This window comes from Enoplosus armatus, chromosome 5 (genome assembly GCF_043641665.1).
Source record: "Enoplosus armatus isolate fEnoArm2 chromosome 5, fEnoArm2.hap1, whole genome shotgun sequence".
NCBI classification, from domain to species: domain Eukaryota; kingdom Metazoa; phylum Chordata; class Actinopteri; order Centrarchiformes; family Enoplosidae; genus Enoplosus; species Enoplosus armatus.
Window position 1 is genome coordinate 3,223,967 of NC_092184.1, and position 121,896 is coordinate 3,345,862.

Here is a 121,896-nt window from a genome sequence, read left to right on the forward strand (position 1 = left end):
ACTCATAATATCCATCGGCTCTACAAGGGGTTAACTGACTCATGTTGCCACTGGATGAGAAATAACGTTTCCATTGGTGTTTGTCGGCTTTGTTCCCGCCTCCTTTACATGCAGCAATGTAAAGGAGAACAAATTATAAAACAAATGATGCCAAAGACCAGAGCTAGACAAATATGGGCATATAGAGTATTGTGATGAATTACAGGAAATGCAATGCAAAATTCTTAAATCTCCCAGGTCCCCTGCCAAATTTAGGCCCCGCCCCACCTTTCCAAATCAAACCTACACCCTCGTTACGTGATCTAGTATAATCTAGAATGATAAAAAAGTTAATTTTCCCTGTTGCCCCCCACTGTCCCTTAGGACAGAATATAGAAAACATGAATATGAGCCTAAGTGAATGCAAATATGGTCACGTAGTACTTATCAGTGTAATGACGGACAAAGGTTGAAGAAATATATGCAGGAATCCTAAGCTCTCCCTCTTAGAGGCACTAAGAACTTGTGTGACTTATAGTAATTCATCACAATGACAGAATAGCTCAGCATTTCCGTCAGGAGCGACTTAATTGCAGAGATAAAATTAATTTATTGACTTAGGGCACAATAGGAAGGTTGAAGAAAGTGAAGAGTCTTTGGCGATTAGACCCTATTGTGACGTCATCTTTTAAGGAGGTAGTGCTGCCGTGAGCTGCACTGGAATATGCCCCTGATGGAGTCTAGACACTGGTGGTGGTGGTGAAGATCTGCCATCAAAAAGTGTTGAAGCTACTGTGTTACTTGAACTGTGGCAGGGAGGAGGGTGTTTTTAATGGAGCAGCTGCAATGCAACATTCAGTTATGTAGCACATTCCTCCCAAAGACTAATTGTGTGTAGCGAGATGTGATTCAGAGATCGTGATAACCTTAGCCACCATGTTGCACAGCTGCAGGCGCTGATGCCTCACATTTCCTGTATAAGGTACACCAAACAACTGACAACTGAAAGGATGTGAATTATGTGAATCAGCCACCAGTTTTGTGAAATCAGGGATGGTGACTTTCGTCCTGAGAATAGCCCTAGCCGAAGTAGATTAGAAGAAGAAATCATCATAGAGCCTTGGAACATTTAGACACGGACAAACTGTGACGTCAATCTGTGTGTTGACCTCTACCAGGGGAAGACTGAAGTGCCAGCAAGAGTTTCCTGACTGAACTTTATACATTCGTTATCATGGTCAAAAATCACATCAGCCTCTAAAGCCGATACAGCGTATGTTCGATATCCGCGGTCCAGTGGGAGGGGGGGGCTCTAACAAGCAGAGGTGCCACACAGTGACTGAGGTATACCGCAAGGTAGCACATGCTGTCTCAGAAGGTGTGAGGCCAGATTTAGCTCCTCTTCACATCTGATGGCTGCTCCGGTGGGGGCTGGAAGCGTAGACAGAGCTCTGCAAGTGCATGTTTAACAGAAAGTAGAAATTATAGTGTCCCGGTTGCTTAGTTGGCAACACAGGTGTAGGCCTGGCCTCTCATCATATCTCCTGTTTTTCTCCACTGCAAAAGATTCGAAAGAGGAAACCCAATCGGAGAATAGGATGGTGGTAGTCTAATCTTTGTCCGTGACATTCCTTAAGAAAATGCATTCTTAATTACCTAAATGGAGACAGAAGACAGAAGAGGACATAAAAGGGAGGAAAATAAGGAGCTGAGAAGGTCAAAGGGAGGTGCGACGACATGATGTTCATCAAGGGCGGCACGGCAGCAGTAGGCATTGTTTGGGACTCACGCCACTTCAAGCAAGCTGAACGATCAATGAATGACAGTTGTCTCTCATCACTCAGACATCCTCATGAGTGCTTCAGACACCCAGTTTGTCGTAGGTGCTTTCTTCCGATTTTCTACGTAATACTGTCAAATTCCTGTTTGTTTATCCACCAGTGCTGGTTGGATAGTCAAATAGCTTCGGACCCCCGAAATGTCATTTCTGTGCATTTACGAATGTCTTGACACAAATATTTCTGTCACTTAATGTCAACAGCCGAGTGCAACGCTATGAATACATTCCAGGGGAGATTGTCTGAAATGTGCGCCGTTATACACATATTTAAACGATATTAAGCCCCCCCCCCCACTCTCTCCATGATAGCCGGCTATTCACTTCAAACACACTGATTTCCAACGCGGTCGGACGACCACGAGCCAATTTTGAACAAGCATAACCCGACCTTACAGGCTAACCAGCTACCTTCTGTTCATACGGGCTCATATTTGGGTGTTCCAAGGGCACGGATACATATCAGTCAGCCATATTTGTGTGCAGTGGATTATTTGGTGAATGTAGAATATGCACAGCGTTGATTTTGGCGTCCAGGCTCTGACCTCGTCAGACGATCGATTGGCTGCCTTTCATTTGCAGCGGACCTTTTTCACAGTCTCCATAGATCTCTAAAGCGTCCGCAGCCGCTGAAGGGTTTTAAACATTTGTCAAATGTTAAGAGCGATTGACTGACCTTTTTCTTCTTTTTATTATGAGGCTTTTGGCATTTTGTCTTTATTTGAGAGAGAGACGGGAAAAATAGAATAGACAGAGGTATGACATCTGAAAAAGTTTTATAAATCATTTTAGATATTAAGAAAATTTACCACCAATAGGGGAAGAGTAAAATCAGTCGAACACACCTTAGATAATAGTGAAACCCTGCAAATAACTAAGCTACACTGTATATTTCATGTGCGACAGTCAGAGTGAGCAACCATCCCATAGGTGATGTTTTCATAGTGTTAAATCAGCGCAACGCTACAGAATAAGGGATTTTGCCTTATGGACAAAAATAAAATCATAGTCTGAGGGAGAAGGGAAGTCTTTTTAGGGGGGGGGGGGGGGGGGTTAGCCTGACTACCTTATTTTAGCATCATTTTATCACATAGTTATTTATACAATAAACTTGAATTGAGAGGAAGTAGAGTCATAAAAGTGTGGTGATATCAGAGCTGTTGTAGTGTGTGTGTGTGTGTGTGTGTGTGTGTGTGTGTGTGTGCAGGATTCTGGGTTTCACCTTGGTTCTCAGCCTAAATATTTGTCCCGTTCCCCCTCTGAGACAGCGGTACAGTATCCAAAGACTTTCAGGAAATAACTTTCCATTACACTAAAGCGATTGAAGGAGACTATATAAGGTTGTACAACATCTTCGACATCACAAAAGGTGGACGTTGGAAATGAGGGAAAGGTTTGTGTGTGTGTGTGTGTGTGTGTGTGTGTGTGTGTGCATGTACAGAGTCGAGGCTGGGAATGCTGTGTGTGGCAATTGGCCTCCTTTGATCTCGCCCTCTCCCTTGTCCCATTTCAAAAGAATCCCCTAAGAAGAAAAGTGTGTGTGCTGGAGGGGAAGGAAAAAAGGTAGGGGGAGGAAGAAGAAGAGGAGGAGGAGGTGGAGAGAGAGGGGGGTGGGGGGGTGAGGACCACTGAAGTGTGAAGAGTGTGCAACTTTCTCCCACTGTCTTTCATTGCTCTCTCGCTCTAAGAATGCTATTATGTCTGTGGAAAGTGGGAGAACGAGCAGGCGTTTGCTCTCTCTCTCTCTCTCTCTCTCTCTCTCTCTCGCTCTCTCTCCCTCCTCAGTTTCTTAATGTAGGAAGCTGGTTCCCACAGGCTGAACAATACGTTAGCCAAGCGGAGCAGCATTGTCTGAGGGGCGGATTTGGTGGAACTGAAACTATATGTCCATACAGGAGCTGCTTATGGCTGCAGGGGACATAGGAGCTCTATAGTACAGGGAAGGGAGGCACGACCGATATGGCTTTCACGAGGCCAACACTGCAGTCTGCACGCTGAAGCTGACAGAGTTGTAACAAAAGGCCAGAATGTACAGCTCACCCGTTCAAACGTCAGAGTTTCATACTTCGTCTCTATGGATCACAAAAACTCTGGGTTGTGTCTCTCTAAAGGGGTGTTGAGGCACAAAGTGAAGAGACTTTCCACATGAATTTGACCGTGTGTGTGTGTGTGTGTTTTTATTTGCACAATGTACCAACTGTACATGCTAGCAATGGGCGCACTGCCAGTGCCTGTGTGTTCGTGTACTGCTCAGCCTCTGACTGAATTCACCAGAAACTCTTTTTCTCGCCATTTTGTTATTTCCCTCCAGTCCCCTTTCTTCCTCTCGTTTCTGTACGTGTGTGAAGAAGATCCATGAAGCCCTGGGATACGCGTGCGCTTTCCACTCCAGCTGAAAACGTTTTCAGCTGGAGTGTTTAGCACGCCTACCACCTTTCAACACCACCACCGTCAGTTGAAGGCGATGGTGGTAAAGAATGTTGTGTACGTTTTGGAACGTTTGTCACGTATGAATGAATGAATGTTATATAGGATTTGTCAACCTGGGTTTTTTTGTTGTCGTCATATTTTGCTCTCATATGAGCATCAATAAGAATAATATTTTGCCAATCTCCCCCGTTGCAGCGATTCCGGCAAGAACAACGTTGAATAAAGCAAGTAGCGTAGTGGTGAGCTTCCGACAGCTTTCCTCCTCAAACGCTCTGCGTCCGACTGAAAGTAAACACAGAATGTAGGAAATTCCTGCAGCTGTCGCGGCGAACCGCATGGCGTTGCGGCTCCACTTGTCGGCTGATCTGACCTGCCGTATCCCTGGGGGCAGGGCGGTTTGCTAACTTCAATGTGACGCCAACGGCTCACTTTCAGTTTAGCTAGTGTGCGTAAGTAAAATGTCACAGTACGCAACCACGGATTTCCAGGGGACTACTTTTTGTGTTTACTTTCCGCCGGGCTTGAGATGATTTCTTTTAAGTGCTTCGGAAAGCTCTCTTTGCCTCTATGTGCATCAGTGTTAATAGAGTGTGCGTTCCCAAATCTCTACAACAGGGGTGCAATAGTCATAATAGGCATGAGTTTGTAATGAAGGAGCAGCTGGTAGCTTCGGGAGCGTTGAATGTGATGAGTGCGATGTTGATGTGTTTGAGACCAGCTATATGATCCTCCACAGCACACGCTGAAAGCTCTTTACAAAGACCTTTGTGAATAAATGCAATTTTCGTCTCTCTCTCTCTCTCTCTCTCTCTCTCTCTCTCTCTCTCTCGGCATTATTTTCACACTCGGGCTCACAAACAGCCAGATCAGAGGCAAGGCAGGGCCAGCCAGTAATAAGCCAGCGGCTGATCCACATAGAGGGACGGTGGAGGAGGAAATTACAGATGCTATCAGCCAAGTTCAAGAACATGCTTTTTTTTCTTTTTTCTTTCTGCCCCCGCCCTCTCCCTCCCTCTCTCTCTCTCTCCCCTTCCTGTGATTCTTTTTCTGCGCTCTTTCTTCTTCTACGCGCTGCTGCACAAATGGCAGTCAGCAAGGTATGCGACTCTCCATTCACAGCAGCCAGCAAGGGGTCCCTCACTTCAAATCAGCCCTGCTGCTCAAGGGATTTGAACACCCTCCCATGCCCCCCCCCCCCACCCACCCCCCCATCCCTTTGCCTCCACCTCAAACGCCCCCAGCCCTACACAGTGGATGACCATGACTTTAAACTTGTGTGTGTGTGTGTGTGTGTGTGTGTGTGTGTGTGTGTCCCGCTATTGTTGAGCAGCTAACAGTTTGGACTATAACATTTAAAACACATACAAATGGTTGATTTTTGTACAATCACCATGTTCCGTCTGCTCTGTATAATCACGTGTAAATTAAATCTAAAATAACCTCAAATAAAAAAAACATTTGGACACTTTTCCAATTGTGCTAATTTTCTACACCTTTCACAGATTTCCCTATAATTGAACAAGTGTGTTCATATCACATCATTCTAACTCATGTGTACAAGCTTTGTGTTTTGTTTTTTTATATTGGAGTCTTCAAAACACCCAGAGCCTTGTGAAAGTAAGTAAGTTCCAACAGAGCCCCTGCGCTGTGCTGTAGTTCACTTCTTTTTTCCAAATGATTTCTCCTGGATCTTTGGTTTCTACTTACACCTACACAGTGAGTATGCAGTGGAATAACTGCAACAGCTCCACTCTCTTCCTCTTTTTAACAATAATATTCCTGTCTCCCCTGTCCGGCTATTTCAGACGCCATGGCGCTGCACAGAAATGTATAATACTACGTACATTTCTGGAAGGTAGAACTACGGTGTTACAGATGAATCTATTACATTCAGAAAAAGTTGAGTTCAGTGTTCAACGGTCCTGCTTTCTTCTTCTGTGGTGGCTGGTTCCTGTGTGCTTGCAGTATTTGTACACAGCGCCATTACATGCTCCAACAAGGCGAGCATGTGCACAATGACTGTTGCAGACCATGCTGACAACTAACACAGTGAGATTAACTTTATTGTTACTCTAAAATTGTATCTCTTATCTAATTGTACCTCTGTTTTACTAAATGTTTGGGAGATTGATTTGCTTGTCGCCTCATCCAATAGGAGAAAAGAGGAGCGGTAACACTGTTCCACTGGTATCATTGTCCAAACATACAACTCCGCAGGACACCTTTAAAAAGTGAAGTGAGACAATCTCCTTTTTGGAGGATTATGCTCATCCTTATATCCTTGCAGGTATAGTTGGTCCTCACAAGTGTAGAAATACAAGTATACACACTCTCACATCCTTTTCTTTCATTCATACATCTTTCTCTGTCGTCCTAACTGGGAGGGTTTTTTTCTTTCTTTGCAGAGGGGAGGGGTGGGGGGGGGGGGCTGGCACTCCCGTAGCCCTGCAGCTGCTTTTTGGGCTTCCTCACCGGTTCTCAAGGGGCAAATAAAACCCCATTATATCTTTGAGGGAGGGCCGCATTCAGGCTGTCATGCAGACGCTCAGATGAAACGCAGCGCAGCCACACAATCACAGGCTGCTACAGTATGAATGAATAGCGCCCGTTAGAAACAACCAGGTGGCTCTCAAAGGTTTTTTTTTTTCGGGGTTTTTTTTTACTGACGAGTGAAACTCCAAATTCCCGAAGTAACAGAATCGAGAGTGATATGTGGAATAACAAGATTTCTTTTTCGAAAAAGCCCAGGGTCGTTCATGTGCAGGGCCGAGGCATCAAGCTAATTATCCCGCCGTCTGAAAGGGCTGCATTGCCTGTTCATCATCATTGCAGAGGCATGTCAAGTTTTACTTTAAGAATTAGCGTTAATTTCTTCTAATTCATGACTGACGATCATATTATTCCACGTGACAGTACAATTATTCACAGGGGAAATGTTTGACTGCCTATAATGCAGACTATCTGCCGTTAGAGAAGTTGTTACTTCTTTTCTTAAAGCAATTACTAGCAGTTAGATTTTACTAATGTTCTACAATTAACAGAAATATTGCAGTAGCGCTTCTATTAATCCATCCATAGACTGTACAAATGGCGACAAAAAGTAGCCTAATCTTCACAAATAACTTATTTGAACCCAAACCGTGATCCTTCTCTTAACCTAACCAAACCTTAACCACAGCCTTGCCACATCATAAAATGGAGACGTTAACGTAACAAGCACCACATTTCCCCCATACTTAAGGACCAACTACGTATACTAAACCACTTCACAGTACTGCCCCCTGTCGTAAATAATCATAATATAAGTTCAAAGCTCACCTATGATTCGTTATTCAAAATACACGCAGAGCTATTCTATAAACGTATATGCTATCATCATCGACATATATAACATGCATCTTACAGATATAATATGTAATACACATGAATAGGATCACAGTTTGGTGTGGTGGCGGTGGTGGTGATCTCCAGTGTAATTATCGTCACAATAACCATCAGAGTGCCAGATTCCCACCAATCAGAGGCGGTTTTTAACAGCTTAACACCCCATGCTGCGGTTGAGAGTGCATTAAAACCGCTTGGTGCGTGAGCAGAGGAGGCGAAGTAAGATAGCGAACAGTAATGAAAACATGTCCAGTTCCTGCCAGTCCAAGCGGTGGGAGCACAAACAGTAAGTAAAGTAAGGAAATGGATTTAGCCATGTCTCCAATTAGCTATATGCAATATTGTCCGCCCAGGTGATGCACCTAGTCTGCGTGCTTATTTTAAGACAGCACGGCGGTCAGCACCTTGTGCTAAAAATATTAATTTGCATGAAATATAGAAACACATTTGACGTGCAACAGGTTGGTGTCAATGAAGGCGTACTTGAGTTCATCTGACGAAAAGGATCGGGAACCGCTGACGGGGTGCAAAGACAAAAAAACAAAAAACATTCATACGTTTAATATTATTGCTTGACAAAAAAAAAGGGATAACAAAGCTGCCAAAGGTTCGACCTGCAAACCAATGATGCCGTGAGTTAAAGATAAAAATGTTTTCTGTGGTAAACAAAAATAAAATGAAGAAATGTCCCTCTGAGCATTGTCCCTCTCCAATATACAGTGGATACAGTGTCTTTCACCTGCTGTCAATCATGAGACTTTGCACAGGAGCGTCTTTGCTTGAACCGATTCTAAGATTTGAATGAAAGCCTCATATTTCAGATCTCGCAATCCTCGTCGTGAGTTCCATTTCCCCCTGCCTCATCGTTCTTCAGTCTGCAGCGTCTTTCCTGTGAGTTTGTGCCAGGGCCGTGTTGATAACAGTTTGAGCAGAGAGGCTCTGGCCGCCCACGCACAAGCCGGCCCCTGCAGCCGGCGACTGCAGCCAGCTGCCACATGACACGCTGCAGCCGCCTGCGCTTGGTTGCAGACGCTTGTTTGTTTTTCTTACAGATAGGTGCCGGGGTTGTTTAACGCTCGGGTGAACCACACTGCCTGATACAATCGCTGTGTGTGTGTGTGTGTGTGTGTGTGTGTGCATGTGTCCTGCCATGCCACGAGCATGACACGCCACCACAACCAAACCATAAAAGGCCTCATATTACAGACTATTTATATCCAATTGCGTGGAACTACATAAACAGTCTTTGCCGTAGGTGTTTTGTAGCCTTTTTTTTTTTTTTTTTCATCTCGCCTGCCCGACTAAATGTGCCTTTTCAACCCACCCACATGGAGATAAGTACAATCACAGGGCACTTATCAGTCACTACAGACACTGAGGAAACCCACAGGGACTTTATCCAAACAGTCACTTGTCTACCGCACTCATACAACATCTGTTACTGCAGGGGTTTTCATTTTTTTTTTTTATAACAAATACATTAAACCACAAACCATTTCTGTTTGGATATCAAGCATTAAGAGAACAGTCCCAATACTTTTAAACTGGGATTACACTGGTAAATTATTGAGCAAACTCTCTTTAAAAGGCTTTAAGGTGCTGCATCTCATCATTGAAGCATCAGTAACAGTGCATTCATGTAGTGTGTGTCCTCAAACACAGGCCAGTATACTGCTCGTTGTCTTTCCTCTTCCCATTGGAGCCGTTGGAACACATCGGGCTGGCTCAAGGTGCTGTCTGCTTCCTGTTCTCACGCTGACCTGAGAGAGTGAGTGATTCGCTTCCTCTTTGAGTCAGTCTGAGCCGTAGGATGATTCGATGACGGAGGCTCATCCTCCACACCGAAGAATCTGAAAAACCATCCAGAGACGACCCCGTGGTGGCTGTGTGGCGGCATATCGTCTAAGCCTACAGCATGTGGTGCTGAGCAGGGACCTTCCCCATTGATGGTATGTACAATGCACAAGGGCCATGGCACCCCTCACCATTCCACCTCCAGCTTCTGAGGAACAATTCAGCATTCCTGGTGCTTATTTAGTAAGATTAGAAGATCGATACCACTCTAGTAAAGATCTGAGGTTTGTTACTACACTTATGAACACTTACACATGAACGCATCCGTACTAACAAGCCATTAATATGATATATAATAGAAATAGTATAATGTATATATTGTAAAGTACACTTTGTTGTAATGGCGTATTTCCACAGTGTGGTTTTGCTACTTTTACTTTATGCTTCTTCCACCGCTGGCATTAAGCGCGACGCTGGGAGTAGCTTAGCTTAGCATAAGACGGCAAGCAGGGGGGGGGGGGGGGGGGGGGGAAACAGCTAACCTGGTTTTGCCCACAGTAGGACATGTGTTCAATCCATACCCTAATAGTGACGTAAAGATGACAATTTGTGGTTTGAGCGAGAGTTCCTTTCTGTAACTAGTTCTCACGCATAAAAGTGATGTCAATGGTGTCATTTAACACCGACACACGCGCTTCCTTCAAGCAGTCTGATTGCAGTAGGTTGACAGTGCTGGTCTCCTGTACAGCCATGGTTCACCTCATCAGACTTCTTCTCTAACACTGTGTAGTGACAGCTTTAAACAAAATCTTGAACACCTACCTTTTTAGCCTGGCGTCTGCTTCAAATCTTTCGAGGCTAATATTTAAATCACGTCTCATATTGTTTCCTTCTCTTGAATTGTTTTTTTTTTTTACCGTCTTTAAAATGATGTTTTTGTGTCACACACATTGATTGGATAGCACCAGTGTTTCTACTTGTCTTACTTATTTGGGAGATCTGTCATCAATTAGAGTTATACTGTATAATTTCATAAAGATACACTTTTTTTTTTTTATCCCTAGAATGAAATATATGAAATAGTAACATAATTTCTCAGCACAAAATGTTGGTATCATTGACCCTGAGAGACAGGCGTCAGTCTAAGCCCTCTGAGTTGCTGGGTGTAAATGGCTTTTAGTCACAGTAAACCAGCCGTCTACAGTCTGCCTAGCAACAGGCTCTCACACTATAGCCTACCTGTAGCTCCTGCCAGTTTTGGCATGGGTGTGTTTCTGCCCTGTGGGAAATTAACTCATGTGAGTGAAGAGCGTGTGGGAGGTGTGTGTGTGTGTGTGTGTGTGTGTGTGTGTGTGTGTGTGTAACGTGTGTAAACAATTCATTACGTTGTCCCCTGTGATGAATATCATCGAGGGGAGGATGTGATTGCCTTTCCATGCCCGTACCAAACAATGAATGAGCTACGTAGAGATTTAATGTGTATGTACATTCTCATTTGTACATTTTATTTTTCACATTTTACACACAACGTGACAAATTAGAGGATATTAAATGAGTCGCCACTGATTGTGTGTTTGTTAATTTGATCAGTTTGATAGACAAACCTGGGGGCGAATTAGAATGAAATGATGCTGCTCGGTCAGCTGATTGCACATCATCCAATCCGAGTGTGCGTGTGGTATTCTGGGCCAAATTACTATCCAGTTGCCATAAGTGCTGTACTCACCCAATATAGCAACACAGATGCCACGTACAAATTCAGGTACAGTCTCTTACAGTTTATTTACAACACACACGGTGATTACAAGGGGGGAGTGTAACCTCGGAAAAACCCGGGAGAAAGCAGCTGCAATGACAGAGCATCAGAGGTGGCTGAGGCAATATGAGGACTTAGAGATGATTTGACCAGTCAAAGGGCCTGAGAGTGATCATAAACCCTGCAGAGACAAAGTTTATACATTTGGAAAAGTATATGGAAATGCACTTTCACAAAATCTATTTTAGCAGTCACTCCAGAATCATCAGTTCAATTAAATCCAAATCAGACCCACTTTTTTGAACCAAAATTTTAAAAGAAAGTTTACATTGTTCACATCAGAAATATACCAATTTATGAGTTGTCATTTATGTAAAATGCCTGTCCCCATTTCCCTACTTTCAATGCATGTAGCCATTTTTTTCTGGCTCTGGCACAAGAAAGTGAAATCTCCGTTCTTAGTCCAGCCTTCGAATCTCTGATTGGTCAGTTATCTCTCCTAAAAGGGAAACAGCCATCAAAGGTGTATATCGCAGCATATGAGCATTTAGCTTCCCTGGCTGTGCAGGCTAGTTGCTTCATAATTTCCCCATGATATACGCGTGAGAATGGAACGTTTAACATTCGACTCAACCATGGAGTTCAGACTTTAAAAGCTACATTGATCAACATGACTAGATTTAATGTGAAAGATGTCGCTCGTAGATACAAACCCACGTTAAATGACCACCCCGACTGCAGTTCCTTGCATCTCAAGAGCACTTTAGCCCCTTTCAGCTGATTGTTTTGTTTTCGCAGCCCGTAAGTTAACTGTGAACTGAACACTACCTATGCAGCACCAAACAGCACACAACGGAGTGAATGTTGGACTTCAATTCATTCGAGTGGACACAAACACCACTCCACATTAATGCCTGATGTTGCTCATGTTGCTTGAGTTCGTTCAGAGGCCACCAAGAGGCCAAAAAATGAAAAAGAAAATGGTGGCAAATTTAATCAAATTAAGTTTTTTTTTTTTTAGAAAAGCCGGAGTGAATTCAGACGGCCGCTACAGTGGTGGCTGCGGTGTGAACAACTCCACTCACTGCGGAGTCGACAGCAAGCGCACTATATCTTTCTTTTGTCGTAAGAAAGGTGTTGTTTTGTTCGTTGAAGCCAGTCTAAATGAGCTCCCAGCAGGTATACAATAGCCCGAAGCCCCTCTAATGGACGGACGGGCTGAGATGGCACCTCGCTTTCTGGAACAATACAGCTACTGTACAAAAACATAACATCTCCATCTTTTTTGATGACACTCATCTCACAGCTCTTTCAAAGCAGTTAATGCAGCTTAATACATTATATTTAATCATTCAGCTTATTCGAATCAATCATACACCTCAGTGAAGTTAAATCGGTGCCCAATTATGATTTTTGTGTCGTGTAGCAGCCCAGACGCTCAGTAATGCTGTCTGCTAGCACCAAAGCCCGCCCTCAGCCCCCCCACCAACTGCGGCTCTCCTCGCTTTGGCCCCTTAATAACAGGAAGAAAAAAAAAAAACCCACCCTTTTCTTCCTTCTCGCCATTCATATACTTCCTCCTGCTAGTTTCACCTCTCTTTTTTCTATCTCTCTCTCGGCTGCCCTTTCCCGCTCCTCTCTCCTTTATTCCTTTATTTGTGCTCACCTCCCCACCCCTCATCCCGCCTCTCCCTCTCTCTATGCCGCCACCCTCTTCAGTCGGCGGCCGTGCTGAGACGAGCCGCCGCTATCTTCTTTTGCATGAAGGCTCACTGATATATATATATATTTTTTTTTTAAAGTGAAGTAGCCTTACCCTGGGCAGATTAGTGCGCCCGGGTCGGACTTTGGAGTTGCCAGGGAAAACTAAATCCCTGTAAAGTCCCAAAAGGAGCATCGAGTCGAGCATCACTGCACACTGCATCAGCTTCTCACAAGCGGCCCTCTTATCTTTTTCATGGCGCTACAGCAAACAGTTAACCGCAAGAAAAGAGTAAAGTGCTGGATCATTGAAGTCTCCAATTGCTGCTTGTCTCTCTGTTTTATGTCCTTTTATCTTTGGGTTTTGGACTTTTGGTCAGACAAAACAAGAAACTTCCAGAGGTCACCTTGAGCTCTGAGAAACTGTGAAACTGTAACTTCATCGTCTCATGCTGCTGCCTTCATTAAAAGTATTAAAAGTATGAAAATTTAGCGTTACACTTCCGTGACACTGTCGGATTCAAACAAGAATATAAATTGATGCAGCAGAAAAGATCTTTTTTTATTCCACGCATTCTGCTTCCTTGTCAAAACCGGATGCCTGCATTACCCACAATGCAACCCTACAGGTGACAGTTCGGCCGGAGATTTGAGGTCAGAGGTCTGTTAAGCTCACTTCTGTCTAGCTCCACGCCAACAGATTTGTTTTCTTTTTCAAACTTGTGGTCTTCAGACCCGACAGACGCTGACTCAAGTGACATCACTTGAGGACTTGGTGCAGGTCCCTCTGGAGCCACAAAATGCTTCACGCCACCTTTTTTTCCACATATGCAGTTGGACTCCCCAACACATGTAAGCCCCTTTAAGGGCGAGCATTTCTCATTGGAGAGAGAATGTCAGTTTATCCACAGGGCTGTTTCTTTACACACTATACGCTTTTCTTTATAGGCAGTATATGAGCGCTTACAAATACTGGAGTTATAAGCAGACATGAGGACATTTTCAAGTGTTTCTAAGTGTATTTGTTGCAGCAATCATATTTAATGACACATGATTACACACATAAATGAATCCTTGGGTCGTTATAAAGCATATATCACAGGTGGGAAACTCACGACATGTTGCTTTCAGCCACAACTCATGGTCTTCATCAGTGGCGTATGAATTTGCTCAGTAGTGATGGCCAGTGAAGAAGAGGTATTGGTACATAAAGCGCTAGTAAGTCAATGAATAAAAACAGCATTGATAAATATGATAATATTTCAAATGTATATAAAATATCTTACAACGGTGTTACATAATATTGTTCATATTCCCGTTACAGATGTTTCGTAGGAGAAGTTAGAAATGTTGACAAATACATTAATAAACACTTGAAAATATCCTCAGATCTACCTACAGCTACATTATAGTGTGTTATTGATCGTCAGTTTATATGCTGTTTATGAATGCTCAGGGAGGTTGAAATAAAGGTTTAGCCCCATAATGAATCTAATTATATATGTATATATATATATATTGATAACTATTTTTCATACTTATTTTGGAATGAAGAATGGAATGTAAAACAGAGAATCAATAAATAAGGAAACGGCTGGTTTTCTTTGATCCCACTGTTCTAGATTTAGCGCAGGTTGGTATGTCGCAGGAAATGTAGAGAGATATTGGATGAGATCTGATGGAAAGGAAATATTCCACAAAACGAAAAACACGGTGAACCCAGTGATCATAATCACATGTAGACACACACACACACACACACACACACACACGAACCAGGGGAGAGCTTAGTGGAGTGAATATAGCCAGTTGTGCCAGCCAGCAGTACTTTAGGAATGATTATGTTATCTATTTAGACAGATCTCCGGGGGGAAATATTTGAAGCCATAAAACTGCCAGTTCTCTGTTCTCCCCGCCTCTGTGTGTTTGTGTGTGTGTGTGTGTGTGTGTGTGTGTGTGTGTGTGCGTGCGTGTGTGTGTGTGTGTGTGTGTGTGTGTGTGTGTCTGAACAAGTTGGGTGACATTGCTGAGCGCAATGAGCTGATGGCATCTGAAGGCTATTAGCATGGGGAGAATACATTCCGGAACTGGCCGGCCAATACAAACACTCGGCTCGCCATAATGAGGCGTGACTAGACTGCTCCGTTACCATGGAGACCCTCAACAAGCCAGTGTCTCTCTCTCTCTCTCTCTCTCTCTCTTAAACACCCATTTGGGTGAATCTCATTTGCAGGCTGGATTAAAGACTGCGCTTAAGTAGTAGAATGTTTTTGAAGGCTGATACCCATTCGCTGAACAACATGATAATGATATTTTGCATCATTATCCTGTGTTTTACACTTGATCATGTTACAGCAAGACTTTTGCAAACTTTGACAGGAAAAATAACCTCCCTTTTACAAATGAAAACGTTGCATTCACACTTTACTTCGCAGTTCTGTTTCTTCCTGTTTACCACGGACGTACTATATTCACGCGTTCCAATTTAACCGCCAAGAACTTCCTGGAGGTCCACGCGAACCACGTGACGATCAAGCGTTTTGAACTTCCTTGATGCAGCTCTGTCTCCACGTGGCGATGTAAAAGTCCCGCGCTCCAGCTTTGACTTGCTGTCCGGTTTGAGGCCGAGCTCCTGGTCGGGCTAGGCAGCCCAGCGAGTAGTGACTACATCGGATGCACAGATGAATCTCCGTGTTCCACTTTCTGGTCTGGCCCGGGCTCTACCTGGTCTGGTATAATCAGCGGCTAATTTCAACGTAATGTCAGAAGACCTGTGATGCTATAACGGACATTACTGAGTCAGTTCACTGACTTTATGACTCTCTGCTTGTGCCATTGTTACTGTTGGCAGTTTACTCAAGTATTTACCATTTCCATGATGTCACTTGTGGCCAGTAGTGCGCACTGTTACAAAGTTACAAAGGCTATGCTTTTTGATTGAGCCTCTGAAACAACATTCAGAGCATCGTGGGACATGCAAACCTAACAAAACAAAACGTAAGCAACATAACAGCATCTTAATTGGTGTTCTGGATTTTTAAACAGTGTTTTAATTAATGACTTTTTCAGTAATGAAGACCGGCTTTAGCTTGCTGTCATGATTTGTACGATTTTAATTGTACATCTTTGACAGCTGGTAACCTACAGTTCAGTTCTGCCGTCTTGCAATTAGGACGCATCCTTAACAGGTGAGACAGGCCTCAGATATTCCCCCCCCCCCCCCCCCCCCCACAGTTCTGACTTGACTCCTCGTCTTCTTCTTGCCCTCTAGCATAACTTGCAGACCTCTTTCAGGTTCACCTGTCCGGACTCAACCCAGGCCAGACCAGGCGAGGCTAGTGAAGGATTTACTCCGTCAGGTACATTCCACCCTCTTGGCCAATCTTGTGTTTATTTCCAAGGAGGGCTCTCTTTCCCAGGTCTCTCTTGGCCTCAGAGCGAAGGCTCTTGGCTGAAGTCCATGCTGCACAAAGGGCCCGGGCATTCCAGCTGTCTGCCTTTAATCCAGTGTGTCAGCTCGTGTTAATGTTGCAGCGTGAAATCTGAGGGCGCAAAGCGGCGTGGAATATCTACAAGAAAAAAAACCCACCCTAAGAATTCCTCTGGAAAAGGCCACGAGCATTGAGCCCGCTGGCCAGCGGTCTGCTGGTGGTAGAGTTAATGGGTGGTGGATATAGCAGGTTGAGGTCGATTGTGTGTGCCTTTACGTTTGTGTGTGTTCATCGGTCTGCGAGCTTGCCAGGCAGGTGGTAGGAAGGTGACATTTGGGAGGCATTTTCTAAATGGAGCCACCTAACATCCTGGGAGGATGCTGGTCTAATCAAAAGGAAAAGCGAGGAAAAAGAGGAGCCCATGGACTAATGTGAGACTAAATCAGCATTTCCGCTCCTCCTCAGGACCCCTGCGGTCCGCTCTGACACACAATAGAGGAATGACACGCTTCTGTGGACGGTTAATTATCTTAGAGACACACACTGACACCCACTTCCACACACACACACACACTACACGTGCATGGACCACAGACACAAATGCAAATGAACATATGCATATGCCACAATGCTCACACATCTAATCTGTCTTTGTGCATGCACACACACACACACACACACACATAATCATTCCATACCCAGTCTGTCTCGCCTCACTTCCACTCAAATCCGGCTTTATTCACCCAAACTCATTGTCTGCGGTATTTGCTGCAAGCAACATCTATTCAGCTACAGCGGAACCATCCAGATTCTCCAGATACTGTAAACTCTCACTATTGACTGTGCGTGAGTTTGTGGGTGTGCACGCGTCTTGGACACCGTCTCCTTATGTCCACTTTCTATATAAATGCAATAACTTGAAGTGGAATCCCCAAACAGGACAAAAGACAGACTTACGACACTGTGCAAGTTTCCTACAGGTGATCCGCCTCCCACATGAAGGTGCCACCCAGGACGTCCTGACGCTCTGCCAACACCGTGCTCGTCCCTGCCATAAAAGCTTTACGCAGATTTGGATTTTATCACTTCATAAAGGAGCTTTGCAGAGTGGCTATGCTCTGATCTGCTGCTGTGTGAACAGAGATTCTCCACTGCATTGTTTCAGTGTATTCAGGGACTAAAGCATATTAGAGGTCGAAACTTTAACAGTTTGCCAATGCAGCTAAATCTAATTATGGCCATTATTGCTTTTGTAATTTCCGTGGCATTGTTGTGGCATTTCCTTGAGCTATTATTACAGTAATGTCAAACATGTCCAAATCTAAATGTAGGGGGGTGTTATTCCTAATGAGTCATTGCCAGTTTCCATTACACAACTATCCTGGCTCTCCGAAATTTATTTCAGGATCATCAAAATAATTAAGGATTTCCGCCATTTTGATTGTTTATCATTTTCTCTTAAATACATTTCCATTTTTGAATTAGACTAATGAGTTTTATATCCCCAAGAACGGTTGGGAAGAACTACAAATAATTATATTTTTTTCTGCATATTAAATTATCTCATAAGGGGTCACATGTGCCAAAAATATTATCTCCAGGGTTTACATCTACTAACATTGTTACATCATTCAGTTTGGTGGAAAAATTCATGTGGTGCAATCAGTCACACTAAAAGGCAGAGTATTACCAGATTTTGGCCTTTCTTGCTCTTTTATGGAGGAGTAGTAGATTTATTAGTAGATAGCTCTGCGTTAAAGAAGAGTTACGCTTTTATTGTCTTGACAGTTCAGTTTTTGTTGCGCTAATGGAATTACAAAAAACAATTATGATAAACCACAGTGAAAATTTAGCTCAGCGTGGTGGAGCGGGTCGGCCATTGACTCTAGGTTTGGTGGTTCAATCGCCAATAACAAGGCAAATCAAAGTGTTTTACAAGGTACGGATATATAGAAGAAAACACAAGGCAGTATAAAAATGATTGGAAAATGCACAGTGAAATAAAAAATAGCACTTAACACGTACCATCAATTCAAGAAAAGCTGACCTAGAACGGTACATTGTGGAGGTTTTAATGATTTAAAGGCCCTGTGTTTACAGAAGAACGTTAGAGACACCACAGTGGGGAGCCCACTGAGGATCAGGGTCAGGAGGGTTACTTTAAAAATGTGTTCCGATACAATCACTAATTACCTGTTCAAAAGTAACCTAATCCAAGTTGTCACACTGTTAAAGTAACGCAATTTGATTACCTCATTACCAAATGTGCAAATTAAGAGAATCAAGAGAAAAGAAATATGAATTGTGTGTCCAGCTATTCCTTTCTTTGTTGTGCACGTTTGGATTAATAGTAATTATGTGCATTTAAATGTACTTTGTTAAGTATGCTATTCACGCTCAAATTTAAAGTGAACTGCCAGAAACTTATTCCGGTCTGGGGTTTGTGTTTTTAACCCACAAACCACCCCGGTCCCCAGCATCACCACCTAGAGTCAAAGTGCTTGCTCATGGTGGGAACTGTTGGGTCTCTGTAATAACATTATATAAGTAGTACGGTCTTGACCTGCTCTATTTGTAAAGTGCCATGAGATGACTTTTGTTTTAATTTGGCGCTATATAAATAAAATTGAATTGAACTGAACTGAACTAAGATTAGCTATGGCTTCACTCGAGACCAGAGTGGTGTCGTGAGAAGCGTTGTAATGCGTGCACGTGTGCGCAGCAGTATATCGTTCTTTATTTCAAAATGCATTTTAAAATGTGCAATCCTGCTAATAACCCCCATTTTAACCAGATGTATCGGTGATCTTATTACGTCTGTCGTTCTGTAATTACGTTCCACGTATAACCCCTCACTCCCCAAGCCTGCTGAGGATGACTCAGTACAGCTTAGCCTGAAAAAGTTAGGCCAAGTCTGACAACACAGCTAAGCCTGCCAAATCAGAAATGTGATAAAACGACCGCTGGACAATTAAAATAAACCCTCACTTTAGTGAAAAGGACGGGTGTATGCTAGTGTTCTAAAAACAATTTGTTAGTCGTTGTAGTTGCAGCAACATGCAGCTCATGGCGGCGTGAATAGCATCAAAATTCGATACTTCTTCTCGCAGTCATAAATCAACCAAATATGAGCACACAAACTTGACACGTGTATTTTTATGATTCAGTGTGACTTACACTTCTGGAGGACATCATTATCTCCAATGTCCACTGTGAATAAAAGTCCATAAATCTGCTTAATCACAGTGTAAGACTTGGGAAAAGCCCTGAACAGGATACGATCGGGGGCTGTTAAACATCCCTCTGGTAGACGGCATCAACAAAGTAAATATCACACTCTCGTTTCAAGTTATCTGATCAACCTATGACATTCTGCTGGTGTCTAAGAACGCACTTCTTTAATGAGCTATGATAAATGAGAACAAACGAAGCAAATCAAAAGCAGCAAACGTGACTTGTAGTACGTGAGCTTGAGACATACTGGTCTGGTCCGATCAAATGAAACCCTGCAGGTTCATGAGCGCGTTCACCTGTCGTCGCTGTGAGAATCAAGAAGCTTCATCTTTCAGCGTTTCAAACATTCGCCAGCATCCTCACGCTTGAACCCCAGAGCTTCATTGTGCTTCCGTCTCTGAGGAGTTTCTTTTTCACGAGCTTCAAGACGCGAGCGAGAGAACAAACGGGGGAGGGACGACGTGTGATACTCGCAGGTGTTTGCAGGCAGCCTGACGGGGCTCGGGCTAATTAAATGCTTTATTCACAGATACGGAGTGAGCAGACTGTGCAGCGCCGTCTGTTTTCTGATGACACCGCAGTTTGCGAGGGCCAGGGCGGTTTTTGTTTTTTCTCCTTCTTCTTCTTCTTCTCCTTCACGAGCCGACAGGGCGAGGTTCTCATTATCACATCAGTGTCATCTTTCTCTGTTTTCATCCAAAAGCCAGATAACACCTCTCAGAGACAGACAGAGGAAGACGCACGCCCAGCCTACACCTACATTAGTTCATAGCCTGTTATCAGACCCATCAGCCCGTCATTTACTTGTATGCACGGTTCAACATTGTCGGGGCAGGTGTCCTGCACTGTGTAATGCACACTGCCTAACTGTCACCGTATTGACCTGACTTGCTCAACAGGTTGAGTGGCTGGTCATGAAGCGGAGCTCTGGTGGCCGGCGCAGAGCAGCGCAGAAGGGGGGGGGGGGGGTTTCATTTCACCGCACAAATGCTTTATTTGAAATGTAACCGTGGCCTCATTCCAGCCCCCTGAATCACCCGCCCACTTTTTAAATCTGCTCTGGCGATTCAGAGGTCCGGTGTCGCCCTTGTCACCACTCGTCCCAGACTGGAGAAACAACTGAGCCAATCGGAGCGTTTGTAGGTGGGACTGAAGTCCGTGACGCTGTCCGGTTTTGTCAGGCAGAACTAGATGATTCTGAGCACCTCAAGTGTGACCTAGCACAGTTTTTGATTGCAAATTCACTTGTTTTCAGATATCAAATATAGTTTGAGCTGATTCAGTCTCCTCCTTGAAACAATTTGATTTGTATTGGACATCATTTTAACATAGGGGCAGTTTCTTAGGATTGTAAGGAGTGCACTTTATGAGTTTTTCTCATGTTTGTAACATTTCCTTCCCTTCTATTATTTCTGACACCTTGACACACACAAATTGGATGAAATTCCTAGGGATACTAGGCTGCTAAGAGCTCTGGGATTCCCTTTTGTCAAAAATGTTCCCTGATGTGACCGAAAGCTTGATTTTAGGGTTCTGGGGGTTGATGCTATAACAAGGGACGGGGGGGGGGGGGGGGGGGGGGGGGGGTACTCTACCTTTAAAAGTTGGAGAGGCTGGATATGTCATTCACCTGTGGATGGAGAAAGAAGCAGAAAGCAGCAAACTACAAACAGGACGGCAATGTCAGACCGAATGATGGAGTGGTAACCAAATGGCCATTCAGCCTGATTATCAGGCTAATGCAACCAATTAAGTTTGGCATAGCAAAGGGCCAGTGTGTCCAAGGAATCTGTAACCATGACAGCAGAAGGCTTCCTCATGCTTTGAGGGCTTTTTCAATTCATTTTCTTTCTTTGGCATGTTGAGTTTTCAGGTGCCCCCCCCCCCCCCCCCCCCTCCCCCATGCTATCAGCACAAATCTGATACTTTCACTTATAGTGCTGTATGTAACAAGATCTGTTGTTTTTTTATGGACGTCTAAACAAAAACCTGTTTTCCAAAAAAAGCAACAAAATATGACCTAGACATTGAGGCCAAAATGAGAGACAAAGTCATCAGCCTAAAAATAAAATAGCATGTATTCAGTCGCGCTCCTTGTTGCCCTGTCAGGTAATTTGAAGTGCAACTCAACTGAGTTTCTTTCAAGTTAATTCCACCCTCCACCTCTTTGTGTCCTGGACGTTGAGAGAAAGGTCTCGAATGCCCAAGTCTGTTCTTAGACCCTCTGCTATCTGGGCCTCTCATCTACACCCTAGATGCCGACTCCAATGCGAGCCAACCTGCTCTAAACAAAAAAAGAAAAAGGAGTAGAGGAGGTAGAGGGAATAGGAGGGAGAAAAAGAGAGCCAGACAGGACAAAGCTGGGAGTGGGGAGAAACTGAACACAGTGTCTGTTGTGTGTATGAAGGGAGGACTTGGCACAAACACTGGTCGGTCTGTAAGAGTATCCTGTGCTGCTCCCTGCTCCATGCCTGCCTCCTCAATACTGCCTTTGTCCTCCCACTGTGCACAGTGACACTGAGAATCCACACACAGCAACACCTGGCCCCTGCAACGCTCTGTGTCTCCTCTGCTTCAACACAGGAGGAGGCAGGGCAGGACAGGACAATGTAGGACAACACCAGATAAGACAGGATAAGACAGACTACCAAAAACAGTAGGCTATCCTCAACGGACAAAAAAAAAAAAACAGCTTCGAGCGTTAATTCAAACACCTATGTTTGCATTTTCCTGTCAGGCGACCCCTTGTGGCCCTGAGAATAGCGGCCGCTGTCTGTCAAAAGCAAATGGCGGGAGTTCGGCAATGCCTCTCGGGGAGGAGGTTGGGTGTGCAAACCATCAACACTGGACATCCTAAGAAAAGCTAGCGATTGAGCCCTGTGGCACCCCACGTGTGATTCTTGTTGATAATGCAGGACGCTGTTGAACATTGCAACAGCTTTTGTCAGTCAGGGACGGTTGAGTTCATCGGCCATCCCTGAGTCACACGCGATAGGCATGGCGCAACGAGCGAAGAGTGCAGTACACCGGAGAACATCGCTGCAGCAGTCCGCGTTGGTTTATATTACCCACGACTAGTGTTTCACCAACGGTTGCTTTCTCGCAGCCAAGAGCGATGCAAGGCAGGAGCGGACGACTCTAACTGTAACCCGAGCTAAGGTAACGCGGTTACAGCTTTAGCCAGCTTAGCTGTAACTTAGCTATCCGGCATGGATCTGGCGTTAGGGTTGTTTCGTAACATTAGCCGAAACGCAAACGGTAAGCTAGTTTGTATCACAGAGCCAACGGTCCAAATGAAATATAGGAAGATTACAGATATTCTAAATCACAGTAAATCAGTCCGGTGTGTGTCACTTCACTGTTTTGGCTGGTTCTGGTGTCATTAAGCGACTTTCTGAAAACTCCATACAGGACCTTTAACAGCCGTATATAAAAATACAAACATTTGGTTTCTAGAATCAATAGCGGTCAAACCACATTTGTTTTTGTCCTCAGAGAAATGGTTCGCTGCAACTGTGTCATGTTCACGGTTCCAATCCTCTAAACTGACGGCCTCGCTACCAGCGGGCCTCCACTCCCTTTCTTGCCGTCCCTTGGCAGCCATCTTGTGTCTTGCCTCCAGTGTGGAAGCACAAGAGGATTTTTTTTTACTGAATAGACAACAAACAGGTTCTTGCCATCGGAACAGAGAACCAAAAGAGAGCGACAGTCAGGGGGAGTGGAGGAAAAGGAGGGCTGCAGCAACAGTGTGTGAGAGAGCGAAAGAGAGGGAGAGGGGGACTGCAAGGGGGGGGGGGGGGGGGGGGGCAAAGAAGTGGAGAGCTGGTGGCGGGCGGCGTTTTTTCTTTTAGCAACCTGATCTGAGCAGGGAGCGGAGCAGGGCGAGATAAAAGGAGAAAGGAGCGTTGTCCGAGCCCAGCTACAGGAAAAGGACGATTATAGCAGAGCCCGGTATCAGGTATGCAGGCCGGCGATCCCAGCCAATCACACTGCGGGCACATTAGGCCAGACAGCAGCTTGACTCCACTGCACTAACCCCACCACCCCCGCCCCACTCTCCTCCCACCCCTCCACATGTCTACTTCTCTCACCCCTCTCTCTCTCTCTCTCTCTCTCGTCCTCAGCCCTTTTTATCCCATCGCTCCTCTCCCACCCACAGCTCAATGTAGTCCCATTATTCACTCTTTGTCTCAGACTACTTTCAATACATTCAAACCATGGTAAAATGACTTTTTGTTATTACTGGATAATTTCACCAATATCCTTAAAACTGCACACGCTGTTGCAGTAACGATGAATCAAAGTATATGTGTAATGTAAAAGGTGTCCCTTGCAGTTCCCCTCAGATCTTTCAGCTCACTGTTTGGTGTCGTGGCCCTCATCAGTGCCTAACTTCTTTTATTACACTCCTACTCTCCATTTATCTACTCTATCTGTCCTCCTCTACCCAACCAGAAGACCACAGGGGCCACTATTTAACACCCAAAATGTTCAAATGCTTAATGCTGAAATGGCTGCCATGGCTGCTTTAATGGGCAATAGGTGGCAGACTTCCAGACACAGACCGCCATTCTGACGAATAACATTGTCATTCTAATTGCTGACGCCCAGACAGATTCAAAGTGAAATTAAAAACATCGGCATGTTAGCCGCATTCCATATCATCACATAGGCCGACAAGTTACTACGAACGGGACAAACTTTTATTGCTTGCACTTCGATATTAAAAGTTGCATCGCTTTTATTCTTCATCATGGCAACACTGCGTTTTTAGTTGTCAGCTCACGGTGTGCATCTCGAACCAATATTGCCATTATACATTGTTGAAAGATCCCTCCTCACCATCACAACACATGAAAGGGAAACAGTAGTGCCTTCTGGGAGCAAAATATCCTTCCTTTTTTTTTTTTGATACAATAATATACAATTCAAGATACCATATTCATGTTTGATATGAGTGTGAAAGTTCATTCTTATCCTTAGAAATAGAAGTTTAACAAAAGAAAATAATTACTCAAGGACCACTTACCAACTTTTTCAGGTACTTTGAACCCATGTAGTTGAAATGAGATCCAGATTCCCGAGCGAACCGACTCTCTAATTTGGAGTCAGTCAGCCACTGTGTCGAGTTCCAGTCTTATATCCGCTTGTGGAGTTTCCATGTGACTTCAAAATATACCTTTCAGTCATGACCTCGTCACATGACCTCATTCAGCTGATGATATTTAAGGTTCCTTCAGCACTTCAAGGACGTATCCATGTTGCCTTCGAAGTTCAGATTGGAAGTTCACTCTTGACCTTGGAAACAGTAGTTTACAAAAGGATGGCTGGTGTCTGTCAGAACGTTTACAGGGGTTAGAAAATCAGCGTTATAGTTGAGTAGGTAACAGTTCATCAGTGAAATCAGAGAAGCAAAGTACAGAGAATTGAAGATTAAAATAAGTAGTTATTTTAGTTGACTACATGTCCCTCTCTCTAGTGTGGTTATTACCTAATAGTACAACTGCTTTTTCAATCAACAGTGCTGAGTTCAACTTCCACTGATCACTGTACATCTCTGTACCTCTCTGCTGAGGTGGCCATCTTAAGTCATATGCTATCTAAGCCTGCCACAGCAAATTAAGTGCGGGGTACTCTCCAAGCCACAGAGTGCCTATTCAACTGTCAGTGGGAAAAGCCAACAGAAGGCTTCCGTCTGTATCCTTTCATCTATATCCTATAAGCCTTAAAACTAATCACATCAACTCAAGCATGATGCGTCTGTGGAGGCTCTTCCGAGAAAGTCTTTCGAAACTGTGTGAGAACAAAAGAGGATGAGGAGGGGTAGAGGTAGAGAGAGAGAGAGAGTTGCATGTAATAAACAGAAATCTGCCATCTAAAATATGACACCTACTCAGTCAAAAAACACTAATGCTAACAAAGACGATATACATTTTCATGTCAGGACGGTGTGCTACCTGTGGCCAGCATTTCTAAAACATCAGTGAAATTATTGTTTCCTGCATGAAGACGTGCATTAAGATTTCCATCAGCCATATTGTTCCGTCCCCCCCCCCCCCCCCCCCCTCCCATGAGGAGAAATGTGCTTGCCTTTTTTTTTTTTTACTCTGTCCAACATCTGCCATTTGTCGAAAGTGAAAGGTTTGACTGATGTGCAAAGGAAGGAACAGTGTCCACATCTTGATTCGAGCCAAAAAAGTTTGCGACTAAGTTTACGGAAAAAAAAGTTTGGACAAAGAGTTTAATGGTCAAAAACTCAGCTTATCTGCTTCGTCAGGACTGTTTGGGTGCAAATCTCTATAATGCAGCATACAATTCCCGATATATTTAGACCCCCAATGCAGGTGATGGTCGTGTTCATTACATTTTCTGTCCAAAATGATGAAGCGACAGTTAGCTAATGTTAAATGTTGCATGTAGCACCTCTAAATTCCCTGCCTTGCATCCGGGGGGAACTGTGTAACGACGAAGTTCTAAACACTGTTGGTGAGTTAACTTTTCCTGCCAATACAAAACTGGGTAAACTGTGTTCTGGTGGGTTCCTCTTTCACTACATCCCTGTGTGTGTGTGTGTGTGTGTGTGTGTGTGTGTGTGTGTGTGTGTGTGTGTGTGTGCGTGCGTGTGTTGGCTTGTGTGCATGCTTTCGTGTGTGTGTGTTCGCGTCTGCCTGTCTGACCGTGTTGTGTTCCAGTAATGACATCGGAAGCTGGCAGGGCTTCATGTCTCCCAGGCTGCATTCAGAGGGACTAGGCAGCCTCCCCAGACTGGGCTGTCGGGGGGGAAAAAAGGACTGAGCCAGTGAATCGGCAAACAGAAGAGCAGAAAAGACAGGGGAATGGGGGTGCAGTGAGATAAGGGAGGGGAGAGAGTGATGGTGAGGGGATGACGGAAGGGGAAAACAGAGACGAGCACAGCCAGAAATTGACATGTAAGGGGAAAGGGGAGGCATTACGGCAAAAAGTAGCTGGACACCAAGAGATCTGAGGTTGGAGGGGCACAAATTGAGGACAAATTGTGGCTTTGGTGGGGGGCAGAATTTCGTGGGATGAGGGACGGGAGAGCCTGAGGAGGGGTGAGAAAGTGGAGGATAAGTGAATGGAGGCTGAGGAGTGATGGGTAAGATAGAAGAAGCCCAGAGGATATAGAGGCGGGGAGCAGAATAGGTTTGGCTGACATTCAGGCATGTGGAGGGCCAGTGGGGGGGGGGTGACAGGGGAGCATTGTAAATGAAGCAATGGGGAGACAGAGAGGCGGGGGACATAGGGGACAGTTTGGGTGAGAGTGAAGGGGGCGGACCGGCAGTAGATTTGGCTGGTGCGACTGGGAGATGATGGGGATCTTGCCCGGACCAGCTAAACAGTCTGTTATGTTTTCATTAACCACAGGAGATTGTCAGCGAGGTGGGGCAGCGGGCACCGAGAGTGTCTAAAATTAAATGGATGAGGGTTCATCACTAGGGAGAACTTCCCTCATTACACGGACAAGCGACACAATGAGGGCGCACATGGACGGATCCATTGTTCTGAAGCAGCAGCACCAGGTCACACTACCCTGCAAAGAATCCGCAACATACTTCAGCAAGAAGGAAAGTAAAAGTTCCTGCTGAGAATAATCGGTTAGATTTAGGGCTTCGGACAGCTTTGCCTCTTGGCAGCTACGAATGAAATCAAGAGAGAATGGAAATGAAACGACTGCGAGGTGACGTCAGTAAACAACACAAAGTATGCCAATGTTTACCAAATCCTGGCTGGTGTTACCCGGTACGTTACCCTAACCCTACTGTATGACACCCGAGGAACAACCCAATCCTGCAGAACTCCGGACAACATTCAGTAACTTTTTCATGTCCAATGTCAACATTTTTGATATTCAGGTTTTCTGCTGTGTCTGTACATAGCAGATTACAGTATGGTTAAAGCGGCTAGAATCAACATCTTTACATTAACAATGGATCACACGGATCCACTTGTATGTGAAAGGGGTCGCTCGTAGTGACGAACCCACAGAGAACAATCACCGGACTCTGCGGGTCCCATCACCTCTTCTGAGCGTTTTAGTGTGTTTCAGCTCATTGTTTTGATTTTACCACGACGTGACTGTTGTTTCCACTCTCATTAATATCGTTTTGGTTCAAAAAATATTTCCAAAACAGAGGTAAAAGAGTCCAATCATAGCTATGACTAAGGCAATTAAAACACTGTGTTAAGGTTTCTCCTGCGTGAAAGTTGGACCCCTGGCTACATGCCAATCCACCACCTCAACCTCCACACCCTTACTTTCTGCCACACTACTTCCTGAACTGGTACTGAACCGTTGGCAATGGTGAGCTGTGGAATCGTCTAATATGGACAAAATGTGTAGGGATACCAGGCCGTTAGCACGATATTGCAGTGAGATGCTTGGCTCCCAGATGTTAGTTCAGCAACTTCATTTTCCCCATTGGGAATCAATGTAAAACTGACACCTGAGAAATGAGTAAAGCTTCTAAAAATCGCAGGGGGAAAAAAACACAGTTGTCATGTTAAGCTATCTGTTGCCGCAGATAATGGAACTCTTTTGCTGACCATCAGTGGTTTCCAGTAATACCTCCTAGACCATGTTGCCTCTGTTCATTCTTGCCTTGTAATGTCCTTTGGGAAATCTACCAGTCGGTTCTCATATGCTGTATTTATAGATTACATTTCCTTACGAAGAAAGTCAATGTGCTATAAGCTCACTCCGGTGCTGAGAAAGAAGTGCGATGTTGCTAAAAGTGATTATCAAAGGCAACAGCTTCACATTACAGATGCTTACTTACAAAGCCTCATGGTTAAAAAAGGAAGGCCCTCTGGCCAACTGCTTCAAAATAAGACTTTTGGATGCTATATAGTGTTAGCCACTTCGGAAACTAAGCTTCTATGCTAGGAAGATGTGCTTTAATTTGTCACAATGATATCCGGCTGGTTTATCCATCAGCCAGTCAGAGCTGACAGCCGCTTTGAGGCACTTGAGTTCCCTTGTTGTTGGCCTTAGCCTGCAAATGGTCATTAACATCTAAATCGCAGCCCAATCGCTTTCTGATTTGTCCAACTTCCAGCTGCTAGGCTTGTCTCTCAGTGTGATAGAGATCTGGCAGACTTCATTTCTGAATTTCAGACCTAAATCAAATAAAGCATATCGACGCCCTCTTAAAATAACATCGTCATAACGTCATTTTTTTCAGGTTTTTCAGAAAACACAAAAACACTGAACCAAGTATTGAATATATGATATTTATTAATAATTTCACTCAAAAAGGTTATGACAATAGATGACTATTGACATACTAATAACAATGTCTGTCAATTATGTAACATAAGAGGAATAAATGACTTCGGCAATTTTTTGAACGTGCCTTTGTGACTTAAGCAATTTCAAACCTTCAACTCTGATTACTAATATTATGTTCAAGTGAGATTTTCATTAAATAAAAACACAAAAGTAAAGAGGATCCTCTGTAATTCTTTAGTTATACACATCATTTCTAGCTGTTAGATTATAATACGGTATTCAAATCTTTCTAGATTAGATCACGTAATGTGGAAAAAATAAGACAAAAACTGTAGATGGAAAGAGTTCACAGAAAGCCTATCATGCCTCATGGACTTGGCTATTTTGCTGAATAAAAAGACTGACTAAAAAGACTGAATAACAATGCAATATTTACAGGCTAGCCTATATTACAGTAAACCTCATCACTTACCAATAGGGGACGAGCCCTGAATCGTGGAAATAACTTCAGTGGCTCGGTAGATTTTCGTTCTTCTTGAAGCAGCCGCCATCTTGAAAAGCTTGTGAAATCGCCTAAGTCACACTCTTGACATAGGCCATTATACTACAGGGGTAGACTCGCGTGATCTGTTCAACTGAGGATGCAGGCGATTTTACCGGAGGCGGCCAGCATCATGAGGAGATGAGTTAGATAATGAATGATTTAGGCCATTATTTTAGGAAGGTGACGATATGCATTAAAGATACCGTATAGAATTGCCACTGCTAAGTGTCTCATTTGGCCTTCATACACTGAAAGTATCTAGAGAGAGAGAGACGGAATGATGCAGGTGAACGAGAGATCAAACAGGTCAGGTCTTGGCCCTCAGTCAGGGTCTAAAATGAGTATTTACAGTCTTGTCAGAGTAAAAAGGTTTTTTTTTTATCCTCATCCACCTTTTAAGAGGGAGAAGGTAGGATTCAAGTTCAGTAATGCTTCTTTTCCTGTGTGTCATGTGCACAAGAGAGAGGACACATTTACCAATATGGCTGTTTGTGGGAAGCATGTAAAGGGATTAAAGCGTTATCAACTGAGACACGTCTATCGGTGTAACAGAGCCAGCATCAGCGGCCATCGCAGCGAGCCTGTCTGTCGAAAAGTCTTCACAGAACAGTTAGATCTGACAAAAGGGTTAGAAAAGAGTGACGCGCTGTTGATGTGCCGCGCTGTGATCTCAGGCTGGAACAGAAGATGAAGGTTTTTGTTACATTTCAGACAAATCAGAGAGACGTCTCACTTGGGATCTTCATCAGCTGAAGATCCCTCACAGGACTGAAATGTTACATGTTGCAGGGGCCGTGGGAACAACTGAGTGTCGCTATCCTTCCATATATTTCACCAATCATCTTTAGACCCAGACCGGTCAAACCCCCAGTCGTGGGAAGGCTTCATTAATGCAGAATGCAGAAAATACAACACAAACAAACAAGCTGACTTCTCATAGAATTTATAATAATATTTTAGCAAATATTCAGATACAAAGTTAATATGCTTTCATTTTTATTATTTGTATCAGTTCAAGTAAATCCTTTCTCATGCAAAAGTTTTATTCACATATTGTGGTATTATTACATATTACCCCACCATGTATCTCTGAGTTCATCCTTACAGATTTTTGAAATCATTTTGTTGCTGTACAAAAGGGAAACCTTTCTGCTGAGGTTTGGTTCACATCAAACAACATCGCGCTGCTTTGTGCTTTTTTCTGTGACGAGTTTAGGATCAATTCCAATGTGATCCTTTACCCTGACTTGTATCAGCTGGAACTAAACTGCAACGTCATTAAAGGGACGAAAGTTTGTTAGCTACTTACACCTGCATTCATTGACTTGTTTGGCCACGTGGGGGCAGCACAACAAGCTGTAAATGAAGCTGGGCAGGACGGTTGGTTTATTTTTTGGTTGAGAACCGCCGCCTGCTGCGCTGGAAACGAGATGGATGTTAATTACACATAGTCCCTTTTTTCCATTGCCGGTGTAAAAGTATTGATTAGTGCAGGTTTTCAGAATGCCGTTTAGCCATGGTGAGGACGTGGACTGCCGATTGCAATTCGGCGGTGATTAGCTGAAAAGAAATCTACTGTAGGTGGCTGTGTGTTTTGTTTTTGTTTTTTCAATCATGACACAGTGTGAAATAATTTATGGTTTACAGGACGGACACGTAGACCCACCACATCCACCCGGCTCATATTCATCCTTTCTAAATCCCATCAACTAAATCATGCCACTTCCTCTCAACCTTTGTTTGTTTAATTCTGCCTGCGACATCCATCCCGCGCAGCCCAACATCAGACTGATCAATCACCACGCTGCCTCACACTGCGGCCATTGTCAGCGCCCTCCCCGAGTCAAGGAACACACTGACAACCTCTGTTTGCATCCTTTCTCCGGGCCTTGAACGGGCCATATAGTCCCCTCTTTGTCCGCCCCACCCGTATTGATGGAATCTGAAAGTAAGCAGATTTGCAACGGATATTAACAGTAGGCTCACAGAACAATGGCGCGGAGAAGCATGGCACAAGGTTGAGAACAAATGTGTCCTTTATGTCCAGTGGGGGCCTTGTTCCGAGAACAGAGGGGAGGAGAGGAGAGGGAAATGTCTTAGGAGGGGTGTATTCTCACATGGCAGATGGAAATGAGAATATCTGCACAAACACACACACACACACACACAAATCTAAGTCTAAGACACCACCATGAGCTCACACTGACAGCCAGACTCTCTCGGAAGGCCTAGCATGCTGTCAGAGATTAAAGGAGGACATCATACATGAGCACACACACACACACACACACACACACACACACACACACACACACAAACACATCAAACATATTCTGCTCCTCCAAACAAGCAGCCGGGGAGTCGGCGCTGCACATCTATATCTTCAGCTACAGCAGCCTTCCCCTCTTCACTGCCAATAAGGGAGGTTTTACTCCTCCCTCGATGGCTCCATCCTTCCATCCCTTTGACAGCATCATGGGGGGTGTTATTGGTCGGAGCTGCAGGGAGTCTCTTCAGACGCACAGCTCCCACTCCAGCCTGCAGTAATGCAACACCTCTGTGGGGTCAAAGGAAAGTTGCACTGACATGTATTTACGTCTTTCTTCCCCCACGACGTCACGTCCGCTGCAAGCTACAATTACTTTTATCTCCAGGTGGAGTTTGAAGCTTTAATACCTTTTCAAGTTTGTCAGCATTTGTGGCTCTGGTACGGTGGACTTTCGAGGGTGTGGACAGATGAAAAACCTAATATTTAGCATCTTGTTTGATTCGTGACACAGACACCAATCAACAGAGTAGATTAAGATTGAGTTGTTGTAGCGTCACAATTTATTCAGTGTATTGTCTTAGTTGTTGGTTAGCAGGCAGATTGCTTTATCATTTAGATTGATTACTTAGATGAGTGGTATTGCCGATGATTTGTTTTTGTTTTCACTTTCAAAAATCCAAGGCTTAAAGGCAATGCAGTTCCTCTAATGGCCACCAGATGCCACTACATGAAATCTATTTTGTAAAAGTCCCAATTTCTTTCTTAAAATACAGACTAACATTTTTCTTTTTCAACAAGTTAATGTCTTTTTATTTGATTTGACTTTGGTGGAGATTTTGGAAATCATTGATCAATTACTATTAAATAAGAGTATTATTAAATATTAAAGCCCCTATGTACAGAATCAGAAATACTTTATTGATCCCCGGGGGGGGAAATTACACAATTACAGGATATGAAAAGAGGCAATAATCTCATAAATATTCTACACATTGAGGATTTAAAGCAAGACAATGTAACTGTAGCACCTTGAAATGATTGCTTGACATTTTGTTTTTGAATTTTACATATCAACAAGTTTTTAACAATATGTTTATTTTTTTACGGTTTCAGTCGATTCATTGTTTTAATAGGTCAAACGTTGCTTATCTGGTACTGTGGAGAAAGAAAATGTTTTGCGCTTACCCTTTATGAAGGGAGCACTATCCCTTTAAAAAAAAAACCTGAGAGATGTTGTGTTCAGGGTTAAGGGAAGAAAATGTTTTATACTCAACTGAGTGCACGCTCATTAAAAATCTGTAAAAAAAGAAAAGATGTGTTTCGCTTCATTCACTTTGAAGGTGCCACATACCCTTTGAAAGAATAAATAACAAGCTCTCATTCTTAGAAATGCAAAGTTCGAATCAAAAGCAATAAAACACACTCAGGAGCTGCTACAGCCTTACTTGGTCTGGTATGACCAGTAGCTTATAGAGGCTAATGTTAGCAAACTTTAGATATATATCATTGTAGAATCACCCAAATAGATCTAAGTCAGAATCAAGGTCTTAACATTGCGGTGGAGAAGCCATAAGTTTAATTTTCACACACTAACAGTTGCAGGAAGTCATTAAAACCCCCCGACATGAATCCAGGATTGTAAGTGGTAGAATCCCCTATATTTTTATGCTTTTATAAAAAAAAATTTTTTTTAATTAAAATACAAGTAATTTTGATGAATACACCTAAAGAACTTGTTATATAAAATAGTAAAGTTGTAAACCAGCTTTGGTCTCCCTCCACTGGCTTCCTGTCCATTTCAGGATTGAATTTAAGACTTTGCGGCTCGTTTTTTAAGGTTTCAAATGGGCACTGAGGTCGACCAACCAGATGCTCTTGGAGCAGCTCTTGTTCCGAGATCCAGGCACAAAAATAGAGGCGACCGAGCCTTTGCGGTGGCCGCATCTATTCTCTGGGACAATTCACCTATTTATATAAGAGCTGCTCTGACCCCAGAAACCTTCGAGTCGCTGCTGAAGACCCACCTCTTCTCGTCGGCAGTCCATCGAGTTGAGCTTGACATCTTGACAATCTTGTCTTCATTGTATTTGTTTAACTTGCTATTTTATTCCTGTCCAGCACAACTGTGGTTGTTTTAAATGTGCTATGTAAATAGACTTTGACCTCGACCTTGACCTCTCATTCACACACTAATTCAAAAAGATATGCAGGGCTGGTGGTAGACTGATATTATGGGCAGGTGGTGGCACTGGGTTACACATACGTAATTGTACATAAGCAACTGAGCGAAGGCAAACTTGTGGTGTTTGGACAAGCAATTTTCTCCTTGAATGTTGGGTGTTGAAGAGGTGAAAATGATGCATCCGTTCGCCAAGAGCCCTCTCTGAATATTTACCATCATTAAAAAAAATGCTACTTGCAGGACTTTTTGAACCACGGCCGGGGCACAATGAGGTGTCTGCAGACTGAACAAACACAGAAGGAGGGCTGAGGGGGAAACTACACTGACAACACACCGACAACTGTATTTTGGTAAAAAGGTTGTAAATACAAAATCAGAAGCATGCAGTCAAACATCCGCGTGTCGCTGTGTGTCAGAATGGTGTGATGGTCAAATTCCAAAGACACAGATGTTGAGCAGGCCCTAATTTATTTACCAGCCGAGGAAAGGACGTCAGACGGAGAAACAGTGACACACAAGCACTCACTGTCTGCGTGTCAACAAGCTCAATAGCAGAAGTATTATCTCATCGAACCTTAAGGGGTTTATTAAATTACAGTGAAATCAGAAATCAGCACTCGGCGTGTTTCATGCAGTGCAGAGGGTGTTCCTGGATATAAAACTTTTTTCCCAATAAAGCTGTCCTCGCTCAACTGTCGCCTTTTAGAGTAAAAAACACAAGTCACAGGACTTGCCTTTGTCACAGTGGTCAAATCCCCCCCCCCCCCCCCAAGAAAAAGGGGGTTTCATATATTTTGCTTCAACTGATGATGTCCCCTTAACAGCGAACAAAAAGCAAGTGTTCGTTCTAATTTGCTTTAAACCAACACGTCATTCGTTCAGATTCACTCAAACACGACGCACGCAGCCTTCTCTTTAAATGCGTTGTATAGTTTAACGCTGTCAGTCACAGTCCCTCTGCTGCTTCACTTCAATGACACAAGCTTAACGTTACCGTGAAGCTGTTAGTCAGCAAACAGCCCTCAGCTTTACCAACAATTTCACATCTATGGTGTCGTATCCAAACCGCTTCCTCGCTCTTTTTTTTTTTTTTAGATGGTTTGGTGTCATGATTATATGTTCATGTGTATATGCTAGCTAGTTTTTCTCAAAAAGCCAACCATCATTGGTCTGTGAGCATGCAGTAAAGAAACATTAGAACATATTCTTATAAACTCTGCAGGCTTCTGGGAGCTGAAAAGGTTAACCTCTTTACTTCTGTAACTGAACAGAGTGAGAGATGGATATGATATTTATATATATATCATCATGATTACAGAGAAGAAAATGTCAGTTGGATAGGATGTCTCTGTTGACATCTTTGTCTTACCATTGTTGGTAATGAGAAAAACATTACCACCACCACCACCACCACAACAAGTGTAATGTCATCACACTGACAAAGAGAATCCTTTTTAAATGATTTCTCTTAAGGGTGTCAGTCAGCTCGTGGCAATACGCAGGCAGTGAGCCTTGTTGCTAGGAGAGATGCACCTCCAATCTCTTCTATTGGCCAGAAAGACCAGGATGTTCGTCCAATAAAAGCCCCACAGCAGCAGGACAGTGATAGCCATCCAGACACAATTGTTATGGTGCCTTTGACTGCAGTTGAAGTGGACAGAAAAGTACCTGTCGGAAAGGTCAGCGTTGGAATTGTTGGTGGATGTCAGCTGGAGGAGAAGCACGCGTGCATCTTTGTTCATTTGCTTGTAAACACTGTTGAGAAGATGTGGATGATAATTACTACGTCGCTTTAAATAGACATAGGTGTAAAATACTAGAATAGCTAAAATGTGTCCTGATATTGAGTCGCGTAGTCTACTTGTTGGCAGTTTGTTAAAGTATTGCTGTTCGTTGTTGTCCTTGTTGTGGACCTCGTTGGTTGAGCAATCACGATCAACAGCACTGGCAGCAACCCCTGAACGCCCCTGGAGCTTGCAGTTAGTATCACCTTCTGAGCAGCGCCCAATGTTAGGTTTCATTTAGTTCCTGCAGTGGAAAAGGCCTGTCATTACGTTAAGTTGATAAAGCATTGAAGCCCTTACCTGGATTCACAGTGAAGTAAAGTGCAGGCAAACAGTGAGAATACTGTGACTACTGTGCTGTGCTCGAAAAGCACCAATCATTCACTTATGGAGCTGTCAGTAGTGTTTTCAAGGCATGCATAAAAAAAGGAGTGAGGCTGAGTGTGTGAGGATTGTCAGCATTAGAGGAAACGTTAAAATCGGAAGGGTTCACACCCTTTTGGCCATGAATGTGCTCAGCAGATTTTATGGCAGTTTCACCAGGAGTCAGCAGTTTTCTCATCTACTACTTTCCTCATAAAGACCAGACAATTAAAATAAAACGGACTTGATAACGTGAAGAGAAATAGGTGAGCTGGTCGCATAGATGTATTTTGAGGGGTACGGGGGGTACTGGACTCCAAGATGGCGCCCATTTATTCCCAATGGTTGCTTACCCTGTGACAAAGATCACACACATACGTTTCACACATAGTGAATATTGATGGTTTAACAATTTATAATACAAAGAGTAATAACTCTCTTTGTGCCATTTGATTTACATACGCCTCTTTTACAATGGTGGCCCCTGGGGAAATCTAGTTAGTTCGCTTCAGGTATTTGAGTATGGACGTAAAAAGTCAGAGGACCGCCAAAGTATTTACAATTCATCCTAAGGGGTAGATGATAGCGTGTATCACATTTCAAGGTAATTTCCAGTGTGTTCAGAATTCCTTGGTTTGGAATAGAGCAGGCTGTGAGGGTAGCTAACACATACTAGTTAGCTGACAAATGGTAACCCATCAGCTCTTTTCTTGAAATGATAAGGCAATTATTTAGCAATGTCCTTTTTGACTTACTGTCAACAAATCCCATGAAAAAAATCAAAGCCAACAATGTGTTAGTTTGTATGCTGCACGTGGCACTCAAGCCCACTGACTCCACCTGAAGACGTAAATCGTTAAAAACACCTCACCATTTTTTTTTTTTAAAGGCTCAGTCATTTTTAAAGCAGCTGGGCACTGTAGTTTTTAGCAAACGTTACTCAAACAGGAGGAAATAGAGTATTTGTCGGGGACTATTTTCGGTGGCGGATTAACACGCAGTAGTTCAACTAGTGAGTACTTATGTCAGCTGGACGGTGTGAGTGGGACTGAGTCAAAACAAAATGCAATGTGTTTATGTTGATGAAGGGTCAACCACAATATCAGGGTGATGCTGGTCAGAAAGTCACCAAAAATCACGAAGCGATATTAGCATTAGCATTAGAATTCAGTAGTCACAAAATGTCATGGTACCAGCTACATCGTGCTTGCCGATTTCTCATGTAAGCAGAAACCTTTGCTTTGACACAGCTCTGACAGAAAGGTTAGCCTCCTAATAGTAGGCGTGTATAGGACAGTTGTTGTTGTTTGTTGCTGACATGTAGCAGGGTGGTGTCATGATATGAGAGGTCAAGTCTCAGCAGTGAATACAGTTCATCCAAAGAGAAAAATGTGCTCTTTCATAACTTATGGATAAATGATGTCAGTATAATGTGAAATTCATCCCTCACGCGAGTTTATCTTGAAATAAAGGTAAAGAAATAAAAAAAAAAGATTAAATAAAAATCTCTCATCTAAAAACTAACTGTAGGGTGTTTGTGACACGGATACACCCCTGTTCATCTCCAGGGGTGTATCCGTGTCACAAACACCCATCAAGCTCGAGAAACTTTTAAGTCTTCTAAATCTCTCTAAAGGGCAAAAAGGCAAAGTCACGGATCCCTGAGGGGCTGCTTCTTGCTTCTGCCTGCGTGTCTGACAAGGTCAGACGAGTGATTCCTCAAGCAGACAGGGAAGCCTGAACTCAGCCCAAAGCACCACCCCGACTGCGATGCTGTCAGGGACATAGAATATCAGCGTTGAACAATACCAGTGGCCTCTGTGTGTATCTCTTCTACTCTAAAATGATAGCGTGAACAATAGAGCAAAAATTCACAGCAGTTACCAGAGGCGGTGCCCAATTATCACTTATCCCACTCCTGCAGCACAATTCACATTTTTTCACATTTGCATTGATCGATGAAACTCACAGGTTTTTCCACAAAAGCGCTTAATACATTACTTCCGTGTCAGGCCATCAATAGCTAAATGAGCCTGCCACGAGAAGGGTTTAAAATGGTCGATTCAATAGTCAGCTGGATTTGTGAGTGGACGATTTGATATGATTACTTTCGGCAAATTACAGAAATGGTATTTTTAGCCATGTTAGCTTGACAAATATAACATTTTGACATTCACATTTCCCAAAGGGTGAAACCTAATGACTTTGGTGGTCCCCTGACCTTTCCTGTAGCACCTCCAGCAGGTCAAAATTGTTACATTACTTGTGAAGTAATCATCACTTCTACTGCATGGATTGGCACGAAATCTGGTCCCCATACGATGTGTCCTAATGACGTTGGTGATCTGACTTTTACCTGCAATACCTGCAAAATTAGAGACATTCCCATCAGCCTCGGTTGTAAAATAAGACGGTGAACATGATTCACATTGTACCTGCTGGCCTCACAGAGCCGCTAGCGTGGCTGCAGATTCTTAGTCCTGTTGTAGCTATAGATAACTACAACTGCTAAGTGTGCTTTGCCCCACAATGTTGTAGTATCTGCAACTTCGTGCGTGGTGTAATGCTTCTGTCTTGTCCAGGCCTCTCTCGCAACATATATTCTAATCTTAGTGCAAGTTGCCTTGTTAACTAAAGGTAAAAATCTAGTAAATAGATTAACTGACATACACCCACATCACCACATTCTCTCAACTCTCTGGTTTTCTTGCCAAGCAGTTCCCCGCGGGACCTTCAGGAACACACACAGGGAGATCCATTTAACGCTGCAAAGCCTCCTTTCTTGCATTTACACATTTAAGTACATACAGCATAAGTGCCAGTGTGGGCAGGAACATTTCAAATGGCACAGTCATACCATTATACTTTCCCATTACAGTAAATCACAAGTATTTAGATTTGTGAATTGAATAAAAGATTGATTGGCTTAATTAAATGCTTTTGGTAGCCTAAATGAAATTAGCCCATATCATGCAAGCTCAGTTTTATCATGAGATACTGGTCTGGAAAGCGTCCATCGAGCATCTGTTGTACGAGCTAGAAGGTGACCAAGTCAGCTGCCTTCTGGGTAAAAATAAAAATGACAATGACAAGCAGCACGACCGAAGGCTGAATCACCTGCAAAAGTAATTTAGTCCGTGCCCATGGATGACCACCCTGCTCCTGCTCAAGCAAAAGGCCTGTAAGTCTACTCTGATCTTATAGCCTAAATGGTTGGCTGGCTGTGTGACAGTAAATCTTATTATGTGAATCACTAGAATGTTAAAAAGGACCAAATGTTCCAAATTCACGTTTTAAAGGAGCATTCAAGGTTGATAACTCCATCACCATTAATGCCGCCATCTGGGCACACAAAGTGTGACACGGTGGCATCTCTTGAGCAGACTTTATTAGTTATTATCAAACGTCAACTAAGTGCTGTGAGTGCCTGAGCATGACCAGAAAATGTTAGTCATGCTTTTCGTTGCTAGGAATGGGTATTATATCACAAGAGCAGATATTTAGGGAAAACAAATGAAATGTTGTCACTGAACGTTTTGCAGATGTATAAACATTCTGTGACTAAGCAGATACTTCAGAAATGTGTCCTCGTTGTGGTGATTAAAAAACGTATTTAAGGATACGGGGTTGTTAAAATGTCATCCTAACCAATAGGAATGATGGCCGCAAGGACACTAATTTGATGTTGTATCAAATATTTTATTCAGTTAGGTCAGAAAAATCATAAATCTCCCCCACGTTTGCTCAAAATATGATATACTGTTTTTGGGGGGGGGGTTTTATCTCCCTTGAAGTGCTATAATTTAGAAATCTTTCCTCGATATTCTTATATCATTTCTTATGATCACATAAGTGCAGAAAAAACATTTTGTTCAGAATGTTACAAAGAGCACCAATAACATCTTCTTAACAACAAATGCATTTTACATTAGAAAGGTTCCAATAATTGCACATACACACATGAAATTGTTACAATTGCCAGATATGAAAAATGCGGTGGTAAAGTTACCCATGTTTGTATGTTACTGTGTCCCTGTCTTTGTACGGAGCAGGAATTCATCCAGGTCTGCCACTCCATAGGGTCTCCATATCAGCTGAGTGGAGAAAAGCACGTGTCCTGGCTGAGCTTCTGTTCAAACCAGTGTAATCCTCCTTTACTGTGATGCTAATTGTCCTTCAGTGGAGCATGGTGGTAAAGCAAGGCTCTGAGGACTGCCCAGGCTTTGTCAGGCTGAGTACTCTCTGCTTTGTTCTCCTCTGCTCCGACTCGTCTCTGTTGTTCTTGTTTTCTCTCTCGCGGGCTTCCACCTGTTCTTGACCTCGCGCTGCCCGCCGCCAGTCTGTCGACCTTTGACCCCGGCCAATCAGAAACAGTCAGGAACCTCTTGACCACCTCTTGACCTTCGGGGAGCGAGACGAGTGGTTTGTTGTTGTTGGTGGTGGTGTGTGTGTGTGTGTGTGTGTGTGTTTGTGCTGCAGTCTGATCCTTTCTGACCTTTCACTAGTGGCTAGTCTAACTTAAAGTTACTTACTGTGTGTGTGCGTGTGTGTGTATGGCCTTGTATTGCTCATGTTGTGGGGACATAAATCTGTTTACACAGTCACATTGTGAGGACTCACCTTCCTTTTGGGGACAAAACACAAGTCCCCATAATGTAAATCACTCAATTTTAGGGTGAAGACTTAAGGTTAAGGTTAAGGTAAGTCTCCAGAAAATTACAAGTCAATGTAAGGTCCTCTTAAGTGATTGAAACATTGTGTGTGTGTGTGTGTGTGTGTGTATGTGTGTGTGTGTGTGAGTGTGTGTGTGTGTGTGTGTGTGTGTGTATACTGCATTCTGGACAAATATGACACAACACAACTTTAAGGAACCACAGTCATAAATTTGTCTTCGACTTTGTAGGCCTAAAACATAGAAACCTGATTAAAATAGCAGTAGTTATAAATAGAAGTGAAAAATATACAATATCAGAGAGATTGCAAACATCTTTTTATAAGTTAGCTGTTTTACTAAAAGCCTTCAAAAAACGCCTCCCACAGGACAGGGCAGTAATATAAACAGGCTATGCAGAGGCGTGCTACCTTAAAAACACTCTGAGCTTTGTTTTCAGTTCTAACAAAATACAGATCCCTCCACTGACTCTGGGTTTCTGGGTAATAAGCATGCTAACATGCTAAACTGAGACGGTGAACACGGTAAATATTATACCTGCTAAATATCAGCATGACAGCATGCAGACGTTAGCATTTCGCTCAAAGCGCCACTGTGCCTAAGTACGGCCTCAATGAGCAGCGAGTGTGACTGTAGACTCGAACTAATACCTGCCCATACCAGGACGTTACAAGGAACGTGTGTGTTAGCACATTCTCTTAGAAACAATCTCCCTAATAATCTAGCAAGCACCAACGAAAGACACTGCAAAGATTTGTTAGAAATAGAATTAGACTTGTCAGCGTTCAAATCTTAAACTTTTATTGTGATGTGGGTATTTAAAGGTATTGACAGGTTGCATATTCATCAACGCAATAATTATAATTGTAAAACATTTGGCATATATTGTAGTCATCGTCGCTGCTCTCTGATGGGAGCGTCATTAGTTTTGGACGGATGGAAAGCTTGACCTGATGACAAGAGAGTGTTCATCAGGGGATCACCAGAGTCAGTAGGGTTCGTACCCCTGGGTTCCATGAATATCTGTACACAGTTTCATGGCAATCCATCCACTAGTTGTTAAGTGTGGACCAAAGTGTTGGACCAACCAGTCAACAGACAGACGCAAAAACGCAAAAACTTTACTAACACAAATGCACAGTGACTGACTCTGGAATATGCCTGACTTAAAAACAACTGGCCTTATACACACATACATACTGTATATGTATCTGGTGACGTAACACAACCCTCTGCAGAAAATCAGAAACTTGCTCCTGTAAACTCTTCTAAACCCTAAGCTGGAGACGCTGCACACACTAACACAGATCCAGCAGACTGACTGAAATGCATCTTTAATGAGACGTCACATGATCTAACAGAGCTGCTGCAGAGTCACTCCTGCCCCCTGGTGGCTGTCTCTGACACAGACCCAGCTGTGTCTTGGGTTCTGACTCTTGAGTTCCGTGAATGCGTCGTCGTCCAAAGTGGATCCTTGTTTCTCGGCAACCCGAGGCCAATCTAGAGGGGCCCCGACGAGCCAGGCGCAGCCTGGTCTCAGCTTCGACAATGACCCGCAGGAACACAAGGCTCGCAGGTGACTTCGACCAAACTGGCCCCCAGAGGAGTGAACTACTTTTAGGTCAGTTCACTTTATCCAAAACTCTTTGTGGGTGCTCCAGTAACATTCACTTCCTGACCACGACAGGATAGGACCGTTTACCCACGGCCCCTGACCTCCACCTCCAAACTCCAAGTCATTCCTTAACAAACACGCGCACACTCCCTTCCACTCATCAACAACCAGCACTGCGGGCTGATAAGGTGCTGCCCCCAGCTGTACGTGACAAAACCCTATTCTGCAGGACACCTGTCAAAAAGCTCTCTGTGATATTTTCAAATGAACGCAGCAATCAAATTAAACCAACGTGCAGAGCTTTTAATCGTAAGCCCACATGCTAAATAAATCGGGTTTGTACTGAAGGGACACTGGAACAGTGGATATTAACTAAGCACATTTACTCAGGCACTGCACTATTTGACCTGAGTGTAAAGTTCCATTTCGCTGCATTTCAGAGGTAAATTGTCCATTAATGTGAGAACTATAGTTTCCAGTTACTTTACCGAACACTTTCATACAAAACACGTCATTATATTACAAGATATGATGCATTGTTATAGGTGAAAATGCCCAATACTATATAGAGTATACAATTAGTTCAAGCTTGACCAGTTACAACATCTAAATGCTACTTGCATGTTAATAATAATATTCTAATGATGTATATATACAAACCTCTGCCTAATAACTACTTCTACTTAAAAAAAAACTTTAAGTATATTTTGATGCTAATACTTTTGTACTTTTACTTAAGTAAAGTGATTCATGTAGAACTTTTACTTCCAATGGAGTATCTTTTTTTTTCTGCAGGAAAACTGTTGCATAATGACTTCTGGGACTCTGGAGGAGTTTTGTCAGCTTGGGCTTGGAGAATTTATAACAGAAAGTCTGTGTTAAAGTGGGAGTGTGGAGTTTGAAAGATGTGGGTGTTAAACAGGCAGAGAGGGTCCAGCGAGAAGGTGCTGTCGGTTGCAGAGGTTCCACACCAGTCACTTAAGTCCAAGTCCAAGTCCAAGTCCAAGTCCTAAGCTTTCAAGCTTGCACGACATCATTGACTGCTGTCAGATTCAATGTGCATCTACTGTCAGGATCATTTATTGATTTGCTGCACACATTTTTAAAACTGAGTTTTTCAAAGGATCAGCTTTGGGCTTGGAGAGGATATCAAGTTACTCCAGGTCAAAAGGCTGAAGTCCAAGTGAAGTGATAAGTCTTTGCTGTTAAAGTCAGTGTTGAGTCTTTTTTGTTCTTCTTCTTTTTTTTTGTGACGCCACGCCTCGGATTGATTGCGTTCGGGGGAAGTGTGGGATCCAGCGTTTTTTGGAGCTTGACCCATACCAGAAACAGAGAGTCAGGATGAATTGGCCTCTGCTTTTACATTTTTTCACCATTCCTTTTTCCCTTTCTTTGTTTTTGGTTCTTAAAAGCCTTAAAAAAAACGTTATGGGAGCGCAATACTACATTTCTGGAATACCCCTTCACGGATGTGTCAAGGAAGAGAGGGCGCACATGGATTCACTTCATCCACAAAGATTCTGCTTCTGTTCAGCGTTTAGCCACAAAACGGCCCTCTGCTGGACCTGTCCCGGCTGACAGTTGCCTTGGCTGTTGCTCATCACCTGAGTACATTTTCCTGAAAACTATTCTCTTCTTCCTCCTGCGAAAAACAAAAGGTCACCCCCAGTCCAGCCCTGGGGACTGGCTCATGTTTAAAGTGGCCTTGTTTCCTGAAGTCATCCTCTCCATACTGTAGATTTTAAAATGAGAAAGGCTATAACGAGAAACCAGCTGGTTGGTCTTTAAAGGTCTTCAGTTGTCTTGTCAACAGTTGAACAGTGCACACTCTATCCACCTGAGCTCTGTGTGATGACTAAGAAGTTAATCTATCCCAAGTGATAGGCCTGTAAGATGTGATTAATTCGGATAGACGTGTATTACTGTACAAGTATTTTCAATGTCAGGCATGAGTACAGACAACTCTTTGTTCTAAAACTTAGAGACTTGACTGGAAACTTAGTTTTGAGAGCCAGAAACGAAGCAAGCCATCATTGAGTCACTTGTGCTGTTCAATAATCCCGTCAGCCCCCTGTTAGTCATGTTTCCAGCCATAAAAACAAAACGACTTAAAGCTGCACTAATCAATATTTTCATACGAACAATGGAACAAAGCGCTATGTGTATTGTGACGGGGGTCACTTGTAGTGATGAACCCACAGAGAATTATCAGCAGACTTTGCAGTTTCCCTTGGCTCGACAGGGCATTTCAGCGTTTTTAAGCTCATTGCTTTGGTTTTACAGCCTGCAACTTGTTTGTTTTGATTCACTCTCACCGCTCTCATCCACCCTGTTTCCACCATCAACCCACTGTACACTTCCTGCTCAGCACTAAACAGCAGGCGGACACAGTTAGCAACTAGCTGGTGAACATAGTGGGACATTTAGCAGCTAAAGAGTCAGATATATATATATGTATATATATATATATATATATATATATATATATATATATATCCCGTTAGCCTGCTGGATGTGTTGCCAATAGTTCACTAACGTTAACCATAATAACTTGATATGGTGATAATATGTCCAATAAATAAATGCAGCTTTAAAGTGTATTTAGACCAGTACAATGGAAAACAAAAAACCTTCTTTGATCCAGAGAAAAAGGAGAAAAAAGCAGAAGCAAAAGAGTCTATGATGACGGAGCTCCTTTTTAAACTGGAGAGGAAAAATGTATTTAATGAGAGTTAATGGCAGTTTACTATTTAACCTGAGTTACAGACAATTTTGTAGAGCTTTTTATCTTTCAACATAGCTACATTTATTAGCAACAACCACATGATGCTTATCAGTGCACTGTTAAAAAAGAAAGAAAGAATGGTCAATATTTCGAGAAGATTTCGAGTTTGGCAATTTAAGTTCATCCAATTTAGAATTTTTATTTTTCCCCCCACGTATTGTCCCAAGCACTATTAAATTAACAGCTGATGAGACTCCACTCAAGCAAGGCTGAAGGACCTGATGGTGTCAGCCCCAGGGTGCTTAAAGCCTGTGCCCCCCCAGCTATGTTAGAGTACTTCACCACGTCTTCAACATGAGTCTTCAGACATTCGTTCAAATGCTATTCAGCTTGCACACAGCTTACCCATCTCTCATTTCAAGAGAAAATGGAGAGTGTTAAAAAGTGATCTTGAAAAATGTCCAAATAAATCAGAATAAAGACAGAATAAGGAAATAAGAGTTTTATAATACGTTATTTAAACTGTATCTATTCATAGGTTTTTCTGATTGGTCAATATATTCATTGATTATAATACCGTAAAACTATAATTATTGCAGCGACACGTTTCAGGCTCCATACCAAATTACCTTTGGTTCTTAGGGGAACCCTTATGGTTTCCCAGGGTTCATGAAACTGTTGAGTCTCCATGAATAGCTGGAGCACGTGGGAGGCACAGAGATGCCATCTGTATACTGTTTGCTGGCGTCCATGCTTCTTCTCTCTACATAGAACCGGTCATTTTATACTCAAACCTTCCGTCCCAGAGTAAAACAGATGGACCACAAGAGTTAGATTTTCAGCAAGTTTATTTCAGTATAAGTGGTTTTTAAAACACCTCACACTGTTTTCTCCAAACATCTCATTGTTCTTGCAACCTCCGAGATAAGCAAGCAAGACATTAACATCTTCAAACATGGCCAAGTCCAACATGATCAAACTCTGTGCCCAACGACATTTTGAAGCAAACTAATTGACAAGAGTCGACAGTAAGACAAGTGGGGAGCAAAAGGTCACATAATAACCAATAATTATACTTTGTACATGTGTAAAACCTGACTAAAAAGGGACTAAGAGGCTGGCTTACAGCAGCCGACTCAGAAAGGAGCAGTGATCTGACAAAATGAACCAAATGCCCTAACAGTAACCTCCTCCTCAGACTCCTTAGCCTGTGTACGGGTCGTGTGTGTGTGTGTGTGTGTGTGTGTGTGTGTGTGTGTGTGTGTGTGTGTGTATGCATGCGTGTGCACTTGTGTTCTATCATACAAACAGTAAATTACATACAAACCCAACGTGTTCTAATAAGGCATTATGTGGCAAAACAGAAGATCAGAAAACAGAAACTCCACAGAGCAAAAAACAGCATTAATGCCAGAAAATCTGTTCTTAAGGCCAAGAAAACAGAACAAAGCACGTCATGAACAGGGTGAGGAGCCGCGTGGAATCAAGCTAAAGTCTTGAGGAAACCTTAAATGTCAGTACAGACACCGTTTACCGATCCGGGGAAGAAAGAAGAGTTTGTTGCTCTGGGTTAGTAAATTGGGCTTGGGTTGTAACAGCTAGGATTTGTCTGCAGAAGCCAGTCTACAGAGTAACAACAACAACAACAACAAAAAGTCTGTTGCCCGCGGGTTGAATGGGTTACAAATTCAGTATAGCGATAAGGGCAAAACCAGAGGGTGTGCATTAACGTCACAGGTGGTGATACTAGCATAATGAGCTGGGACAGTACCTTAATAAAGTACGGATATAAAATACATTCATGAAGACATCTTTACAAACAAAACACGAACAAGGTCAAAAGAAAGCAGAACACCATCAGTTCAAATGGCTCAAGCCGAGAGGCAAAACACAAATATCAGTTAATGGACTACAGTACAGAGTCAGGTGGGAGGTGGGGGGGGTGGGGGGGCATTTTTTGTTGATACATTTACGGGCGTGCAACAGTTAGATTCTGTATGTACAGAGAGACAAATACCCTCACGGGAAATTATCTCTGTCCTATCAACTGGTACTGATCACAGACTGGTCTCACTGTACTTATCCAGGGACCATCGAAATGACAAAAAAAAAAAAAAAAAAAAAAACGTGTTTTGCCACAGGTTTTGAAATCTGGATCTCAGCCTCCGCCCCAACACAATGAGGGTGAGTTGAGATTCGTGGCGAAAAAAAAAAAGAAGACATTTTTTAAAAATTCGACAGCAAAATCTCTTTCCGGAAACAGTGTCCCTGCTAGAGCCCAGTCACATCAACGTTTTGTAAACAGCTAATTTCAATTGATCAATTCAACTTGAAGATGCAAGAAGCTCCACATAAGAGACACTGCTTGGTTTGCAGACGTGAGACAGAGCCAATGCGTCTCTTGAAGAAACTTTCTGTCTGTTTAGTTGCCGAGCAATCTAGCTAGCCACTAGCCAGCTGGCATACTTTTTTTTAAATGTATTGTATGTATTTTTGCTAGCAGCTGCCTCCCTAGCTAGCTCGGTTGGCTGTTGTGGCTGCATAACACCGCTTAGCTTGCCAGCAACAAATAACTTGAAATGTGAAAACTGATCTAGACCAGCAGGCAAACTATTTCTGGAAAGACCAAGTGCAGTTGAAACCTCACAGACAGATATCTAAAAACCAAAAGGAAAAACATCACCAAACCACAACCACAGTTGTTTTTGTGATTTTGTTTGAACGTACCCTTAAAATCTTTTTCTAAACCAGATGGTGAGCCTGAACCCGACTATTCATCACGACTACTGACTAATAATCTGCGTCTGCCAGTCATTCCACCCACAGCTGATCCAGTACCTCTTCAAAACGTTTCTGTACCTATTCAACAGTAGATGGACAGTGCTGCCTAAGCCATGGTGGTGATGGTGGTGCTGCGCTGGTGTCCGCTCCGACACAGTTCCCTGAGAACCCACTTCCTCTACGACTACAGCTATGGCAAAACGCTGGGGACGATAAATTTGTGGTCCTGAATTATAAAAAAAAAAAAAAAAAAACTAAATACACATTTTACAGAATGATATGATGCAGCATTACAAGGAGAGGACATTTTAAGAGCCAATATTTACAGATAGTTCTGAAGATCTCGCCAACGCCGTGAGGGACTCTTTCCCCCCCTCAAAGCCAGGAATATTCTCGCATCGCGGTACATGTGTTGCCCCTACATACAGACGTACAACAGTGTGCTGGTGGTGGAAAATAAAGGTGTATCTGTGAGGACACTACATGGTGCCACTTAGTCAATCTAATCACTGAGCTGTTTGGTTGTAAAGACTTTGTTGACGCGTTTACAATAATCAACAGTTTCCAAACTGGCGATCATTCAAACAGACAATTCAGATTCTGCAAATGATGAAACATGATTCACAGTTAACTCAACTGCCTCACACTGGGCACCAAAGTTACATATACTGCTATAGCACACACTGTACTATTACCAAAATATGTAACTATAACTGCTCCGATATTTTCTATTTGTACATACTGTATACAGCATTTGTCTATATATTTGTATTCTTTTTTTTTTTTTTTCAATGTGTGTAATTTTTGCATTCTATATTCCAGTCTCTGGATGCTTATTTTGGCTTTAAGCAATGAACCACTCCTACGGATAGTGAGTTTGCATTACAGAATAGGGTCTCTCTTTCCCTGGCGCGCTCGACAAACTCAAATCCTTCACAGTTTGCTTCAGTGTCCACCTCTTCCTCACAGTCCTTTTCTGACCCCATATATATATATTTAATATTATAAAAAATAAGTTATTGCGCATCCAAAAAAAGTGCATTGTATATTTGAAAAATATCTCTTTCTCTCTTTACACTTTTCCATTTTTCTTCATGTTTCCTGCTAATAGGGGTGGCTTCCCAATCGACGGATTTGGGACGGCGGCGACGTTTTCCGCCTGTTTCCTCTTCACTCCATCGTACCGCGCCACTGACAGGGAGTGATGGGGAGTAAAAGGGGGAGTGGGTGCGGGGAGAAGAGAAGGGGAGAAGGGAAGAGAGAAATGGAGGTGATGGAGGGACGTCGTGCTACGCGATGACCATGGGAACGTCGTCTGAGAAGCCGCTGATCATGGGGGCATCTTCATCGTCATCTCCTTGAGAGGAAGAGAGGGAGGGGAGAGAAGAAAGAGGGATGCTTGAGAAAATGTCTTTGCTGTGGGAGTTAAAGCTGCACTAATCAAGATTATCTATAATGGATCACAGTGACTGCGTACGTTCTTAAAACTCCCAGTAATCCCTCAAATCTACAGTTCTCTTTGGCTCTGCAGAGTGTTTTGCTTCTTTAGTTTTAGTGTCTTTCAGCTCGTTGTTTTTGCTTTTCAGCCCACTTTTCTTCGCAAAAAAGCTCTGTTAGACCAAGTTAGCGACCAGCTTGTGGACTAGCCGCTAGTGAAGCAGCTAGCATCTAGCAGAGGTAGAAACAGCTTAAAAGACAGTGAATTTAGACTTGGATTCATCAGCTTGACATAAACACGTTCTAAATGCTAATGTTTCTCTGCGTCTACTGGATGTGTGATTGGACAATTGTTTGCTAAGCTCTTTATCGTATCAACTTCATAAGGTTATGTCATTGTTGTATTTCCAGCTTGTTCCGGTATCCCCCCAAAAAAAAGATCTGATTCGTTCAATCCCCAAAACCCCCACAAACAAAGTAGCACAGAGGTGAAGCATTATGGTGGTGTCCTGACGGTGGCAGACCATTGAGATTGAGAGAGATTTTGACTTTTCCTTCTGACATGACCTGTAATGTCTCTATGTCTCTCAAAGGGGAAAATACACAGTGTCTTTTTCAATTCAGGGGCCTAACTGAGTTGTCAAACAACATTTTGACAGCAGTTTGGGTAGATCGACTCGTGGGTAGACTAGTAGATAGAAGTAGTCATTTTCTGTCTGGCTGTAGTGAAGTTCAATATTGATCCACAAATGTGTTTGTTTTTTTTTCTCCATCTTGTTTAATACAACACATTTTATCACTGCAAGCCTTCTAATTGACATGAATTCTCAAACCTGAGGAAGCAAAAGAGGTAATGTTGTTCAGGGTGAAGAGTCTGCTCTCCTGTCAATGGTGATATGGTGCTTCCTATAATCTTCACGTAGTGCGACTGAAACTCCAGTTTTGAGGGGGAGATTAAAGTTTCCAGCAATATATCAAGCCTTTTCATAACAATGAAGATCTCAGCCGCGAGAGTCAGAGCCATAAAGTGTCTGTGTTCCTTTGGTTAGACAGACAGGTGAGCGACATTATAACTCAAGAGTCGTCACGTGAACAGTGATTTAGACTGACCGTCTCTGCTTGGAAAGTCATAAACCATAAAAAGTGAATTTCTGCTGTATGTAAAGAATCTTGAGCCATAAACCTTTTTATCTTCCTCTCGTTTCAGGCGGCAGCAGTTCTGAGATATATGGATCCATACGACACAGGGAGGTTCGCCTCTTCAGAATCTCTCCTCTAGTTCCCATGGAGCACGAAGGTGCTTTATCCACCTGTCAGTAGCTACGTTTCCATCCAAATGTAATACACCGACTTCTCCACCTCAGCCAAGCCTAAAAACTTTGCTTCACATTGTTTCGTATTTTTTGGCGTTCCCACATAAATAATAAAAACAGGTGGATGGAAACCCCGCCTAGTAACCCTAGCACTCCAACACCTGGAGTGCATAACCACAAACATATTTTTATCGTCTCACCCAGTTCATCCCCGGAGGAGAAGATGGCAGAGCCCAGGCGGGAGTTGTAATGGGAGTTTGCGAAAGCGGTAAAATTGTTCTGCAGTCGGCGGTGTCGGAGGTAGAGCGCCACCAAGCCGCCGCACACTCCGAGCAGCAGCAGGAAGAGGACCGGGACCACCACCGCCGCCATGTCTCCTGAGTGGCCCTCACCGCGGGAGGCGTCACTGGCCCCTGGACAGGTGGGGAAAAAGTATCATGTACAGTATGCATGGAAAGCAAGTCCATGTGTTTGTTTGTTTTTGTTTTTTTTTGCTACGGCTCATGTGTCAAAGTAAGTGTGTGTACGTTCCAGTACCTGCTGTCAGCTGGTTGTAGAGCAGTAGTGCGGGCTCCCCACACAGCTGACCGTTGAGCAGGCAGCGGGCCTGCACAGAGAAAGTGTAGTTGTGTGCCGCCAGCAGGCTGCTGATGCGGAAATAGGTCTCGGTAGTGTTTCCCAGGTAGGACGTCTGGTTTGTTGCACTGTCATACACATGCACTTCATACCCCTGTAAAACAACACAAAGCACCCAACAGAGCTTAAAATCATCACAAATGACGCTTCTTTTGGACTCACTGGGTTGTGACTGCTGCACTTCCGAGTCTTACACCTAGACAGGTACAGCTGTAGAACACAATAAAACCTGTGAGTAGGGTGAAAGATACTGGTCACTGGTGTCTCACCCTGCTCTCATTGAAGCCCTTCTCTCTGACAGCCAGGCTCTTCCAGAAGAGGAAAACGTGGTCTTTCTCTGTCAAAATTTTCAGGGCCTCAGGAGCTGGAAGAGGAACTGCAGCAGAGGGAGGATATTTCTTTAAGCAATACGTCCCTTTGTAAAGACGTGTGTGGTTTATGAACTTTCTTCCTATTAGGCGCTGCGAGTGTACCTGTGCTGAGAGTAAAGCTGGCCTCCTTGCTCATGTTGCGCAGGCGGACCGAGATGCTGTATCGTCCCCCGGGCTCCAGGCCTTTCAGCAGGTACTCCACTGTGTTGTTCTGGGTGGTCAGCTTGTAGTCCCGCTCCACCTTACGGATCACGTCCCGCACGTGGATCGCATATGTCTACAGATGCAGGGACAGCCAGAGAGAGGACAGGGAGACGCCAAACAACAACAACAACACACACACACACAAGGTTACAGGAATGTACATCATTCTGGTTGTTTTGTTTTTGTTATCCAGCTCTAGCAGGTATCCCGACACACACCCTCCTGGTGCTCATCATCATGTATCATCATCATCATCATCATCATCACAGTAACATGAGGCAGTGGTGTACCAGAGGTGTGTTTGGGGCGTCGTAGGGCGGCTGCCACTTCAGCGTGGCCTGTGTCTTGTCTACTAGCACGCGGTGGAGGTTCCTGGGTGGCAGCCTCTCGTTGGGGATCATTTTCACCACAGCGTAGTCAGAGGGAGGACCCAGGAAGGGAGAAAAGGCACGCACCTGAAGACATGCCGCAAAAATGACATTCATGACGGAGCGACGGAGCAGAGTCAGAAACAGAAAAGGCTTGGACCAGCATGATCATTTATTGACCAATATAATACCGACTTTCACACGGTGTGCGTTTATAATTACTGCACACTTTAATCAATACGACAATGGCTGTCTGTAGGAAGTAAATGCATCAATACATGGCAGACATGAACACAGCATATTTCTATTATCATTGGTTTTACTTGTGTCCTATAATGCCCTTTCGCTCCACCTGTAAAACCATGATTACATTTGCAAAGGAATGAACACAACAATTTCACATCAAAATGTTAAAACATGACAGAAAATACAGTATTAGTAGCTTTAATCAGCCGACTGTGTTGTTAGCTACATGTCGCTCTGTCAGTTGTCTATTTAGTGCTGCAACAATGCTGTCTGCTGTCTATCAAATCAAATTGAATATCATATTATTAATATTTAGACTGTTGCTGGGACAAGGGGGCATTTTCTAAATGCATCTTTGGCTGTGGGAACTCGTGATGACGTTTTTTTTAATCATTATTATGTTCTGACATTTTATGGATTGTTTTCTTAGCAAACACACATGCAGGCTTTCCAGCTACTTTTCAACATTAGTTCTAATACTGCGCACCTGTAGTTAAACACACTACAGTGCTTGAATTTAATTAATTCTTTAATAATGTAGCTTTGATCAACTGATCAACTTCAACTCCCACACCAGCTCACACACAGCTGGTGGCAGAGCCGAGGAGCAGATCATGGTTCCCATTTGAACCCCGCATTCGTCAAATTGCCCAGACGTCTCTCCTGAATTAACACTGGATTGATTTGAGCTTTACTGCACAAAAACTGAGGATAAAAACTTAGCAGTGCAGTGTTCGGCACAAACTCAAACATTACAATTCAAGACAACAAAAAAATCAGGACATTCCCACATCGATGGCGTCGGGTATTTGAGTGGAGTGAAACAGTCGGTAAAGAGCTTAGAGGAACACTCACCAAAAAGAGATACTGCTCATCACTGTCTACTGTGACTGTCAGGCTGAGTGAAGTGGTGCAGACCTTACGAGGACTGCGGTACAGGTCCAGGAAGGAAGTGGCGTAAAACACACCATACACCTACACACAAACAAAATGACCTCTTCAAATAAAGCAATGTGTACTCTAACAGATTGTATGTGAGCTGTTAGCAGTTTAGCTAAACACTTCCTGTACAGATAAAAACGATCCATTTTTAACACACACACACACACACACACACACACACACACACACACACACACACACACACACAAAAACACAGGTTGGGAATCACACACAATGCAATAATCTGTTGTACCTGAGCAGGTGGTCTGCTGACGGTCCAGCTGCAGTTCACAGCTGTCTGGTTGAGGGCTCTGACTTTGAGGGTAGGCCGGTCCGGCTGGGTGCCAGTGGTCTGATGATGGGACAGGGCGGTGGGACTGTCGCCTATACTGGTGTGAGCCCACACGGCCACCTCATACACCGTGCCCGCTGTCAGGTTTGTAGCTGGAAACAGACAAAATTACATTTGCAGATAAACACACGTGTTTTTTAACGCTTCAACGATCAAAACATGTCATCCACCTGGACAAAGGCTCGCACACAAACAAGAGTACCTTTGAGGACCCTCTCGCTGACTGTGTAGTTCTTGCTCTCCTTGACGTGGGTGTCAAACTGCCAGGACAGAATCACTTTGTACTGTTTTACCTTAAAGAAAAACCAAGAGGCCCATCGATCATGTTTAAACAGACATAGAGAAGACGCAAGCTTTTAAGGTCGCAAACTGGAGAGGTGTTTTACCTCATACTGGGAGTTGAAGCTGAAGGAGAGGCTCATGGAGTCTGCTGTGATGCTGTCAGCGATCACAGAGGGGGGAGGCAGAGCTGTAGCAGAGAAAGGGCAGGTCAAAGTGCTTTTTAATTCAGGTGGCTCACAAGCAAATGCATTCAGTGTGAGTCGGCCGTCTCGTCAGGGGCGGCATTCTAAATGATGGCAAATGATGCAAACTCAGCACTTCCTCCATGTGTTTCACATTAAAAGCCTCCCTGATTTCCAATCCCCTTCCTTCCACTGAAGGCATTTGTTTGGTGAAACATCTGGAGGAAATGATGAGTTTCATTAACAGCAGCTTAAAACTGTGAAGAACAGACAAAGTAGAAACAGAACAAATGAATTAGTGAGTGAAAACAGTATGTTATAAAGAGCAACAGTGTGCATGACTGTGTTACACAACTGCTAATTTTGTTTTCTTCCACCTTTTTTCCCCCCCGTCTATTAATTACTAGCTTTAAGTTGAGAATGTGTAATGTTTGAGAATGCAACTTCCTGCTACAGAGAACCTCAGCTTAAATGATAAATGATTATGGTTTTAAAGTACTTAAAAAAAAAAAAAAACTGTACCATTTACTGTACGAATTAATCTAGCTTAGCCATTTCATCGCTGGTCAGGCTATTTCTGGCCACTGGCGACTCAAAGACATGAACATCTGCACTCACTGACGGACAGGCAGAGACAGAGGCAGGAGATGGCAAACAATCCCGTCTGTACAACCTGACATATCTGCTAAACACCAGTAGGGGGCAGTGTCGGGGAGGTTTTCAAAACATAGTGTGCGTGACGATGTTTGGAGGAAGAAGTTACCTTTCTTAGGGGTGATGGATTTCACCTCGGTCCAGTTGCCCACGCCTCGACTGGTCACTGCTGCCACCTGGGAAGCATCATCACAGCAACGTCAACATTTAGACTCACTTTACTGTACATGATCACAACGTTACTGATTGTCCAAAACACATTTTTTTTAAACCCTTTCTTTCACCATTTTACCACAGTGCAGTTGTAAAAGGAATGCGCGTGTGTGTGTGTGTGTGTGTGTGTGTGTGTGTGTGTGTGTCTTACCCTGAACCTGTACAGAGTATCTGGCTGCAGCTCCTTCACCTCAGCGTTGGTTGTGATGCATCTCTGTGACATCCAATCAAGACTTCCTCGCTCACTGTACTCAACCTAACATAAAACACACACACACACACACACACACACACACACACACACACATTGAGACATACACAGTAGTTTCAGGCATGTGAAGGCAGAGGCATGAAATGTATAATCCATAAGCCAGTCACACCAAGAGTGTGACAGAACTGCTTTGTGTAATACATCATTGTCAAATTAAATGTGCTATGTGGAATAATTATGTGAGACCATACGGAAGGAGGATAAACATGCAGAAAGTGATGTTTGTGACTTTAAAGCATCTGTGATTGACAGAAAATCAGAAAGCGCAGTCTCCGCTGATGGTCTTCGTTTTGTTTTCTGACTAAAAATGAACATGCGGAAGAAACGGACTCACAATGTACTCTCTGATGAGGCCGTGTCCTTTGTCAGGAGGGCTCCAGGAAACTTCCACCGTCCCATCCTGCCCGTTATCACAAGACAGCTGCAGGTTCCTGGGTGGGTCGGGCACTACAGGACGCACATTCATTCATTCATCATCCAAAATATGAAGATGTGATAAAAAAATAAGGTATGTGACACGTATTGAGATGCTTTTAAAGTAACCTACGGTGTTACAGTTACGGCTGGGAGCAGCAACTTTAGATGGCTACCATTCTAAGTGTTAGTATAGGAGTATATGAATCGCAATACTCACGTCCCTCTGGTGTCCTGACTGTGATCACCTCGTTGGTCTTGTGCAGCTTGCTGAGACACTGAGTGAGCACCTTGACATGGTAGGTGGTGTCTGGTTTCAGCACGGTCAGTTTGTAGCTGGTCTTGTTGCTGTGAGTGTCCATAATGGTCCACTGCTGGGTGCCCACCAGCCTGAAGACAAAAGCACAAGATCAGCAAGGCCCGGGAAAGATATGGTGTCGAGAGCCTGGCCTAGAGGTGTTCGTATTTACGCAGACTTATATTCTTGGCAGGGTGGAGTAGCTGATGCTAACAGTTTTAATGATAATAATCAAATCAACTGCACTAGTGGGACTTTTTTTCAACACTGTCCAATCTATCAGTAAAACATTCAGCTGGTGCTAAGTGGCAGGTTACTCATGGCTCACCTGTAGTATACGAGGAAGTAGCAGGAGTCCAGAGGAAGGTTTTTGGGGCGAGACCAGGTCAGGGTGATGGCGCCCAAGAAGTCTGGTGTCCACTGGAGGTTCTGGACTTTATAGGCCAGGGTGTCAACTGGGAAAAAACAGGGAGAAACATTCCTTGTGGATTATAATGTCTGGAATGGCTCAGTGTAAATTTATGCACCACAAAGCCAGCAGGTGGCAGCCTTGCACTGCTTTCAAAATACTAAAGTACAATCCAGCACTAACGTAGAAATACTGGCATTTACAATAGGCGTGACCTTTAAAGGCTAATATTATCAAGCCATCCAACCCTAACAACTTGCATGTAACTTAAACACAGTTGGCAATGGTGAGAGTATTTGGGACCCACGGGTGCAGTTGTCCTCGTCGCTGTGGTCGGAGCAGTCCAGGAAGCCATCACACCTCTCACTGTCCAGTACGCAGGCTTCACCGTCAGAGCAGCGAGTCCCGTTAACGCAGAACAGAGGCCCGCGAGTGGCTGGAGAGAGAGAGAAAAGCTTTACATTATTGTTGTTGTTGTTATTGGATTACCTGCATCTAAATACACGGTTTCTGTACGCAGTGATGTGAAAAATTGGACTTGAAAATGATATTCTTTAGATTGCTTGTACTGTATCATGTTTTCTGCAGAAACATTACACATTTATTAATGAAATGAAAAATTGGCTATGCACAATAATGCACCTCTTGTGTCATCAGTGCCTAAATGTGTCAGCAAAAAACACTGCATCTAAATTGATATTAGTTGCTCAGATCTCATGTTCAGGTTGCGAAAGTTTTCAACTTATCAACGTTGTAGTAACAAAACCAGAACAGATCTTACTGGAATCTTAGTGGATTTGAAGGTGAATTCAAAAGGTTCGGTCTCGCACAAAAAACATTAAAGTTTCACTTTATTATCTCAATTGTTCACCGTTAAATCCAATACTGTTATCACGACACGAAATGTTCTTCTTGGTTATCGCTCTGGTTCTTTGTGCGTGTGATGGTGTCAGGTGAGTACAGCACGCAGGGACTCACGGCAGTGGGCTTCATCAGAGCCGTCCTGGCAGTGGAGCTGGCCATCGCAGCGCTGCCAGTCGGGGATGCAGCGGGGGGGTCGGCGGCACAGGAACTGACCCCGACTGCAGCGGCCAGGGGAGGGCGGAGGAGGAGGAGGGGCCTGGGTGGGTACTGGAGCCAGCGTCACAGAGCCATTAGCTGCTGTCAGAGAAATACAAAGCTTTTCTGTTTAATTGTACTATATTTTATTTAGGTTCATTCACTTTGGTTGACTGACATTTAAATCCCAATATATACTTTGAACATGACATGCAAACATGCACATGAGATATGAACCGCTACTTCTTTTGCAAAAAAAACCAAACAACCTGAACACGATCAACAGACGGAGGTGGTACCTGTGGGACATCCCAGCTCATCGCTGCCGTCAGGACAGTCAGCGTAGCCGTCACACACCCAGGTGTTGATGATACAAGCTCCAGAGCCACAGTGGAAGCGGTTGGGGGCGCAAGTAGAGGGACCAGGGGCTACAGTGTGAGGAGTAACGCCACCTACATGGGAGGAGATTCATGTTTAACCACCGGGGAGGACGGGCAGTTTGGCAATTCAGGCAAAGAAAACAACCTTTCCTGTTGTTCAGTAAATTTAGAAAAAAACGTATCCATGCTTTTATCTCCTCCCGGCTTGATTACAGCAACTCCCTGTGTACTGGAATCAGCCAGTCGTCCTCGTCCTGCCTGCAACTGGTCCAAAAATGCTGCGGCCAGACTTCTGACTGGTTCCAGGAAGAGGGACCACATCAGTCCTATTCTAGTCTCTCTTCACTGGCTTCCAGTAACAGTACTTTCAGATTGATTTTAAGGTTGCGCTGTTTGTTTTTAAAAACCTAAATGGATGACTCCCTCCTATATCTCAGACCTCCTAAGCCCTTGCACTACCTCCAGGCCCCTCAGGCAGTCAGACGTGGGCCTCCAGGCCGTCCCTCTCTCTAAATTTAAACACTGAGGTGACCGCGCTTTCGCAGTCACATCCGCCTAGACTGTGGAACAGCCTGCCCTTTTCAATCAGATCTGCCTCCTCCGTCGACGCCTTCAAGTCTCGACTCAAAACATACTCTTATACGTGTATCCTGTCCTGAATAGGCTGCTTGTATGCTGCGTTTGTGTTTTCTGTGTTTTGTTTATTTTTTGTTTGATTCCTTGTGATCCGTTTTTTTCTCTGCCTTGAAAAGCACTTTGGTCAGCTCCTGCTGTTTCTATATGTGCTTCATGAATAAATATGATTGATAAAAATATGAACACGGTACACTAAAGAACAGACAAATAGCATCCTGAGAGCATGTACAAGAGGGTATATAATATATAAACAACACAGACAAGCAGTAAATTGTTCATACAGTTCAAATCTTTTTTTTTTTAATTTGAAGTTTGGTTTGTGTTTAGTAAAATTGTACATGATCGCTTATCTTATCCTTATCTGCTAATCGCTAACTAAGCCAGATCCCTTTACAGAGACAATACAAAATGTATGTGTATGTATATCAGGTCGGCACAACAATATTTTTCCACTACATTTAGTGAATAGATGTTAATGGATGCCTTTAAAATATGTGAGATGCGTTTTTGTTGATAAATAATGGCATTATTGCCTTTAATTGATGGCTGATAGTGAGGGAGTGAGGGAGTGAGGGAACACAGAGGGTAGTTATTATTAATAACTTGATGATAACACATCACACCTAACCAAGTAGCCTGTACCTGTACACTGGGCCTCATCAGACCAGTCCCCACAGTCGTTCTCTCCATCACACTTCCACCACGTTGGAATGCAGCGTCCGTTTCTGCACTCATACTGGAAATAGCTAGAGCAGCCCGGGACCTCAGTGGGGGCAGCTGCAAACACACAATGCAAACGTTATCGTCAGAAACTGCTGCTGCAACGTAACCGCGCTTACTCGCTTTCCAGAGTAATCACCAGGATAACGGTAATTATTATTTATCTGTTATTTATTAAATATGTGTATACAGTGTATCCCACAGGCTTTAATAATAAACACTAGCTGTGCTGCGTGTCACTGTGTATGTCGGCAAAAACTCTTCATCCTCACCACAGTTGGCTTCATCAGAGTAATCCCCACAGTCGTCCATGCCGTCACACTTCCACTCCAGGCTCACACACACTCCGTTGGCGCACTGGAAGGTGTACGCGTCACACACTTTGCCAAACTCAGACGGCGTGACTGATGGGGACATTAGCAGGTTACAGAAAAATCAGTCCGTTGCACCGAAAAAAAACAAATATTATATATTACATTGAAGGTTTGAAGCAGAGTAGCAGTGACAGACAAACGGGTGCTACAGGATTAGTTTTGCACCCAAGAAAATATGTGACAGACAGAGCAGCTGTTAGATTGCTGCTGTGTAAACAGATCCAAAACACAGACACACAAACCTGATTCAATGAGTCACTGTTAACTTGCACAGGTGTGTGAGAATCAGGGGAAGTCCAGTAAGAACACACTTCCTTTCATGTTAACTGTTTTTGTCAGTGTGGTTCATTCAGCAGCTCTTATCTCACAATATAATCGCTGTTGGTTGATTCATAGTTTAGTTTTTTTATTATCAAAGGATTTATAGTTTCATCCATAGACCATAGTGTTCATATTTCTGATAAGTTTGGTTTTAATTAGTTATTTTAGGCTCTAAAAAGGGGGTGAGACGTCATGATTGACAGCTGTGATTGACTGTGGTGTGCTCGCGATTGGGGCGGGACTTCTTTCTATAGTTTTCTAAGGATCATACAAGCGTGTCACAAGCAGAGATTAAAGGATAAGAAACAGTCAATGGAGGGCTTTCTCAAATACAATACAGTGATAGAGTGAAAGTCAAGGCATCTTACCACATCCAGCGTACTCGGTGTCCTCATCAGACCCGTCTTCACAGTGTTTGATCCCGTCACAAACCAGGGACTGAAACAGACACTGGGCTCGGTTCTTACAGACAAACTCCATGTAGCGAGTGCACAGGGGGTCTGTGGGCGAAAGAAACCGCCATGCAAAGCGACTCATTATGCTCATGTTGTATGCAAAACCCTTTGCGGTGCTAAAGAAGCATAAACTGATGTTCTGTATGTTTTAAGCTATGCATTTTACAACACCCAAACGTGGCTTGCGGGGTTCAACAGGGCTCTATCGTTGGCCCATTCTTATTCTTCCAAAATATTCTCTGCAGAAACGTATTGGTAATAAGCCTTTCCATTGCTTTTCTATTACAAACACTGTTAACGTGGCAGTGGAACAGTCTGTAAAATCAGTTTAACACACAGGCATGCCTCATCTTCTACAGAAGAAATTATAATAAATCTATAAGTCACATTTTAGCTTCCCCTGGTTATTATCCACAGTTCACAGTTCATCCACAGTTAGCTCCTTGGAACATTATCTGACATTAAATGTTGATGCGCATGTTAAAGGACTGTGCACTGGAGCTTTCTGCAGTGGAGACCATTGGAGAAAATTAACTATGTTATCTATGTTCAGCTGACATAAAGGTCATTTACACCTTTATTTTCTCTTTTACTGTTACTCATTTGATTCTGTATCTGGTGACAACTGTGCGTCACAACCACTCACCGCAGTTGTGCTCATCAGCACCGTCTGAACACTCCTGGATCCCGTTGCAGTGTGCGGTGGCTGGAAGGCAGGTGTGATTGGAGCAGAGGAAGCCATTACACCGAGTTCCTTCTGGAAACACACAGAATAATGTGAATGAAATATTACTGCAAACAGAGAACCGCTGCTTTCGTGACTGTTGATGACTGCTACGATGTCCAGTATTGTTGTTGTAAGTGAGAGGGTCTATGAAAATGTAGATTTTTGATAGCTATTTTAACTATATGGCCAACACTATGCGTGTGTGTCTCAACTTGCCACAATTTTGGGGGTCTTCGTCCGAGTCATCCTGGCAATCGTCATCACCGTCACACATCCAGCGCTGTGGTATACAGTGACCTGTGTGACACTGGAAGCTGCTGGCCTCGCATGTGTGGTGGCCCACTAGGGTCAAACACAGGGTGATTAAAGGCTTGGAGGAGCTGGCGAGACAGAGAGTTGCCCCACAGATGACAACATTAAACCCCTTTAATCTGAAATCATGATTCCAACTGCAACACACACTCATGCCTCATTTCCACTGCATGGTACGGTACGGCTTGACTGATCTGGAACCAGTCTTTTTTGGTTTCCCGTTGGCAAAAGCAGTGGATAGTACCTGGTATTTTTTTTTGGTATCACCTCGGTTGAGGTTCTGAGCTCGCTGAGCCGATACTAAAAGACCACTGCATACCACTGATTGGTCAGAGAGAATCGTCACTTGCATGAATCGGGGGCATCGCTACCATCAAAAGCGACTGCAGTTTTTTTATTCATTCGACCCAGATTTTAAGAAATGGCAGCCTGCAAAATATCGCCGTGGTCATGTGACGAAATACAGATGTTCCTTTGTTTGGCTGCCGATGAAAGCATCCAGCAAAAGTGTCGAGTTGATGATGATGATGATGATGATGATGATGTTGCTGCGGCAGTTTCACGCGGCGTTGTTATGGCGATCAGCTAAGAATTTTGCCTAGATTTAGGGGGTACTATCTGCAGTGGAAAACAAAATCAAGAAAAGTACCTGGTACTAAAAGCGAGCCGAGCCGTACCACGCGGTGGAATTGAGGCTTTCGTGCAAGTGGTAATGCTTTGAAAGCAAACACACATCTTTACCATTACAAGTAAAAGTAAATACACACAGAGCAGTGGATTTGTATTAAAAGAGGTACATAAATAATCATACTGTTCGTGCAACAGCTTTATTTCTTATGATGTATCATCGTGTGGTCAGTAACACAGTCGTCCGTCACCTGTGCAGTTGGCCTCATCCGACCAGTCTCTGCAGTCATTGTCCCCATCACAGCGCCACGCCTCTCGGATACAAACACCTCGTGCACATGTAAACTCTCCTGGGCCGCACTGGTGAGACTCTGAGAAGTGCATCGACAACACAGTTAGTGCTTGCAGAAATGACTGCATTTCCACTGCTGTCACTGGTGTCACAGCAAAACCAAGAACTTGTTATATGGGTCCGTCTGGCTTAGATGGACTTTAAATTTAGAAATATAAGATAAAAAAAAAAAGAGATTTCTTATTACACTATACTTATACTTCAGCTTATAGAGAGTGTTTTAGACCCCAATAAATGTTATGTACAAAATGTATGCGGTACTAAACTAGCATAAACTAAAATAACTTTAAAATACAACTAAATAGCAATCTGGTAAGCTAGATTTGGTCCAGACATATTCTCCTGAAACATGCTCTGACTCAGATACTTTGCCTAAAAGCACCTGTAATAAGCGTGGTAAGCCTTTTCACAGTATTTCCATTACAAACCTATTTAATGTGGCATTGGGAATAGCCTACAAAATCCTGTTAACACCCAGCTATGCCTCCTTTACGCTGAATCGACCTCTCCTCACCTCTGAAAGTGCATTTCAAGCTACAGCACGATTCCAAGAATTTCCTTCAAATTCTAATAAATCTTAAAGTGTTATTTTCAGTTCCCTCTCTATTTACCACAGTACATAGGGAAATGGCTAAAATCCTCAGCCACATCTGACAGTAAGTGAACCTTTGACGTGTAACTCAAAGAGGATTGTGCACTTGTGCTTTCTGCAGTTCTGTAGTTTTGAGAAAATGAAACCTTTGTTCAGCTGACACGAAAATCCTTCAAACTTCCATTTTACTCTTGCCAAGATTACTATCATTCTTTAGATTTTTTGAGTCATTCTATCCATCTAATAATGTCATGTATGTAAAAATGTTCCTCTTCATTTTGTTGCTTATTATCATCTCTTACCACAGTGGTCCTCATCACTGTTGTCTCCGCAGTCGTCTTCATGGTCACATTTGAAGGCTAGAGGGATGCAGGAACCCGAGGCCACGCAGCGAAACTGGTTGGAGGGGTCACAGGTCGTAGTGGCTAAAATTTGGATAGGAGACAAACGAGGACAAATAAATATGTGTAGTTCTTTATGTAGAACCAGCCTTTTCATTTATCTACATAATGAGAAAAGAGATGTGGCTTAATACTCACGACACTCCTGTTCGTCACTCATGTCTCCGCAGTCGTTGTCGCTGTCGCACTTCCAGATGCTGCTGATGCAGCGGCCGTTAGAGCAGCGGTACTGGTTGGGCAAACAGCTGTGCTCTGATTGGAGGAAAGAAAGGATCACACATTGCGACCACTACTCATTTCCAACAGAGACGAGATCATCATCAAGATGCGGCTTTTGTCTCACCGGTCTTGACGCAGGTGTTGTTTTGGAGCTGGTAGCCTGTGGGACACTGGCACTGCAGCTCTCCGTTGGGCATGGTCACGGTCGGGGCGCCGTCTGGGCAGACACAGGTGTGTCGGTGGCCGGGCTGAGGCAGACACAGCAGGCTGCACGGCTGATCGGCACAGGCATTGTGGCCTGGTGGACAAGAGATCCAGGCCTCAGTTGGAGCATTAATACAGTGATGTTTCAAAGAGTTTTGAAACTCTCCAGGCAGTAATCCTGATGGGTCATTTCTACCTGTAATCTACTATTTGCCCGAATTAAGATTGTGTTTGTTTTTAACTTTGTGTCTGAAACTGAAATCTAAAATCGCAAACAGGCCGAGTTACTTAAAATAAAATCTCACTGATTTCATTTCTCACTATTTCTGCTAAGCTGTCAAACTTTCTGGACATGACTGCAGTCTCTGTTCCTCACCTCTGTTCTTCCCCTTATAGAAGATCTTGAGGTCCATGACTCCAGTTAGTCTGCCAACAATCAGCTCATTGCTCGGGGAACCAGCTTTTGGAGCTTTGAATATCCCCATTCTGGACCAGTCGTCCCAGTACAGGTCATTCTGAAACCAGCGTCCAACACAAGCTTGTGAAAATTCACTTACACATTCGACATTTTTTTTTAAATCTGATCCTTGACTGGAGAAAAGTCTGTAAATTGGACATCTATTGTATATACGGTCTCACCTTGAAGACGGCGATGGCGTATGGGTGGGGCAGCCCCTCCATGAGAACGCTCCTCTGGCCCCCGCTGAAGTCAGCCCTCTCGATGCGGTCACTGTAGGCTTCAGTCCAGTACAGCCAGCGGTCGTCAGCTGTGATCCCGTTGGGCCAGCGGACGCCCTCGGACACGATGCAGGACACGTTGGTTCCATCCATGTAACTCCGGTAAACACCAGCCGCTCGGTCTCCCCAGTCAGTCCAGAACATCAGACTGTGGGACGTATACAGTATGAACTTAACTGGAACTTTTCACTGAATTCAGACTTATTATATTGGTGTATTGTTTAATTGTCATAATGAAAAACACATCTAATGAGCTAAGCATTAGTACGGACACCTGTTTGTCTATATATAGTCTAAATCTGCCAAGGCTGCACTTTGTGACACAGGTCTTTAACAAAACATGCCACCTACAAGTGGTAAAAGGAATTTGGTAATTTATGTAATACATTATCATGGAGATTCATCAAATATTTGATCAAAGGCTGTACCAATGTCAGATAATTTACTCCCAGCCTGGTCTAAGGTTCCTCCTTCCTTACAAATAGACAAACAAAAATGCCTCCTTTTACCAAAATAAGAGTTCACTTTCTGACTAAAGCAAAAAGAGAACAAGGGAAAACAAAATAAATGAGGGAATAAACCACAGTGTGGTAAGTCATCTTAAATAAAAGCAGAACCACATTTGCAGAAGTGGGACCTGCTCTTTGCTATGCTTTGCTATGAAATGAACTGCCTCAGAAATCATTTACTTAAATGTAGTTAATTTTTTAAAGTTGGTTTAAAGTGGTTAAAAGTCCCTCCAATCAGCTTTAGAGTGATAGTAGGTTTTAATCCTTTGGTTTGGTTTGGTTTCTGGTGATGCAGCAACCAAACCACAGGACACACACACACACACACGTGTATATATGTATACATTTGGATTGCAGATCGTACAGTGATGTTAAGGTTAAGTGTTAGAGAATGCATTATGACAGACAGTCCTCATAGGTACAGAATTACAAACCTGTGTGTGTGTGTGTGTGTGTGTGTGTACAGTTACCTCTCTCCAGGCAGCAGAACCAGAGCTCTGGGATGTTCCAGGACAGAAGAGTTGAGCAGAGTGTGACGCAGGTCGCCTTCAGGGTTAGACACCTTCCAACACAACAACAGTGAAGCTTTTCAGAGGTTCATCGATTTCACTTTTATACCTCTGCTAATCTTTGGATGGCAGAACAAAATTAACTGATTAAATAAATGTTAAGTCTGGATTAGTTTAAAGAACAGTCCAGATGTGTCTACAGCACAGTGTCCGGAGTCCTATACACTTCCTGTATTTACCAGTGTTAATCACATATACAAAACACACACTTCCATACCTCAATTTTCTGCGCTCCAGCGTCAACCCAGTACAGCAGTCTACTGATAGGGTCAAAGGTCAGAGCCTCCACATTCTGCAGATCTTTCCTTACTACGACCTCCTGGCCGGTACTGCCGTTCAGACACAGACGCTGCAGGAGAAAGGAGAAAGGCAGCTGAAGGTTAACATTAATAGGACATTGTGGTACCTCGGTAAACAAATGAACAAACACGTGAACTGCTCTGATCACTCTGTTGGTCTGGTTGCCTCCCTGACCTGTATGGTGTCCAGTGAGATGTCGGCCCAGTACAGGCAGTTCCTGTCATAGTCAAAGTCCAGAGCCACAGCCTCCCTGAGGCCGGACAGAGGCAGGGCCTGGTCTGTGCCTGTGGCCAGGTCGTAGCGATGGATGGAGTTCCTCACCGCGTACAGGATGAACTCGTTACTCTCTGAAAGAGCACAGGAGACATGACTGATGGGGGAAAAACACTTGGGTACACACTTGGCCTACATATGTAATCACATGTAACGGTAACATTTAAGAGCAGTGATCAAGTGATCACAAGTTTAATCAAATGTATGCTCAGAGCCCCATTGTCCATTCTTTAAAAAAATTCATTCAGTAATGTTATTCAGCAAAAACATGTGATTTTAATATCTTCAGAAGCAATTAACATGTAAAAATAATAACTATCTAATATATGACCACATATAAATATGTAAATAAAGATGAAATAATAGGAAATTGCCTGAAATGGAGAAAAAAAAAGAAAATCACACTGCAGCAGGAGAGGAAGCCTGCTGCTGGTTGATAAAAGCTAAGAACTGATGAATACAAAATAAAAAAACTCAACAACTAAAAACGTATTATGAAATGTATGTGCAATATTTAACCCATTTTTAAGAAAGAAACAAGAAAGCAGCTGCTGCAATTATAAACGTGCTTCAGCTAAGCTATTATTCCCAATGACACAACTCACTTCTGTCTCTGTACCATGTCGGATATACAGTACTCTTAAACAGAGAGCGAATATTTCGTCAAAAGAGTCAAAAGTCAAAAGAAATTGGATAAATAGCTTTGATTCTTGAGTAAAAGTGAAGCATTCTTAGTTTTTTTCTTGATGAATATGTATCCAGTTTCTTGGTTAAAATGACATATTCCCTAAAGTCCAACAGAACATGTTACTTTAACCTCAGTTTTCTAATTTTTCATTGGTACTTCAGTCATTTCTATGATTTTCACTTTTAGTATAAAACTGCCTGATTCTAACCTGCAGTATTTTGATACATAGGATAAGAGTTATTATGTGATTCACTTGCATCACCCAGTCTTCAGTTAAAAGAGTTTGCTTCAGCAATATGATAATTCCATTAGTTCAGGGAGCTAAATTATACAACATGACCAGGAAAAACAATCCCAGACAGATGGGAAAGACGCCAACTTGAAAACTTCAATGGTAAACTGTAAAATGCCAGATTTGGGCACAAGGGACGGCTGCACCGATTCCTGTCATTCTGGTAAACCTCACCCAGTCCCTACACATCCCCCAAGCCAAAAGCTCATTTTGTATGTTTCAATATCACAGAACTTTCTCACAGAAAATATTATGATTTTGTACAAATCAACTTCCCCCCCTGCAGAGATTTAATAACGTGGAGGTTTACCTCCGACAGGACAAGGCAGCATCTCTCCATCCAGTCTGGACTCCACATCTCCGCCACTACAGCTGTCGCCTGGCACCTTCCTGTAGCTGCAGCAGGAACACAAAGAATTTCCCTCAGTTCGACACTTGGTGGTGCTCTCACCCAACACAGCAGTTCTCTCCATAGAAGTAATAAACCAAAGAGAACAAAGGCTGGGTTGCATTCGGGGGAATTCTTGGGTAATTGCAATTAATGACAATAATAAAAGGCGAGGACTGTAGTTCCTAATTATCATGTTATGAGCACAAGGAGTGCAAATTTCAAAAACCACAATGTGATACAGGTTTAAATAAAAAAACAAATAACAGATCATTGGGATATATCAAACAAGGGAATTAAATGTTTTTACTTCAAGCTCAGGTTTCACTTTCACTTCTGTAATCTTGTCATGTGTAGTACGACAGTTTTAGGGAAAAAAAAAAAAAAAAAGAAACAAATGCCACATAGGGTCCATGGATTTAGATATAGTCAAACAAAACCTGACCAAAGGTCAATAAAAAGCTTGCCATATGAAAACTCATGTAAATGTGAATCCACTTATGCTACCACACGAAATAATCCCAGGCTGCACATTTCTGCACACCAAAGTCAGATAACAGCAGCTTACCCTTTGCTGCGGCGGTAGGTGGTACCGACAGGACACGGCACTGGAGGAGCATAGAGGTCACCTAAGAACTCAGGGTCGGGGACACACACCTGCAGAGACAAGTCTTCACTCAGCTTGAAGCCGTAGTCACTGGAAGGTGGAGGAGGTGGAGGAGGATGGCAGAAAAAAAAAACAACAACAGCCAGTTAGCTTCTGCCCTGTGATTAATGGCAGCACCTGATGTGCATTTTCAAACAGACTCATTATGAGTCATTGATGAGTGCTCCAGGAGCGATAAAAATGTGCCGAGTCGGCTTAAACCCACGTATTGGTCTGCCAGTATTGAAATTTAATTAAGAGTCAGATATCAGCCACATTTCTGTTACTGCGAGGTATTTTATGTCGACAAAACCGTGTGAGATCAGCTCATTCTCGGTGGAAAACTGAGCTTTTAAAGCCACTAAACACGTCCTCAGTGTTTTGTGCGCGTGCGGGGGCCCCCTAACCATTCGTAGTCCTGGCGTGTGCAGGAACAGTTCGAGATGGTGACGGGCCGGTCAAAGTCCTCTCCGTTAAAACACGTGGCGTGGGGGGCTCGCCTCTTGAACGTTATCTCTCTGCCCAGCAGACACTCGTTGCCGTGCTCATCTGACGGGGACCAGCGCTTGTAGTCGGCCTCAGAACACGGCACACCTGGAGAGAGAAACAAAAGAAGAAAAACTACAGATATTTGACGTTGACGAGGGACTCACGACTTGCTTGCTAACGTTCCAGGCGGTCCATTTGTCAATCGGTCTTCCATTTCTTTCTCCTCTAGCTCTGTAGAGGACTTTCAAGTGATGAAACACTCCTTCTAGAAGCCTTAATTAAAACCACTCTTACTAGTATAGGTTTAGCCACAATTTCCACACAACAATTTAAGCTACCGCTATCAACATGGCTACTTATGACTGTAACTCCTTTCACCACAGTGGGCAGTATTTTTGTATGCGTCTCCATTTTACTGTCTTTACCTTTTACATAAGTGTGTTTTTAAGTACCCCATTAAAAAACGGGTCAATTGAAAACTTTATTTTACAACTTGAATTATTGGCAAACCAATCTCCTTCTAAATTTGATTTGAGCTACATTTGCGCCAAATTTTTACACAACAAATTTCTGCACTTTACTGTTGACTTATGCTAACGATACGTTCTAAAAAGACACTTATTCTCAATTTCATGAAACTGTGTACTCTGTAAGCTGCTGTTCCTTTAGTTGTAGTGTCTTCTCAAAGATATGCGTGGCTAACTGACACCAGTTATCTCAGTCAACACGAACAAACAGCTGGTTTTGGGCTTTGTTAGCTAAAGTTGCTACCAAACAGGCTATGTAGCAACTGTAGCTAACGTGGCTTGGTCAGCAGACTAAAAGTGATGTAGCTCGTGTAAATGTCTTACCATGCAGTGTAAACTAGCCACATGGTGTTATTACCTTTTTTTTTTTTTTTTTTTGCTATTGATGTGAGGTAACTAAGCTAATATTAGCAGTCACGAAATAATAAGTTAAAAAATGGGGAACTCCACATAAATGAAATCTTCTGTTGAGTGCTTCAGCTGAAGTATTCACTTATAAATAGCTGATGTGAGCTGTTGTTGCTAAGAGATGAGGTTCTCGAACAGGAAAGCTCTCTGTCCTCTCGCTCTCCAACCTACCCAGGACTTCGGAGGTGTTGACCTGCAGGATGAGCCAGCTGTGTCTCTGGTCGGCGTAGGAGCCAAAGATGGTGAAGATGGTGCTCTTCTCCCCGGGCTCAGTCAGCAGCTGGTAAACGTACACTTCCCTGTCTGAGAAGTGAAAGTCGGTCCACGTCTCGCCTTCGTTGGTGCTGAACCTGGCGTAGACATTATTCTATGAAGCAACATGGATTTCCCGTGTATTGTCGACAGCCTGTATCTGTTCTTTTTAAAACATCTGTTGCCTTTCATCTAAAGTCTCTCCGCATGTAAACGAGGCTGTTTTCACATTAATATACTGTCTCACCTACACATGAATATGAATAGCTGCCATGTTGCTGTTGGCATAGAGGTGTCTTATTACACCTCTGTTTACTAAAGGGAAGGTTTCTTTTCTTTTTTTCTTTCCTGCAACAAGCTGCTTCGCGTTCACACAATCTGCTCCTGCTGACTAATGAGCACATCCACTGGGGCAGGTGCCATTTCTGTGCTTCACTCCCCAAATTCCCTCTCGGTGTTTGGGGATTTCAAATGGAAGCCTTCCAATCGCAAACCAACCTCCCTGGGTTTTATCTTTGAAACTGTTTTGTTCAGGCAGAACCAAGTCACTGACAGATTTTGCTTCGGAGCTGAAATCGGATGTTTTGCTTTCGTGGAGGATCATTTAAAGACGTCATTTTGGACTTACATAAGATGTGTGGTGGCGCCTCCTTGCGCAATAGCCATCAGGATGCCACCATGGTCGCCCCATGTGTAGAAATGAGGGCCTGCCAGTGCCTGGACAACAGAAAGCATATGTTAAAAGTCATTTAACATATGGGTAAATACAAGTCTTCATTTATCTGGAGGAGGAGATCTAAAGACACCTTAATGACCTCATGAAATGGCACCTTTAGTTCCTTCATTTGATGCAGGAGTGGGACAGACCACTGTGATGGTTCATTCAAAACTGTAAACCACTGGAATATCAGTTCAGAAATGAAAGCATGTTTGATGTTTCATTAAAAAGATGCTGATGTCACACCTGATTAAAGACCGCACCAAAAGACCAGTCTGTCAATCTTTAAAACAAATGAAGTTTAAAAATAATTTAAAGCTGCACTGATTTTCACGTGAACAATGAGTCGAATGACTGTGTGTAATGTGAAAGGGGTTGCTCATAGTGACGAGCCCACGGAGAATTATCACCCTACTATGGCACATTTTAGTGTCTTTTAGCTCATTTCAGCTTGGGAAAAAAAAACTAAAGCACCAAACAACAGACAAACAAAGTTAGCAACTAGCTCGTTACCATGGTGGTGCACTTAGCAACTGAGGAGCCAGATATTATTCTCAGGAGTTGGTAGAGAAACAGAGATAAAAGGAGGGCGAGTATTGGCCTTACAAGCCTCATTCCACTCCAAATGAATGCCGATGCTGCTCTTTGTCTGCCGGATGTTAACACGTTTATCACCATAAAAAAAATTGAAAATGTGTCAATATTGTGCCCCCAATTGGCCAGCAGAATGAAACCACCATACTATGAAACGTAAAGGTAATAAGTCACAAGTTAATCTCTGAGACACAGGTTATCATTCATAGAAAGTAGGTACTGCAGTAACTGTTGTTTAAAACATGGCCTATCCTCCAAATCATTATCAAATTAAAGCAATAACAATGTAAACTACATGCACGAAACATGAGCAAGTTAAGTCTGCTATTTCTAGATGTGTCTTCAAGAACCAGAGAAAATGTCAGTCCTGGCAAGAAAGTGCAGAAAGGTCCATACACATACAGGCACTGCAGTGAAATTCATTGCGACATGCTGAAAACTCTCTTTGATAGACGAGCTGCTTGTGACTCCGTTTTACAAGCTGTGTTTTTCTTGTCATCTGTGTCAGATTTTGTACTGACCTCCTTCCACCGGGCTCCAGCACTGCTGGATACATACACATTAGGCTTGTTGGCCAAGTTCCTGCCTACAGATCCTGCAATCAGAGGACAAAAAGGCATTTTACACACACACACACACACACACACACACATTACAGGGGTTTTCCCTGAATATTACAGACTTTTTGTGGCTACTGTTTTTGCTTTCACATATGGAAAATCTGTAACCCAAGAACTCAAACCATAGCATTCTGTACCTTTTCATGCATGTGGCCTTTGAATGCACTTTCCTTTTACAGTATGTTGTTATTTAATAAGGCAGATTACCAGGAACGATCTGCTCAGGCGATTCACAAAGAAACATCATGAAATAAAACACGATGAACTTCCTATTTGTTTTTCTGAAAACGAATTCGACCAAGACTACTAATACAGCCATGCCAGTGACCTTGTGAGGCTGCTCATTATAAAGCAAACCAATGTGTGAGATAAAAGATCCTTAAATGTGCAATACATACATATATATATATATAGAGACATACATATTCATTGCTGTTGTATATTCTTTACTTTTATTTGTCACTTAAATATTGTAAATGTGTATATATTTTTTTTCGATTTCTTATTTTGTACGTACTTTTATTTCTAAATTTATGCTGCTTTCTACGCTTGAATGGGAGCACCGGTACTGTACAATTTCCCCCTGGGGGAATGAAGTATTTCTGATTCTGATTCTGATTCTGATGAGGTCCAAAGTTTGTTTTTGATCTTAAATAGTCATGGTGAAGTAGGTGGGGATGAGGGTGGTGTTAGAGTAAAGGCCTTTGGTAACTTTTGTCAAATTAGTTCTTCACCTTGTGAGCAAGTGTTTGAGTAGATGTATTTAGCGGTATTGGATGGTGCAAGGCTCTTGTAAGATTTCATGATATCACCGCCAACGTTATTACAAATCATCCCACAGGGAACATGAACATGTGTATCTAATGTGCAAATGCCACCAGTAGAAGTTTCACTGGATAAATAAAACATTTTGACCTGCTGGTGAGCTCGAGGCAAATCACCAAAGTCGGTAGGATTCATGAAGGTCATGGCAGTCCGTCCAATACTTGAGATTTTTCACTCTGGACCAAAGTGGTGGACCAAACGACCAGCCGACATTGCCTTTTCTAGAGCCGCGCCGCTTCAGCATGGCTAAAAACACTAAAAGCATCTGTTTCCTAATTTTGTAGTGCTTTAAATGTCATAAGCCTAGAGCCATGCCATGCAAAAAAAGTCATTACATTACATTTTTTTCCTAAATATTCAGCTTAAAATGTGGGTAAGCTATATTTTGCCAATAATCACAGAGCCTTCTTTCAGTTCACTTGGCACAATAAAGGAAAAACACAACTTTTAATAATTATGTGCTTTGTATGATGCCATTAAAAATAACTAAATACATCTTATCATATCTCAAAGTCTTGCAAAATACATTTAATTTGATAACATTTTCATAAGAGACAATATCCTTATTAGCTATGCCAGTGCCATGGCTGTAGGGATGGCAATGTCACTCAGTCCACTACTTTGAGCCAGACTGAAATGTCAACTGTTGGATGGATTGATTAGTTTGTTGTGTACAAACATCCCTGTTCCCCACAGGATGGTCCAAATGTCTTTGGTTTATGACCAAATATCTACAAACCTAATGACAGTCCCACCAGCCTCAGCTGTACTTTGTGTTTATTGCTAATCAGCAAATGTTTGCATGCCAGCGCGCTAAACCAAGATGGTGATCATTACACACACTAAATACATCCATCTCCAGTATGAATCCCTCCTTCCATCCATCAACAACAATGGGATTTTTGGACTGGATGATTAATACCAGCAGTGTCTGCCTTTGACACCTGCTTACATCTGCAGACATCAATCCTGTTAATCAAATCTCATTTCAGGGTGAATGGCTTCAAGAAGCGCAGATTAAAATGGGAGTAACACGGTTGCTGTGTCTCTGTCGAGGGCTGTAACAATGCCTCTGAAATGAATTACGCTCCGTCTCTGTGTAAAATGGGCTAATGACTCTCATTAAATATCATCACACAAGGAGCCAGAGACTTGAGGCAATAAACAAATGTTCCAAAGACTCTCTGAGAGTCTCTTCCAGTTTCATATCCGCACAACGACTAACATGCTATCTCTGCTATCAGCGTCACCATTTAAAGTGGAACTTAACACCAGGCTGAGGAGCAGTGTTTTGCTGCCCTGTGGTCAGAAGTGTTGCACTTGTAACCACACCCAAAAGTGATGTCACTGGGCCCTGGACTCCACCTGTACTTCAGTTCAGCCAGGTGAAAAGGTAAACCACTGGAGGTCAACAAAGAAAAGACAGATACTGATATTTTTGGACTGTAAATACTGATATCAAACGTCTCCTGCCAAAAATAAATATCTTGTATAAGTGTGGAATCTCATGCCAAAGTGTTTCAGCGTGAATCAGTGTTTTATATTTGGATGAGTGATTTTCTTTGAAAATTAGATAACCATGATGGTAAAAATAAATGTATATATATATATATATATGTATATCAATAAATTCTTGCATACCCATGTAGAATTTGACCAAAGTCAAATTGTGTCTCTTCTTCATTATTAATTATATTTGATTTTGAGTTTTACATTAGTGCTGCCACGATGCCGAAATCATCCATTTAATTATGTTTCAATCTTATTCACTTTGGGCTCTGGGAACATCTAATGAGTAGGGTTGGGCATCTCGTGACATTATTCAGGTGCCAGTGCCAATGCAATACCTGAGTGGACCAACCAATTCCTTACTTTGAGAAATATAAACCTATTTTTCTATAAAACCCTGGCCCAATTTTGTATAATAATAACAAAGCCTAGATACTGTCTAAAACTGGCAAAATCTGACATTCAATCAGCAATTACCTGATCATAGAATAAGTAAAAAAAAGACTACAAATCTGACCAGACATCCCAGACTTTCGGGTCTTTTTGATACTCGATATTACGGACACATTTTGGTTTGTTTAGTCAGGTTGTTGTGTATGTAAACATTTAATCTTTAACAGGTGCATATGCAATGCAGGTGCAATGGTCTGTGATGCACCCATACACTTTGGATTAGATAGTTTATATGTTTTCATGGTTTTATGTTTTGTCTGGTGTTTTCTTTTTTTTCCTGGTGTTCTCATGTTTCGGTTCTTATGTTTTGTCTGTTCTCTAGTCCTAAGAGAAACAACCTTTCACTTCAGCTGTATTTGCCATTTGAACTATCAGAGCTGCACGACACACTGTAAGAATATATACTCAAAATAATGCTAATGTTTATATATATATATTTGTAATAATTAGAATAGTTCTCAAATAATAATCTCAAACGACACATTGGTCAAATGTGTAGAGGAGTGTATGAGCAGTTTAATGAGGTTGTTGTGTGTGTAAACATGTCTGTGCAGTTTGTGTGTGTATATGTCCGCCTGCATTCATGAGCGCGTTTGACCCGTGGAGCGCCCGCTGGGTGCTTGCAGCAGTAATTAGCCCATCTGTTTGAGAGCGATAACGAAGGGAATGGCACCGGCGATTGCCAGTCCTCCCCCCTCCTCTCTCTCTCTCTCGCACTCTCTCTCTCCGTGCCCATTATCTAATAAGAATTTAATTAGAGGGACTGGCTGGGTGCAGGGGAAGCAGTCTCCTAGACACTGGAGAGTATCAACAAATCAATGCTCTCCACCAGCTGCGAAGAGGCAAAGAGGCTACAAAACAGCAAGGCTGAAACTCGTGAATTAATCTGTCTGCAACACGTACAGACAGGTCTCCCATTACTTGTGACTTTTTTATTTGTATTTTCAGCTGAGGTCTGGAGAGGGACAACAAACTTCAAAACAGTGGCGCACCAAACGAGAAGTTTCTAGCACCTTCTCCTCAAGGTGCAACACATTTCCTGTGTTTTGGACAATACAGGAAGTGCACATTCACTAAAAAAAGACAGAAAGGCAGCTCAGTCACCACAGAGGAAGACTTGTTGGTTTGTATTGCTGGTTTCCTGTGTAGAACTGATCTGTGTCATCACAACAAGAGGAAGTTGCTGAAATATAACACAAGCCTGGCTTCAGCTCTGTCAGTGAGACCGTCCTCCAACAAGAGGCACCCAAAGTTTCTTCACCTGCTTTGACAAAGCCATACTCACACATGCACTCCTGCCAAACCGACTTAAACGTTTTATAAAAGATTTTTTTTCCTGTCCGTCACACGGATTCCAGGGATTTCTCGTATTATTCGAGTAGCGTAGGAATGACGTTTAACCGCTTCAGGACGGGTTAAAAATTGTCATTACACGTTCAAAAGTTTAAAAGGCACAATTTGTGATTGTGTTAGATCGGATGTGGAGTTTGGCGCTCATATCGAAATATCCTTGACAACTGGATTTCTCAGCATTTTGAGCTTCTCTAAATGCTCTTTATCACTGATGTTGCTGCTTGTTGGCACACCTGTGGCCATGATGAGTCCTGGTGCAGAGTCCTTGGATAAAATGGGCATCCTCCTCAGCTGGATGTTCAAAAGCTGGCTCCAGCGCTGGGCCAGGTGGAGAGAGCAACCTTTACTGAGCTGAAGGGGAGAGGAGAGGAGAGGAGAGGAAAGTCAAACGATGTTGTTTACTTGGTTTCAGTTGTGGGTCGACTACTAGACAAGAGAAAGTAAAGTAAGAAATGTTGTGATTGTCCAATATATTGGGTCTGATATTAGAATTCAGTACAGATCAAATTACCACCGATACCATAATCAAAGATCAATACCAGCAGGAGTCAGTTTCTATCATTATCAAAACACTTCCAATGGGAAATATCAAAGAAACTAAAAGTACCCTGGAACCTAACCTTAAACAGCATTAATAGTTCTGCAGTAGAATTTACTGATTTAGTTGTAAATAATTGTTGTAAAATCGAGCCTAGCAGCAGCCTGGTGAACATAAGTATTGGCCAAAACCTAAGATTGTGTGAAAGACTAAATCTAGAACTAGGATGTGCGAGAATGTGGCACTAACTACGATTATCATACCTTTTGATTTGCCTATTGATTCTTTAATTAATTGGGAATTGTTTTGTGTCTAGAAAGTAGAGTAAAAAATGCCCATCACAATTTCCAAGACCAACCGTGCCCTGCATTAATCTGTTTGGGTGCATCAGGGCATAAAATTTGCTGTTTGCTACTGACCCCCCCCCCCCCCCCCCCACCTGTGCAAAATACTGTGCTGCAGATAAGACCTCGCAAAGGGGATCAGATAACACACTTAATCATATCTTTACAGATGATCAAATCGCGAAAAGATGAGGGTTTGTTGGTGTACCTGGCAGTCCACGGTTCCTCCCAGGCTGTCGGCAGCAGGCGGCTGAAGCAGCTCCCACGTCCCTCCCTTGTCGAACGTGATGACGGATCGCATGTTGTCCTCACTGACCGAGCCGTTGATAAGAGTGGCGATGAAGACTCCTCGCAGCCCCTCCACGCGATGAAGGTCTGCAAAAGGCTCATTGGCAAAGTACCTGAAACACAGAGAGGTGCAGGGAGGAACACTTTCGTTTTTTTTGCTTTATGTACCACAGTTCCTGGTATAACTGCACGTTATGTTTTACCTTCATTAAAACACCGTTTACTTTTAGATGTAATGTGTGGTAATTTTTGGCTTAGAAAACATTTTGCCGATTCATTTCTTGCAAAGATCCTTTTTTTTTCGCTGCTGTACATGTTCTTGTTCACTTGGCTCGAGAACACTGGAGGGCAAACGCGGGTAAGTGCATCAGCATTTTGAAACTATAGCTGTACGAGACAACTTTACACACCGCAGAGAGAAGTGAAGAGGAAGCTTGAACTTCCTTACCCGGAAATGATAAGATAACTGCACGCGTGCATACAACGCGCACTTGGCCAACCTGTCCGGCACAAGATGCTTCATGTTCGCATAAACAGAAGGCGCAGGGAGCCACGGCTTATTTCATTAACAGAAGACACAGTGTCAGACAAACAGAAAGAATCATCTTTGGCAGACAAACACCTGAGTCAACACTGGGACTGCTTCAGCCAAAACAGCACAGGATCTTGGCGATTATGGAGACGACCGAGCAGAAAAACAATGAATACGGAGCTCAGAGGTCAGACAGAGGTGTGGCGTCACATCGATAGATTGCCTTTCATTAGATAAAGAAGCAAAGCCTTTGGATTATCAGTGTTATCAGACATTTGTAATGGGAACTAGAGGTCATCCTGTCACTTCCTGAAGTTGCTAGGGGAACTACTGCACGACTACTGCAAAGCCGCACGTTGACACGACCTGGCATTCACAGTTGTGTTCATAGTGAAAAAGGCGTGAAGCTGGACTTTGCATGAAATCGAGGCTAGAAAGCCAGACGTGGCCGGTGACACGAGATGTGTGGGCATTACCTGATCAGTGTGTTGCTGCCGGAGCCCTCAGGACTGTAGTACAGGACGTTCTCCAGGGACAGAGAGAAGGACAGACCCTGTGTGTCTGAGATGTAGAGGTGTGTGACGTTGTTCAGATGGTTCACACACACGAACACTTGGTCCTCTGACGCATCTGCTATGTAGTACTCCTGTCAGGAAGAGGGGGAAGAGAGAGAGATCATCTTTACTTCACTGACCTACTGTCTGATTAGACTGAGGATGTAAAACATGGCCGGACACAATGTGAAAAGACTGGCTATCACAGCGGAAACATGGACTTGTGTAGGTGGTTCTCAAGCAAAATCAGGATGTCGACTGTGTCACGTATTTTTAGCAATGGGAACCACACTACAGTTCACATGCAGCCTGCTTATTTCGAGTAATCCACAGACAGGAGCAAAGCCGAGCTGGGGATGTGTCGACACCGACTGTGACTCATCTCGAACTCGAGAAGGATCCAAATTTATACAAGGTCATAAACTTAGACGATCACTTGGGGACCATCACCGTAACGATCACGTTAACTCCAGCACCTTGTAAATCTGCATGTTTTGCATAAGCATAAGCTCTCATCCCATTTCTACAATCTACTGCAGACCCAAAGCAAACAACAACACAAGAAACATTCGGAGCGTGGGGGCAGTCTTGACCTTGGCAGTGTTTCTGTTGGTAATGTAAAAAAAAAAAAAAAAAATACTTGAAGGAAAAGAAAAGCAGACAAGGTAAACAAGTTTAGTTAGCTAGACTATATGCCGTGTGCATAAAATCTAGATGGATAAAATTGTGTGGCCTAAATGAACATGAGCGCAGAGGTGCGTTTAGGCTGTGGGCGTGCTACCCGAGCTTGTTACAAAAAATACACAGATATAGATAACATAGATATTACTGTCACTGAACAGATTTGTTTGTTTTCTGTTGTTGTTGTTAAGTGGCACAACAGAACTTCTACATTTCAGTAGCTGTCAGGAAGATTCCCTCACTTCTTTTCACTCTGGTACGACATTTTGTGAACGAAACCTGCCCACAAACGGAGCAGAAAAAGGCAGCCTTTACATGGCAATTTCGGGGCGTCAATTATTACATATAATTTAGCTTCAAGTCATCATAAAGAATAATCCGCTGCATACTTTTGCTACACAACAGTCTTCGATACTAACAGACACCTTTCAGTCTGTACCAGAAAAACTACTGAGGGTCGATACAAAGCCCTAGTTCAACATCAATCATCAAGTCTACTGATCAGGCTTTCACAAATCCTTCATTTCTTTTCTGAATCGCTGCTGCTGCACATGTAAAAGAGACTCACTGTGATTGGATGTCGGGTCATAAACTGGGCAGCTTTCATTGGCTGGCGGTTGTAGGAGACCCAGAGCTGAACAGACGAAGCTTCGTGGCTGCCAAACAGTTTCTGGAGAGGCAGAGGACACAGAGATAACACAGATTATTCAACATTTCAGAGGCAGCCAATCGCATAACACGCTGTGAAGTCTTGTTTCTCAGCAGCTCTAAATGACACGAAGAATAAATACCATGAGTTAGAAACAAATCTCGAGGATCAAAACTCAACCCAAAACAAATGATACAAGCGTCTCATGATATTTGGTTCATTGTTGGATGGACCAGAGAGGACCTCGTGACTCTCTTCAAGTCCTGACTTATAGAGGCCACTGCCGGACACTGGACACTGGACAGGACAGCGCTGTCCCCAGAGCAGTGAGATTGTGGACAGGGACAAGAGACTTTGGTTATCTGGACTGTCCTGTTGATGTTTTTCTGTCTTAATAGCCCAGTAGCGCAGAGCTCGACAGCTGAGTCAGAAAACATTAAACGTCCAGAGTTAAAATGACTCCCCGTGAGGTACAAAAATCTGTGTGTGAGTGTGTGTGTGTGTGAGAGAGAGAAACTCCAAGGGCACGTCTTACATTGTCATTACAAATACATTAGGAAGCTGGCTGCTGGAAGGAGCAGAGCTCTGATCTTTTATGAATAATATGCAGACTAGACAGAGAACTCTCAGCATATCTCATTAGTGTGTGTGTGTGTGTGTGTGTGTGTGAGCGAGTGTGTGAGAGAAAGCGAGTGAAGGAGAAACATCGGGAGAGACATCTTCTGATCAGAGTCCTGGGGATATACTTCAGATGTTTGGATAAGTGACTCAGATTTTAATTTGATGCATGACAAATGAACTACCCACCATATAAACACACACTGTCTGGAGAGTGATGCATGCACTGGATAAAATGTGATTTTGTGCCGTTTCTAAATTATGCATGGGTCTAAGAACTTAAGCATATGCAAAATAGAGCTCCATCAAAAGAAAAAAACTCTGTATCTAAAGTGTAAAGTTTCTTAAAAACCACTACAATCTAGTTTTCAGACCACAAAATGAACCTTTTTAAGAAGGCACTTAGTCTCATATTGAGCCTTGAACATGCATTTTTCATATAGCAACAGAGAATTCTGTCAATGAAGTGAGACCTTGCAACAGGAATTTTATAAACATGACTGCATGGATATGGTCCATCTAATATCCCAAATGTATCATGAAAATGGAGCAAACAAGTTGATCATACAAGGAAAGTCCTGGATAATACTACCATCTACTCATCCTGTAGATAGGATACTGCTCACCTCGTTTAATGTCTTCTGTGGCTCTGGAGGAGCTTTGTCAAGTCTGAGATAATGACCCTGGTGATGTCATAGCGATGTCACCAGGGTCATCTCCGTTTGGGCTCAGTAACTACAAATTATTAACAAAAAGCCTGTTTTACAAGCTGCCGTTGTGGAGTTTTTAAGACATGGGTGTTTGCCAGGAAGGGAGAGTCTAAAGATGATGTCGGACCCTCGGTCTGTTTCTCCTCTGTACAAGATCTTTAAAAGTTAAACGTTGTCTATCCACATTAGATTTTATCTCCATTTATTATTCTAAATACATAGTGCGAGCACCAGAGGAAAGGCTTTCTTCTCTGTGATTAAACCAGCCCTCTGCTGCTTATTAAGGCTCTGCTCTGTACTCCAAATTACATTTGCGGCACACACACATGGGCGGCATGGTGGCACAGTGGTTAGGTCAGTGCAGGTAAAGCTGGTTAGAGCGGGTTGGGGGTTTGATCCCCGGCTGCCCCCGTCATGTCGAAGTGTCCTTGAGCAAGACACTGAACCCTAAGTTGCTCCCGATGGAGACCAGCACCTTGCATGGCAGCTCGGTCGCCATCGGTGTGTGAATGTGTGAGTGAATGGGTGAATGAGACTTAGCTGCAAAGTGCTTTGGGAACCGTGAAGGTTGAAAGGCGCTATATAAGTGAGATCATTTACCATTTACCATTACATTGTCCTCACAGTTAAAGTACTCTCTATCCTTTCCATTGACGCCTCATCCGGGCTCTAAATGTATTTTGTGACTGAGGCTCCGTTCAAACTTAAGAGAGAGCAGCTTCATTATTTCACTTTGGATTGGTTTGGACCACCCTGTTCTAGGCTTTAACAGCAACACCCTCTAGAGAGAGAGAGAGAGAGATAAAAAAAGATGGTGAGCAAAAAATAAAAGAGAGAAAGAAGAGGAACAGTAAAAAGGCCATCAGGGAGTTAAACAGAGAAAGATCAGAGGAGGGAAGCTAGCAGGAGGGCATCTTTAGAAAGCTATAAATTGAAGTCGAACAAAGAAGTCAGACCGGAATTCAGCGAGCTGAGCTGCATATCCACCATTCATTCTGTCTGGGGTGTTAGAATTCGATTAATATACTGGTTAGATTAATATAAGGAGCTAATACTGGACATGCATTAATAATCACACACTGTATCAGCCATTTAGTGTCAGTGCCTCCAAATCCCGTATTGAATCTGTTTATGAAATCCAGATCCTTTCGAATCCCTTATTTAATCGCATTAGGGTTAGCTTTTAACATACGCAAGTAAACAAAATTATAAATAAAACTAAAGCATTCAGTTTAGATCTGTAGTCACCCTTTGTTGGCTGAGAAAGTGTTTACAACATGTGGACACAACCTGAGAAAGACATGAGCTGCATTAGATATACAATTAAATATGTAATTTAAAGATAATATGTTTAAAGGGACAGTTTGACATTTAGGGAACTATGCTTATTTGTTTTCTTACCAAGAGTTAGACAAGAAGATCGATACCATTTTCATGGTTTTTCTGTCCATTAAATATTGAGCTAGCACCAGGAGATGGTTAGCTTAGCTTAGCATAAAGACTGGAAGCAGGGGGAAACAGCTAGAAAACTTAGGGAAAAAGTACAGTGCTGATACAGAGTGGAGTTTCGCTAACAATCTTTAGCCGAGTACCAGACCGGCTACACCAGCTACCAGACAGCAGCCAAAAGTGTCAAGTTACTTACAGAATGAATGCTAATGAAGCAAAATTGATATCTATCGCTAGTGATGTTTGTCATTTCAACCGGTGAAGGCGACTGTCCCCGCAGGCAAAAACTCTGTAACCTACATTACTCTTGGTTAATAACAAAAGAATCAGGAGAGATAAAAAGGTTCGATAAGACATTTGTCAGAATTGGAGTTTTGGAACATAACCCTACTGATAAACAGTACAGAAAGACATGCTTCTGATTGTAGTTTTACTTCAGAACTGATCACTGTTCGAGAGTTTCTGATGCATTTTTTTTAACCAGGATATAGGGAAGTGATTCGTTATCATTATTCGATTTTTTTTATTATTATTAAACAACGCAATATTATTATGCTGGAGAGTTGTGCTGCCACATGGTCTGACTCTAAATACTGTTTCAGATTTTTCACCCTGACAAGATTACAAATTCAATATCAAATCACAATATCAGCGATCAGGAACTTCCATTCTAACCTACTGGCGCTGGGTTTTTATAAAATCTTTGTGTGTGTGTGTGTGTCTGTGTGTGTGTGTGTGTGTGTGTGTGTGTGTGTGTGTTTGTGTGTTTGTGTGTGTGTGTCTCTTGGAAGGATTTGTGTCCATCCTCGACTGCCTGAGCATCCCCAGTCTCCAGCAGAGCATTTCAGCTTTTCCATTCAGTCTATTGATTTATCTAGCGTAGTGCCCACATAGACTGTGTGGTGTGATGTGAAAGCAAAGCAGCAGCTACACTGAGACAAATTGAGGGTACGGAGAGCGGGACAAATGGAGGTAAAGCAGAGAGACGAACATATACGCAGAATGGCGGAGGAACAAAAGCACTCTGATCACAAAGGTCTATGGTATAAAAAACACGTAAAATAAAAGCAGATGTGTATTTTTTTCCTATTGAGATGAAGAAAAAGTTGTCTATTAGACTGAATAAGAAATTTATGAGCGTGCTAAACTACCACTGTAACCCAGAAATAAATGTTTTGTTAATTGTGGGTTTGGAATTGGAGTTTTGTACTACTCCTTAACCCTTTCAGGTCAGTTTACTTTGTGAGTCATGAGGGAAAATTGGAGAGGAGAATGTATTTTCACATGTAAGTGGCATGGCGATTATATATTTTTCCACTGAAACAACACATTGCACTGGAATGGCAACTGTGAGTGAGCCACACATTCCACACTGTGCTCATGTTCCCTCAAACTGATCCTCTCTAAACTCTCAAATCCCTGAAATGAGATGTGATTCTTGGGCCTCAGATCAACTCAGCCCGGGTGGCAAACAGACACAATTACAATTGTTTTGAATGGATTACAGTATTCTACATACAAAAAGTTGCAATGTGCAACTCAATTAAACAAAGTGCTACATTGTCTTCCACCAAACAGTGTTGCCACAGTTACTTTTTTCCACTGTATGATGCTTATTTGCATGCACCACCCACTGCCAAAACTCAAAAACAATTCTGATGTTCCTCACGTCGTGTTCGTGGCAGGCCATCAAACCTCTCAAAAAGGAGGTGCATATGAAGATAAACCATAATTGTCATTTGTCACAAAGAACACTGTGCAGTCATTCTCAGTGTTACAGATTTTCCTAATTTAAATGTGCCAGAGTGCTTCATCTTCTCAACACAATCCTGTTAATTTGTCATTACCTCTCAGGCGGCACTGCTTGGATTTGAATAAAATCTGCATCACCAACACACTACTGTATTTTCCAAATTAGACTGGCAAAAGAGGGGTGCTACAGACTACAGGTCAGGATGTAATCTTTTCAAAATAACACTTGTTTTCCTCAAACAACTTTTTCACAGCAATCATACAGAAAATGCTTAAAGCTGATGAAACCATCAGACACATGAAAGATGGGTGGTTACAGGAGTTCCAGAGTTCCACAGGACTTAGTCCTGGGCCCCCTCCTCTTCTCTTTCTGCACAAGGACGCTTGGCTCTGTCTTACACTTGGCATAACTTCTCCGACCAATGCTTTGCTGACGACACCCAGCTATTCTTCTCAAACCCCCAATCTGATACTCAGATAGAGGAACGCTTGCCTGGCAGGTATCCTCGAGTGGATGACAAGGCAAACTAAAGGCATCAGAATTCTTCAACTGAAGTGCTTGTTCGATTGTCTAACAGTGTCTGAAACCCCTTCTTTAAAGTTCAACTTGTTGAACTGGACAGCAAGGAACCTGGGTCATCACCACATACTGCAGCAGCAGCCTGCTCCAGTGGAATCTGCTTCCTGACTAACGCAGTGGCCCAGGTGCTAATCCAGGCACTTTTCATGTCCTGTCAGGACTACCACAACTCCCTCCTAGTTGGAGCCCCTGTATCTGCCACCAGAAATCTGCACCTGGTCCAGAATGCTAGCAACCATCAGTGCTGGCATCCAGGGCAAGACTCTGGTGCTAGCCTTGTTCCTTCCTGCAAGAATCAATTAACTAGCAGTTATGTTAGCATATTCACAAAGCGTATAATGTCAAATTTTAGAGGGTACAATTCTTGTTTCTTACTGCTTTGTCAAAACTAAATCGAGGTGAAGGGATGAAGAAATGCATCAGGTTGAATAACCAGCTTCACTGTTTTGCCCTTTGCTGTAGAGAGTTTTACTCATTTTTCATTGTGGTATGTGCTTCTTTACTGATAACCTTCTTACAGTACAAATAGACAAGTTACCAAAGCTACCTGAAAGTAGCCAAATGACGCCTTCAGCTGTCTCCATCCATCACGTGACCATCGCTTCGCAGGTTGTAGCGATACCTCAATAGTCTCCCCAAGGTCAAACCACACACTTTGTCAGGACCATTGTGAGGAGTTGCTCAAATATAAATAAGACCAATTTCTCTCCCACGTTGTAGTATTTGGCATTTGAGCTGAATCACACACACACGTTTTCCAGGATTTATATGACATTGACGTACAAGTGCATCCTTAATATTTCCTTGGAACCCACAAGGTCACACAGGGAGAGCTCCAATCCCACACAGTAAACAGCCACAAGGTGACATTTGTTAATGACCGGCCCAGAGGGAGAGCGCATGTTCACTGTTGCCTGTTTTTTTTTTTGTCTTTAAGGCTGACATTTTATTAAAATGAAAGGTACCTGCACTGACACCGAAACAAGCTGGAAATGTCACAAGCCAAATCCTCTGAGGCAAGGTGCCTTCTGCTTGTTTCACCCAACTGCTGTACAGTTGAATGCTATCGGACCTTTATGCGCTTTACAGTTTAGGCAACGAGGCCCTCTTTCTGCTCTATCCCAGCCTATATCTCAGGGATCATGTGTAACATATTCATGACCCGCTCGTCCAAAGCACCTCCGGCAATGCTGCTAGTCAGATGGGCTTGTAATACAGCGTAAAGCCAACATGCCCTTTCTTCCATATCTGCAACCTCTCTGTATATGGTTTTATGTTAGGTGTTTCTGTCTGTTGCCATCCCCTACATGTGCTGTATCAACACACTAGACCGGTCTGTTCTGTGTAGCAGCAGTTAAAATGTTTTTGTCCCTCCTTAAGTGTAGTGCATGGTTGTAAGTTGGTTGTAAATTTAAGAATGGTTGAAATATAATGTGTCTTTTACTACGTGACTTACTGTTTGTTTCTCTTCTACCCTATCTAACTAGCACTGTGTAGAAGTCAGTTTTGTGGCTCTGCTCTCACTCAAGTTTGGGGCTGAACTACATTTAGATTCAAGACTGATATTATTCAGGGTTATGATGAGTTTTCAGGAGTCTACCACAGTTTCAAAGTAAAACATCAAAGTGAAGTCATTCCAATATCACCTAACCCTTGAGAATGTGTGTGTGGGGGACACAGTGAAATTAGGACTTCTTTAACCAATAAAGGACTAAACTATGTGTTAATCATAATAAGGTCACAGCTGTTATTAAAGCACTACGTCTACTTTGTTTTGTTTTTTTAAAGATCATTTTTGGGGCTTTTACATTTAATGGATAGGTATGAGAAAGACAGCAAAGGTGGAAGATAGAAAGGGAATGACATGCAGCAAAGGGCCCGAGCTACCAGGGCACCCCATGCACTATGTTGATGTGTGAATGGTTATGTATAATGTGAAAGGTGTTGCTCAAAGTAACTAACCCACAGAGAGTTATGACCCAACTCTGCCGTTTCCCTCAGCTCTTAGGAGCATTTAGCATCTTCAGCTCATTGTTTTGGTTTTACGGCTTGCAACTACTGCATATTGTTATTGATACACTCTTATCAGCATCATTTCCAGCATTGCTCAGTGGAAAAAGCTGTGACAAACCAACTCTAAACAGCAGACAAGAAAAGGTGATCGGCCAGCTGGTGAACACTGTGAAGCATTTAGCAGCTTAAGCTATTTCCCTGAGGAGTTTGTGGAGACCCAAACAGAGCTAAAAGCAGAGGGAATAATATTCACCAGTTGGCCAGAAACACAACTGCAAATTAACCATGACTGGCGAGGCAGATAATCTCAATCAAAGCTCTTCTCCCGTTTGGTCCCTCGGCGGTGGAATGAGTTACCCAAATCGACTCGATCAGCAGAATCCCCTTCTGTCTTCAGAAATCGCTTGAGGACCTACTTCTTCCGACAGTACTTAGTCACCTAATATGCTCTCTCTCTCTCTCTCTCTCTCTCTCTCTCGCTCAACCCTTCTCTTGCTCTTTCTCAAACCAAAAAAATCATTTGCCAGGCACTTCTATGTTACTTCATAACATATGTGTATATGCAAATTCCTTGTAATGTATGTTACTTGGCAATAAACAGTTTCTGATTCTGACGTTACTTATAACATATAAGCGGGTGCCTTCTGATTGACTTAGAATGAGAAAATAAATTGAGCAGCAACTGAATAGCAACTGTCAACCTGGGAATTTCCTGTAAAATACCAAAACACAGAAGAGGACACTGCCAGGAATTTCCAGCAGTCTGAGGTATTTACTAAACTGAATTGTTTACGGAACTGCAAGAAAGCAAGAGCTTTAGAAGCCACTAGAAAGTATGCTGCACTTTGATGGGAGGAATCATTCCTCCTCCACTCCCTATTTCCTGTTTTCTACTCTGTCTGTCCCAGACTTTCTTTGCAGAGAATCTGTGATCTAAATGAGAGGGAATATGGCTAACAGATAACTGTGGAGAGAAGGGATGGGCCTTATCAACATCCCCATTACATCTACTAAGCCAGTTATCTTCCCCGGGTCTCCTCGATGGGACCAAAGGCTGGGGTCTTTAAGGTCTGATTAGCACTCTATTCCTCAGGACCCCTATTGTTAGATAAAACTCTCCATTCCTGCTTCTTTAATTAGCTTAAGCAGCTTGGCACTGCCAAAAGCACTTGTGATATTCCATTATTCTAATCCTATTAGTGCGAGCCAAAGACAGAAGAGGAGAGAGAGCTACTGAGACTAGAAAAGAGGAACCATTCTTTTTATAGCTAACCGGCATGGCAGAAAATACAGATAGTTCTGCTAACAGTAGCTACTTGTTAGCAGTAAATGGCTAATAGAGCTGATGCTTTGTGACGGGTCCGTCTATGTCTGTTCAATTCCCCTCCATACACAACCATTTCTATGCAAGCCCCAGAAGCAGTGGCCGTGCTGAGGGCTGTACTGGTCTGTCTGGCTGGTCTCATCATCTCTGTTCAGCTCTGGAGGTCAGATTCAGAGCTCCGAGAGGAGGGGGGGGGTCACAGACGGGTCAATCACAGCAACTATGAGCACACCCTGTCGTCTAACACTGAGGCGCTCTCTGTATGTCATTTTAAAAAGGACAAAGGCAATATATTTTTCTTACTGGCAACAAATCCCATGAAAAGACCAAACCCAACAATTTGTTAGCCTGATAGTCACACTAAATTGCCACATTGTTTTCATACAGCTTGACATTATTTCTTTAAGCCTATTACAACAACCTGTAGAGCTGTGTCAATCTCATTTTCATGTCACCGTCTGTCAATTCTCATGGATGTAGCCAGCTAGCTATCAAATCAACTGTATTTATGTAGTATGTTTAAAAAACAAGCGGCAATAGAAAAATACAAGGCAATATCAAAATATGTGCACAAATGTAGAACAGAGAAAGGATAAACCTTGTAAGGCCAATTTATAAAAAAAATATGCTGAGAGCAATCAAAGGCCATGGAAAACATGTACGTCTTGAGTTCTGTGTTAAAAGGATCAGTGGAGGGGGAACTTTTGATCGAAAGCAGAAAGCTATTCCAAAGCACAATCTCCTTTACCCACTAGCCCCGATCGTGGAACAGCTAAGCTACGTGGACAGAAGGCTTAGCTGCTCTCGGGGTGCATTCAGACCAAATCAGGCATTGCAGCGGTTAGCACGTGGTTGCGCTGCGTCTTTTTTTTCTGCATTTTCCACCACTTTCGAGACTTTGTACGAACCCTGTTCCTAAAACACTAAGACTAACAAGAAAGGTTTTGTTAGGTAACAAACTACAGATTATTTGATACTATTATTGCCTTCTGCGTCTCACTGGTGTAATAATGGCAAACTGTGACAGTCTCATATGTTTGTCCATGTTGACGGAACCACTTAGAAGACAGTAAGCAGGCACTCATCAATCACCATCTCTCATCTTTCTGTCTCTGATTCCATCTCTCTGAACTGCCAAGTCAACACTGAGCTCTCTCTGAGCTGATCTGGATGACAGTAATGTGTAGTGTGCACCCCTGACTGCCTTCATCACATGCAGCAGCGACCAAACGCTCTAGAAATGACCGTCTCTGAGCAAACTGCAGCAGAGTGAAAATCCAAGCAGGAGTTGGCAGTGTTATTGTGCCCTCTTGTCCTCAAAGCCTCTCTGTCTTTTCCATGTCAGCAAGCCCCAGATGGATCACTATTAGGTCACAGACTAATTTGAGAAGGTTTTGTTCTTCCATCCACATACATATTTGGATTTGATGTGATTTAGGACAGCGGTTCTATCTGTGGGGGGGACATTGGTCGAATGAGTGAAAGCTATGATCTGCGCAGAGCGTAAAAGATGCATTCTTAACAACAATCTGAGCTCAAGGTTACCATCTTTTTCTGAATCTCATGGGCTTCGTCACTTGTCATCACATGCCCGAAATTCCATACTCTCCTCACAGCTGAGCCGTTTCCATGACAACTGAACGAACTCCATCTACTGATGAAGACTAGTGGTGAGTGGTTGAAAGTTCCAGAAAAAAAAATTGCAAGTGAACTTTGAATTAAGATTATGTGGTCAACCTATAACCTGAATGTCTTTGACTGCATCATTTGGCACCAGAAAATCAGTTCAAAACAGCCTCCAAAACTCTATTAAAATGTTTATTTACTGTGCAACAATATCCTGTTGTGAAATTGTTGCTTGCGCTGATGAACAACCTTATAACTTCCTGCACCTGTCAGCCAGTTAAAAAGCCACCGCAGATAAGGCATTTCCCTAAACCTGCATTTATCTGAGCACATTTAGTGGTGACTGCTATGGGGTTGCTCTTACAGTGATAATGACAAACTGCAGGGAAGTCCCATCTGACAATTAAAGCTGCAGGATATACATCGGATATGTGGGTCTCTTTCTATCCCAGCCCCCCCCCCCCCCCTTTTGGCTGCTGAGCTAACGTTAGCCAACATTATAATTTCACAAGACTGACAGGACAAGTTTCTGCTCGGCTCCGAAAGCTCAGGAGATCGGATATTGATGGGATGTACTTTAAAGTGTAACTGAGGGATTCTGATTAACATTTCCCATCCGCTAGCTGTCGGTCAGCACTCAAGTGCTACCGCTGCAAAGCACAGGGCTAAAACCAACGCTACATCATTAACTGACTGCCATTCCCTATTGGTCTTTTTGACGAGGAAAAAGACACTCGCTACCTTATTAAATATCATAACGGTACAGTGTCGTTTCCCTCTCTAACAAACCCTCTTTGGGCGGTGTAATTGGCTTCAGGAGGGTTGTAGCGAGGTAACAGTTTATGTTTTAAGGAGGTCAATGTCTCTGACTTTTGAATGGATCTCTGGATTTTGAGCGGTGAACAAAACCACATTTAGCAACACTTCGAGGTTAACCTCTGTGTCTTATTGGACCACATCGGTAATTGGAAAAGAGGATTACTCATTATGTTTTGACCACATTAGCCACTGGGATTTATTAAGGCTGCTCTACATTGTTTTGGCTTCATCAGCCCAGTGCTAAGTACTGCCTGCTTGTAAACTGCACCGTAGGCATCACGCGTCTGCTCTAACAGATGACAACACGTTTATAGCGTGTATAGATGGATCACTTTCTTTCTCAATCAAATGTTAGCTGCAAAAGGCAGAGCAGTGACAAAGCTATAGTAGATTAAGTCATTCAAAGCACTGCAGATTTCGTGTACTATTGCACTAAAAAGTATAATGTAGACAAACATAAATCTTCAGCTGAAGCATAGATGAGTAGAAATGCATTCCTGGCTTTACAGCATGTAAGCAGTACGCAAATGGCCACTTAATCATAGCAGTGAGAGTTCTCACGATTTCCCTGCTGATTTGAAGTACAGCTAGATGCATTAACTTAGTATGATGAACCATCTGATATCAATTGTCACATCAAACAAGTCCTTCACAGCCGACCTCTCTTTACAGTCAACGGCTGCTGAACACCGCGGCTAACGGGCTGCCGCCGGCCCACGCCGGAGCCGGCGTGCGACGCGGAGGAGAGCAAATCTCTCCGAGGCCGCCTGTGAAACAAGGGAGGAGATGAGATCCAAATCATACTCACCATCTGCTCTGCTGTCTGTTTGTCTGCTGCCTAACTGAGGCTTCCACTACACAAACAGTGGAGACTAACAATGACAAACATACCGCTTTCACATTAGCGCCAGCCAAATATTGATCTAACGTCTGTTACGCTCAGCACATTATGCTGAGGTGGGAAACTGGCTGCTCATTACATTGCTTAACTATGCTGTAAAGCAATGGAGGCTTTTAAAAATGCTCGCAGGCACACAGTAGAAACAGTAGGAACGGGTTACTTTCAGTCGCTACATTAAAGTTCTGTCTATTGACACCTGGTAAAAGACTTTTAGTTGAAAAGTATATTTACTATACCATGGGGGGGGGGGGAACTACAGACAACACGAAAACACTACCAGGGTCATCAGGGTTCACTAAGTAAATGATTTTCAATTTTTTTCCGAATCTTACAACCATTATTTTCGAGCTTTATTATTTTACAATGCAGTTGTGTTTTTGCTTTTACTTAGACTCTTCTCCTGTATGTACTGTAGCACCCTTGCTCTTCTTTCATTGAGGCTTTGACAAGAAGAAAAAGGCCCCACTTGACCGAGCTCCTTCCGTCAGCAACAGAGAATGCTATTCAGCCGTGCCAGCTATTCTCAAGGCAGATAAAGGGGTTTAGACACGTTTTTACTTTCAAAAAAGTAGCAGGATCTTAAAAATGTCATTTCTTTTCATGTAATTGATTAATAAAGACGACCTGAAATAATTGTTTTGGACCGAAGATTTTCAGGGGGTGCATAATTCTTGCTGCTAATTTAAGAATAACTTAAATTTACCGGGTTTCTGAGCAGTAAGTTGGATTTTAACAGCATGTTTTGTGACGGTAAAAAGTGCATTTAGGGAAATGTGCTTATTTGCTTTTTTTCTGAGGGTGAGATGAAAAGATCGATACTACTCTCATGTCTGTAAGTTAATTATGGAGCCAGAGCTGTGATGTGGTTGGCCTACACAGCATACAGTATGGAAGCAGGGGGAAACAGCTGGCCTGGCTCTGTCAAAAGTAAAAGAAAAAAAATACACAGTTTCTCCATTTGCCCAGCATTTCTGTGCAGTGCTATAGCGCTGGCTGCCAGATCAGTCATGAGCACAGCTTTTAGTATAGTTCTCGGCACCAGCATGATCGTAACAAGCCTGGCAATCTTGCCGTGACAACAAGGCTCCGCGATGTTGCTGCACCCACCTGTTGTTCACCGAGAAATAGTTTCCAGCTCTTAAACTACAATTTGTCATTTTTCTACTTCTTTTTGGGGCGCGGATTGAACAAACCACATGTATGCTAATTAATGAGCTTTAGAGGCGTTGGAAGGTGTCATTTTTCACTTTGGACAGAACCAGGCTAGCCATTTAATTGGCTCCAGTCTTTATGCTAAGCTAGGCTAACCATGTCCCAACTCCCAGCTATGTACTTAACACGCAGACATGAGTAAGGATCTTCTCATCTCACTTCATCTCGAAGACAGCAAAACCACCATTCCAACCATTCCTTTAAGGCTCACAGCCTTTCACTACACAACCAAATCCCAAAGTGAAGCTTACTTTGTTTGATCAACAGTTCAGAGAGCCAAAGGTTTCTCTATTTACAAAACTGGCAAAAGCATTTTAAAGCAAAATTGTGTCTATTAATCTGCTACTTATTTCGGCAATATTTTTTTATCACCATTAGGCCATACAAGTTTTATGTTTTTTATGTTTTATGATTATGTTTTAAGTTCCAAATGGCAGGTTTTGAGGTCAAAGATGACACAATGGCACCTCACTCTACCACGTTTAATCACAATGAGATCATTAACCAAACATGTTCAAACCATTGAGCGTTTTAGCTGCCCCTCCCCCAGCTCTCTTACCCGTGTGGTGGTGGCGAACATGTACTTGTCTCGGAGCTGGAAGCTGTCGACCTGCTCTAAGATCACTCTGCGGTTCAGTTCACTCTGGAAGAAGTCGGTGCTGCTGAGTATAGTGGAGACACCCTGGGGCTCGTGTCTCTGGACCAGCACTGTGGTGGGGGGGTCGTAGGGCTCCACGCCCCTGAGATGGGAGAGGAGAGAACAGGGTGACAGAGGGTGGAGTGGAGGGGTAGTTTGGAGTGGGGGGAGGGGGTTTAGAGTTATGGAGAAAGCAAGGACAGGTGAGGGAGGAAGGATGAAAATGGGAGAACCATTTTGTTAGCCGATTCTTCCTGAAATAACAGACTAACAGTTTTCATGGATGCCAAAACACATTTGTTTTCTTGCATATGTATATATAAGATATATATATAAAACTTAGTTCCTTCCAAACACAGTATTTTTAGTAGTTACTTAATGGAGTACCAGTAGGCCTACATTAAAATTTCAACACTCTCTCATCCACCCATCCAATCCACTAAAGTCAACATCAATCCGGCCTTATCTCCTGTCTTTATGGACTTGCACTTTATGTCTCATCACCAAAATGTTTCTCTGTAGCGGTCTCAATTCGTGATGCATGTATGTATACTTGTAAGTATCAGAATATTGTGGTTCCCAGACATGAAGGTACTGCACACAGAGGAAAATATTGTTGTCTATGTGTTTGCCCTGCAATGGTATCTAGTTTGCCAAGCAACAGCATATCCTGTTATCCAGGGTGTGTTCCTTCATAGGTCTCATTTAAGAAATCATTCCAGCGTCGAGAACTTTACTCGACATCTTCAGAGGTGTCAGACTGAAAAACGTGTACTGAATTCTGTCTTAGGAGGCTCCTACATCACCTAAAATAACATATCACTCTGACAAAGCATACAAAAAAAAAAGGGCAAAATTTCAAGATAATAAACGTCAGCACAAAATACAGACTATCAGCACGTTCAAACCGAAAATATCTGTCTGTGTGTCAACCTTGAAAAACAGCGTGATCAAACTATTTGTGGCCACAAGTGTACAGCGAGGGTGTTCTGAAACCGTGGCACGGACAGTCAGCCAGAATGAATGAAGGGGGCTCACTGGGTCTTATCGTCTGTCTTCCAAATCAGTGTGTTTTCCTCTGGAGTCTCGAGAGCTAAACAGAGAGAGCAGTGTCTCAGCTAGGCTCTGCCTCTGTGGCATTCTTTCAAAAGGTCCCTGTTCAACTGATGGACACTGTCTGGGCTGAGAGTGCATGGAGGGCTATTCGCAGTCTGTCTCTGTCCCTTCCTTTGAATTAATCTCTGCCCCTTCTAAACACTTCCAAAAACACGCCTCCTTTTTTTTTTGTCATTTCTCATTTTCCGCCCGTCCCGTTTGACATTTGATCAGGGTTTCCCTGAAATGTTTCTGAGGGCACCCTTTTCCATTTAAACAGCCAACAGCCAAGTTTTTAAAAAAAACTATTTTCAGGCCAAACATTCATGGCTTCTCATATACAATGGAACAAAAATATATAATGAAACGTCATCATGAGCTGAGGTGTACAATTCAGGACCACTCAAATATTTATCGATAAATAGTCAGTCAGTTATTAGTCAATAGGGCTGTCACTGAAAAAAATCTAGTTACATTTTACAAAGAATTTGAATTCGGCTGCATTCAGACCAAATCCGGCATTCCGGCGATCAGCGCGCGGTTGTGCGGCGGTGTGGGAGCTGTGGACCTCCGCTGTCAGGTTGCATTTCTCCAAGTTGCATCCATCTCAGCTTTTCGCCGCAGCAACGCCGGATTTGGTCTGAATGCAGCCTGAATTCGGGGTGCGACCCCATTTTACATAGTCCACGAAAAGCTTTACCTTTATGCCCGATTTTCCCATCTATGGGGTTGCAAAATTGTTCCACACATTAGTTCTCAGATAGTTTGGTGTCATAATTAACCGTTCAACATGGCTTCCTAGTTTCCTCCGTATTGCACTGACGAAAATAACAGACTGATCTTTTTACCCCATATTTGTACGGCAATTCAAAGTTTTGAATAAAACATTACAGTCCTCACAGTCAACATGTCAACTGGCCTGTTTTACGAAACAAAAAAAAAGTCTTCACGAGGCAATGTTGACTTTGCAAAGGCATATTTGCTCGTGACATTTGGTCCTTCCTTCCTCATGTGTTTTCTTGTTAACCTTCCCCCTCTGCCCCATCTTTTCCCTTTGTGTCTCTTATTGCTTTTAAAATCACTCTGCCTGCTGGATTTGTATCATTTTCTGTAATCCGTATGGAAAAGAGGCATTGTACTTCTCATTGTATACACAGAGGACTTTACCACTCAGTCTGTCTCCTAGCAGTGAGATCAGAGGATTAGGAGATGGGTGGGGGGCCGACCCATCAGATTGGGTTGGTTTGAAACACATCCAGCAGCAGGGAGTCAGGCTTGAGTCTCTTCGGCTCTCGACGCCTTAAGACTGATCTGCAGCACAACAGTAGCACCCCTTGCTAAAGCCAGAACAAACAGGATTAGACCCAAATTGGATGGAGCCACAGGGGGGGTGGGGGTTTAAGATTAATCTTTATTTGTGCTGCCTTTGTACTCAGATAATTTGCAGCTTCTCTTGGCTGGTGTACCACTGCAGTGGTGTAGATTTAATAGACTTCATCAGATCCTTCTGGCTGAGCACTAAATGCCATGAATAGTTAAATTATCAGGAAATCTATGAACGTAGGATGACAAAACAAAAGATTCTCTTAAATGATTGCAGTTGAGCTGCAAGTAAAGAGTGCTCGGTCGATGACGAAGACCACTTGAAGAACTTCATTAAGTGTATTCAGTATAAACGGAGACACACACAGAGAAAAATCTGAGCTGATCCCGAAGGTTACGACTTCAATTCATAAACGCACAGACAAGACAAGAAAAAACATGACGGGTCGGAAAGTCACGCAACTACCTCATATCTAGTTTGCTAACATTAGCTAACAGCCACCATAAACTGCTGGTCATACCACACAAAGTCAGGCTATAGCACCAAAAAAAAAACGTGAGTGAAATAAATTGAGCGAGGTTGCGTTTGATTGCTTATCAATTCTATCAACTATTTTCTACTAAGTTACATTACCTCGCCTTAAATGTGCCAACGTGAGGTCCCTAAGGGGTCTTTCTAAATAACTTTGGAGTGACTGCGGGGTGTACGCCTGAGTACGTGATGGACACGGCCAAAAATAAATCAGGTTATCCCTGATATCCATCGAATCCAACAGGAAGAGGATGAGAAGACAAATGTGAGCAGGGAATAAATGATATCTACTGAGATGAAGTGAGCTATAATTAGTTTACAAAATTCTGATGCATAGTTACTTCCATACTAGTGGGTACGCATATTTTTCCTTTTCGCTCATTTAAATAAACTAGCTGTCTCGAGTAGAGCTTCCTGAACTCATTAAAGACTTTGGAGCTAGTTTTCCTTAATGAATAACGACCAAAAACTGTTCAGAAAGGGATTGAGCTGCATCAAATAGACTCAGATCCTTTCGCTTACACTTCAACTGACACTTAACACTTTCAGTTCTTCACACTTCGACTGCTTTAATTGAAGCGGTTGAAATTTCACTGAAACTCTCATTTAGGACTCATTTTAATCTGTTTACAGTGTCTGCACCTGCAGCCTACAGAACTCAGACTGGATCCAGAAGGGGTCATTTTAAACTCAAACAGAAACAGTTTCTGAAGAGGTCATGTCGTCATGAATTACCTGGCCCCTCTTTGTTTTATGGTGCTTTATTGTATTAGCTTGTGTCTTGTATTGTTTTGTCTGTACTTTTTTGTGGGAATTCTGAGTTTTGTGTTTTTAATGTATGTCCCTATTGAGTCTGTTGAGTTTGTGTATTTGTTGTGGAGTTTTATGTATTTTAAAGGCCCATCTACGGACGGGAATTTCAAATTAGCTTAAATAATAATAATAAATAAACATTAAATAAACAAATAAACGAAGATATCTGACTATGAGCTCCAGTTCACAAAGCCCTGAACACATTTTGTTATGCTTTGTTGGCCATCAGGTGTCAACACTGACGTTCTCGTATATAAAACAAAACGACTTCCTATAGTTGGTTTCCACTGTATCAGTATTCAAATCAGGAGCCTTTCAAACCTACAATATAGTGAACACGAGCTAGGTGAGGTGTGTAGGTGGGTGTGCACACTGTGTGTTATCTTGTTCTCAGTGACAGAATCCTGTTCACGGAGCAAAAAGTCATTTAGCTTCACCAAGGAGCCACAGTGAGGACGAGCACTGAAGGCACGCTCGGGGAGGAGCTGCAGAGACAGGAAGTGGGAGATGTTTATTCATCTGAACACTCTGAATACTTTTTCAACGGGAACAACGACATCAGAATGGTCTGATGGTGTTGTTCTGTGCTGTTCCCTCATTTTCCCTCCGCCGTTGTTTTCTAGAGTCTTAAGCGCTGCCTTGTAACTGCTTTCATTTCAATTTAAAGTAACAGACTCAGGCTGCTGAAGCGTTTGGCACGGAAAAGGGATTTGCAATCATGGATTTCATTGTCTGGCTGTTGGCAACGGTGCACTTCAAAAAGGCTTTAAAAGAAAGGCTACTTCTACACCAAAGCTATAAATTAGCTTTTTGTCAAACTGGGTTAAAGCACACCATAAATCAACAATTCTGATTCACAGCAGGAGTAATCTTTTTGTCTTGTTCAGAGGCAAACGCTACCGGCCTGTTTATGTTGTAACACAAATCAATCCCTGAGGTGAAAAACTAGGTTTTGGCTGCAGTGAGTCATGTTGTGTTTAGTAAAAAAGTCAATCATTTAAACACAATTTGTTAATCCACGAATCAAAGCCGCCGTTAACATTTATTATATTTTAATGTCATTTTTCCAAAAGTACCATTGATCCTGCCTGAACTCCAACCCATATTAATGCCAATTTTGGAAGGTATCCATAAATTGCCAGAGACAGGCTGAATACAGGATGTGATACAAACATCAACAATGTCAATGTTAAACAATAAACAATAAACAGGTAGCAAATATATTATCAATATTATGAGCAAGAGATCCAAATGCATCACGGAGACAGAGTAGAGAGTACAAGACTCATGTTTAGAATCAGTGTGCGAAACATGGGGGGGGGGGGGTCTCAAAATTAAGCAGATTATTTACTATCTATCTGTATTGTAAAATGTATTTCCATGTTGAAATATTGAAAGGTGAAAACTCTGCTGGTGTGGATACCGGCGATGGTTGTAATTAATACTCCACGGTTCTGCTCCTCTTCTCCACACTTGAAAAATCAAATTTATGTCTTATGTGTCTTATGTCTTTATGTCCTTATATATCCAACGGAAGACATTTTTAAACAGTCCTTAAATCTCAAAACAAAGCAATAAAACATGGGGTTTGGAGAATCTTTCACAAAAGCACAGGTCAGTTGACAGTTAAAGTTGCTCACAGAACACCAGTGTTCGCTCATCACCTGTCTGTCAATGGGCTTTCTGCCTCGGTGACAAGATGCAGCATCAACCAGCCGTGGCCGGGCATGGCCCAATAAACAGTTGAAGGATACCTTAAGGGCCCTGACAAATCAAGCTGACTTCAAAGAACAAGCACCAATGCAGACTGACTGATGTGTCACCTCATGTCAGCTCACACCTTCTGTTAAAGACGCACTTAAACACCACAATGGCGACTTGCAAACTGGCAAACCGCTTACATCAAAGCGCGTGTCTGATTAAAGTTTCTCGTCGTGCCCTTGGTGAGTGTTAAACTTCAAACTTGAACTTGGATTGTTGCTTATTTAGTCGTGAATATTTCATGTTTTAGAGACATACTTGAGGCCAAGTTGTCAGGGATCCAAGCCATACATTTCAGTAATGCGATTAGCGTTAACATTTAAAAAAAAAAACTAAAAAAAAACACACATTTGATAAATGAATGAGATGAATACACTTTTCTGGGCATCCAGAAAATTCTCCCACTGAGCAGAGCATTAATGGTGGACAAACAAATATTTTCCAATTCCAGTTATTTGCATCAATCATAGTGTTGCTGGCAGTTACATCAGGCATCGTAGATCATAAAACATGCATCAAATACACATTTGAAGCTGCAGGCCATGCGCTATCTGCCAACATGAGACACACAAACTGAAATTCACTTGTTAAGCCTGCAATTTTAGCTATGTTAAATGCCATGAGAATGAACGAGACGTAGTGGTAGGGCCACTGTTAATGAACCCATTCACTTGCCCCTCCCAAAAGATAAACACAGTCCATCTCCACTGTAAATATGAACTACTGTGTAGCTGCCTTCACATGAAACCATCTCAATCCACGATCCAGGATAAAAGACGAAAACTGAATTGCTTTACTCATTTGAACTTGTTTAGAGGTGTCAAGGGACCTTGATTATGGGATTCTGTATGCTTTAGTCAACATGGTGACACAAATTTGAATTCACAGGTGACAGTGCATTAATCAATGCAGTGTCAACGGAAAGGGAAGCAAGTAATTATGTCATGAAATGTATTTTCAAGGTTCACTGGACTCCATTATTATTTTCACTGATGATTTGTCCCAGTGTATACTAGGGTGCACGTCAGAATCATCTCTGGATATTTTTGCTTCTTGGACCCTTAATCGTTTCTTGGACTTTTTTGGAAACCTTTAAAAATGTTGAATGGAATTATTCTTAATGTGTCACCTCACTGACCTGCTAAATTATTGTAAAAGCTCCTTGTGCTCCAAACATTTAGCAACCAGCTCATTGTCCTCTATGATCACTATGTCGTGACCATGCAGCATTACAGTATTTACCACCCTGAAACTTAAGTGAACAGTATTTGCTAGTAATTGCCACCTGAAAGTTAAGGAGAAACATATTTTCGGTGATACTGCCTAAATAAATATTTTCGGGGTGGTTGAATTTACTCTTTCCTTGTACCACTGACTGCAGCACACAGTCCAGGACATTTCTCACATACAGTGTATACATCCTTCATTGTGCAATATACTTGTCGTGTCGAGACTGTGGTTGTCTTACCAAAAGTAGGTCTTCACGTGCTCTTGGATCAACACCCATGTCTCCCCAAAGTCGTCTGATTTCCACAGCTACAGGGGGAGACGGTGTAGGGAGAGGGAAAGGGAGGAGGGGGAGAAGGAGAAGAAGAACAAGAAGGGGGGGGGATGGTGCACTGTAAAAATGTAGGTCAAGCTCATTCCTTCGTTTTGGCTCTTAAACATGTGACAAGGAGAACACTGGAGAGCCGTTTGGCACTATTGTGCAAGAAAAAACAAAAAAGCTTCCATGCAAAAAGCTAAGCAACCAATAGCTTCCTCTCTTCGTTACCATATACTGTACATAAAGTCCTAAATCAATTGAAAATTCAATAGCAGCTCAAGAGGTACAACCAATCTTAAACTGAATGAATTCACTTATTCCAGCATACTGATTTTATGTACATTTACAATTGTTGTAAAAAATTGAAAAATAACTTTCTTCCAACCTAAAGTTATGACTATATGTCTGATGGTGTAACACTTGAAAGAGATACAAGAAGTGACTAAAAAGTAGAAGGGCAGCGCAGCTCTCACACATATTTCATGCGGTCAAATAAATCGATTCACAATGTTTTAATACTGAACATGGCCAAGACATTCTTGTGGTATCACACGTGAGATTTGATCCTACAACAATGAATAGACTGCACCCCATGGAGATAAAGCTGCTGCTGCTGCTGCTGCAAAGGATGCCAGGTCTTTACCTGTTTGTTTGGGTGAGAGCTGTCGTAGCCAAGCACCAGGTTGGATCTTCTGCTGTGGAGCAGCAGGTCTGTTGGTTTAAAGGGCAGAGAGAAACCCTGGACGCTCTTACAGAAGTCAAAGGTGTTCCACAGGTAGTTGTTGGTGGAGTCTACAAAAAGGTACTGAAGAAGAAGAAGAAAAAGCAGAAGAAGAGATTACCCACTTTAGCACAAAAACAAGGCAGACTTGATGCTGGAGGCATTTTTAAACCGTTATTTGAAACAGAAATACGATGTAATTTCTGAGATAACTTGACAATTTCCAGGAAAAACGAACTTCAAAAGGAAATACAGAAATGTACACCCCAGCCCCATGACAGAGTTTGATTATGTAATTGCACTGTGCTAATCCCACTTTTCTCAGCTCGCTTTGATGTGCTGTGTCACTGAATTCCCAATAACAATTCAATTCTGTGTAAGCAGGGCACTGAATGACAGGCAGAATCACGTGCCACACCAACAGAGGGAATAAAGAAATGTAGCAGGCACTAGGTGGATTTTATACCCTGTTATCCAGAAATGATTACCATCCGCTGAATATGTTTGCAGCCTTTAAAGGGGTGCTCCAGCACCCATAATGTTACACTTCCATAATGTTGGGGGACTCAAAGAGACAGTTTAAAAAAAGAATGTTTAAAATCAAAGCAATAGAGGTTGGTTGATTTTCTACCTACCAATGACGTGATTAACATTAAGTGTTCGATTGTCATCAAATAGCCAACATTGATTGAACTAATTAATCAACTTCTTTGCATTAAGAGGTTATATTTATTGTACAGTCCTGTAACTTCTTTATTTCGATTCATCCTCGTGAAGTTCTTGTTTACTGACTATTTTGGCATGATCGCTACCACTTTTGAACCTCAAACTGAACTCAACAGGGTTTTGGAATTGACCTGGACTCCCGTCATCATCATCACTACAGCCCTACAAGCTATTTCAAAGAAAACGTTAATGTGCTATATTGCTTTCTTCACAAGTTGGATTCGAAGCTTAGCTTAGCATAAAGACTGGAGGCAGTGGGAAAGTTAGCCTGCCACTCACCAAGGATCAAAAATACACTTTTTGCAAGACAAGTTACTGACATTATGGTAAATGGTCTCTCACTTATACATCTCACTCATTCACCCATTCACTCACGCATTCACACACCGATGGCGACCGAACTGCCATGCAAGGTGCTGGTCTCCATCGGGAGCAACTTAGGGTTCAGTGTCTTGCTCAAGGACACTTCGACATGCTGAGGCTCAAACCCCCAACCCTCTCTACCTCCCGCCCGGATGACGGATAAGGAAAGTGTTCAGTTCAAAGAAAGGCACATAAATTAGCCTACTCCAGGTATATATTTGAACACATTCATGATGACTGACCTGAAACCTCAAAATGTTTAAACAATTATGGGCAAGTCACTACGGAGAGCACAATAACTCTGTTTTAAAAGTTACATCTGATTAGTTTTGAAACTACTGTGTGACTGGAGGAATTTCAGGTCAGATCACTTGGCTCTGACGCCCTTGACTGATACAAAGCACCTGCATGTTAGAGGTATCTGTGTGTGTACATCTAGTTTCATGCGCATTCAAAGTTTGGGAAGAACAAATAAACACTTTAAAAGAAAACATAAGATGAAAATCGGGGGAGGAAATAAACTTTTAATAAGCGAGTTCAATGTAGATTGAAAGATGATACAGCTTACATTCTTCTAGAAGTCCGGATTGCAAAGGTGTAATAACCTCTGACTCTTTACTCAAACTTAAGTTTTGTGTCGGTCAGCACGCACAGTGAAGCTGGATAGAAAAGGGCACAAACCCTGAGCCATCTTCCAGGCTCATGAACTAACTATACACAGTGATTTCTGACATTATGCAGAAACCCAGAGAAGATTCCGCTCTTTGTTCTCTCTGCCTAACCTATATTTGTCCAGTACCATCGCTTCATCTCTGTCTACTTCCTCTCATCCACCCTCCCCCTTGCTGTACTCCATCACGTACTGAACCCACCTGAGCCAGACAAATGACCCCCTGACACTCTGTCAGCACTGTGAAACCATGTGCCACTCTCTACAGGCAGGGACTGAGCTTTTATGTTAACTGCTGTGTTCCCTGCTGTTCTGGCACAACGCGACTAAATAGTAAAATATGAAATCCGTTATGGGGCGATGATACAGCAAAATAACATTGTAGTACATTGGAGGGAACAAGGCCACCTTTTTCCTTAAGATTAGCTTCAATCCACCTTTGAAGGATGAAAAACTGCATCTGGACCGTGTGGACCACTCAGTCTAATTATTAAATGATACTTTATATTAAACTTTAGCACTTTGATTGATTAACAATCTTGGGTAACTATGGAGATTAAATCCATTCACTTCCGCTCACTGCCAGCAGTGTCAGGGGCAGAACTTTCCCCGGTCTACACAACCACATGCCATTAACCCATTGTAGGTTACTTGCATAAAATCTGGTCCCAGTTCGGAAAAACTTTGCTCCAGTGGCCTTTATCCATCCTGTCCCTTCGTCTTTTTGAGACACTTTATCTAGGATAAACCAAAGGACTACTTGCATTTTCTTCATAAACGGTACTTCCTTTAAGCAAATATCAAACAGGTTTAACAGTGTGCTTTGCTTAAAGCGTCAGTATGCATGGATAGTCAAACAGTGTCTGAAACCTCCATTCCCCCACACCATTCAGGCTGTGTCTCTCATCTTCTGTAATTTTCTGAAACCAAAAAATCCGTCAACCATGCCTACTTAACCCAATGACCATGGCCAGTTGTGCAGAGGTGAGAAAGTTGGCAGGGTTTGAACTTCTCTCTCAAGGTCTCGTCACTCTTCACACAACTATTCCCGTCACTTTCAATGTGTACAACGGAGTGCAAAACCATGTCTTTAAAAGCAAGACTGATTGAAAAGTTACCCCCATTTCAACGATTTTCCTTCCTTTTCCGCCCTCTTTATGACAGCTGGATTTTGGCCCTGCCATCAAGCATGGCCATTCACAGCTATAAATACTTTTGCCCTCAGGCTTGTTGTACAACTTGCAAACTACAAACTAGTTTGTTTCAGGCATACCCCAGCCCTTACAACGCTAGTTCTAAGTGAGAATGCTACCCTTCCTTTTGATCAACGTTGAACGTCTAGAACTTCATTAGAGTTCAATCAAACGAAGCCAACTTCAATTGCTTGTCTTAGAAAGGTGCAAGTGTCCTCAAATACATTGATTGCACCAGTTATTCAATCTCTATACATCGAGGAGCTGTATGTAAGCTCCTGAGATTTCTACATCTCTATTCACTCAGAAGATCTTGGTTTATTACCTATTTTGGCTCCACTTGTTTTGGACTCATATAGGCTTCAGCAGGGTCTTGGGACTGATCTGGACTCCATTATTATTTTCACTACAACCATTCTAGCTATTAGAAGTACAGCAAGTAATTTTCTGTTGATCGTCCTTGAATGTTTCCTGAACTTTATTGAGTTCAGTCAAACAGTGCTAACTCCAACTGATTTGACCAACTGAAAGGTCAACATGTGTGTAAGTCAGAACAAAAGTCAGGAAGTCCCAACAACTCAATAGACCTCTGAATTTGGTAGATCCCCAAGATAGATTTTCAGTTCAGGAACAGGACCCATGGCTACTATTACTTTAACATGGAAAAATCCCTGTGACACTTCCTAGTTCTGTTTGGCTCCTTAACCAAGTAAAAAGGTGTCTTGGACAGAGGCGTTACGAAGAACCCACTGAGAACTCAGGGATCTCTCATGCTATATGACACATTTGAATTTCTCCCTCAACCCCACCCACTGTACCAGGTGTTAATGTGTTCATCATCATCAGCAGTTGACATAATAATTCAAGTCAGAGACTGCCCTGCAGTACGTTTCACCTCATTTTCATAACCTCACCTTCAGTAGTGCACTTCCTAATGGCCCAAGAACAGTTAGCTTCATTTGCACACCTTAGTCTGCAAGTAGTACTGACTGACTGACTTACCCTCCTGTTGTCTGCAGGGCTGTGGTAGAACTGGGAGATGACCTGCTTGCTGCCGTCCTTGGCCTTGGCCTCTGAAAGCTGGAACTTGTCTGAGATGAGTGTGAAAGTGGTTCCGTAGTCATTGGACACATAGACCTGGACACAAAGAGGAGAAGAGGGAGTAATCTACAACTAGACCTTAAGGTCCATGATAACTGTACAAAACCCCACAGCCCAGGTGGGGAAGTCAAAACAGAAAGATAAAAAAAGAGACATGCTATGTTCAATGACTGTGCTTGAGGCTTTTCACACTTTTTAAGTGTGTGTGTGTGTGTGTGTGTGTGTGTGTGTGTGTGTGTGTGTGTTAGGTTAGCAGATGGAGGGCTTAATCTGTGGCTCAACAATCATAAAATCGCCAGAAACATGAGAAACATGTTAGACAAGTGCAAACACACACACCTTCTGCTGCACGGCTGATTTACTGAGACAATTTAGTGACTGAGATTCAATTGAAAAGGGAGAGTAAGACTGGCGAGATACCATCGACACTTTGCGAGGTTATAACAGACCGTGGATGTGCTAGTTTTGGCTTGTGCATGGATGTGTTCAGGTGTACTTACAGAGCTGGTTTTGGGTCCAGTGGCTCCTGCGCTGTCTCGGGCCAAGGCTACGATGACATTGCTCTTCTCTCCAGCCCAGTGGACCACCATCTGGTTATGGGAGTCGTTCAGGTTGGCCTGCAGGACAAAAGAGGTTGAACTAAAGATATGCCTCAGGGAAAAGATAAGCAGACTCTTTAGGCTAATGTAAAACTAAACTTCACTATCAATATCTCCTTGGTGTTCAAAATTGTAACAAAAAGAAGACATGTAATTTTTATTCATTTGTCTGTCACGATATCGCCCCTTACATTAATGCTCTCTGTGGGCATGGCTTTTTAGTCAACAGTCAGACAACGATGGCACTCTAATTTGCTTGATGCAATGTCTGCGTGGGCTGGAACTAAAAATAGTTCATAATATTACTGCAGTTCCAATACCAGCTGGGGGGGCCGATGTTAGCCGCAGCTTTTTGCTTCTGTGAGTTGAGCTCTGTACTCTGTGCGTTTCTCCGTGACTTCGCCGCCTGAACTGCGCATACTAGTTTCTCCGTGTCATGATGTGAATCACTGGGCGCGCTGAGGTTACGGAGACGCTACAAAAACGTCTAGCGGGAACTTCTACCCAGCTAGCTTCCACTGTCCTTGTGGAAGATAGTTAGCCATGCTTGCTTGCTGTTTCCTGTAAAAGGGACAGATGTCTTTAATTGCTAACTGTATGCTTGCTGGAAAAAGGGGGGTAAACTGTATCAACGTTTGTAGGCAATTCCGGGCTTTGACATGCACCTGTCAGTAGTGCACGGAAATTGATAGCGCCTCTCCTAGCCTTCAAATGTCAGTCAAACACTGCCATGAGAAAGTGTAAAATGTAATGTTCCATGATACATATTGTTATTGTGAAATGAATTACATACCAACCCCTTGGTATTAAGATGTTAATAAAGCTAATAAAGAAAAATGAGATGTGTATTGTTGCCCATTTTTATTATCACTCTGGAAGAAGGGCGAGTATAATAAATCGGCCTGATCTGCTGACAGTCACAGGAATAGATCTCATCAGCTCAACATATGGCTTCAATCTGAGGCTACAGCAGACAGCATTGACTTGTGCCTTCGCAGTAAAACCTCAACCATAAAGCTCGGAAATCTGTAATGATTTAGAGCCAGGCACCTAGTCAAGCTCATTTCACTTCTTTCATTTTTGAAACTAAAGACGCACTAACTTTCGTCCTTCAATGGCCCAACTGTCAAACTAAAACAATGTAGAAAGATAAAGATCAACAGCGCTCGAGCAGCTGAACCAGCCTTCCTGGCAACTCTTCGAGATATGCAAACACGCAAGGATATGACCTGAGATAACTTCGTGCTATAGAGACTGTATCTGTCAGAGCAGTTCAAAAAGCAAGACGAATCACATTTAAAAAACAAATATACTAGTGAATATTTTATATGAAAACTTGCCTAAATGACGACGTGTCATGTGAAAGGCGTCACTATAAGTGATGAACCCACTGAGAATAATAACCCAGTTCCCACCAGCTCTGTAGACAATTTTAGGGTCTTTCAGCTCATTGTTTTGGTTTTCTGGCCCATAAACTGCACTGTCATTAGCCTTGCTTCCAGATGCAGGAGGAAATAGCTCTGATAAACCCGCTGTGCGCTACCTTCTCGACACCAAACTGCACACAAAGTAGCAACGACCTAGTAAACATGGTGGAGCATTTAGCAGCTCAAGAGCCAGATACTTTTTTAGGAAGAGTGTAGATTGGATTTATATTTGTTACATGGACAGAAACGTGACTCCAAAAGAATGCTAATGTTGCTCCTTATCTGCTGGATGTGTAAATAAGCGACAGTTTGCAGACACGTTTGCAACTTTAACAACTTTATAAAGTGACCCAAGTGGCCAAAATCATCTATTATTGCAGCTTTAAAGTACTAATCTTAAAGGTGCGGTCTCATGTCTCTACAATCACTATGTTCCCTGACTTGGAGGATAAGGCTGATGTGTTTCGATATTTTTCTGACCGACAATAAATCCAATGGGAAGACCAAAACCAACATGTTAGTCATCTCTCAGTACTTTATCTATCTGTATCACTCAACCCCAAGCTCATTCATTGCTGCTGAGGATGCTAACTTTCAGAGGAGTCACAAATATATACGTAACTACTACGTGTGTGTTCATGGCAATGACGGAACATGTCTCCCAGTGCAACAGTGTGGTGTGTTTTTAAATTGTTTTACACTGGAGCTCCATGGCACAGAGGAATGAGCTCCACCGACAATATTTGTTAGAAGGTAATCAATTTATTCATTCTTTTTTTTTTTTTATGAGAATAGCAGACAATAAAATAATAACACTGAAACACTGACTTTACCTTTAACTGTGTAAAGATCCGGCTGATCAGGCTCCAACAGTGTGTGCATAGGTCTGGGTACAGCATGTATAGGGTGGGTGATGCAATGACTTGCTGAAACACATACCACTTCCCCCTCAGCGCACCTCCCATAGGGCACATAGATCAATGAAAAGAAATAGGCTATTTCATCTTTTTCATTGTCACTGCCTCACCATCCGTGCTGCTTTCCTTCCCTTATCTTTTATTGATGATTCTGAGAGGGGGCATGCTTCTGAAAGGACTCTTTTTTTTTTTTTGTTGCTTCAAATGCTTTTTTCTGCACTTTCCTGGTGGCTCACACTGTGGAGTAAACAACAAATATCTTTCCTCCCCTTGTCAGCTGTGATCAGACACAACCCTCGACCCACTTCTGATTTGTAACTTCTGCTATCGCCACAATGATGTGGATGACAGTGCCAAAACGTTGGCCTTGTGACAACATGAGGGAGTGGCATTTAATCAAATATTCAGCCTGAAAACATTTCAGCAGTTGAGAACAGCTGCTGGCAGTGCACCGTGCATTGCCGGGTCTGTTCATGTTTTTAACAACAGGGTTTGTATACACCATTCTGCACCAACGTTCAATAATAATCTTACAAGAAGAAATACATCAAGGAAAAGGCAGAGACGCTAATATCACCACCCACAGAGGCCTCAAAAATCTATAAAGCAATGCAGCAACAACACATACTGTATTCTGGTTAAGTGGGTGGGTGACTCTGGAAAATGACAACACTTTATCACAAAATAGGTCCTGGAAAGCATCAAACACCAAAGATTGATGACATGCAAGTGTAAGACGACCCAAGTGTAGATTTTTACTTTAGCCTGCAGTTGAAGTCAGCGCCAGAAAACGGCAAAGCCAACATCCTGCAGGACGAGACTGTATGTCGCCAGCAAGACGCAAATTTAACCTTTTCCTCATGTAACTTCCAACAAAGGGACGACTATGAGTCGCTGTCTTGACGCCAGCTCCACTGATACACAACTTGCTTTTCCATCTCTTGCTTTGGTCATCAGCCTCCTCCTCCTCCTCCTCCTCCTCCTCTCCATCTTCCTCAGTCTGCCTCCCCCAGGGCCGCCTCAGTAAAAGCCAGGGCTGTCTCTCAGGCCGAGGTGTTGCTGCAGTAAATCTCTGCATTTTAGGCCTCATTGGCCGCGGTGCGAGCGGGCCAAAAGGGTGCCAGCGGCTCCGCAGACCGACACAGCTGAATCTGGAGAATGATGATGACTGCGAAGATAAAAACAATTTGCCGGGTTGCAGCAAATTGCAGCATGAGCGTTAACGCTGCAAGGCACCGCCCATAGACGATCGACAGCACCACTAAACGCGGGCTACCGACACCATGAGGAACATTATGTAAACCATAAAAGCTCCATTTTATCTTCTTATGCAAGACAGCATCTTTGTTATAAACCCCATAAACTGCTACTCTAAGCCTGCAGAGAACAAGACTTTGTGGTTTGGCTCCCAACTGTGGTCTCACAGCTCTCCTTCAAGCCGAACTGACCTTTTCATGACCTTCCTCACACAAGGAGACAAGGCTCCGCCAGGGCTTTACAAGCCTTTCTATGTCCTGGGTGCCCAGATAGTTGCACATTAGACCAACAGCAGCCCCTTTGCTTAGATTCTCACAGAGGGACCTCCACTTTACAACATTTTTGCGGTCGATTTAAAATTTAAAGCACACAATGCACTGTGTAAGTGCATCATTACGGACACCTCCCACATTTATCGCTACAGTGTTTACCACCAGTTGAGAATTTATCTGTAGTGATCCGTCCCTGGAACAGGATATCCAACACTGAACACTTTAAAATGGGCTGCAAAACAGTACTGGATTCTCTGGCTGACTGCTCATTAGGGAAGTCATTTTTCCAACGTGTCCGTTGTGGCAATCTAAAAGTGCACTTCCAGGCAGGCTTTTTAAAGTTACATTAAGACGTCCCGGTAGATTCGGTGACAAGCGTGGTTACTGTTGGTGATGGTAAGTGAATGTTACGCTACAACTCCCACAGCTCTGTTTGAAAAATCACAGTCGAAAATGAAAAAGACACCGTGGGCAGCTAATGTGTCAGAAATGCAACAGAAGACCAACCCTGTAGCTGTATGTCTGTTTACAGTGCAGCCACACAATCAGTTCAAATCTGTTACAGCATGACATCTTAAAGTTACAATCCTTAAGGTTTCCATGAAATCAAAGCCCATTTCTGATACTGCAATAGCAGTTGAATTTATTGAAATTCATAACTAACCTCTCTAAATCATTTTTTTTTATTGTTTTTATTGGTAGCAACAGGACATTTTCTGACCAAGTAGCTCGAGGAGTGTTTGCTGTAGTTGCGCATTCATACTGTTATCATGGGAACCACAGGACTGAAATCTCTAGAATTACAATTTTTTTGTTGTTGTTAGAGTTTCTTATTTTTTGAACAAAGTAACATACATACATACGTTTCAAATACTGGTGATTATCACATTATTTCAAAATTCATATTTTATGGTATTTATAAAAAAATATATACATTTTCATAATATTACACACTCCTACTGTGACTGGGGTGTCCAAACAAATCCTACAGATGTGGCCCGTTTTAGCTTGCATTAGCACATGAGCCAGGGTTGATTAACTCACTGTTACAAAGTGCTATTTAGCCATGCATTGAGCTATAACAACATTGCTATAGTATTGTAACTAAGAGGAGAAGCTGTGGCCTAGTAACAGCTGAAAATAGACACCTCCTATATGTACGCATATTCATCATTCAGGACACTAATGAAGCTGCTGTGTCAGAGCCATGCATTTGTCTGGAAATAATGCACACCTTGGTAATGGTATAATTCCTATTTAGCATATTGCCTGTGCTGTTTTGTTTCCTTTCTGGTCCCCCCTCACGCACTGCACTGCAACATGGTGGGTAGTCCAGAGGTGGCTCTATAAGTGGCTGAGAGGTGTTCCTTATCTGCGCCCGTCCATCAATCTCGGTGACAGCTTTGTGGTCACTTGGGAGTTGGGGGGTGGGGGGGGGCGTTTAGACGGAGGAAGGTGGAGTCACATCGCAGACAGCCAACAAAGCTACTGCACTGCCACGGTTTCTGTCTGTATGTCTCACACTCACATGCATAATGCATTCTGTCGCACCAAAAGCTATCTTGTGCAAACCCTTCATACCTGACAGAGCAGACAGGATTCAGTAAACCCAGCAAACGAGTCCGAAAGTGAAGAGGGGAGGGATTTCTCTCTATTCATGATGGGTCACTCCTAAGCCAGACCTTGAGAGCTGACAGACCGGAGCAGTGAGTTTAATGCCATCTCAATAGTTCCCCACCACCTCTGTGGCATGAGCAGAGCGAGATTTATATCTGCACAGCCCCATCCGGCACAAAAACACAAAATAAGGTGAAAAACTTTCACTTCTTTTCAATAAGCTGGGGAGCGCGTTCTTGGTACTAGAAACAGACTTCATTAAACAGACACTGTTTTGATAATTGATCAATTTTTCAAGCAAAAATGTAAAACGTTAGCTGGTTCCAGCTTCTTAAATGTGAGGATTTGCTGCTTTGCGTGAATGAAGAGTCAAAAGAAGCAATGTGAGGGCGTCCCGTTGGGCTCTGGGAAATTGTGAACATTTTTCACAAGTTTGTGACATTTTATAGACTAAACGATTAATCGATTAATCCTGACAATAATTGGCAGATTAATCGATAATGAAAATAGCTCTGTACGCACTGATCGTTCTCTGTAACATGTATCTAAAGACATTTTTGAGTAAACCTTCTAAACCAATGTTTTACAATGGGTGCAGTGCCCATTTAAATATCAATATCACCTCCCAAGGCATACATATGCACATAAACACTGGTGTAATAGACAGTCTGGCCTCCAAGAGTGCAGTCTCCCCGTGTAAAAGAGGCAGCACTGTCCACCAAATCTTGAACTGGATCCCAGTTGAACTTCACTGGCTCATACCAGATAGGGACCACAAGCCAAACACAGAGCTATCTAGCTTCAGTGTGCCACAGCCAACAGGACATTCACAACACATTTGGGTCAAACAGTTGCTGAGCGCTTTGATATATATATATATGTGGGATGGACAAACACCTCTCTGTAAAACCCAATGCAGTCCAACAGCACCACAAACTACATCCTCCAAGATGACGATACGGTTGAATCAGCACCTCTCTCAAACAGTTTCCACAGGAACGTAACATTATGACCTTCCCGAAAGTAAGATTTACTGTAGACTGCACTAGTTTTGGTTAAGCGTGCTGGCAAACTGAGTGTACATTATAGCTTAATGAAAAAAAAGAACAAAGAAAGTAAAAGCTGACTTCCTTCCCTGCTGTAACGCTGCAGAGAAGAAAAACCGAATTCAAAGCAAAATGCAATTCTCAAAGAAAAGAGGCCAATACGAAACAGCGGTGCCATCCTATACAACTGACTTCCAATCTCCAGCTTCCATGCTCCGAGTGATCAACGAACTCAGTTATTCTTGATGACATTTTTACTTGTCTCTTGTAACAGATGTTATTTTCGGCTGAGTCCTTCCTGTCAGCACAGGTGAAATGGGGAAACCTGGATCCTGTGTTAAGGCCCACTGAGTCCCTAAAACGTAGGGATTGCCAGAAAGGCAATTTGGAAAAAGACCATAAAGACTTTTAGGGACCATTAAGCGGTGCAAAAGTTCCGTCTCCCCATAATTCCACATACAAAAAAAAAAATAACAGAATTTTTATTATGACATTTTATTATTATAGCCAACTGGAACAAGAACAAAACCTCTTAACTGTGTTTTTAAATGACAGCCGCGCCCCCATGGGACAGCCACGAAATGTAAACAAACAGGCTCTTGCTAACTGTTGTCTGTGAGCTGAAGGGCGTTTTCTTATCAGCGGCGCTAAAGGAGCAGAGGCATGTGGCATTCACCGTATAGCACCGAAAATGACTGACAGGCTAATAGCAATTAGCATGTCTAGCATGAATAGACAAAATTGAATTTCGCCTTTCTGGTTACTGATTCCTTTTCCTCGCAGGAGATCTCATTAGCAAACACATTTAAAAAAAATAACTAATTAAGTTGGACTTTGAAGCGATTGATGGCGGCGCCGAGTGGTGCATAAGCAGGCAAGTACACATGCCAAGCTCCAGGGGTCTGCTAATGGTTTTTATTTGCTGTATGGGCTTTGAATGGGATTGTACGTCAGTAATAAATGCTGGTTAAATGCTGGTGTGACCAGGCCTAACGGGTCAGTTAACCACCAGCCCCGCCCCCCCACTGGTGACCCTAACACCTAAGAAGAAAATACTGGTTAAGGTGACATCATTTGGCCTGAAATTACTGTCTGTCACCACCCTACTCTCTGAACCAATGTCCCGGAGCACCACCGCACCAGAGAAGTGATCAGTGTCTCTCGTGCTGTTTATTTTCAACCGAGGTTTATTTCGTCACAGGAAAAAAAAAAAAAAAAAGTCACTGACAACCTGTTTTTCACAACGAAACACTCGGTGAGCAGGAAGGACAGAGAGAGAGAGAGCGGCTCTCTTCAAGCAGCCACAGTTTGGCAAATGATAACTGGATTAACTCAGTCAGTCCAGTGTTTCCCGTGCATCGGCTCTACTCGGGCGGCCCAGGTTTTTTTTTTTTCTTCTTCAATAAAGACACGTAATTGTCACTGATAACTGATAATGCGCACAGACCAGCGGAACTTCTGGCAAAACAGTTCAGTTATCTCGACTACTCGCACGCGTGGGAACACACAATTCTAGGGCGCGAATTTTTACGCGGAACATTTTGGCAGCGCACCAGTTGTTTTCTATCAGCTAGTCGGCTCACACATTTAGACCCACTGTATGGGAGAGTTACGCCTTCCCGGTTAGTTACAGCGGTTAGAAGAGCCGACATTGTTCAGCTGAAGTCGGGTCTGTCTGTGGAAACTCTTCAAACACGAAATTTACGACGGCATCACCTGAATGTGTCGATTAGAGCGACGAGACAAAACCACGCAGGTTAATAACTGATGCTACGGGGGTGTTTGTCCCTGCAGATATGAGACCGTACTACAGAATTTAAGCATCTGGTCGAAGTGCCTGAGCCCCGCTGCAATGTGCCTTCATGTGTAGCCAGTCTGTTGTCCCTGCCCTGTATAAACCACCGCAAGCTGCTATCAACAGGTCAGAGTCTTGGATTGGAGCATTACTGACATTTGTGTTTTTGCTTTATTGACAATATGTCAGTATTTGAGTGCATTAAGTGTTACAGTGAGAATTATGGCCAATGAGCCGCTGTTGAAAATGTTATTTTCTGCTTTTTTTTTCTTGTCACCTATGCATGCTTATTTGTGTCACATCCCAAGCAGGAGAGCACGGCTTTTTACTTTTCACCAACAAGCCGTTACATGCAACTGAGAAACTGGCTGCATTCCTTATTTGTGATGGGATCCAAATAAAAAAGCCTCTGGTCTTGTCTAGCAGCAGGGCTTTCAACTGGCTCTCTGACAACAGTTAAAAAGCCTCATCAATGTATATTGATTATTTGGAATGGAACCAATGCCATTTCGCCATTTTCAATTGCAGTGTTTAGTATTCACAAAGCATATTAGTCGCCGTGGGAAAGTTCATAACCAGGCCTAGATGTAACACAGCAAGCCAGCCTCTCGCAGCGTTAGTCATCCAGACCAGACAAGTGCAGGCCAGACATATCTCGTCAGAGGATTAACAACGTAAGTGAAACTTGAACACCAGCGACACAGTTAAAATCTATTACAATAAGCTACAAATTCCATTCCCTGGGTAGGTGCAGGCACATGTACAGTCCGTGTTATTTGCCCCGTCATCTCCCACCGGAAGAGTAGCTCAGTTTGCTGGAGTCGTTCCATAACTCGGCTCATTGCAAGCCTTTGCATCTCTGAGCCTTCAAACTCTTTATTTTTGCTCAACCCAAGAATCACAACTGCCAGCAAAGTGAGATCATCCACCTTGTTGTCTTGATACAATAATCTCAAAAACAAGGCAGAAAGGGGGCATTTGCATCAGGAAAATGACGGAAACCCACTTTATTGCTATCTGCTTCATTCCTCTCCTTCCTTCCCACCCTTCTGGCACTTTGATATCCTATTGGTAGCGGTGGAGGAGTTGGGCTCCGTGTCTGGTACTACCAAGGAGCGGAACGGAGCAACAATACGCTTGGGCATTTAGCCTACACCCCCCCTCCACCCCCCTCCCTCCCCCAACCCTCCCCTCTCCTCTCCTCAGCTCTGAGCTCTCCATTATTTAACTGCGTGTGGGGGGGGGGGGGGGGGGGGCATCGTGGCCAGGAGAGCATCGGCGGCAGAGCCAGTCCCAAACAATGACATCATCTCTGCAGGACTGGCAGGCAATGAAGGCTCGCTGCACGGTCACCAGGCACTGAGCACTCTCCAGTTAGCCTGTGGCTACTGGGAGGTAGCACAATTGAGCCACTGTCCTCGCAGCAACGACAGCGGACATCCCCATGTGACTTCTTTTCAGGTTAACCTTTATTGAGAGGAAGCAACCGAGACAACAGAAGACTTAAAAAGGACGCGGAGACGCGGGCAAATTGGCCAATGCATTTGTGTAAATGAAACTGAATGTTTACAAGGCTCTAATGCAAGGCTTGCCATTGTGTGGAAAGGAGACACTCCAATAGAAAAATGGTAAATATTCTATTAAAGTCTTTCAGGCTGAATGAGAAGTAGGCTAAAGCTCTGCTTGAAACGTCTTGACAGCAGCTGCACAAACTAAACCAGACAAAAAACTAATGAAGATGTTTTCATACTGGAGCTAAGTGCTGCGTTACAGAACACACACACACACGCACACACACACACACACACGCACACGCACACACACAGTCGGCTGTAGCGCCTCCAGCCCGAGCTCAGGGAGTTAAGAGTGAGAGTCAGAGAGGAATCCTGAGGCGGCTTTGAGAGTCAGAACAGGCACGCAAGCGTTAAAAGGTAAAGCTGCGAGGCGTGTGAGAGTGTGAGAGTGTGTTAGAAGGAGTGTGTCCTTGTTGGGAGACTGATGCTGCTGTAAACACTGCTCCAGCTCCGGGTGATTCAGTGTCAATCAGTTGGGTTTTACATTCACTCACATGCACACATACTGTATATACACACACACGTCACTCTCACACACAGCGGCGGCCTGTGAAGATCTGGGTTTGATTCTTGTGTTTTGTCTCCAACTTTTGGTGTCAAAGTTGCAACGAAGGCTTGATGCGGAACTTCCCAAAGATCTACCCGCCACTGTGACGTGTTTCAACTGGGGTTTTCAGTCCTCAAAGAAGCAGCTACAATTGCCAGCAGTGACGGACCCACAGAGAATTATTGGCCAATTTTACCGTCGTTTTCAGCACGTAGAACTGTGATTGGTCAGCACGGCCTGCTTGTTTTTTTTTTTGGAGTGGAGCTGATAATGTTGATGAGATGCTGACGGCATCTAGAGCATGGTTAAGAAATGGATATGTAGATAACGCTACACACCCAGCCCTAACCCCCATCGACCCCACCTCTACACTACACTCCGGCATTAGCTGCTAATGTTGACACGGGACAGAAACTGTGCTGCAGTCTGATATGAACTGAATTCCAAGGCAAACTGGGCTGACCCACTTCTCTTCAAAAAAAAAAAAAAAAAAAAAGGAAGTGAAACGTAAAACGCATCACTTATTCAAAAGACTTTTCACAGGCAAAGAACTATCAGACTCCAAGTATTTAACACTGCATGTATATGCGTTACTGAAGTGGCCACAAGCTGAACCGCTCCGAGAACAATGCGTATCCAATAAAAATGTATATTTAATAGATCAGAGTGAAACAGGCATTCACTTAAATGTACATACTAGTGAAATTGTGTTTTTGGAATGAATTCCCGGAGAGGGTGACTTAACATACAGTACAAATTTGTGCATACTCACTGGGTGGCTTCTTTGTTTACACTCCACAGTAGCGCGAGTACATGATGATTAAGAGGGGTAATTGTAACATCGGGAGCACAGAAATAGCAGTGACACTGTCTCTGAACAACAACAGCAGCAGCAGCTGGAGAACCAACAGCAGATATGAGGATTTAAGGCTGTTTGACTTGTCATTAGCATGCTCCTCTCTTGTAGCGACGAGTCTTATATTTATAAATGGCTGACTGTATGTTAACACAGAGACGGATTTACAGCTTATGAACCAAAAAGCACATGAATTCAACACAACCAAGCGTCTTGTATTTCAGGCCAGCAGTTTCCAGGTGGTCTTCAAACAACTACACAGTCTTCATAATGTTTCGCATTCTCTATTTTTGCTGACAACATTTCATAATGAGTCGAGTTTTAGTAAGTTGTTGAGTTTTATAGTTTTGTTAGCTTTTTATTTAATGTTGAGTACGTCGGGGCTCCATCATTTTGAGGAGAGCAATTCTGATATCACTTAACAGGCCTTTCTCACATTTTGACTTGTCACAGTAGGAAATGCACAGGTGTAAATAATAAAATGAAAAGAGATGGAAAGTAATTTATCAAGCGCAAACAAAACATTTCCTCATTTCCAGGTTCTCGAATGTCAGGGTGCTGATTTTATGCTGTTGGTCATAGAAAAGAAGAAATTTGAACCTGGAGAAGTGTGATGGCCATTTACCATTTTCTAGCTTTTTAAAAAAACGAAACAATTGATTAATCAATCAGGTTAAGTGATCATGAAAGCAGCATTGTTAGCTGCAGCCCAAAATATAATATGGAATATGTTTTCATTGACATTTATTTTAACTTTTAAGTTAAAACTGTTTAAACTTTTGGTAATTTTGTTGTTATGACAATGCATTTGTGAGATAATTCAGTGAGTTTTAAGAGTGTGTGTGTGTGTGTGTGTGTGTGTGTGTGTGTGTGTGAGAAAGAGAGAGAGAGAGTGGTGAGGGCTGCCTAAGAAGTAGAATTTTTGCAATCACCAAATACGGAGACACATAGTGTCCACTGACTATAAACTGATTACAAGAGCAGGGCAATCAAGATATCCATTAGTTGCCTTGGCGATGGCTGTTCCAGTACATTTATACCCCAACATGTGTAAGGGAATTTTAAAGCTGCAACTATGACATTCGACAGTGAAAAAGAAGGTGGTAGGGAATCAAATCAGGAACAAACCTTGCACGCATTCAACCACAGGAGGATGTACTTGTCAGTGAAATCACCTTGCAAAACTGTGGTTGAAATGACAAAAGACTAAACACAAAGCCTTCTAAAGTACATCTACCACAGTTCCTGTCTGTCCTTTAAAACACGTAGGCTTATTCCATCCTAGCCCTGACTATTCCAGTCTTTTATGAGCCACTATCAAGCCTCTCGCCAGCTCAGTTACCCACAGATTAGGTCAATGGATGCATGATTAAGTATGCAAACTGTACCCCACTCAGACCAAGCCAGTATCTCTAATTACAACGCCTGCTCAAGCTTCTTAACAAGTCCAGTCAAACCCCTACAAGCCAACAGGGACAACAAGCTGAGGAACAAACACTTGACACGCTAAGCATTTAATAACAACCTCCACCAGTCGCAGATCTCACAAGCAATGAAACCTGATCCGACTCTCTGGAGGCCATTTGTCCTGTTTGCTGTGTTTGGACTGCGGGTGTCACCAGACAAGAAAGCGGCGGTCAGCATGAGACAGCAGGCTGATGACGAATGATGGAGAGAGACACTTCCCTCTGCTCACTACTTCTCCTCTATGAAGCTCATTTTGTCAACCACACTGTTTTTTTCTTGTCTACATTCTCTGACCAATTGTCTAGGATTTTGTCGCCTCTTTTGCACAAAGGTTTCTTTCACCTTAATGTCCCTTATTTTACTTTTACTTGTCTGATAATTCTTCCTCTACCATGACAACGTATGAAGTTTCTAGAGTTATATAAAAATTAAATACAGGGAGCACAGAACCATAAAAATGGTTATATGGCTTCTACATACTGATTTACTTTCCTCATTTACTTAATTTCAGTATTTTTCCAAATGAGGTTTTGCACCAGCTTCTCGGGATGAAAAGGAGTTGTGGTGTCATTCTCTATAGGCCCAAACCTTTAACTGTGTCCTCCCCTTGATGGCCCCAGAGCCGGTCAAGCTTCTAACTAGGGCTGCAATTATTGATTAATCAAGAGCGCAGGGTTTTTTATTCATATAGCTTGTTTGAACCAACCTGCAGTCCAGAGATTCAGAGATATTCAGTTTACTATCTTATTGTACTCAGATGACCTACAGATATTCACATTTGAGAAGCTGGGAGTGAATATTGGGCATTTGAAATGACTTACCAAAGAAATTGCCAATTTTCAGCCCTACTTCTAACCATTGTAGAAAAGCTGTAACCTTTGAGGCATAGATCCGCTCCTCCCTTACAGTTTCAGCCAGTTTGTGTTTAGGGTGTAACCAACAAGCAGGATCCCAGACCAGTTCAGTCATCTGAAAGTTTCACAATGGTGCTGCCCTAACTCTCACTTTCTTTCTCCACTTGGAGGTGAAATGTTTTCCCAGGCAATCGTGTTTCACTGACACTGGCCCTGTTTACACCTGGCATTAACGTGCAGTCTTGGGTGATCCAATCACAAGTGAACAGCTCTAATACCAGGTGTGAATGCACCCAAGACGCATTGAGATCCAAACGTTCAGACCACGTTTGGAGGTTGTCTGGGCCGCAGATGGCCACATTCTTTTAGCAGTGTGTACGCGAAGGACCACCTACTGAACTTATGTCTTCTGCAGAGGCACATACTCATTCGAGCGAGATGTATTATTGGGCGGTTTGGTTTGCCTTAAACACGCCAAGGAATAGACCCAGTCCATATTGTTTTGATTTTTCCCATGCATCAAGGTCTTTGAAAACTTCTTCTTCTTTTAATTTCCGGCAGACTGTGCACTTACCCGCTGGTTAAAAACAACGCATTTGGTCTTTGCAAACGGAAACGATGTACGTGTTTATTTGCATACGGAGTGTGGAAGTGAGATCCGGTCGCGCTCGAGATGCATGTCAATGCCAGGTGTGAACTGACATACTGCTGTCCACTTGTGATCGAATAACCCAGGAAAATGGTTAACGCCAGGTGTAAACAGTTTGTTCTGAGATGCTTCATTACACTTCTTCCATCATGGTGTTGTCTGGGTGTGTTCAATAACAATAAAGCCTGGAGGCTCGGAGAGTGCAACAGCCCAGCGCAAGATGTCAGACCACTGGATGAAATGTCTTTATAATGAATGACAATGCTATACCAGCAGTAATGACTGCACCACTGCCCATTATCATCCACCAATGATGTAAACCAACACAGGACTCTGACTGCTCCTCAGCAAATAGGATTGCAGCGTATTGAACAACGACAAGCGGGATGAGGGTAACTATGACGCCAAGCATCTATCTCCCAAAACAGAATGGAAGAGTTTAATTTGTTCAAATACGGCCAATTTAGGATAGACTCCGGACAAACAATAGCAGCAGCTGCAAAATTTAGATAGAATGGGGTTAGTGACCTGGAGCTAGCACCACTAGGTCGTGTTCTGTCATGTGTGGAGAGACCTCCACACCAAACCCCATTTAAAATGTAGAAATTGTATGTAGCCCTGCATGATTGAAACTTTGACACCTACTGTATAGTTTTTCAAAAAAAAAAAGGTTTTGATTTGGCAACTATAAGCTATGTTTGACGTACTACACGTATGCCAAATTGACACTTCACTGCTAACGATTCAGCAAATGTCTTGGGTCATGTTCTGCCAGGTGTGCATAGTATCCGACGATGAGCAGAGCCACTGAATTGCCTTATTTTGAATGAAGTTCGCCTGAACAGTTTACCAGAGCTACTTTGCATTTATGGGATCCTCGTCTGAGAAACTGGTATCTTCACAAAAACTTTTTCAATTTCATTTCTTCACGACATCCTCCTGAGACAGAGGGTGAAGGAAACCCACAGCTTGAGCCATTTGTTTCTCGCCTAGCATTACCACCACTCTTCCCTCTGCGCTATCTGATATTGAGAACAACTATTGCAAAATCGTAATGTTTCCTTGGTTATCGGCGGACATACTCACCTGATAGCACACAACCGAAAGCGTTTCCAGAATCTTACGGGTTTTCTTAAAACTTCGGCATACATTTAATCTACGTAGTAGCTTGTTAATTCTTACGTTTTCTGTCATTTCTGAGTCTACTTTAGGAACTGACACAGACAGGTTGCCAGGTTTGTGTGTTGACATTCATTTGAATACATGTTTAGTGAGCTGTAACGTTATATAGCTAGCTACATCGAAAACACCAGGTGAACCGACAGACACAAAAACGTTTACTGTTCTGCTCACCGGGCTTATTGCTTTGAGGTTAAACTGGGCACTTTTCGCCCTTTTCCATCCATACCATGGAGAACATAAGGTGCAAGAAATGATGTGACTTAGAAAACAACACTGGGGCTTGCATAATTTCTTCAAGACATCCTTGCCAGCTAAGGGCAGCAGTCTGGGGTGATGCAGACTATTCAAATTGAAGAGAGTACTACCGCTGAGATGCACCACATTACCTGCCCGTACACCTTTGGCATAGTCGATTCACCAGTGCTCCGGCGGCTTCGATGCTGCGGATAGGCGCCGGAGTCCGACCCGCCTTCAGCGGCACTACGAGCGGCCAGAGGCAGCGCCGGAGCCGCGGCGCCTCCTCCATCTCCGTCTGGTAAATCCTCATTTGCTTCTATAGTGAAAAATCCTCTGTTTTGCGGGAGCATGTAGCGCTGCTCCGGGTGAAGACGAAGAGTCGACGAATTTATTCCAGCAACCCAGAGGACTAATAAATATAACGACCACCGAAGGGAGGACTGCATCTTGCCTGCTTGTGATATCGCCATGTTTGTGTATGTTTGGCTTTTGGATTAGGTAAGACTGAAGAGCTCCTTCTACTGGCAGTGATGCCCCTGATGCTGCATTCACAAGCCATGGGAATGTCGGGAAGTGGTACACTTCTCTCTTCAAATAGCCTTACGTTGGTTTAGTGCTACAAACAAAGGCAGTTAACAAGCCTCCGATGCTCCAAACTGGGTTTTTTTTTATTAAG

The 121,896-nt window shown here is 42.9% G+C and overlaps 1 protein-coding gene across 1 annotated transcript; it reads right to left on the reverse strand.

Moving 5' to 3' along the window:
* Nucleotides 1–48,796: 48,796 nt before the first annotated feature.
* sorl1 (sortilin-related receptor, L(DLR class) A repeats containing) lies at nucleotides 48,797–121,690 on the reverse strand. The gene is made up of 48 exons (XM_070905471.1): nucleotides 121,370–121,690; nucleotides 105,425–105,541; nucleotides 104,826–104,960; nucleotides 100,794–100,955; nucleotides 100,073–100,140; nucleotides 93,003–93,183; nucleotides 79,359–79,460; nucleotides 78,032–78,201; nucleotides 76,944–77,136; nucleotides 76,087–76,204; nucleotides 71,615–71,688; nucleotides 70,410–70,498; nucleotides 69,701–69,879; nucleotides 68,513–68,699; nucleotides 68,028–68,156; nucleotides 67,382–67,467; nucleotides 65,993–66,165; nucleotides 65,736–65,867; nucleotides 65,420–65,511; nucleotides 64,342–64,588; nucleotides 64,079–64,217; nucleotides 63,623–63,796; nucleotides 63,418–63,531; nucleotides 63,181–63,303; nucleotides 62,186–62,305; nucleotides 61,212–61,337; nucleotides 60,915–61,025; nucleotides 60,182–60,313; nucleotides 59,391–59,522; nucleotides 59,041–59,175; nucleotides 57,682–57,834; nucleotides 57,302–57,484; nucleotides 56,631–56,759; nucleotides 56,243–56,369; nucleotides 55,837–56,006; nucleotides 55,537–55,649; nucleotides 55,083–55,187; nucleotides 54,828–54,894; nucleotides 53,987–54,069; nucleotides 53,803–53,893; nucleotides 53,502–53,692; nucleotides 53,162–53,281; nucleotides 51,983–52,147; nucleotides 51,591–51,765; nucleotides 51,387–51,493; nucleotides 51,019–51,211; nucleotides 50,682–50,894; nucleotides 48,797–49,088 (listed from the first exon to the last, which is right to left on the reverse strand). Exons 1-48 carry the CDS (start codon nucleotides 121,688–121,690, stop codon nucleotides 49,021–49,023), a joined length of 6,714 nt encoding a protein of 2,237 aa, XP_070761572.1. The 3' UTR covers nucleotides 48,797–49,020.
* Nucleotides 121,691–121,896: the final 206 nt, after the last annotated feature.

Coding starts and splice junctions, on each gene's coding strand:
- sorl1 (XM_070905471.1), bottom strand. CDS start 121,690: ATGGCGATATCACAAGCAGGCAAGATGCAGTCCTCCCTTCGGTGGTCG. Junction 77,137..78,031: donor GGCAGCAACACACTGATCAG/GTAATGCCCACA, acceptor TCTGTGTTTCAG/GTACTTTGCCAATGAGCCTT. Junction 54,070..54,827: donor ATCCATCACCCCTAAGAAAG/GTAACTTCTTCC, acceptor TCTCTGCTACAG/CTCTGCCTCCCCCCTCTGTG.